The sequence below is a fragment of the Saimiri boliviensis genome, chromosome 20 (assembly GCF_048565385.1).
Source record: "Saimiri boliviensis isolate mSaiBol1 chromosome 20, mSaiBol1.pri, whole genome shotgun sequence".
In the NCBI taxonomy this organism is placed as follows: domain Eukaryota; kingdom Metazoa; phylum Chordata; class Mammalia; order Primates; family Cebidae; genus Saimiri; species Saimiri boliviensis.
In genome coordinates, this window is record NC_133468.1 from 20,639,327 (window position 1) to 20,783,505 (window position 144,179).

Genomic DNA, 144,179 nt, shown 5'->3' on the forward strand with positions numbered 1-144,179 from the left:
TGTGCGTGTGGGAGGGGCTGAGCCTTCAAATAGCTCCCTGAAATGCCATCTGAAACAGGAAGGAAGGGTTTGGAGGAAAGGACAAAGGGAATGTGTTTAAACAACAACGGCAAGTAAATGCGCTCAACTTCTGGTTTTAGGAACATTTGACATTTTTAAAAAATCTTTATTTTTTGTTGAATTGTATATGTAGCATTGTGGTCTACTTTGCTGGTAGTGACTTTTTTGGGGGTAGAAATTATGATTTGCTGAGAAAAATCTTTCCTACACTGACCACATATATGTAAAAAAATCCAGATTTTTCTCAGAGCAATTTTATGATTTAAGAACATACCCCTTTTCTGCTTGTAAAATTAATTTGTGTACACAGCTGAAGATTTTAGAAACCTCAAAGAGGTATTTTTAAAAATAAAAAACACTAATGATCTATAATGTTACAAACAGCATAAATATTATTAGTATTTTTTCTTCTCTCTGTCTGGCTATCTATCATCTCTGTTTAATCTATCCACCAAAATTGGAAATTTAGTATTCTAAGTGAAAATATGTTATGTTGTCTACTAAAATTTACTTTGGGGGACCCACAGTTAGGGTTCCAAAGAAGTTACAGATAAATATTTGTTTTGAACGTGAGTGATTTTTGTTACATTTCATTCTCAGGTAGATAGTAAAGACTTGATGTTTTTACTTGGAGAATTGTCTTTGGGAGTTGCCCTTCAAAGCAGCTAAGATCTAGGCATAATTTAGCGGGCCATGTGACTCTGGTCAGAAAAGACAGGCTTACAAATATTGAGATGTGAATTCATAAACAGCAATTTCAGGTCCTCTGTCACAAATATAACCCATGTTATGTGCCTAATTCTTGATTGGCCAATGTATATAACACAGATGAGTGTAAATAGCCTGAAGGATTTTCTCATTTGGTGAGGATTAATAATTCTCCATGGATATACATATAGGCTTAATTTTCACAACATTTGAGTTATTCTTCTCATACAACTTGCAGAATATTTTCCAACTACTGAAATAACAATGCAATTTATTTGACTTCTAGTTATATAGTTAAAACTTGTGGTCAACATGCATTTTGTAAAGTGAAAAAGTATACATCTAAATGAACATAATAATGGTCTACTGATACTCTAGAAACTGTGTTCTTTATCTTTACTGTCTTTCAAAGTCAGTACCGGTACCTGGAAGATTGATAAAACATTTCATGTATAGCTTATGGAATATAAGATACAAAAGTTAAACTTGTATAGCTTATGGAATATAAGATACAAAAGTTAATATAGTTCAAGCCCCTCGTCAGAAAACTCTGGACATGCTATCTTTATCCTGAGATCAAAATGCTTTTTCTTGCAAAACTGGAACTTAAAGTAAAATTGATCTGATTTTCTTTGAGATCCCTTATATTATGCTTCACGGCTTCATGGCCAAGGGACATACTTTAATTTATTATAGATGTATATGGTTTGTTGATAGATATAAACAAATACAGAATATGTATATATGCATACATACACCTTTATACATTTGTTTTTCTTTTGAGATAGAGTCTTGCTCTGTCACCTAAGCTGGAGTGTGGCAGGACGATCCCAACGTCACTGCAACCTCTGCCTCCCAGGTTCAAGTGGTTCTCCTGCCTCAGCCTCCCCAGTAGCAGGGAATACAGACACCTGCCACCACACCCAGTTAGGTTTTTTGTTGTTGTTGTTGTTTTACGAGAGTCAGGATCTCATCATGTTGACCAGGCTGGTCTTGAACTCCTGACCTCAGGTGATTCACCCATCTCGGCCTCCCAAAGTGCTGGGATTACAGAAGTGAGCCACCATGCCTGACCACCTTTATGCATTTTTGAAGTTTCTACTGAACTAAAGATATATATTGAAAAGGATACTGATCAAATCTTTCTCACAAAATACATGCAACCTATCCACCTATGCAGAACCCAGATCAAGAAAGAATTTAATGATATTATCAGTATTTGGTGAAGAGGCTGTGCGTCACTGGGAGTCTCTTCCTTGTCAGGACCATTTGGACTCTCCAAAGCCTGCAGACTAGAATGGCTGAGTCATGCAAACAGCAAAGACAGTGGCCCATCCCTCCCCTTGGGGGCTGTGTTCCATCTCAGATCTCAGGCTGCCTGGAATTGAAGATAGTGGGTCTTGTCTTGTGTGGTGCCATGGAAATGGGGCCTGCAGACCAATCCTGCCCAGCTCCTGGACTTACCCTCCTTCCTAGGAGTCTGTACAGATGCTGCAAGAGCTAGAAATTATTTAGCCAGATAGGAAGGGTAGAGTCCTCAGTAAGGTTTCTTTTAACAAAAAGCAGCTCCCAAATCATTTATTTTCTAACAAGAAACAGACTGAGAAAATCAAGCTGCAGGCATAGATATGCAAGCCAAAAGCTTGCATAGGTAAATGCCAGCAGCTGTACCAATAGAAAAGGGATACCTGGAAGCCAGATATATTCAACATGGAGGTTTCTCTCCCCTTTTCTTTGTTGCTATGTGTGCAATAAAAAAGCAGGCAACATGGCACCAGCCAGGTAGAGACCCCCTCTGCATAATAAAAGATTGGGGTGAGATGGACAGCTTCTTCACGTGCTGTGCAAATGGCATACCTGGTCTCACCAATTTCTTGTGCCTTATGTAAATCAAACAGTGCCTCCTCAAGCTCATCTATAAAACCCTGTGCATTTCACCACCCAAAGACCCACTCAGGAACTTCTCTCTCCCTGCAGGAGAGAGAGCTTTTCTCTATTCTCTTTCTTTCGAAACTTCTACGAAAGTTTCTACGAAACTTCTGCTCTTAAACTCACTCCTTGTGTTTGTCCGCATCCTTCATTTTTTTGTAGTGAGGCCATGAACCTCTAATATTACCCCAGACAACACCACTTCACAGACCTCCCACCTTGCCTGAGATGCAGTCACCTTTGTCGGAGTCCTAGGGCCAGAGTGTGGAAAGCTCCTGGGTCTCTGTGCATGCCAGAGCAGCTTCTCTGCTGAGACTCCACACAAGGCCCTGGTGGAGTGGCTCATGAGGTGATCTTCTGATGCAAGGGTTGCGAAGATCCATGGGAGAAGTGTGGTTTCCCAAGGTTGCACATTCACTCACCGCTTCCCTTGGCAGTGGGTAAGGGTTCACTTGGCTGCATGTTGCTCCCAGGCAGGTCATTACCCTGCCCTGCTTTTCTTCATTCTCCGTGAGTCAAGTCGTTTTCTCGATCAGTCCCAGTAAGAGTACCTGGATATCTCAGTTGAAGGTGCTGTATTTACTCGCCCTTTTTATTCCCCTCCATAAGTACTATGCACTTAGCTGCCTCTAATTGGTCATCTTTCCCCCTCCCCTGCCACATCTTTCTTATCATATAATTTTGTCATTATTGCTATTAAAGCAGACATTTGTTGAGTGCCGGTGATGAGTAGCATGTTGTGATTAAACTTTATCATAAATGACAGAACATTTGGAAAGTTATAAATAGCATTTTCTACTAAATGTGCAAATATAAATATAAGTGCTCAAAGTGTTAGTAATGATAATATGAAGGCTCGTATACTTTTTGCAAATGAAAAATCATATCCCAATATGAAGAAATTATTACATTTGGGATTCTAGTTAAATTATTCCTGATAGTAATGAATTAATGGTCAAAGAAGTGTAAATTCTTGTATCCTTTCCCCCATTGTGTTATTTATTCCTCATTATCTCATCTTGCTCTTGGTCTGGGTCTTACTTTTACTCTCACTCTATAAAACCATCAAAATAAGCTTTGAAGGATGTAGACATTAAACTGAATAACCAGGAAATCATTATCTCTTTAGTTTTCTACCTTGGATTAAGTATTAAAAATTATGCAAAAAATACAGTAAGCTTTCAAAGTTGGGTTCAGTGTGGACTTAAAGAAGTTCAAACAATTATAAATAATCGCTACCTTATTGTGTGAGTCCATTTTGTGTTGCTATAAAGGAATGCCTGAGGCTAGATAATATATGAAGAAAAGAAATTTAATTGGCTCATGGTTCTGCAGGCTGTACAGGAAGCATGGCACTGACATCTGCTTGGCTTTTGGTGAGGCCTCAGGGAGCTTTTAATCATAGAAGAAGGTGAAGCAGGAGCAGCATGTCACGTGATGAGAAAAGGCACAAGATACAGAAGGAGGAGGTCTCAAAATCTTTAAAACAACCAGATATCCTATACTAACTGAGCAAGAACTCACTTATCAGTAAGATGATGGTGCTAAACCATTCATGAGACATCTACCTTATAATCCAATAATCTCCTACCAGGCCCCATCTTCAACATTGGGGATCACATTTCAACATGAGATTTGTAGAAAACAAACATCTAAACCATACCACTTATTAAAAAGGAAGTAATTTTAGTCTTGACCCTTGTTAGATTGAATTTACCTGACAAAATCTCATGTGAGGAAATTTGTTTCTTGTTTCTCCCCAAAACTAATTGAGTCTCTTGGATGCCATTGATGGCTAATTGCTAAATAACAAATCTCAGTAAGTTGTCTTAAATTTCATGGTGACTTTCAGTAGATATTGTCTTTGATGGTAGTCTCATATTAACATCTAAGGATTAACTTTGATTATGTTCATTAAGTTAGTGGTACTCTTTGGAGGAAGGTTTGTGAAAAGGTGCTTTAGAATGTTGTGATGACTACACATATATATACACATATATATGTATATATATTTTTATATATTCCTCCTTAAAAATAAAAAATAAAATGGGTATTTTAAACAAAAACTTCACAAATATTAGTTCAGTAGCATCAATTTTACAGATTGTATTTTAAAAACTTCATCTCTCAAGTGGCTTGTAAGGGTCAGCCACTGTGCTAGGCAATAAAGATTCAGATGTAAAAACTTGGGCCCTCACTTTGAGAAGCTATAGCAGGCATCCCCAAACTACGGCCAGGCCCGTGCGGCCCCCTGAGGCCATTTATCTGGCTCCCTGCCCCACTTCAGGAAGGGGCACCTCTTTCATTGGTGGTCAGTGAGAGGAGCACAGTATGTGGCGGCCCTCCAGTGAACTGGCCCCCTGTGTAAAAAGTTTGGGGACGCTTGAGCTATAGCTTTATAAGGAAGGTTTCATCAAGTATATACATTGCAAATGAATGGATATGCATAGTGCATGTATATTAGTTTAGGATGTAAAATTATTGCTTACCATAGGTCAATACAAGTTTGAAAGCCCCAACTTTCATGGTACCAGCAGGAATTTGTTACTTTAATAACTGTTGCTAATTCTTCAGTGCCAAACTAGGGAGGTCAACTATTTAATATAAAGCATCATTGAGAGCACTTAAGATTTCGTATTGTTTAGTCCTTTGGTAAATAATCACTATGCCTGAAAAACATTGTGTTTTCAAAAGAAATACATGTTGCCTGTGTAATTTCATATACATGCCAGAAAAGACATTTATAATGAAAAAAATACTGATTCAATACTCTAGTAGATACCAGCAGTTTTCAAAAATGAAAAACGTATTATCCTAAGGAAACCCCATGATCCATTACTTTACAGGTTTGTTTTCTAAATATAAGATATACATCTATTAATATTAATCAAAAAATATCAGCTTAAGGCTGTCCCACACATTTATATATGTAGGATTTGGGGAGGGGTGAGGCTTTTGTGATAAGATATTTACCTCTGCTTTAATAATACTAACCAGCCACTGAATTTCAATTTCTTACCCCTTTTTGCATTATATTGTAAATTCCATAAGGAATAGAGCCCAAGCCAATAATTTTTGTGAAGCTATCCCCAGTGCATAGTGCAGTTCTTGGCATATGGTAGGCACTCAACATACTTATTGAATTGGATCACCTCTTCATTATGTCATAATCATCAAGTCTTTTTGAAGAAAAAAAAAAGAGATGGAAACAGTGAAAGGGAAGAAACAGAGGTTTAGAAGAGAAGAGCTAAATTTAAGTGCAAAGTTAAACTGTCCTTTTTTGTTCAAGAGGGTTCACAATCTGGCCCTAATGAGGACTCAGTTTCTCCCATGATTCCAACAAGTTAGGAAGGCTGTCGGTGAGAAAATCGCAGTCTTGTACACTGTAAGAGGCTAGCTTCAGAGTGTCAGTACTAAGCTGGTCTGTTTTCCAAATGGTTTGCTGTAATCACTTTAGGTTAAATTGTGCAAATTAAGTTTTAATTGTCCTTATAGTCATTGTGTTTACAGAAATAGGTCTGTGGCTTTGCTATTTTCAGCCTCGAACTCAGTGTAGAATTGTACCCTTGGGCTCTCAGTGACTCAGAAGCCCTGTCCCTTTTTAAGTTCTGCAATAACAGATGAGAAATATTGGCTCTGAAGGTCCACCTTTTGTTAAAATACCTCAAGGGTACTGTGGCCTGCAAAGACTAACTTGGCATCCTTGCCTCAAGACTCACCTGAGAGGCCTGCCTATTGACCCATGTTAACTCCTAGAAAGTAGTTGTATAAAGGCATCTGCTGTATCATTTTAAAGCCTATTGAAAAGTTGTTCAGGTTGAACAGATGACCCAATATAAAATATTTGGGTCTGTAATATTCCAGTGTAATAACTTTCAAAGACTACTTTTTCCGTGGCATAGAAATCAATTCGAAAACCCTAAATGTCTCCTTTACTTTTGAAGAGGTTTTCTGGATCATTTCTCCTCATTTCTCTGGATTCATTCTTCAAAGTTCTTCACCACATGGTATGCCCCATGAGGGTGACCTCTGGCCTAACTTATCTGTATTTCTGTGACTGCTAGTTTCCATTTGATTTGACCAGTTAGGTGTACTTTAGGTAGGAGAAGCGATAATTCTGAGTACTTATTCCTACTCTCCCTCTTTGGCCACTGTTCGGCAGTGGCTGTATTAAAGTCACAGCTCCATTCTACAGCTCTTTCTAGGTCCTGTAACTGTTCCTTTCTTTTGTGCTTTAATAACTAAGGTGATGTGGTAGGCAAAAATGTCCTTGTTCAAATCTCTGCAAACTATAAATATGATATCTTATGTGGTAAAAGGGAATTTGCAGGCATTAAGGATCTGGAGATGAGATTATCTTGGATTATCTAGGTGGGTACAAGGTACGTAGGTCCTTGTAAGTAAGAGGCTTGAGGTCATAACCAGAGGAAAGATGAAGGAAATGGACATTTGAGTAACACAGTTGCTGGCTTTGAAGGTGAATATGAGCCACAAGCCAAGGAATTCAAGAGGCCTATAGGCATTGGAAAAGACAAGAAATCAATTCTCTCCTAGATCCTCTGGAAGGAATGCGGCCTTCCTCACATCTTGACCTCAGCCACTGAAATTTCTGACCTTCAGATACGATAATGAATTTGTGTTGTTCTAAGTCACTTAGTTCATAGTAATTTGTGCAATGGACACAGGTAACTAGTTCAGTTGATAACTCCTAGACCCATTGTACTAAATTATCCTTTAATTGGTAGACTTTAACCTTGTGTACATCTTTGTAAGTAACCCTTCATTAATTTTTCTTCAATTACTCCTTGGAGTATACAGTATTTTTTCTTCCAGGATTCTAATTGTTATATGCCTATACATTTTAATTCAACAAAGCCCATGTTTAGGGATTTATTCTATGAAAATAGAGGAATATATATATATATATATATATATATATATACATATATAAAATATTATATGTTATATATGTATGTATATATACATATACCTATATATATGTGTATATACATATTGCCTGTGACAAAAATATTTTTGTAATATTACTTATAGCAACAAAAATAAGAATGCAAATTTTCAGAAATAAAGGATTAGGTAAATAAATTATGACACAGCCCTGTGATATAATAATAGAATGCCAGAAAATGTTATGTTAAATATACTCACCAACACACATATAATTGTGTGGAAAACTCAGACTTCAAAGCAGATACATATCCATATCTATACCTCTATTCATCTGCCTAATCTAATCGATGTGTTTAATTGTATGTGGGAAATAAACCCTCAGCTGTAAATATATATGGAGAAAAACAAAAATAAAAAGATAAATACTATTTTAGTGATTATCTCTTGCTAATGTTTTAAGAACAATATTGTTATGTACTTGTACATAGTTTTCAAATAGTCTATAGGATTTTTATTAGTAATTTTAGACAGGTGGCCTTTGAGCAGTGATGGCACCTCCTCACAGGTAGTGGAATGCTTTTTATACAGAGAAACCCTTTTCTGATTTCACTAACAGTTAGAATAATGACTTATTCTATCTACAACTACTTGTGTGTAGCTCTATTATAGTTATTTGCATTCTCGTCTGACTCTTCTATTATATTATGGACATTTCAGGCCCAAGCATACCTGAAATTTATCTCTTCTGGCACTCACAGGGCCCTATATTAGGCCCACGGCATGAATTTACTGAAAACTTTATATTAAACTGAACGTATAGATGCTTAATGAAAACTTATTTGATGAGGAACTTAATTTCCTACTCATAAAAAATACAAGTCTTCGAAAAAAAATTATGAGTCAAATTTATAGAGCATGGAGATAGAAGATAAACAATCTGATTTAAGATGCAAATTGATAGTGAATTATTTATAACATATTCTTGTCACAGCATTGTTCATTTAATTTTATTTACTAAGAGGATTGGATGAATGTAAACATTTAGCTAAGACAAACATTAAGATTAGGCCATTCAAAAGTCACATCAAGTACTGGAAGAGATAAAAGAAAATAGCATATTGAACTTTAGTGAAACTGGGAAGACTTTACAGACCAGGTAGAGTACTTAATTAAAGACTGTTGAATCTGTTGAGCAGAGAAAGACATTCTAGGAATATTGCACTTTCTTGGAGAAGTCTTAAGGAGGAAATAAGATAAATGAGCCAAGATAGCTGTGTGGAGACAGAGTTTAATAGAGTTGAAATGTTAGATGGTAATCAATAGCATCAAGCCATAGCAAATAGCAGAGAAGTGACTGAATAAAAGTCTGTTGGAGAAAAGGTGGCCAAATTCTCTAATTTACCTAAGAAACTGAATATCATCAAGATAGGAATATTTGGAAATCCCCAGATGTTAACTGAAATTTCTATCCCTGGTCCAGTGACATTTTTTTTTATGAGAAAGAAGAGTTCTCACAAATGATGATCAATATTTTTAAGTAAAGTAGATATGGTCCTTGTACCCTGTATTTTCTGAATCTTCTTATCTATACTGAAGAAAATTACTAGCATCCAGTCATTCTTTGGTATTAACTCAGTTTCTCTTTATAATAAAGTCTGAGATATACACCAATATTATCTCCATTTTCCAGGTGAGAAAACTAAGGCAGACAAAAGTGACAGGGCTGAGATTTGAACCTAGTTAATCTGGAGCAAGAACTCTGCTTTTCCAATTAGTTATGCAAACTATAATTAGAAAAAATGATTTCTTTGTTGTTGTTTTTTTTTTTTTTTTTTTTTTTTTTTTTTTTTTTGTGAGACTGAGTTTCGCTCTTGTTACCCAGGCTGGAGTGCAATGGCGCGATCTCGGCTCACCGCAACCTCCGCCTCCTGGGTTCAGGCAATTCTCCTGCCTCAGCCTCCTGAGTAGCTGGGATTATAGGCACACGCCACCATGCCCAGCTAATTTTTTTGTATTTTTAGTAGAGACGGGGTTTCACCATGTTGACCAGGTTGGTCTCGATCTCTTGACCTCGTGATCCACCCGCCTCGGCCTCCCAAAGGTGCTGGGATTACAGGCTTGAGCCACCGCGCCCGGCCGTTTTCTTTGTTATTCAAAATATGGCAAAAGAAAGCTACAACTGGGCTTTGCAATTGTCCTATAATCTCTAACCTTAGAAAGAATTAAAAGCGTTAGATCACTCCCAAGCACTTTGCTCAAATAGTAGAAAGAATGAGCCTGCAGATCCGAGCTATGAAAAATTTTTGGTTGTCTACTGACTCATACCCTAAAGGACAAAGGCAAACTCTAGGTCTGGGATTGTTAAGATATTTCTTTGAAACACCATTCTGAAAGCAGTCTGGGTAATATTAAATATCAATTGGTCATTAAGCATGAGAGGGAATAAAAGAAATACAAAACCCATTGACTTCCCTCTGTTACTAGGTATTCTAAAATTCCTGTCTGATTGCGATAAAATGAGTCAAAGTGAGGTTTAGATCAAAGAAAGCAAGCATCCTGCACTATGGCGGATCCTAAAACATTAACAGAAATATAAAGTATTCCAGAATTTTACTTACAAATTCTGAAACACTGTGAGGCACAGTGGAAAGAGTAATAATACTCAGATGAACCCCTGATCTGCCATTAACCAGCTGTGTGACCTTGGCAGTTCACTGAGCACAGAAAATATGGCTGAGCTCTTGGCCTAGGTCATTCCCCCATATTCTACACCTTTGACAAAGATTCATAGTGACAAAGCATAGAGATAGCAAATTTTGACATAATCCCTGAAGACCACATCATTTGGTTAACTTAATTTGACCTTCATTGCAGACAAAAATTGTTGCTACTAGTCAGAATAATACTGAGACTTAATATTAGGAATGAAGGAAATATAATAGATATACACTCAACTAAAGTTAAAGGATTGAGTTAGGCAGCAGACATCTAAGTGAAAACTGTATTTTTATATGTCTGGAAGGTGAGAAATAGATGTTTAAATTAGATGCAAGGAGACAGGAGAGGTCAAGAGAATGGGGCAGAGGATGATTAGGGCAGCTGTTTCGTGAAGTTTATATTATATTCTTGAAAGAATTTCAAAAGACTTCAAGAAAACATGACCTTGTCTCTGGAGTAGGTCTAAGCAACTTCATATATTTGTAAATTTGGGGGATACAAATAACAGTTCTTTGGCCTTAAAAATAACGAATGTAATGTGTAGCGTTTTTTTTCCATTGAGACGTGAATTTCCAACATATAGCTTAAAAGGTTTTCAATGCAAATATCCTCTAAAAATAAAACAGAGTGATGCAGAGTCACTTAAAGGCTTATATGCCTAATGCTGGATTCTATTAGGGAAGCTAGCTTGATAGGGTGAAGGGAGCATGACAGCAATACATGGAAGGCATTGGAAGTGAGGGAGAGAGCTTTTGACCATTTGTTGAGTGTCACTACATAGGTTAGCATTATTATATCTAATTCGTAGCTGCTAAAATGGAGACTTCTAGCTGGGCACAGTGGCATGTGTCTGTAGTTCCAGCTACAGGAACTACAGGAGGCTGAGGCAGAAGGAAAATCTAAGTCCAGAAGTTTGAGGCTAGTGTGCTATGATTGTACCACTGCACTTCAGTCTGCGTGATGTAGGAAGATCCCATCTCTAAACAAATGAACAAATACATAAATCATTTTTAATGGAGGATTCTAAAGGCTGAATTGACAATTGTCAAACAACTGGTGAATAGTAAAGCTGAGATCCCAACTTTGTCTGGTACTGGAGTTAATGTTAAACCACACTGAAATTCTTGAGGTAGAGAAGGCTTGAATTTTTACTTTATTACATGTCTGCCTTTCTTCTTCTCTCTGTAACCCACATGCCTCTCCTAATTGTTTTGAAGTGAAGAATACCACCATACAAAACACAGTCACACAGCTCACAAGTAAAGCTCACAGAAAGGGGATTTGGGGAAATAGGAAAGAGATAAACAGTCCAAGCAGACTACTGAGATGCCACCATGGATTAGAATGCAGCATTTTTATTGTAAAAGTCCACATGTTAGGCAATTCCCTTTGTGAAAAGGTTTCCAAATACATAGACAGGGAGCAGCTTATAATAGGTATTAGATTATATATAATATGTATTCATATTGCCAATACTATGCACACATTGGAAAGCTAGCTTTTTTTAGTGTCCCCATTACAGAACACATTTCAAGTTGACAATAACATGTTTCTCACCATTGAAACTTGCCAACAACTCTCCCAAAGAGTCAACATTTAATATATTGACAATTCAAAACAAGAAAATAATTCATTCTATTTACATTTGTTTGAGGTTATATACTGGAGCACTGATATATTAAAGGTTTGTAAAACTGGCAGCTAAATGTGTTTCAAGATTCATCCAGATGATTTGATGATTACTTTACATGGTTTTATATTGACAAAGCCGCTCTCTCTTCCTTTTTACTCTTTTCAGGTTATCTGTAAAGTTACACTAGCTATAATTAATTATAACAGAGAGCAATAATTTCCATAAAAATAATTAACAAAGGCTGCTATTTTAGAAAAATAAGGATTCAAATTCAGGATGAGTACATGAAGATAGAGCTCAACTCACCATGTTTTAAGTCTGGAGAAACTGCTTTGTTTGATAACAATATAATCTAATGAGACCACAATCATAGGCTCAACCTCTATGCAAGTCATTCATTTTTTTTCAGTTTTTAAAAGCTAATCTTCAGTACTTATTTTTCTTCACAGAGCACAGAATACTACATTCTGAACACTAGTAAGGTATGAATTTTGCTTATTCCTGTTTTAAGTTCACAAACAAAATTGTGGATGGATAAGGACTGACTCATCCCCAAACCTGGAAAAATAATACACAAACTCTAATTATGCCCTAGTAGAGTCATTTTTATACATGAACATAGGACATAAATATTGTTTTAAAAGGAGTATGGACTTTGCCTGAAAGAAATTTTTGAAGATGAACATAAATAGCTAAAGTTCTTTGGATCTTTCTGGTTATTTTTACAAAATCAAATATCACTTGACAACACCTATGAGAAAAGATGAATCACTGGTTTCAGGCCAGCACAGAGATTTGCCAGAAGCATATGAGGGCAATTCACTTCAAACCATATTTATTGAGCACCAACTATGTGCCAGGCACTATGCAAGGTGCTATGGACCCAAAGAGGAAATGACAAGGATTCTGCCCACAAGGCACTCACAATCACTAGAAGCAGATCTTGAGATGGAGAATAAGTTCTGTTATGATCTATCATCCTAAAAGGAAGAAAAAAATAGCGGCAAGCACATACAATAATTACTTTATACTCTAGTTATGAAATTGGGCATATTTAGAGGTGGCAAATATTGATTATTCAGTCTATATTTTACTTAAAGTGTTGTAATATGTCATACAAGGAAAAAAAATAAGCTGTTCGAATCTTCATGCATGAGAGAGAAGGCATTGGAAATTCCTCCCTCCATTTCCAAACCCAAATCCTTATAATTACATTCAGGATTCTTTTATAGCCCAAGGACACAAAATAAAAGACAATAGGATGATAACTTCAATCCATTTATTTGGGATCTAAAGAGATGCATGCACTAAACTTGAAGCATTCTAAGTTATTGAAATATTTACATCATTGTACATGAAAGTGGAGTAAATTTTCTGTCTCTCTTGAGATAAAGGCATAATAGATCTCTGGACTAGTCTTTCATATTTAAAGTGAGTTGTGATTTTTCTCAAATGAGGGAGGTATTCTACTGGGATCAAATTTATGACAACTTGACCCGAAATGAACACAGGGTACAGTTTTCGACCTTTTCTATCTAATTGCATTGCTTATCTAGTAAGGATACCACCACTGTAAATAGTCAGGGCTTTCACTGTTTCAGTTGTTGTAGCTGAAAAATATCTTATTTGGTTTGAATGTTCTTGCTGTAATTTTACTTTGCCTTGCAGGTTTGAAACACAGCAAACATCGAAGTTCAAAGTACATTAACCAAAGGAGGGTTGGGTACAAACAATATGACATTATAAAATTTACCAGGTTTGGACATAGAAACAAATTCAGATCATTATCAACCACATAGAGGATTATTTAAGTGGACTTAGAACAGACATCTCTCCATGAGACTCAGTGAATAAGACTCATATCAATAAAACCCATACCTCTTCACAGGTAGAGGTAGGAGACCCAATAAACCAGATTAAACAGGCAGAAGGCAGTGGGGAAGAAGATCCGAGCATAGGAGTCCATTTTGGCAATGCGAATATGTATCCTCCCATGTCTCCAAGCTCCTGTTCGACAATCTTCGAAACAGCAGAAAAAACTGGCACAGTCCTTGCCATCCAGACACTCATAGCCATACTCTTCATCTCTCTCTTGAAGGTGTGTAGCATTGTTCATTTGAATTGTTGCTGATCTTGGGCGGATATCAATGGTAGGGGCCTGGGATGAGGGTAGGGAAGGAGGAGGATCAGTTAGTTATACTTGAGAGATCCTAGACTGTGTTTCGACAATGTCACCAATATGATGATGAATCTGAAAATGGGTACTCAGGAAATTGCTATGACATCATGATCTACAATGGTAAAATTGAACTTAGAAAGATAGCACATTTGCAGATTTCAAATTTTAAGCTTAAGCAGTGCAGCTGAAAATAATATCATCAAGCTAATAGCTATAGCAAGGAGATTGAACACCAAAATAACTCAAAGTTAAAGATTTAAATCAAACTACATGGAATCTTATTCTAGTAACTATTAGATGTGAAGTCGGTTACATGAAGGCATTTAATGGTGCTGCATGTGAGTGGAACAGATAAATAAAAATGCATCAATTCTGAAATTAAATATTGTGTCATGCTTAGTTATAAGCAAATAGAAAACCCATTACACTGAGCAAATGTATTAAATGCTGTTAATAGAAAATGTTAAAATCTATAGAAATAGAGAATTTTCCTGATTTTATACCACAAAAGTATGCCTTATGTTTTAAAGGACTATGATACTTTTGCTAGCATTCACTGTCTATAAGCTTAAGAATGTCAACAATGTTTATCTACATATGAATGGACATTTAGAAGAGAATGTTACGACTTGGTAAATTTCCTGCTACACCAATTCTTAAATTTCTATATAGCTAAATGATACGTTTAGTGTTAATTTGGAGGATTTAGTTTTAGGATAACATAAACAGAAATTCTAACATCTCAGAATCAGCTATTATAATTGAACAGAAATCTCACTGTAATGCATTATAGTAGAGCCAACAGGCCCAGGGATCACTCTGAAAATAAAGAATGGATATTTTAACTCAAAGCCTTTCAAAAAGAGTATTCTTCTTATAGAACTTACAGGTAGAATTAAGAAAAACAGAAATCATTAAGTTTACAAAACAATAATGAACCAATCCATTCTGAACTAGGATTTACACTTAAATTTTAGTTTTAAAAGTATACAAACTTGGTAGGTGTAATGAGTAAGACTTGATCCCACTTTTATTTAAAAAGAGGGAGCTCATTTTGGCTTTGATGGATAAAGCAGCCTCTTTTACCTATGACATTTCATAGGGATTATAACTTTTGAGCTTGGTGTAAGATTAAAACCTATGTGAATTAGAGTATAGTTGCTGAATCAACTCCAGAAGTCTATAGAACTTTCTCCAACATTATCCCTGGTAGAATGCTTAAATGTCTACTCATAAAATAAAATAAAACACCATGTAAGCATTAATAGTTAAATTCAGCAGTTGCATGCAGTGAATTTCCATTCCAAAAACATTATACCTTGAAGGAAAACATCCGAAGAAGCTTTGGGTTTGTAGACAGAAAAGAGAATTGCATTTGTTTTTAATAAAAAGGAGAAAGAAAAAAGAAAAAAAAAGAGAGAGAGACAAGATAAATTAAAAATACATTTTGAAAACATAGTAAGTGAAATGAACTGAAATTATAAACACAGAAGGACAGTTCCGAGCTTGGAATAAAGTATTTGCTTAAAGTTGAAAAATGGAATTTTGTAATTACCTAAGAACATTTTAAATAAATTAATCTATGATTATTTGACTGAAGAAGCCAGAGTTGTTCCATTGTGAGGAAGTTTCCTATTGCCTAGTTACCCTGTTTAAAAATACCATAATTTTATTTTCTAATTATCATCAAGGATAACTTAATATGTGAGTCTTGACACAATTATCCAAAAGACATATTAAACAGGAACACACTTTCAGCTTCTCATTCCCAGTTTACTTTCTTGGTAGCTCTGATAAATCATCTAATTGCCTTGAAAAGAGAAGTGCATGAAATTCTCAGGTAATTTCATTTTCTCATTTTATTTTAATCTTGTTCTCCTCTGCCTTTTCTTCTTCTGTCATTTCTATGACCCCGAATTAAGGAATCTGCTTCTATCTCTGCAACGAAATTCACTCTGGCATAGCTGACAGAGAGGACCAAGGGACTTTTTCCAAAGGACTCATCAGAACTTGTTTGAAAGCCAGTCCTCACATCCTTGTTATAGCTGGCAGGTAATGCCAATTCTCAATAGAACCACCTTCTTAAGGGAGAGTGAAATGGAAAGTGAACAAAAGGAAGCAAACAGAAACAACACAATAAGGAAAATAAAACAAGGATAGAGAAAATAGTAAGAGAGAGGCAAAATAGACAGGGAAGGGAAGGACTGCATAAAGCATTGTAAATATTTGAGCAATTAAAGACAAGCATTTTTAAAAATAAAAAATAATGATGCTTCTTTCTTTATATGTTACAAAGTCTTACATTCAAATAGACACATTATTCTTGTAGTATTTCACTTGGGTTTCTAGAGATGTATCAGAATATAACCTAGAATCAGCTAAATTCCCTCCTTACAATTCAGCCTTCAAAGTCTGTGGGTTGGATAGCTAGAGACTATTATGGTCCTAAAAGAAGAAGGCCAGGAAAGGTTGTAAATCCCGGATGGTAAGGTGATTTGCTTTGCCCATGTCTTGGGAGGGAAAGGACCTTAACTTTCATCAGGACTTCTCTGAGCCAGCCACTTTGTTCAGGTATGTAAGTGGGTAACTGTGTGCTCTCTTCAACACCCACAATAAAAAACTTTAGGCTTTTGGGTTTGTGCCTCATCCTCACCATTTAAAGTTTGCTGGCAAGTAGATGTCATCCTCCCTGTTTTCAAATCATGTGACACTGAAATCAATCCAGGCTGCTAACTGTATAAGTCATCAACATCAACAATCATCACCAACTACTAATGTTAAGTACATTCATGTATAGAGTACTATGTGATATTTTGGGGTGTTTTTGCCCTTCCTTGACACATTTATTTCTTGTGGCAGCCCCATAAGACAAGTGTCTTTAAATAATACTCATTATATACATAAAAAACAAAAACTCAAGGAGGCTAAGTAATTTGCCCATATAATAGTAAATCATTTGTTTTAAAAACAAAAAGATACATTTTGAGAATGAAATCAATTGAAATTATCTGGTGACAATACACACACCACACTTCCACACACACACTAAATCTTTTGCAGAAATGTAGTCATCTTTGAAACTTCGAGGACTTAATAGCTTCCTAGTGGAATGCCTTAGATGGAAGTTTTAATTTAAAACATCAGTAATTAAAAAATATTATTATGGTAGGGCACAGTGGCCATGCCTGTGAAAGCACTTCAGAAAGCTGAGGTGGGTGGATCGCCTGAGGTCAGGAGTTCAAGACCAGGCTGACCAATATGGTGAAACCCCATGTAGACTAAAAATACAAAAATTAGCCAGGCTTGGTGGCATGCACCTATGGTCCCAGCTACTCAGGAGGTTGAAGCAGGAGAATTTCTTGAACCCAGGAGGAGGAAGTTGCAATGAGCTGAGATCATGCCACTGCACTCCAGCCTGGGCGACAGAGTAACATTGTATCTCAAAAAAAAAAAAAAAAAAAAAAAATATATATATATATATATATATATATATATATACATATATATATACACACACATATATATATGTATATGTGTGTATATATATACACACACATATATCTGTATATATATATATATATATATATATATATATACACATATATAATTGTAAGAGGGCAGAAAAATCAGTGAAACCTGGAATAATAGCAAATAGAAGATGAATATATTTCTCAACAATGGTTTTAGTCTCCACAAAATAGAGCAGGTCATTCTATCTGTATAAGAATTCTGACATAGAGAAAAATAGAATCAGACCCGAGTCTCTCTCAAGTAATTAATGATCATAAATAAATCCTTATGGCCTGGCTACACTCATATATTCTGTTTTCATCTTGAAGCTCAAACTGCTGAACCTTAGCCCGCAGATAGGCTAATGAAAACAAACTAAACCAAAATCATAAAAATTTCAATGATCCCAATAGGAAATGATACATACAGGATTTTTCTTCTTTTTATCTTTATCCTTGCTTGGTTTCCGGTTGCTGACAAAATAATGCAAGGTTCCATACTCCACCAAAGCAGAGAAGACAAAGATGAAACAAACAGATACAAAGAGATCCATCGCCGTGACATAGGAGACTTTGGGGAGCGATTTCCGGGCAATGGTGCTGAGGGTGGTCATTGTCAGGACAGTGGTGATACCTGAAAAGAGGAGCAATGAAACATGTCATGTGATTGTATAAGCCAATTGGGTAACCGAGTCGATTGTGAGACTACACTTGTTTCATGACTTCCGATAGACAGTTTCTGCAATGGGAAAGGAGGTATAAGTGGAATTAATTCACATTATTTACAAATATTTATTGCCTGTCTACTATACATCAGTTGAAACGACAAACCCTGATGAATAGATTTGCTCTGGCCTTTATGTACGTTATATTTCAGTGAGAGAGATACACTGTGAATCAAGTCAACAAAGAAAAGTATAATGTCACATTATGGTATGTGCCATGGAGAAGACAGGGATGTGAGAATCTAGTGAGATGGAATGATCAGAGAAGACTTTTTTGGGGAGTTGGTGTTTAAAGTGAAGCTTAAATCTAAAACTAACTTTTTGATTATTATTAAATTAAGGGAGGGTTTTGAGAAAGATAAATTTTGTCTGTTTTTAAATTTTTAGAAGGTCTGGCACCTGGAGAGGGACAAGAAGATTAAGGTGATTTTGTTTAAAAAAATTAAAAATAAAAAAAATAAATTATAAAATGTGGCACATCCAAACAGTTTACATTTTATTCAAAGTACAAAGAGAAATTATTCAAAGATGCCAAGTAGAGGAGGTGCGTTATGTGTAAGTGACATGCTTTGATTGATGAATTCTTTTAGATTATTATAGGATTAAAAGAAGTATCTCAGAAGTAGCATAATAAGGAATATTTACTGAAAACTTCCTTCTGTCAAGCACAATGATAAGTACTTTATGTACACTTTTTTGTTGAATCTTCACAACAGTTATTTTTATTCTAATTTTATCGATGAGAAGAACAAGGCTAAAGGGCCAGTGCCACATCCAGTAGTTAGTAAGTATCAGACAGAACCGAACACAGAAATTACATGTTTGATTGCAAAGCTCTTACTTTTCTAATTATACAACAGCACCTGAGCAAACCTGTCCTCTCCAGTGGTTGTTTAGTGACAGAGAACAATATCAAGACAACCTATATTCATCAGCCAGAGAAGGATAAGGAGCATTCCTGTGTAAAAGGTGTGTTATTGGCCAGGCGCGGTGGCTCACGCCTGTCATCCCAGTACTTTGGGAATCCAAGGCCAGTGGAACACCTGAGGTCAGAATTCGAGACTAGCTTGGCCAACATGGCAAAACTGTGTCTCTACCAAAAATATGAAAAGTGAGCTGGGCATGGTGGTGCTTGCCTGTAATCCCAGCTACTAGTAGGGGCTGAGGCAGGAGAATTGTTTGAATCGAGGAGGCAGGAGAATTGTTTGAATCGAGGAGGCAGGAGAATTGTTTGAATTGAGGAGGCAGAAGTTACAATAAGCTGAGATTGTGTCACTGCACTCCAGCCTAAGTGTCAGAGTAAGACTCCATCTCAAAAAAAAAAATAAAAATAAAAAGTCATGTTGTTTATATTAAAGGCAACATGGATTCAGTATTCAAATAGGTTCTAGTATTCAGAATTCAAATAGGCCATAGGAATGTAAATCATCTTAACAGTCTAGGCCTCAGTTTTCTCATCTGTGGGACTAACTCTTTGAAGGTCCACCTAGCTTACCAACCTACAATTCCAGTTCAGAATTTCTAATCCTGCGTGGAAGCATCTTTCTGTACTCTAAAAGCATTAATCCCACACTTTATCATCTCCAGGTTTGTGATTTATATTTCTTGCGGGGGACAGAAAAGAAAAAAAGAATGAATTTTCCATTATTTAATAATGTGCAATTATAACTATTACTGCTAACCAAGAAACTTCTAGGGGACAGTCAGATTCTCCTGCCTCAAACAGCAGTCTAGGGAAACTAGGACGAAACAGGTAGAGAGACTTGGAGAGCAAGAGAAGAGGATGATACAGAGAAGCGCTCCAGTAACATCCAGGAAAAGAAGAAAAGCTTTTATTCTCTAAGAAGTAGGTAACTGGTAGAAGATGCTTAGAAGAAAACTGAGAGGAGCAAAAACACTCTTGAAGAAAGGATGAGTAAGAGGAGATAAAATTGCCATTATCTTCTTAATCATTTTCAAGTCTTTGTCAGAGTCATTTTTGAAGAGGTTAGGTACGTTTCCAAGAATTATGTGGTTCTCTTGGGTCATTTAATTGTAGCTTACTGTGAAAGTTTCCTAAATACATATTGTGTTATGAAATTCCAGAGAGTGGAAACACTAACATTGGTTGAAATAACTGTAGAGGAAGGGTAGCCTTTAATAGAGGAAGGAGGTGATCAAGGGAACTATGTTTATAAATACCATTGTCCTTTTTCTATACTATTACCAATTATTTAATAACCAGTCTCCCTTTCTAGTCTGTATACTCTATGACAACAGAATCTGTCTTGCTGACTATTATAACCCTACAGTGAGCAGCATGCTGGGACTCAGTAAATATTTGTTCAATGAATGTGTGAAACATTGAATCAATGCATAGTACATACACGAAAGATCAAAGATGCTCAATCTACATTTGAGAATAGGAATCCATAATTATGACCTTTGGGAGACAGTTTTAATTGCAAATAACAGTAGATAACATTTACTGATCTTTTCCTTTGGCCAGGTACTCTGTCAAGTACTTTATCTGACAAGAGCTTCACAATGATTCTATAATGTAATTATTGTTATTGTTATTATTACATGTGACAAACACTGAGCATTGGAAGAATAAAAACTTGCTCAAGATAGTAAGTGATGGGAGATGAGATACAAACCTAAGCAGCCTGGCTTCAAATGCTGTGCTCGGAAACACAGTATTTTAGCCCCATAAATAGATGAAAAATATGCAGCATGAAGTGCTAAACAGATGGGATCTATTGTAGATTCCTGTCTGGGGTCTTCCATGTTGTCAGGGTAGAACATTAAGGAGGTTTGAGACCCTCATCTATAAACTAGAGGTGATGGTGGTAGTTATGGGGAACCTTGTAAGTCTCTTGTGAAGATTAAATTTAAAAATGGGGCTGGGCGTGGTGGCTCACGCCTGTAATCCCAGCACATTGGGAGGCCGAGGTGGGTGGATCACAAGGTCAAGAGATCAAGACCATCCTGGTCAACATGGTGAAACCCCGTCTCTACTAAAAATACAAAAAATCAGCTGGGCATGGTGTGCGTGCCTGTAATCCCAGCTACTCAGGAGGCTGAGGCAGGAGAATTGCCTGAATCCAGGAGGCAAAGGTTGCAGTGAGCCGAGATCGCGCCATTGCACTCCAGCCTGGGTAAGAAGAGCGAAACTCCATCTCAAAAAAAAAAAAATAAAAAATTTAAAAAAATTTAAAAATGAGCACAGGTTACTAATACCTACTAAAATCCCAATAAATATTAGGTATTGGAAAATTTTATTTCTTAAACTAAAAATATTTAATTAGGTTGTCTATGCACTAATTCATGTAAGTTTCTCATTGTACCTAATCCAACTGATATTTTTGCAGAGGATTGAAAGACTAAATTGGCACCTTGACCTTTATTTTACAATCAGGCCTCAGGCCATACTCGACCCTTGACAAGTGGACATATCAGTATTTGTGGTAGATATCATAGATGAGTTCATTTATTAAAAATGTGGGATGTGATAATTTGGGAGAAACAAATTCTGACTTTCAAGTTAAACACTGATCCAGCAAATTGGGAAAATGTTATTTAGACTACACAGACATTCATCACCGCCATGTAAAAGTAGACTCTTGAAGAACTGCCTCATATTTTCAGGGCTGTGCCTGGAGCCACAGGAAAGAGAACTGCAATGACATCAATAATGAGAGGCAGAGCAGTGATGGTTTTAACTGGCTTCTCAACCAACAATAAGACAGTTTCAATTCTCATAAGTCAATAAGACTTTTCTTAGCTGGGTAAATGAAATATATCCATAGCTTTTACCAGTTTCTCTGCTCCTGGCATGAAGTAAGCTCTTCAGGGATGTTACTTCACCTCAAATCAGTTGGGTGAAAAATACCAAATGGTATTTTCATTTCATTCATTGTTACTACGCCAGGAATATGCCTCACCAACTACCACCTGGGCACCAAACTACCTTCACTTTTATATTCTCCAAGATGATGGCTGTCTATACCCCAGGACCCTGGGAAAACAGCCAGTATCTCTGAGCCACGTGGATAAATTTATCTCATTCATCAAACAACTTGGCCTAACTGTTCTGTGGCAAGAAGCTTAAAGCCTACAGGTGTTTAAGGTCATCTCATTTAACTGGATTGTAAACACTGGAAAAAGTAATGGGACTCAATGAAATCTAGAGCAGTATTCTAAAAGGTGACTGCACATTTGAATCACCTGGGGATTTTGTTGTTGTTTTTCTTTTTCTAAAAAAATTATTTATTATACTTTAAATTCTGGGGTCCATGTGCAGATTGTGCAGGCTTGTTACATAGGTATACACATGCCATGGTGATGATTTGCTGCATCCATCACCACGTCATCTACATTAGGTATTTCTCCCAATGCTATCCTTCCCCAATCCCCCTATCCCTGCTATTCCTCCCCTACCTCCCCACCTGTCGGGCCCCAGTGTGTGATGTTCCCCTCCCTATGTCCATGTGTTCTCATTGTTCAGCACCCACTTATGTGTGAGAACATGCGGTGTTTGGTTTTCTGTTCTTGTGTCAGTTTGCTGAGAATGATGGTTTCCAGTTGTTGTTTTTCAACCCCGACACCTAAGCCATGTTCTAGACACATTGGATAATTTCTTGGGGTTGAACTAAATCATTTGCACTTTAAAAAGTCCTCTAGTGACTTAAATGTGCAATTAAATTCAGAGAGCACTGATCTAGAAAAGTAAGACAGCAAAGTTAAAATAGAGAAACTGGCTCAGCTCAGCCTCTCACCTGTATCCACAATTGACCTTCAACAAGGCCTCCCACCCAGAGCAAACCTATGTCCCATCAGCTGAGGGGCAGATCTACCACCTCCTTATGTTGTGATCTTATGTCCTTGTAGCACCTCTACTTCCTTAGCTCAGCTCTAAAAACTGCGATAACAATAATCAGTACAGCAACTTCTACATGCAGGTGTTGTGAAGAATAGAAAAGACACAGAGACCATATTGAGCACTTCTAACTTACAAATTACAAACAGAAGCACCTATCTGCTATTTGCTCAAGGGACTCTCTCTCATTCCTTAAGTCACTCACCTTGATCTCTTCTTCCACCATGATCTCTTGCCAGTGGTTACTTATTTACTGAGTGGGTTAAATGAGCTACCCAAGAAATCATAAGAGAGATTTTGGCCAGCAAGAATCCAGGTTCAAGAGGAGAGACTGATTGGAAATCTCTTCCTTAAAATGTTTTTGGGAAAAGGATGATTGGCATATGTCAATGTATTTGTTCCATCCATTCATAAGTGTATACATCAATTAAACAGTGATTTGAGGTACCAGCCATGTTCCAGGCACTGTACTAGAGAGGTACAAGACTGACATTCTGATGAGAGAGACATAGAAGCATGTAATGCAGTACATTTCACTCACAGTGACAAGTAATAATCCTAAAGTAATAGGCTCAACATATTTGGGGTTTGTTTCTGCATGTAGCATTAGACAAGATATTTTAATTTTTGAGAAGGACTTGTAACACAAAGTACCACATATAACAGAAAAAATCAAAATAACTTCCTTTTGAAACAGATGGGAAACTAAATTAGGTTTGGAAGAGGACAGATATGCAAATAGTGTCTTTTTTCCTCTGGTAATCACTTCTGCCCTCAGCTTAATAACCTAGTACAGAAGCCCGACTTTCAAGATGGCCGCCTAAGAACACCTCAGGACTTCAGCTCCCAGTGAAAGTGCAGAGGGTGAGTGGACGCCGCATTTCCAGACGAACTCTTATTGCCCACAGACCAGGAGATACCCAGGCAGAGGGGTCGCCAGCGTCGCAGTCCCAGCCGGTGCGGCTGTTTTGGCCCCCACGGGGCTGATTCCGCCCGCGCGGCTGCTGTGACCACTCCCTGTTGCTGCAGTTCTCCGTACAAAAGCCACTGGTCTGGGAGCCCTCTTAGCTGGCGAGCAGAGCCTTGAGACGGCAGAATAGCCCATTCATCTGAAACAGCGAGCCAGGCCAGGAGATTCCTAGGCAAAAAATCCGCCAGGAGCCGGCGCCGCGGTTCGAGCCGACTCCGTGAGTCGCAGCACGGGAGATCCCGGCGCCTTTTCAACAAGCGACCGGAACGCGGGGTCGTTCAACTTAAAAGAAAAGACTCTGAGTCAGGGAGCCAGGTGATCAGGTTCGGTTGGTCCCACCCCTCCACCCCCAACAACAACGAAAACAAAAACAGTAATTGGAAACCCTCTGGGTTGAGCCCTTCAAACCAAGCACAGCTGAACCGGGACGGTCCGGCTCCGTGGGGGAGGGGCTTCCGCCATTACTGAGACTCTCCACCGCTACGGAGGCAGGCTGCCGTTGCCGAGGCAACCCGCCGTTGCCGAGGCAACCAGCCACAACAGAGAGAGTCCCCCATAACAGAGGCGGGGCCACCATTGCCCAGACAGTTCTAACTACGCCCATATAAAAAGGACTACAGGGAAGAGCTCAGGGCAGCTGGACGGAGCCCACAGCAGCTCAGCAAAGCCCCTGCGGGCAGGCAGAGGCTAGGCGTGCTGCTAGCTGGGCGGGTCCGACCTGAAAAAAAAAAAAATCAAAAAAGGCAGTAGTGCAACGGAAACTCATAAAGCTCCAACTCCCTGGGACAGAGACAGACAACAGGTGGATAAACCCACAAAAATGGGTAGAAACCAGCGTAAAAAGGATGAAAACTCCCGAAACCAGAACACCTCTCCTCCTAAAAGTGATCACAACTCCTCACCAGCAAGGGAACCAGACCGGATGGAGAAGGAGGGTGATGAAATGACAGAATCAGACTTCAGAAGATGGGTAGTAAGAAACTACAATGAGCTAAAAGAACATGTTCTAACCCATCGCAAAGAAAATAGGAACCTTGAAAAAAGATTGGACGAACTGCTGACGAGAATGGACAGCATAGAGAGGAGAATAAGTGAATTGATGGAGCTGAAAAACGCAACACGAGAACTTCGTGAAGCATGCACAAGCTTCAACAGCCGAATTGACCAAGCAGAAGAAAGGATATCAGAGGTCGAAGACCAACTCAATGAAATAAAAAGAGAAGGCAAGAACAGAGAAAAAAGCGCAAAAAGGAATGAACAAAATCTTCAAGAAATGTGGGACTATGTGAAAAGACCTAATCTACGTCTGATAGGTGTACCTGAATGTGATGAAGAGAATGAATCCAAGCTGGAAAATACTCTTCAGGATATTATCCAGGAAAACTTCCCCAACCTAGCAAGGCAGACCAATATTCAAATCCAGGAAATACAGAGAACACCACAGAGATATTCCTCAAGAAGAGCAACCCCAAGGCACATAATCGTCAGATTCACCAGGGTTGAAATGAAAGAGAAAATGCTAAGGGCAGCCAGAGAGAAAGGTCGGGTTACCCACAAAGGGAAGCCCATTAGACTCACAGCAGATCTCTCAGCAGAAACCCTACAAGCCAGAAGAGACTGGGGGCCAATATTCAACATCCTTAAAGAAAAGAACTTTCAACCCAGAATCTCCTATCCAGCCAAACTCAGCTTCATAAGTGAAGGAAAAATAAAATCCTTTGTGAACAAGCAAGCACTCAGAGATTTCATCACCACCAAACCTGCTCTACAAGAACTCCTGAAAGAGGCTCTACACATATAAAGGAACAACCAGTACCAGCCACTCCAAAAACACACCAAATGGTAAAAAAGCAGCAACACAATCAAGAATCTGCATCAACTAACCAACAAAACAGCCAGGTAGCATCAAAATGACAGCATCAAATTCACACATAACAATACTATCCCTAAATGTCAATGGACTAAATGCCCCAATCAAAAGACACAGACTGGCAAACTGGATAAAAAGCCAAAACCCATCAGTGTGCTGTATCCAGGAAACCCATCTTACATGCAAGGATACACAAAGGCTCAAAATAAAGGGATGGAGGAAGATCTACCAAGCAAATGGAGAGCAAAAAAAGGCAGGAGTTGCAATTCTCATCTCTGATAAAATAGACTTTAAAGCAACAAAGATCAAAAGAGACAAAGAAGGACATTACATAATGGTAAAAGGATCACTGCAACAAGAAGAGCTAACGATCCTAAATATATATGCACCCAATACAGGAGCACCCAGATACATAAGGCAAGTTCTTAATGACTTACAAAGAGACTTAGACTCCCACACAATAATAGTGGGAGACTTTAACACCCCATTGTCAATATTAGACAGATCAACCAGACAGAAAATCAACAAGGATATCCAGGACCTGAACACAGACCTGGAACGAGCAAACCTAATAGACATTTACAGAACTCTCCACCCCAAATCCACAGAATATACATTCTTCTCAGCACCACATCACACCTACTCTAAAATTGACCACATAATTGGCAATAAATCACTCCTCAGCAAATGCAAAAGAACAGAAATCATAACAAACAGTCTCTCAGACCACAGTGCAATCGAGTTAGAACTCAGAATGCAGAAACTAACTCAGAACCGCACAGCTTCATGGAAACTGAACAACTTGCTCTTGAATGTTGACTGGATAAACAATGAAATGAAGGCAGAAATAAAGATGTTCTTCGAAACCAATGAGAACGAAGACACAACATACCAGAATCTCTGGGACACATTTAAAGCAGTCTCTAGAGGAAAATATATAGCAATGAGTGCCCACATGAGAAGAAAGGAGAGATCTAAAATTGACACCCTATCATCAAAATTGAAAGAGCTAGAGGAGCAAGATCAAAAAAACTCAAAACCTAGCAGAAGACAGGAAATAACTAAGATCAGAGCAGAACTGAAGGAAATAGAGACACAAAAAACTCTTCAAAAAATCAATAAATCCAGGAGCTGGTTCTTTGAAAAGATCAACAAAATAGACAGACCACTAGCCAGATTAATAAAAAAGAAAAGAGAGAATAACCAAATTGATGCAATAAAAAACGATAAAGGGGATATCACCACAGATTCCACAGAAATCCAAACCATCATCAGAGATTATTACAAACAACTCTATGCACATAAACTAGTAAACCTGGAAGAAATGGATAAATTCCTGGACACCTGCAACCTCCCAAGCCTAAACCTGGAAGAAGCCGAAACCCTGAATAGACCAATAACATGGTCTGAAGTCGAGGCAGCAATAAAGAGCCTACCACCCAAAAAAAGCCCAGGTCCAGATGGGTTCACAGCTGAATTCTACCAGACATACAAGGAGGAGCTGATACCATTCCTTCTGAAACTATTCCAGACAATCCAAAAAGAGGGAATCCTTCCCAAATCATTTTACGAGACAAACATCATCCTGATACCAAAACCCGGCAGAGACTCAACAAGAAAAGAAAATTTCAGGCCAATATCCATGATGAACATAGATGCAAAAATCTTCAATAAAATACTGGCAAACCGATTGCAACAGCATATCAAAAAGCTCATCCACCATGATCAAGTAGGATTCATCCCGGGGATGCAAGGCTGGTTCAACATACGCAAGTCCATAAACGTAATTCACCACATAAACAGAACCAAAGACAAAAACCACATGATTATCTCGATTGATGCAGAGAAGGCTTTTGACAAAATTCAACAACCCTTTATGCTAAAAACCCTCAATAAACTAGGTATTGACGGAACGTATCTCAAAACAATAAAAGCTATTTACGACAAACCAACAGCCAATATCATACTGAATGGGCAAAAACTGGAAGCATTCCCTTTGAAATCTGGCACTAGACAAGGATGCCCTCTCTCACCACTCCTATTCAATATAGTACTGGAAGTTCTAGCCAGAGCAATCAGGCAAGAAAAAGAAATAAAGGGTATCCAAATTGGAAAGGAGGAAATCAAATTGTCTCTATTTGCAGATGACATGATTGTATATCTGGAAGACCCCATCATCTCAGCCCAAAATCTCCTGAAACTGATAAACAACTTCAGCAAAGTCTCAGGATACAAAATCAACGTGCAAAAATCACAAGCATTCCTATACACCAGTAATAGACTTCAAGAGAGCCAAATCAAGAACGAACTGCCATTCACAATTGCTACAAAGAGAATAAAGTACCTAGGAATACAACTAACAAGGAACGTAAAGGACCTCTTCAAGGAGAACTACAAGCCATTGCTCAACGAAATAAGAGAGGATACAAACAGATGGAGAAACATTCCATGTTCATGGTTAGGAAGAATCAACATCGTGAAAATGGCCATACTGCCCAAAGTAATTTACAGATTCAACGCTATTCCCATCAAGCTACCAATGACCTTCTTCACAGAACTGGAAAAAAACACCTTAAACTTCATATGGAACCAAAAGAGAGCCCGCATAGCCAAGTCAATTCTAAGCAAAAAGAACAAAGCGGGAGGCATCACACTACCGGACTTCAAACTATACTACAAGGCTACAGTAATCAAAACAGCATGGTACTGGTACCAAAACAGAGATATAGACCAATGGAACAGAACAGAGGCCTCACAGGAAATACAACATACCCACAACCATCTGATCTTCGACAAACCTGACAAAAACAAGCAATGGGGAAAGGACTCCCTGTTTAATAAATGGTGTTGGGAAAACTGGCTAGCCATGTGCAGAAAGCAGAAACAGGACCCCTTCCTGACACCTTACACCAAAATTAACTCCAGATGGATTAAAGACTTAAACATCAGACCTATTACCATAAAAACCTTAGAAGAAAATCTAGGCAAAACCATTCAGGACATAGGTGTAGGCAAGGACTTCATGACCAAAACGCCAAAAGCAATGGCAACAAAAGCCAAAATAGACAAATGGGACCTAATCAAACTCCACAGCTTCTGCACGGCAAAAGAAACAGTCAGTAGAGTGAATCGGCAACCAACAGAATGGGAAAAAATTTTTGCAGTCTACCCATCTGACAAGGGGCTGATATCCAGAATTTACAAAGAACTAAAGCAGATCTACAAGAAAAAAACAAACAAGCCCATTCAAAAATGGGCAAAGGATATGAACAGATACTTTACAAAAGAAGACATACAGGAGGCCAACAAACATATGAAAAAATGCTCATCATCACTGGTCATCAGAGAAATGCAAATCAAAACCACATTGAGATACCATCTCACACCAGTTAGAATGGCGATCATTAAAAAATCGGGAAACAACAGATGCTGGAGAGGATGTGGAGAAATAGGAACACTTTTACACTGTTGGTGGGAATGTAAATTAATTCAACCGTTGTGGAAGACAGTGTGGCGATTCCTCAAGGACCTAAAAATAGAAATCCCATTTGACCCAGCAATCCCATTACTGGGTATATATCCAAAGGATTATAAATCATTCTACTACAAGGACACGTGCACACGAATGTTCATTGCAGCACTGTTTACAATAGCAAAGACCTGGAACCAACCCAAATGCCCAACGATGATAGACTGGATAGGGAAAATGTGGTACATATACACCATGGAATATTATGCAGCCATCAAAAACGATGAGTTCACGTCCTTTATAGGGACATGGATGAACCTGGAAACCATCATTCTCAGCAAACTGACACAAGAGCAGAAAATCAAACACCGTATATTCTCGCTCATAGGCGGGTGTTGAACAATGAGAACACATGGACACAGGGAGGGGAGCACTACACACTGGGGTCTGTTGGGGGGAAATGGGGGAGGGGCGGGGGGTGGGGAGGTGGGAAGAGATAGCATGGGGAGAAATGACAGATACAGGTGAGGGGACGGAAGGCAGCAAAGCACACTGCCATGTGTGTACCTATGCAACAATCTTGCATGTTCATCACATGTACCCCAAAACCTAAAATGCAATTAAAAAAAAAAAAAAAAAAAAAAGCAAAAAAAAAAAAAAATAGTTAATCACTAACATTAAAAAAAAAAAAAATAACCTAGTACATACCATTTTGCCAGAAAATGACTATAGTACCCAAGATTTCTGAGGCTTCACTATGTTACATGCACTTTGCATCGACTAACTTATTTCACACTAGTAGAACCCAGTAAGTTAGGTACAGGAAATGATGCATGTTTTATATGTGAGGAAACTGAATTAGAGATTAAACAACATTCTAAAGTTGTACTAAATGTGTTATGTCAAACCCAGATTTGTGGGACTTCAAAAACCAATTTCCTAGCTACTATACACTACTGCCTCTTTAGACAGAGTTAGCAAGAGATGTGGTTCTAGGTTTTACATAGCTGATGAAATGGTGTTGAATTTATTCATCTCTCACTGGCTTTATTTTTAGTTAAGGTTTAAAAAATTTCATGTATTGGGCTTTGTTTTAGTCTGTGTGGGACATCTTCCCCATGGGAAGAAAAAGATGTGAAAAGTCAAGGCAAAGATCACCATGTATATTAGATTGTGCAAAGTTAAAAGCCTCTTTTCCCATAAAAATTTCGCAGGTAAATATGTTTTCTCAAAAACGCTTTTTTCAATGGCTCTTCTATAAAGAGTCAGTTACTTCAAATGTGATCCCAGTAATTATGCATGTAGGAAATAGCCAACAGCCTATGGTGTGCTGGTGAATGTGTAACAATTAACTCTAGAAAAAAGAAAGCCCTGATTTTTATTGGTTCCATGTTGTTAATATTTCCACCTTGGCTGATTAACTACCAATTTGAGATCACAGAATACAAACTTGGGAAGAGCTAAACCCAATCAGCTTTCACGAGCTGGTGTGAGTAGCTTCAGTATATTACCCAGAGACCTAAACAAACAAATAGGTTAGTATTAAAAGGGTTTTTAAAAAATAGCTAAAATTTCTTTAAAAAAGTTACTCAAGAAAACCTGTCAAGGTAATTAAGGAGAACCAAACTACAGAAGTAGAAAACATTAAACACTATTTTTTAAAAAATCCAATTCTTTTGAATATAAAACAAATGATATTTCTATGTAATTGCTGACTAAACTTAAAGCAGATCAACATAGAAAAAGAAATAAAAATTATTGTATTTTGTACTTAAGAAACTGCAACATAAACCAAGATGTCTCACCTAAAGATGTTCTGGCTGGAACAGCGTCCTTATTGATCCAGAAAGACACCCAGGATAGGACGACAATGAGTGTGCAGGGGATATAGGTCTGGATGGTAAAGTAACCCATTCTTCTGCTCAGATCAAAGTAGACACACATGACCACATAATCTCCTGGAACAGAACAAAGATAGCATCATACAACCTTTATCAATCACTGGAAAGCATTTAAAAATAAGCATGTATTCAATAATCTTGCACACACATTTAAACTGAGAGTTTTCTACAAGTGATATGTTAAAAACTATTTTTGCCCACCTGGGCTAAAAAACATAAACTAAACACAACCTGAACTGAATCCTGATCCTTTTAGAAGCAATTTGTCTGCTCGATGGAAGGAAACATTTTTAGCATATTGACCTTATTTTCTTCTTTCAGATGATTTCTGATGTCTTCTCTTCCCACTTCACAAACATTATAAAAATGTTTGTGTGCTGAGGATGGCAGCTGTGCATATCTTGTCTGTATTCATTCTAGGTTTTGTAACAATTTCTTCTTATTTCTTAGAACAAAATCTTATCTATAAAAACCAGAGAGGAATATCCTGGTGCTTGACACAAATAAATAACTATTTTACTCAGAATTTATAACTAAATTCCTTTGATGAGACATTTTTCACATGGTCATTGAATCATATGGCTTTCCTTTACAGCAGTTACTTTAAATTTTAAGTGTTCATTCATGTGGTGATTTCTGCAGTATCTGTCCCCCTACTGGACTCCATCTGCATGAGTCCACAAACAGTGACCATTTAAGCCTATCATTGCAAGCCAGTACTTAGCATTCTGCATGACTCCAGACAAGCATTAGGTAACATTTGTCAAGTAATCGTGCAAATGAATGAATGCCTTTATAAATATTACACATAAAAAGCCTCTAAAAATAAAGAAGATATATTATGGAACATTTGCATTAAAAAGAGAAATTTATGTAAATAATCCAGAGAATATGTTAAGACAAAGTACTAAAGGAATAAAGGAATAACCATATAGCAAGGTATGAGAACAATTCATTGTGACACAATTTGAAGTCTCTGATTTCTTAAAATCATGATGCATATGTTGCTCTAAAAATTCCATGTCCTTCACTTTGAATCATTCCAAGCAAAGTTTTAAAGTATTTGAATTTTAAAATCAGAAAATACACTACAGAAACACATCCCAGTTACTATACATCTTTTAATACTCAGAGAACATCAGTTTCAAATATTGTATCTGCACTCACATTGTGAGGTGAATAAATGAGATAGCTTTTCAAATGTCGCTCTTTTTTTTTTTGGCTAAATTATATTTTGCCCTAAAATATATAGATAATTAAATTCAAATCATATCTTTTAGCTAGTTACTTGGCTTTGTGCCTACATTTCTCTACTTATTTGGCTGATTTAATCTGATTTGAAAATAAGGTGCCCTGGAAGCCTCAAGCAGAGAAGATTGACTTAGCAGGGTGAGTTATTAGTACTCAGTCTAGTTTTTCTTTTCCACTCTCAAGCTTCACGCCATGCCCCTCAAAGCTGCTGAAATAGCTCTTTACTGGCTGCTCGTCGAGGGAGTAGACTGTCCTCTAACCTTGCAATGTTTCCTAAGTGGGGTTTTGAATGCTCCTTAACAGTGCCTTTTGGAAGACTGGCATATAGTTACTTGTTTAAGTCCGACCTGGTTGAGGTAGTGATTATGACCTAGCACTGACGGAGAATTAGGCTTCCAATGGGACATCAGTTTAATCCCAGAGATCAATAAGTAGCAATTATTTAGCAATTGTGCCTAAAGACTTGAAGGTAGAAATTTAATTTTTTATCAATGATAATAGATTTCAGTTAATTCCCACAGCATATGCTCCTCTATGTTAATTTATTGAACATAAGCTATTTACAGCCGCAGCATTTCATAAATCAGTTTGGTCTCTGCTTTTGTCCTAATTTAGAATATAATAGACACAGGGGTATGATGGAAGAGCAAAAGGATTTAATTTGAGATGCCCTCTATTAACATTCATCTTTTCTTTCTCATTTCTTTGATCAGAATACTAAAGGCAAATGCATCCTCTCTTATTCCAGATAGGAAAAGCGAAGGAATAAAGGAAGGTTTTCTATTTAAATAATAACATTTAGGGGTACCTTTTCTCCTATTTTCCAAGTCCTTGAGCTCTCTGTACATTTTAAATGTGTTTAAATAAAAAATTATGAATTATAATGCTTTAAATAAAGCTAGACAATTTCAGTAACTTCTTTTCACCTTTCATTTAAGTGAATGAGGATCTGCACTTTGGCATTAATGATCTGATACTTTTAAAGGTAAACTTTAATTTTGCCCAAAGTTAACAAGATAATTATCTCAATTCAATTCTCCACTTCCCTTTAGGTCAGAGTCTAAACTTCTATGGTCTACTTATCTATCAATTTCTATTATAAGGTAATGGCTTCTGAGCATCTTTCATCTTTGCCAGCAAGTCTAAAGCTTTTCTACCAGTGGATTATGGATTCAAACTTGAGAACAAGCCATTTAAAAGCGAAGCAGCTTCACAGTGATAGCCTGATGCCTGTCATATCTCCAAGGCCATGTCACTTTTGGTATTCCTAAAAACTCTTGGGCTAAAGAGCCTATAAAATCAAATCCCCTTAAAGTGCCGCATCAGTGATTCCCCAAGCCCAAAAGGTTTAAATGCCAAGCAAGTCAAAGGTGGTTATTTCTGCCACTTCAAATTTATTCCTTCTATTGATTTATCCTAACACATGACATTAAAGTCATAGTATTTTACATCTTTGTTTCATTCCTGCTTTGGTCTTAATTTAGAATCTATAGATGTAGGCTATGATTGAAGAGTGGAGACATAATTTGAAATAACACCCGTTAATATTTATCTTTTTTTGTTTTTTTTGTGAGATTCTTATGTCTAGTTTTAGGAAGAGACTATCAATGTCAGTTGTTTTTAAGCTGTAGTGGTAAATAATTATGATAGTTTTAAAATTTAATATGTAGTAGAGTGTTTAGGTTTTTATTTCCTATATGAAACTATCTCACCTTAGAAACTTGAAGATTCCATGGTAAAGACATCTTTCCCTCTATTAAATCCTTGAAATAATAGGAAATAATTTTCTAATTACCAATCATGAAAACCTACTATGTGTAGACACTGGGCTGAATGGTTTGCATATATTATATATAAACATCCTAAATGCTTTGTCAGGATGGTGAAAAAACGAAGTATGAAATATATCTTCACTTTGTTCCTCTCTTGTCATTCTTATTCGACTTAAACATAGTTGAATAAAGTATATCTTATTCTCCTTGGTTAACTTTGAAGGCATAAATAGTGTACTCTTCTTTACATTCCTTTCTCTAGCTCCTGTTTTAAGCCCACAGATATTTTTAATCACTGCTATGCATAGAACAGTGTATTAGGTAATGTGGAGAATAAAACCTAGGGGGCCACATTACTGATTTTAAATTAAATGTGTTAAAAGGACAAATGATGGTTTTCTTTCTATAACCCAGATAAAGAGAGATGTTCTAGGACAATGCGTTAGATCTAGCTTTAGCATCCCTCATTAAACACTTGAATTGGGGGCAAAATTCCATGAAGCTGATTTTGACCAAAGGCAGGCAGGAGAGTTGGTTGACTGAGTTTTCATTTGGGAAAATTGTTTTTTGAGATTAGATCTGTACTCACTCTTAAGACACAAAATAAATTCAAGATGGACCAAAGATCCAAATTTATGAGCAAATATAAATACTACGGACTGAAAACTATAGAATATCTACATAATCTTAGTGTGGAAAATGCTTTGTCAAGTATAACGTAAAATTTAAAAGGCATAAAGGAAAAAAATATAGGTTGATTGTGTTAAATCTAACTGGAAGACGGACATACTTGTCTGACTACAACATTCAAAAGGAGTCTACTCTTCATCTTGTGTTGAGACCTCGTGGTCGTGCTAAGAAAATGAAGAAGTCTTCCACCACTCTCAAGAAGAATAAGCACAAGAGAAAGGTTAAGCTGGCTGTCCTGAAATATTATAAGGTAGATGAGAATGGCAAAATTCGTTGCCTTGATCGAGAGTGCCCTTCTGGTGAAGGCAGTGCTGGAGTGTTTATGGAAAGCCACTTTGACAGACATTATTGTGGCAAATGTTGTCTGACTTACTGCTTCAACAAACCAGAAGATAAGTATGAGTTAATAAAAAACATGAACTAAGAACAACAACATTTTTGTTGTTTTCTGTATTATCAAGACTGCTGGCTGGGCGCAGTGGCTCACACCTGTAACCCCTGCACTTGGGGAGGACAAGTCACATGGATTGCTTGCATCCAGAAGTTCAATAAAAGCCTGGGCAACATAGTGAAACCCATCTCTGCAAAAAATTAGCTAGGCATGGCAGCATGCGTCTGTAATCCCAGCTACTCCAGGTACTGAGGTGGGAAGATCCCTTGAGCCTGTGGGGTGGAGTTTGCAGTGAATGGAGATCCTTCTATAGCACCTCAGACTCCTGCATTCCAGTGTCAGGGACACAGTGAGACTTTGTTTCAAAAAAAAGAAAGAGAAAGAAAGAAAGAATAAAAGAAAGAGAAAAGAAAGAAATAAAGAAAGAAAGAGAGAGAAAGAAAATAGAGAAACCTGCTATAAATAGTTTTAAAAGGGAAAACACCACATTTGAGTGTGGTGAGATATTTCCAAAATAAATAAGAATTCAAAGGCTAATATCACAAAATACATAAAAGATTCCCATTTGTCATTGAGAAATACTAAATTTTTAGCTAAGCTAAAAGAAAACGAAGAACTTATACATACAAAATGTTTGAAAACTCAGCGTTAGAAGGGATCAGTGAAATCCAACATCAAATAATAGTATTTCATGTTTAGCCTGGCAGATTGAGGAAAAACTAAATATACTGGTGATGTTGGTCCTGAAAAGATGTGGACAGGGAGCAGAGGTGAACACTGTTGGTGGGGATACACAATGATGTGGGCTTTCAGGAAGATAATCTGGAAGTATATAGAAACATATATTTTTTTAAATTCTTGGATAAACACTACAGAAACAAAAAGTTTTCAAATATTGCTATTCAATTGGCACCAAAATTTTCTCATGGTTTGTTATGTGCCCAGAAGTCTAAATAGAATACCCAGTCTTTGGGCAGAATCCCAATCCCTGAGCTTAAAGGATCCAGAACATTGTTGTGAAGAAAATATTTCCAAATTAATCAGTTGCTAACTTCTATAAATGCTACTTTCAAGCAGCTTCTGCATTCATCACCTGCCCACCATTCTCAGGGGTTGTTTATTCTCTCATTAACTCTTCTGGAATACATTCAACATTTCCTGCCAACCAGGTCCTGTGCAGTAAAGAGAGGGGTAAATATGTATAGCTAAGCTCTAGTTTTGCCATCAAGGAGTTGTCAAGCTAAGAAAGTCATATCAATACATTATCACTACATAATGGCACAATAGCTCTAATATAACAAATACATCCTAATTTATCTTACACACCATAAGGAAACTTTCTGACAGACACATTTTTGAAAATTCTGAGTAAATAAGCCTATCTTCACTAAACTTAAATAGGTCCATGCTCCTCTTCAGAAAATGTCCAGGCTTCTAAACCTGGCATCAAGGCTGTCTATCTAAATTTAACCTGAGTCTTTCTCTCTCGTTATTCTATTTGTGTCCTCTAAGCCCTAGACAAATAAATTAAATATTTTTATTTCATGCCTCTGTGATTTTTCTGTCTTTATTCTTCCTGCCATCTTCTCTCTCCTAGATTGCTGAATAATCTCTTTACTCCTTTTCTTCATTTCAACTTTCTGAGCCCCCATGTCACCACCACCACCACCACTCCACACACATATACTCCATGATGCGTCTACACATGTGCTGTCTAAAATGCTAGCCTTCTTAAACATATTTTAAAATTTAAAAAAAATTAAATTTAATTTCTTAGTTTCACAAGTTACATTTCAAGTGTGCAAGAGCTGCATGTAGCTAGTGACTAGTATATTGGAAAGTACAGATGATAGAGCAGTTTCTTCATCATAGAAAGTTTAATTAGACAGTGCTAAACCAAGCTTTTCTGTCTAGAATACATATTTCTTCAGGTCATTCCCCTCGAGCATCTCGGTATGAAATTCACGCTGCTTAACATGTGATTCTGGCCTGGTTTGCTTTGATCCATCCTGAAGCATCCCAGCTTCATAATCGCCCACCTTTTAGCCCAGCTATATGATTTACTTTCTGCTTTTCCAAGGGGAAACTTCTCATTATTTTGCCCCTGTTTGCAATATGTTGCTCTCAACTTCTGAAATATTCTCTGCCCCTCTGATCATGCCATATGCATATAAATACCTCCAAACTCTTCAATAATTGCCTGCTGATATCAGGACACACTAAAATTCTTTAACTTGTTCTCTAAGGCTTCATAGGTTGTTTTGCTTTGTTTGTTTTTCCCTCACTATATTCCCAGACTCATATTAAATAGTGTTTCTTCACTTATTGGGGTTCTTCTAGTTCTTTACATGCCTTCCTCACCCTGCTTCCTCTTCCCACAGGGTTCTTTCACCTGCTACCTCCTCTGGCTCAAACTCTAGTATCTCATCTTTCCTTACTCAATTAACTTCATTCATTTTTCAAATGTTAATTAATGTGTCTCATCATGAAAGAAGCCTTTATTACATCAAATGTCCTCAGTAAGACATCAAAGTAAAAACTCAGTAAGATCACAATAAAAATATATGATTGTGAATCGTGGATTGTATTCTAGATTATAATTATTTTATGAGCTCTATGAGGGATGTAGCTGTACCTATTGTGCTCACTATTTTCTTCTCAGCATCTAATACAGTGCCTGGGACATAGAGGGGAATTCAACAATTATTTGTTAAATAAATAAACGCTTTAGCTCAGAATGACATGAAGAATATTCTAGATGAGCTATGCACCAGAAGTCTTTAAGACAGAGGTGGAGATCAACATGGGCTTTTAAGATATTAAATTTTACATTACAAATTACTGCCTCTGGATAAATTTTTGCTGAACTTAATGTCAATGGATATAAGGTCACAATGAGCTGTTAGCAATCCTAACTGCTTGCCAAGAAAAAAAAAATAGAGAAGGGAAATCAGCTTTATCAGAGTGGCTGCATTATGTTTAGCAAACAATCATTTAGTGATTTGAGTTTCTCAGCCAGATCCATTAGTGAAAGAAGAGAACAAAGGGGTTTGGCTGCTGAAACCTAAGTGTCACTTTCTGCCAAGTCTACTAGGTGTGTTTTCATTTAAAAATTTTGTCGTTTTGATTTTATCTGTTAAGTGCATGAAGAAGAACAAAATAGCAATTGAGGGAAATATAATAAAAAATAAAAAGTGCATTAAGGTAATTTTTCTGGTTTAAATTTATCTTTTAAAGACCCTATCTGAATCTCAACCGAGGGCAGAGGTTGGGAACTATAGTGAAGAATGGGAACTGCTTTGAATCCATTTCCCTAGAAGGGGAGCAGTCATTTCTTCCCTGCAGGCTGCTGAGGAGGGATGGTCTTAGTCTCCTAGCTTAGATGGCTATATTTTGGACAAAGGTATTTCTCTGGAAAAAGTGGCAAGTAGTGAGCTCTCGGCAGTCAACCCTTAAGCATCTGGGAGATGGGTGTGTGAGCTCAAGTAAGGTGAGAGGGTAGCAGGGGCATCAACAGTATCTACACAAGAGCAGATATCAGATTAACTGGGTTCAAAATTTGAATGTTGTCACTAACTGGTTGTGTGATTTCAGGCAACTGTCTTAAGTCTCTGAGTCTCAACTTTTTTTTTTTTTTTTGCATTTGGAACTTGTTTATCTATAAAGTAAGAGTAATAACAGAATCCAGTTCACATCAATATTGTGAACATTAAAAGAATTAATATACATACCATTCTTGGTACAATTCCTGACACATAGGATGGTACAGTAATGTCAGTTATGACAAAACAGAGTAATCTATATAATATGATTAAACACTGTTTTGACCCATATAAACATGGGAGAAACTTACTACATATTCAAAAGAGAATTAGAGTTAAAAAGGGTCTTAGAATTTATCTACATGAACCAATTCTATCCTCTTGAAGATTGAGCATCAAAGAAGGATGCTTTACCCAAAGCAGGCCCAAGATTCCTGCCTCACAAACACATACTCCTGTGAAAAACAGCCTCTGCATTCTAAATCAGTGGTTAGGACCATGACGATAAATCCAAAAAACAAACAAAAACAATGTGGAAAGCTAATTGTTAATGTCATTAATGTGGTTAATATAGAAAGCTGGTTTGGATAATTGGGGCCCTTAACCTCAAACAGAGTCTTCATTTACTATTGAACCTTATATAATCCACGTATTACCTTTTGGAAGCTGAAAGCTCATTTGTCTGGAATGCATCTGACTCAACAATAGCAGAAATTTTCTCTTGGTGGATAGCTTTAGATAAAAGAAAGCTCAATACCTGCAAAGCTTTGAAATGTAGTGGTTTTCTAGTTTCACAGAGCGAGGTCTTTGTAAATATCCCAGTTTTCTGCCTGCCTTTACTAGAAAATTCTCTTTATGCAAGAGGTTATCTTTCTCACCATTTGAAAAGCTACCACAGATGCCTAGCCCAATGTGGACTTTTGTAATGCAATTCATTTGTCTGAGTCTATAATGAAATTCCAAAAATGCAGCAAATATGTTCACCTTGGGATATACATTAATAAAACAAATCCAGCTCAGACATCTAAACTACAGATACAAATGAATACATTTGCTACTTTGATCCATCAAAAGAGACTGCAATTTCCCAGTATAATTAAGTGTAACTCCTGCAAACGTCTAACTAGATATTAAAACATGTATTACATAAATGCAGGGCAAGTCACAGTGGCAGATCTAGTCCCAGGATTCAAGTACATGTGATCTTGATAATAAGATACAGAAATATGAGTAAGTTGTTTAAATTGTCCCACTAATGTAGGAATAAACAAACATTGCTAAGACTATTGTGATGGTAGGGAAAGTGTTTTGCTAATGGTAAGGAAAGTGTTTTGTCATCTTTCGAACACAGGGTATAGATAAAGTGTTTCGAACACAGAGTATAGGTAACTTCTGTGACATTGGTAGGTAATTTTCCTGTTGAGTGATTTTTCTTTTTTTTTTTTTTTTTGCCTTTGTTAAAAGGCTACCTTCAGCCTTGGAGTAACAGTAAAGTAGCCAAACTTATTCTTGTTTCTACTAATATTAATACATCCATGAAATCCAGTAATACATTCCTACAATATTAGAGTTCACATACTTGTATTAGTAAAATTATGCTCGTCTGTTCAACTCAGATTCTGAGGAACAGACTAGTTACATACCAACAGGTTTTGTCAGGAGAAAGTAACAAAATATTCTTTTATGTGCAGTTGTTTGTGTAGAATATGACTGTGACACTAAAAGATCTAATTACCTTTTGCAGAAGTCCTATTTTAGGATAAATTTTAAAATGTGATTGCATATTCCATTCTTAGCTCTCATGGTTCACTGGAAATATTTTCAGCACTTTAGAAGAGAGGTGCCAGTAAGAAGCAGATACAATAGCTGCATATTAACTTCGATAAGAAAATTTGACTTTAATAAATAAAATGGGATATACAGTGGTATCAGTCAAGATGTGATAAATTCTGAGAAATGTTGCAGATATTTACTTTTAGTTAACCATACATAGTTAGGTAAGTGGTAGATATGCTCCTTTGTCTGAATTGTAACCCTAGAGCCACAGAGGTGAGGTCCATATGTTACATTTTGCCTTTCTGACATGGAAATGAGACTGCATTTCACAGAGAAAATGAGTAGAAATTCTCTTTGTTATGTGTGGAAAGAACCAGGAATTCTCAACAGAAAAGTGCCTGGTCCACAAGTCTGTCCTGGAAAACGGATGCCTTGGCCACGGGGAACCACTTTTTCCATCTATTCTGGAGACAGAATCTTGTTCTGCTGAAAAATTGCTTGGTATCCATCAATTTATAAAAAGAGGACAGTATCTCTAGTAAGAACCGAGTTATTTTCCCAAACTGATCAAGAACTAATTTGTGATAATAGGAGGTTATTTTAACTAAGCAATCTGAGATTCTGTTTCCTATTTTGTAAAATACAGATGACAAAATGCTCATAGCGACCTGACCTGTTCAATACTTGTTGCAATAACTTGTTGTAATTAATAAATACTTATAATTACCACCATTTTTGATCATCTCCTAGGTGCCAAAGGCTCTACTTGGAACTCTGAATGCCACCCAAAACCTATGTTTTAGTATTAGAAATAGTTCACTGAGTAGTATACAAAGATTTCAAATTTGTGGTAATTTCCTTATAGCTGCTAATATTGGAGTAGGCATCGAACCAAGTTTTGACCCTAAATCCAAGGCTTACCAATTATTTTTAAATAATTCTAATAAAGTAACAGCTGCAAAGTTTAAAAGGGCAGTATGAACATTGGGGGATATTTGAATCATGGCATATAGGTTCAGACTATAATTAGATGGATGCTGTCTTGTGGATTTGAAAGTATGCCTGTTAAAAGTCTCTATAAATATGTATTTTATATAAGTTTTGTCTATAAATAATTTGTATTCTTTAAAAATTATAAATTCTTACAAATATTTGTTCTTATTTTAGGTCATAGTTTATTTCATTCCTTGTTTAATATTCCTACCAAAGTTTGAGAACCACCAGAATTTAAAATATTTTAAAAAGAAGGAAGAGAATACAGTGGAGGAGAAAGAAGAAGAGAATAGTTGGGAATACTCTTAAAATGATGTTTCTAAAAAATATATTTCGTTGAGCATTGGTCCCATAATATGCTAAAGGTAATGACTTCTTCAATCAGGAACATTTGATTTTGTGAAACAACATGCTATACCACTGGAAGTTCACCATGCACATTAGCACATAAGTGCTTTTGCACTAGGAGATGTTTGCCTTTAACTTAGCATTTTCCAAAGATATATTTTCACAAATCTAGGCTTTTAGGAAACATTTACTATAGCTTACAGTACCCATATTCAGCAGGACTTGCTGTGGGGAACACTCCTCTTTAGGAGTCATAATGTCCTTTGTCTTCCCTCATTTTTTTCTGACCTGTGAACAGAAATGTATGCCCTTTTAGAAGTATTGGAAAGAAAAGATTCTACTCTTTCTGCTTTCACTTTATTCATTTTGTGTTATCTAATTGATGAAATTAAGACACTTCACCACTTAGGTGTTTTCTTACTGAATGGATCTTGTAATTCCTTGCTTGTGTCCTTTATTTGATAAGCTCTCTTCAGTTAAGGCATGGATTATTGTTTAGATGATGACCTCGTGGTCTCTCTCCATGCCTACTATGGGGGCTCAGTGGGTGTCAGCCAGCTATTCTAGGCAAGTGTATGGTCTTCCACGCCCACCTCTTTCTTGAGTTGGTTAATACCAAATATTAGCCCTGGAGTATAAATCTAAGAATCCCAGCTGTAAATAAAAACAAATTCTACAAACCAAGGCTACCTGCAATCCAGATGGTATTTAAATTCTGTCTGTTCAATTTATAGCTATATCTCACAAATGGGTCAAAATCAAGAGATAAAGAGAGAAATGTTATTAATAAATATAACCCCAAACCCAGAAACCTCTTTTGGAGAAATTTATTTTGTCATTTTCACCCTTTTGATGAGCCTAGGTAACTGCATTTGAAGCCAGACCTGATTAAGCTAACACTGGCACTGATATTTTCTTAAAGAAAAGGCTCCACAGAGGGAGAGAAACCTAATGTTATCAGAATATCAAGCTTTCTAAAATGGCTTTGAAAGCAGCTGGAAAAAAAAAAAAAAAAAGAATGTTCAAATTCAGGCAACTGCAGGCAGTGGTTGCAAAAGGTCAAATCACAAAATGTTCCCCAAGATGTCAAATCACTCCTGGGGATACTCTGCAAAATTATAGGTTTAAAAATTTGACCTTACTTGCTCTTTATCCCCAAGCACTCAATTTTAAACTACCTCACCCATTTCCCTATGGAATTCTTCACCCAGGAACTTTTTCATTTTGTGATATTCAAGGATATTTTTAAAATACTGTTAAAAATCATTGCCAATACATATTTTAAAACCTCTGTAAATTTTACCATACTATATGGAATTGGTTCAAAAAACCTCAACTTCTCTGAATAAGGAAACTTTCTGTTTTGGTGGGAAAACACTGGAATCAAAGTCAGCAGACCTTGCTTCTTATACCTGCCTACATGTGACCTTGTTGTATAATCCTGGATGAATTCCATCTCTTTCTGACTCTCTTTCTCTTCCCTATAAATTACAACAAATTCAATTAAATAATAGATCAGTGAAAACCCTATATAACTGTTAAATATAATTTTAATATTTAAAAAATTATAGTGTTGTTGTTGAAAGTTACATATGTAATATATGTCAAATTTTAACAATGGGAGTTCTAAAATTTATTTTTAAAAAATTAAGGAGTACAAGATTTGATGAAAAAATTTTTTAAACTCTGTTATTTCTTAGTTTGACTTAAGTTGCTTTATAATGTGGAGCAAGAAACGTTACCTTATTTTTCTGGTCTGTTTTTTCACAGATGAAAATGGAAGAAAATTATCATCTGTACCTTATAGATTTGTTAAACTGATTAAATAAATGATTCCTGTGGTGTATTTAGCACAGGGATTGAGACATGATAGGTGCTTAACAAATGCTGCTGAATGCTATTACCATTGTTTTTTTCACTTTTTAAATGTCTTCATATAATTCATAGGGTCTTATAATCTTGAGAATCTAGCTGTATATCACAGTTGTTTGGGTTTGCATTTACAAAAAATGCCTTTAAGTTCTTCTGTACCTGTCAGGAAATCACATGCTTAGTTCCTTTCTTTCCTCTTCCAGTTTTAAATCTAAAAATCCTATAGCTGTACATCTAACAGAATCTTTTCTCTTGCATTGTAATGCCTACTTGGAGTCAAAGACAAGAACGCAAAACCATTCATTTTTCTTCTTTTCCTGACAAGACTATACTACAGCCCTAGTAATGTGAGAAGGCAGCAGCCCAGCCATAATATAAGAATGCTGCCTAGCAGAAGGTGGCAGGCCTTGTACTCTACATGAAATCTGCAGATTAAAGGGTCCCCTTCAGGGCCATCTTGCCTCTACTCCACTCTTATGCATAATCACCTCTGTACCTCAAAATACTTTGTTGTGACTTGATTTTGTCATTAAGCAAAATAATATGATGACTTTGGAAAAAGCGGGTAACCATATGCATTTTCAGATTATATTTGGACTTTAGAATCAAGTTTGTCTTGGTTTTCAATTTACATGCCAAAGAATAATTTTCTAAAAAAAATTTACATTGAGTCTTCCTCTGTTGCCCTGGCTGGAGTATAGTGGCACGGCACGATCTTGGCTCACCACAGCCCCCACCTCCCAGGTTCAAGTGATTCTTTTGTCTCAGCCTTCCAAGTAGCTGGAATTAGAGGTGCCCGCCACTACGGTCACCTAATTTTGTATTCAAATAATGAATTCTGGTCTCAAGCTGTTTGCCATGTAAGGCATTGAGTCTCTTTCATGTTGTAAAGGACAAACCAGAGTGGGGATTAGTGTCAAGAATTTTCTGTCCACAGGGAAGATTTTCATTGTACTCTTGAGCAGAATAAACTAGGAGCCACTGCTCTGAGAGAAGGATCCTGTGAATCCAGGTATGTAGGCATCTGCCCCATATCTGGCTTCTGCTACTGTAGGATTGACATAGGGGATTACCAAAGGCTCTCTAACTCCATTCTTTTGGGTTCGTACTTGATTTATTTTCGCAAGTTGTAACCCATTACTAATCAGCATCAAAAACAATTGTACGATGCTCTGCTCACCAAAACCGAAACTGTTTCTGTCCTCATTACAGAGAGTTTTCAGTGTCAGTGCTTTCATTGCTGATTTAGAATTTGCATTTGATCATGCAGTGACGAGCTAAAAGATATTTTACAGATCAGACCAGTTTCTTCAAGTGAATAAGAGGAGCCCTGAAAGGGACAGGAGCTTGTCAAAGGTCACTGTTCACACCCCAGAACCTGCAGGTGAAGCCAATGCCTTCAGTTTACACTGGTTGTCTTTAATACTCTCATCAATACTGTCATTTTAATAACTAAACTATGAGTTATAAATCTGAACTATAGTTTTAGCATGAAATATTTAACAGATTTTTCTCTCTCCTTTGTCATGCTTGAGTTTCTGAATAAACTTCAGAGGTAACCTATCCTTGTTGTGGAGTAACTGCTTTAATAATTTGCAAATAATAATAAGGGGGAAAGTAATAATCCTTAATTTTAAAGAGCTATGTTATTGCTAAGACTCTACTATTCTTTCAGCATTGAAGCGACAACTTAGTCCAACTAATCAAGAGAGATTTTTAAAGGAAGATTTCATGTTGGCATTAATGAATTTGTAGCCTACTTCAAATCTAGTGTTTAAATAATAATTACCTTCTTCTTCTCTGTAGTTTTCCCTACAGTGTAAAAGAAATCTATTTCTTTTCATGCAGTTTCCATAGAATGTACACTTGGTAGAATTTATTCACATTACCATATAGCTCTTTCACTCCAGCCAGTTCTTTAACAACTTATAGAATTTGGTGGTAAAAAGGTAACAGGAATAATTTGTGAAAACTGGTTTGCTAACTATAGGAATTATAGAATAGAAAATAGTTGCTTTGAATTAAACATTATTGTCTTTATTCCTTTTCATGTTGGGAAAGATACTCTTAATAATGTTTTAAAATTCATATTCTGAATGAGGAGAAAACAAACCTTTCTTTTCTTGTTGGCCATGTATCTACTTCTGTGGAAAATTGATAACCTAACCCAATGTCAAATTCAGCAAGATTTCATGTAGCTTATCTTCTGTAGAAAGGCAAAGAAAATCTGGTGACATAAACATTGCTTACAGACTTTCTTGCTTTCCTATGCCAGTTTGGCTATTGTTCTTGTTAAAAAAAAATACACTGAACTAAGAAAATATGAACAGCCTCCCTCTGTTTTTAGTTCCAAAATTATGTATTTTAAATATTAACACTTTAAAGTAAATAAAAGATACACTAATTAGAAAAAAGCACATAACAGACTATTTTGCAGTAAGAAAGACTATCAAGGATCACCTAATCCAGCTATAACTGCAGCTCAGACAGTTGAAATTATAACCAGGGTCACATAATTAGTTAGTACCAGATCTAGCTATAGAATTTTAGTTGCTTGATTCTTAATTTAAAGATTTCTGGCCGAGGGCAATGGCTTATGACTGTAATTTCAGCACTTTGGGAGGCCAAGGTGGGTGGAACACAATGTCAAGAGATGGAGACCACCCTGGCTAGCATGGTGAATACTCATCTCTACTAAAAATACAAAAATTAGCTATGCATGGTGGCATGCACCTGTAGTCCCAGCTACTCGGGAAGCTGAGGCAGGAAAATCACTTGAACAAGGGAGGCGTAGGTTGCAGTGAGTGGAGATCATGCCACTGTACTCCAGCCTGGTGACAGACCGAGACTCTGTCTCAAAGGAAAAAAATAGTTTTTTGACAATGACATTCCATTAAAAGACACACACAGAACATTTGGTCCATGCTACTGAAATAATAACAGGATAACCATGACCACAGAAATATGCACATTTAGATATCAACTCCTTCAATTCTTCCATCTTAGAAATGAGAAAACTGAAGCCCCTTTTTCTTCATTATGCCTTCTCAAAAAGTGGAAGTACAGTGTCAGTGCTTCACTGTCATAGATAACCATGTAATGTGGCAGAAGAGGGAGAGGAGAGGAGAGGAAAGAGCTCGGGATGGAGGAATATTGATTATCTGCCTGCTGAGAGCTGAGTTTGCAGCAACAGCGCTTTGCAAATGCTCATGTTTCCCTCCTACATGTCAGGAGAAGGGAAACCAGGGCCCTTTCCAGCATTGTTCCTTGAGGAGCTGTGGCATGCTGTTATGTAAAACAAACCCAGACAAGGGAAGGGATGCCAGCAAACAGTCTTACTACACTTAGTCAACTGTCCTCCAGGGAGAGACTGACAGTGTCTCTCTGCCTCCAGCAGTGAAAGAATGCCACTTGCTGAATGCGGGTTGAATGACCCAGATGAGAATCTGAGCTGAAATCAATACACCTCCTCACTGTATCTCAGCCAGAAAAGAGAACTGGGAAAACTTAAGCAGAAGAGATGCGTGGCTTGGCGTGTAGCCACCTTCTGTGATCTCCAGGAAAGTGAGGGTGTTCAGGAAATTGGGCCAGCAGGTAAAAGAAAAGAGGAGTTTCCCTTCTACCGAATAATTTGAATAACCTAAGGAAAAGGATGATGAATACTGATTTGTGTATCACATATGCTTTCTGTTTCTCTGGGAAATGGTCTCTTGATGCTGTCTGTCCCGTGTGACCAGAGATCTGCTTTCCACCTTCTCCTGCCTAACTTCACACAAGGCACCTGCCAGACCATTTACCCTGAGTAGCACTCTGTGCTCTCACTAAGTCCATTGGCTTTCAGGCCAAATTTGGATTCACACCCTGACTCTGGTTCTTACTAAGTGTATGACATTAAGTTACTGAAATCCTTGGATTGTCAGTTTCTTCATGTCTATGCTCAAATCTTTTTGTGTTGCATTCCCTCCCTTTGACCTAATAGAAAGAAAGCATGATATAATAGGTGTCTAATAATTGCCTTTCTTGGGCATTTGCATTTTACAGGGGACTCCTGAAGACACAATGCTGTGAACTCAGGAGACAAGATATTTAATAATGGGCTTTTGATATCATGGTGCATAGGGGGATAGAATCATATCCAGAGCTCCCAAATTCATTGTTATTCATTAGTTCAGTGACAAAGCAGGCTCTTTAATCTGCCCTAAAGACCCACCTCAATGTTGCTCAAATATGGAGATATGCAATATGAGATATGAGATATGAGCTTCCACTGATGGCTGAGCTAGGTTATAAAGATGCTCCCAATTTTATAATCTTACAAAAATCTTAGATTGAGTCATATACTAGAGCATACAAATAGGTGATTAGGTGAAAAGAACAAACTAGAACAACCCAATTTAAACCTAGAATAATCTTAGATTTTTCTAGTATACTTTTAATTTCCAGGAAAAGCCATTAGCCTCAAATATCTAAAGTTATAAGCACTAGCGAAAGATGATTTTCATTAAAAAAATTACATTTATATTCAAAACACATATGTGCAGAGATTCAATAACTTTGCTTTAAAGATTCTTAACAAGAGTTATGAGCTTCAGGCAATCCTGCTATCTTAATCTCCATTACTTATGTGTCTGTACTTAAGACTTTTTTATCTTTCTTTTCATCCTTAAGAGTGCCACTGTTGAATTCTAATGATGGTAGGTTTGCAGAGGTAATGGTGCCTGGAAATTACCTCTGGAATTTTCTAATTGTAAATTTGAAAATGTTCAGGATGATTAATTACTGCAGGAAATTAAATTAACTTATAACAACCAGATTTTGCTGATCACCTGCTCTAAGCCACTCCCAGTGGTAGGAAACATAGATACAGGGTAAACAAGAGAGTTCCAGATTGCAAAGTGCTTTTTGTGTACAATAAGAGACTTCAGGTAAACAAGCAATTCAAAACATTGATACAGCTGCCATGAACAAGAACAATGAAGGAAGAGAAATGTAAGCATATTTTCTGAAATTGCCACATCACAACTTAATAATAAAGGACAAATAGGAGTTGTCAAGTGAAGAATGTTTCAGGCAGAGGCAACAAGTGAAGAGTCCCCGGGGCATGTGGAAGCCTGACATATTTGAAAAACTACAAACAGTTCATGTGGCTATAATGTTGATTGCTAGAATTAGGTGAAGGGTAACGTGGGGAAAGATGAGCTCGGAGAATTGAGTATGCAGTATCATGTATGTCATGCTAAGGTATTTGGAATTGCTCCTGGGAATGATGTGAAGCATTTCTTAGGCCATCTACCACCATTCGTGTGCAGAGAGAAACCTCATTCTAGGATAACATCTGTCTTTCCCCAAGTTTTAACTCTATCTAAAGATGTCAAGTAGAGCCTCACACTTCATACAGTCCCATCCCCCAACAATAGAGGTGAAAAGCAAGTTCACACACTAGCCTAGGACAATGATTTCCATAGGATTTTCCATTTATCAGGGATCCAGGAGGAGTGGAGGACTGAACTGCACAGTGGGGTAAACCTCCAATACTCTAGAATGCCTTTCCTCATCTGTAGAAGTGAAGAAGAAACCACAAGCACTTCTTCAGCCGTACTGTCAATAGCTGCACCAAAACTAGCTGACTTGAATCTATCATGTCTAATCTAATATGAAATGTCATTGCCCTCTCATTTATTGAAGACTTTAAATATTGGCTCACTATCACATACTCTAACATCTTTTGTATTAATTTTTGAGTTTTCAAAAATGTGAGCCACAAATCTCTATCTTCTATGTTTCTTACATTTCTTTAGATTGATGGTGTATAAGGTTGACCTCCATACTATTTTATTCACCCTCTTCAATGGCATACTCATGACGTTACTATTTTTAAATGAACAACTGTAACCTTTCCATAACGTCTATTTCCTGAATGTTACTATGGAACAACATATCTTATTTGTTTCTAACAAACTCCCTCTTATACTCCAGCATATCATTCCAAATCATTTTATTTCATGGAGACCTTCAATCTGTTGATTCTATGACCTTATAACACTCCCTCATCTCCTCAGTGGCCTCTCCGTCCCTACTCTGTGTAAGTTCTTCGGTTGGTGACTACAACTCCCTCATCCCCTCAATGGCCTCTCTCAATTCTCTTGTCTTTCATTATGTTCATCTTATAAAACCACCGCTTTGATTAAATCAAAATTTTCTCTTGCTTGGTGTCTACTCTCAACCAACCTGACCTTGCTGTCCTTTGGACTACTTTGGAGGTGTCTTCTTGCTTAATAACTTTGCAGCAATTAAAAAGTAGTTTTTAAAAACTGGGAATCCTAACTATCAAAAATGGTACAGGACCTCAAACCTTATGTATCACGCCTTACAGTGAAGCTGCTACCTGCATTTGCCTTGAGGACTCAATGATTATATTGCCCACAATCTTGGTGGGAAATGCCTTAGTCACTAGAATCCAGACACTCTTTGATTATATTTCATAATAAAATGTTAAAGCATATTTTCAAATCAGACATTCACAACAGAAAGGATAGATGAGCAAACAATAGGGTAAAAATGAATATTCAGAAGATTAAAAAGGACTCTCACACCAAAGAGACTCTGCCCAAAGATTCAACTGGAAATAAATAAATATAAATTTTGGAAATTAAGAGAAAAAAATATAGGCAATAGATTTCTCTAGTTGTTTTTCTACCAGAAAGTGAAAGTTCTATTTTCTCAGGATATAGCATATTTGTCCCAGAATTTTTTTTCAGACATAATTGTTGAATTATTGAACTCAGATGAAGTATGGTCAAAAAGACATCATCTAAACTGAGAAACCTTCCATTCTGTTCTGTTTTTGATACGCCTAGTTGCAAATACACCATCCTCCATCCACCTACACACATCTCTTTACGCCAGAAAGAACAGCAAAAACTGCATCTTATTCATTTTGAGACTGCTCTTATGTGTAGGTAATGCCCTTTCTTGGTGACTTATGCGATTCCTCGCATCATTTTGCAGAGGCATATTTCAATTCTTGGGTTTAATTGGTATTAGGAATATTTAGAAAGAGCTAGGAAGAAAGGGCTGGATCTCTAACACTGTGTGTCATGCAGCACATTAAGAAATAGCCCATTCTTGAGATTCTACATGCAGATTTTCAAGTCTGGCGTAGGTGGAGGGATGCTTTTTCTTCACTCCTCATGTTTCCTTCCCTGTGAAGTTGCTCTATGAGAATAACATTGCCAGCCTCTGTCCTTCCCCTCCCTGGAGGGGGAAAAAAAACAAAACTAAGTATGCACTGGCACATTCCTTTCTCTTCCTTTTTCTTGGGAGGGAATCTCTAAAAGGCATGCTATTCTATGCTGTTTTTCCAGGGACAAGTAACTCATTCTGCTAGGTAGGTAATTCTCATTCTGGGCTGTAATACTAAAAAGCAATTTCTCTCATAGGTATATGCAAAACGTTTCAATATCAGGAATATCAGTAATGAAGATGATGCTTTGGTCACTTTCTTCTCACTTTATTTGTTGTATTTTTCCATTGTTTTAGAACATGGGAGGCAGGAAGATCATGTAGCTAATTGAACTCTTAAACAAAAACTTTCACAATCATTTGAAAACACTTGCTCGTTCTGACATATCAGCCTTTATTTATACTATTATCCTGGCCTAAATGCCCTTTTCTCTCTTTAGCCAGTTGAAATCTCCTAAGACCCAGCTCAAACACCTTGTCTTTAAGGAACTTTCTTTGGCTCCTCATGCCTCCCAGGCCCTCTGCTGAGCATTGCTTTAACCCTACCTATCCCCAACCTTGACTCATCATTCATTGCTGCATTTTGCTTATATGGATAAAAGAGAATCATTTTTCTCCCAGCTTTCCTGAAGACCAATCATTTGAAGAGGCTGCTTTTATAGTAGTATTATTTTAAATGTTTCACACAAAAACGAAAGCATTAACACAATGGTTATGGACACATTCTTTGAAGGTAGACAAGCCCTTTTACAAGTCTTGGCTTTGCTACACACTATGTGACCCACTGGTAAATTTCTTAACTTCTCTAAATCTGTTTCTCTCCTGTAGAATAATACTACTACTACTACTACTAATAATAATAATACAAGTCCTCATAGTTACTATACTGATCAATTGAGCAATGTCATAAAACACTTAGCTCAACTCCTGACACATAGTAAATACCCAGTAAAAAGAAGCTACTGTCAGTCTTTATAAATACGTAATATGTTTATATGTGAACAGACACACACTTACACATGTATGTCCTTTTCCTTTTTGCTATAACTCCTAAGACAGATTGAGCCCAACCAAATTTTTTAATTTGAGAATGCATAATTATTTTGTATTGGTTAATGCCCATCAAGTTCCACAGGAAAATTTGTTTAAATATAGATGTATCATATGACAATACCATAATCATACAAAAATAATTCGATAAATAATAATCATTAGATAAAGGAAAGATTCATATACATAGAACATTATTAGAGTCCAATAAAGATGATCATATCTTATCCATGACTAATTCCAAACAAATACATTGTTGACTTTTAATGTTTGAAGTGTGAGAAAATAGAATTTAGAAAAAAATAATATTAGGAGGATGATTTTCAGATTTTATTAATAGAAAACAAATAACACATATGCCTCATATTTTTCTCAAATATAATTAGTTAACTCTTTGTAGAATATTAAAACATTTAAGTAGTTATCTTTTAATTATGATTAAGCACTTTGTTTTCAAATATACAATGATCTTCATGTTCAATATATTCTAAGGTATTTTAATATTGGCACTTTCTTGACTGTGCCAGAAGCTACTTCCCAGACATATAGTGCAAGATATTATAGTATAGATTTTAAAATGTCAAATATTAAAGATATTAAAATGAAAAATAAATAAAAACTTTAGAATCAACAAAATAAGGTCATTTTAATGTTTTCTTTCTTTTCCTTCCTTTTTAAATTTTCTTAATTCCCTTACAAAGTCTTTGACTATTATGTCAGGTTTTAATGGTCTCAAAATTTATGTTCTGTCTTTTCCATTCTCAAATAGTTTGTATAAGAATAATATTTTTCTTTAATGTTTAAATATATTCACTAATGAAGCCGTTAATCTAGACATATCTTTGTGAAAATCTTCCTTTTTTGCTTTATTTGATCTTTCCTTTTATTCTTTCTCTCTTTTTAAAATTGTATTTCAAGGCAACTGAAATATAATGGGTTGTCTGTCATGAAGATAAAATAACATTAAATAATCTGAAGTATAAAACAGACTATTCCTGACATGTCTCTATACTAGTGATGAAACCCTTCAATAGTACATGTGACAAATGGATTATACGGATTACCTATTCTCTTTTTTAATATATTCAGTGTAAGCAAATTCTATAATCATTTAATTTTTTAAAAGTCTTGAATTACTTTTGTCTGTTTTAAAATTTGTGTTTGTGTATATACATTTGTCCAGTTTGTTTACTTTGGGTTTGTTCTGGTGTGCTTTTAAGAGAGGCAACACTGCAGCAGAGGTCTAACGCTCCTAGTTATTAGGATAAGGGATCTATGAATTGCATTTAAGTATTCAATTTTCTCTCTACATTTAGCCAATGAAACTTTATTTTGGTTCTAAATAATTTAAAATTACTTCGAGTTATATAAATATATATCTTGTCAAATTTTAAAATAAGCATTTATTTTTATGTGTTTGTGTTCATTCTAGAGGAATTAAGAAAGATGTATTTGCAACTCATCCAATTTCACAAATTTTGTTATGCATTTTATGTAACTGAAAGTTAAGAATGTTTTTAAACCTGACTTTTGCCCTCAGTAACACTAAGACATTGGAAAGTTAATGACAGCACTAATTTATTCATGCATGTGTAGTGTCTATATGAATATGAAACTTTGACTGCTAGCTACTCTACATTTTATAGATATAGAAATTCAAATGCCTTAAATTACATAAACCATAATCCCTTGATCTCAAGAGGACATACTGGTGCTCTTTCTGTTCTGTCCACATCACTATCAAACCCAATTTCTCCCTATTTGCAAAATTCATTTCAAATGCTTCCATTTCATGATTTTTCTTCTAGTTACCTCCTTCAATTCCATCATGCCTTTAAAAAGCACCTAGCATATGCCAGGCACTAAGCACTTGCTAAGGAGATAACAATAAAATTGTATGTTTGTGGCATTGTATCTATATTCAGTCTTACAGAGGAGAAACCCTCTTATCAAATACAAAAATAGCTTGTACTAGGTCAGTTGGTGAAAAGGAATCTAAGTTATTAATGAGTATTATTGATACAATGTTTCAACATGCACTTTTAACCAAAATTCTACAAAATATATACTTTGTTCACCATTAAAATAAAAAAAGATCCAAAGCTCCATTGCTTTGAGCAAGAGTCTGCCAACTGGTTATTCAAATGTTATCTTTCATATACAAATACATCCAAATTCAACAATTTTAACAACATGGAGTGTAAAAATTATTTCTAATATGTATTGTTTTATAAGCATTTACAATTCGTTAGCTCACATCTAATTATATGGCCTTAAGTAATATGGAAATTGTGTCATTAAAATAATAGTTCAACATTCATTAACAGTTTTGGGTGAAAACACAGCTGACTGGATAAACTCAGCAGAAGTATGTGGACATGCAATGGAATGACCCACAAGCATCTAGTGTTTAAATTGACGCAGACATTGGTCTATACTTTTGACAGAGGCAAGTTTCAGTAAAAGCATACTCCTTCTACAGTTTTATAATAATTCGGATGAATGACTAAAACTTTAAGCTTATTGAAACTGGATTCCTTGCCTTAACTTTGAACCTAATAGCCCTTGATACAGTGTTTTATATGCAATATGTGCTCAGCAAATACTAAACAAATAATGAACAAGGTATCTAATTGAATAATATCTTGGTTAAAGAAATCAATGCTGGCTTTTTACTACCAGGTTTTAATGGGAATTCTTAATCTCAACTGGCTAGATCTGTTCTTGTATAATATAGCTTAAATGGTCCTGTAAAGTTATGCTGTGCTTTGCGATTACAGAGCAACTTTCACATACTTTAATCTCATTTAATAATTACAAGGATCTTATATGGTCAGATAAATTGAATATTTTAATTCCTATTTATAGGCATGGAAACTGTGGCTAAGGTAGATTAGAAACTGCCTGAGTTCATGCAGCTTGCAGAGATGGTGTGAGAGCTCACATGCCATCTCTATTATCTGATACCACATCCAGGATCCTCCCAAGTCTATATCTTATATTGAAAGATGAATGGCCAAGCAAAAGCTACAGTTCTGGAGTCCTAACTGCAAATCTCTAGTATCTCCACTGTACAGAGAACTCAAATAGGCATAACATCATGTTTAGACATGAAACTTCAATGCTAGAGTAATAATCTCAAAAAAAGCTTCATCTTATAATGGATCAACTCCCTTTGAGTGTGATCTATTATATTGTATTCTTCTAGACCTGAGAAAGAACCCCTAAGGGACCGAGGGTGGATGGAAATGTTGGACACAATATCAAATGACTATCATAATTACAGGCAGATCGCATATGTGTGTGTGCAAAGGTCGTGCCTGGGTACTTCCATGGGCCCAAAATTGAATGTAAAAGACAGGGAAAGTCCAGTATAAACCATCTAGTACCTGACTTAGTGTTAAGTTGGAACAGCTATGGAAACACCACCTTTGTCACTGTCTGAGGTTTTAGCAAAGGCTTCTCAAGAAACCCCAGTTATTTCTGTGCAGGGCTGCCAGATGGACTGTGCAGATACATCTCTCCCACCAGCCTCTGTCTGAGAGGCACTAGGCACGGCAAGCATGGGGGCGATCATTCCAAATGCCAGGAAGAGGAGTGGGTGGAAGTAGGCAACTTGCTAAAAATAAGCCCCTAGAGTCGTCACAATTAAGAACTACAATAGCTCTTAAACAGCATTATGACTGTACCAACACCTTCAAATTATATTCCAAACATATCCTAAGGTATTTTAAGAATTTAAGGTATATTTAGGATAATGATTTCTTCATTCAAAAAAAATAAAAATGAGAATGACATGCTATTGAAGCACGTAGGCATTGATGTGCTTGCTTGTAGTAAAAACCATAAATTTTTGTGTATGGCAAGTGCTTCGTCAGGCTTAGCACATAGAGATTCATGTAAAAATGATTTCATGTTCAGTTACACCCGTCTCATTGTCATTTCATTGGACTGTCGATTGCTCAAGAAAAATTTACCTTCCTGAATCCTATTTGGGAACATAGGAGGCTGAGAATAAATAACCAATGAACTGATCTCTGAAAGTAGGGTAGTAATCATCTGAAAATCATCTGAAAGTAGGGTAGTATCTACTTCAAAGTTCTTATAAGAATTATGAGATGTGCCGGGCACGGTGGCTCAAGCCTGTAATCCCAGCACTTTGGGAGGCCAAGGAGGGTGGATCACGAGGTCAAGAGATCGAGACCATCTTGGTCAACATGGTGAAACCCCGTCTCTACTAAAAATACAAAAAAAAATTAGCTGGGCATGGTGGCGCGTACCTGTAATCCCAGCTACTCGGGAGGCTGAGGCAGGAGAATTGCTTGAACCCAGGAGGAGGAGGTTGCGGTGAGCCGAGACCACGCCATTGCACTCCAGCCTGGGTAACAAGAGCGAAACTCCATCTCAGAAAAAAAAGAAAAAAGAATTATGAGATGCTATAAACAAAGTGCTGTGGGTAGCTTGCTGCACACAGTAGTTTTCAACAAATAAAACATGTTAGTAATTATTACAATATTGGGTAACTATGAACTCTTGAAGTAAACAGCAATTATCCTGAGAGAAATTTGGAAAGTTGAAAATAGGTCATCAGTTTTCAGGAGTAAATAAGCATTTGCCTCTCTCAGCCCCAGACAGAATACAGACTAGCACTAATGCTACGTTTTGTGATTTTCCTCGTGTCCCCACTTACAGGCTAGAGAATGCATTCAACGTTTTGCTATGAAAGAATAATATCTTAAATATCTCCCTATATCTCTCTGTGGAGTCTAATTTCAAATTGTTTTCCATCCTACATTCCTTATCTGAGAGTTTGATTTTCAATTCCCAAAAGAGTTAAAGGACTGCATTTAACTGGGTCCAGCATTCTCAAATGCCCTTGGGAACCTCAAATGTGTCCAATGCTACCAGTCCCTTTTCCACTTCAGGTTAAAGTGCATTAATCCTAGGGGACATCCCAGCACCACCTTCCTCTGTTTTCCTCTGAGTGTAGCTTTCTTTATCCTTTTATTTCCATATTTAGCCTTGAACTTTTAATAGCAATTTTCCACCCAAGTGGCAGAAAAGTCAGAATTTTGCCTTTCGTGTTGCTTTAATAATACCCTTGATTGTTATCAGCTCGTCATCCTCCTTAAGTCCTGATGACAAAATCTGATCACAGGAACCCAAGAGTGAGAAGCAGGAACTTGAGTCATACTCTCAGCTTTGCTCCTGTGGAGCTGGGACAAATGATTCATTTATTTCATGTCTCAATTTGCTTACTGGCATATGTGTGTGTGTGTGTGTGTGTGTGTGTGTATGTGTGTGTATATGTGTGTGTGTGTACGTGTGTGTATGTGTGTGTACGTGTGTGTACATGTGTGTATGTGTGTATATGTGTGTGTATGTGTATGTGTGTGTATATGTGTGTGTATATGTGTATGTGTGTGTGTATGTGTGTGTTTGTGTGTGTAGTGTGTGTGTATGTGTGTGTCCGTGTGTGTATGTGTGTGTATGTGTATGTGTGTGTATGTGTGTATATGTGTGTGTATGTGTATGTGTGTGTATGTATGTGTGTGTCCGTGTGTGTATGTGTGTGTACGTGTGTGTGTATGTGTATGTGTGTATGTGTGTGTGTATGTGTGTGTATATGTGTGTGTATATGTGTGTGTATGTGTGTGTGTATGTGTGTATGTATGTGTGTCCGTGTGTGTATGTGTGTATGTGTGTGTGTATGTGTGTATGTGTGTGTGTGTGTATGTGTGTGTGTGTATATGTGTGTGTGTGGGTGGGTGGGTGTGGGTGTGTGTGTAGACCTGCAGGAGTCTTACAGATGATTATCACAGCAATGATCATGATTATGTTCTGCCTATATGCTGCTTTCCCAACATGTCACAAAACATTTTTGCATTCCTTATTTCATTTAAATCTTTCTACGCTTCTCTGAGAAAGGCATCCTGCTAATATGCACATCAAACTGATAGGAAACTGAAGCACAAATGGATAAAAGGATTTGATCAAGGCAATGCAGTAAGTTAGAAGCGGTCTTAGGTGTAGGACCTGGGTTGAAAGACTCATCCTCTAGTGTTTCATTCACCACCCCATGGTATCCCACCTAATAATTAATTATTACAAACACTATCAAAAATACTAAGTTATTCCTTGGAAATCATTGAAAGCTAACATGTCTCAGCAAATGTAAATATTGGTCATCTTGTTAATTCAGTCATTTTTATTCTCTTGGTTTTCATTTTTCTTTATTCTGTTTTACTTCAGTATGTAGTGCATGAGAGAGGACCTGCTAAAGTAAACTTCTGAATTACATAACTTACCAGGGAGGCTTGAGAGAGGGCTTTTGAAATGAGATATGGAAACCAATCTTTACATGATTCTTTTCTATGAAACTAGAAGCTGAGGGACTTTAAGTGTACCATTTCACTTCTCTGTACTTTATATATACATACATACCCATATATATAATATATATATATACAATTTCAGATATATATTTATGTGTGTGTATAATGTGTGTATATATATACATATATTTACTATATATATGTGTATATATATGTGTGAAATAAAGGAACTTGACTAGGCAAGCCCAGGATTTCTCTAGGTTGCATGATTTTGTCTTTATTATATAACTATGGCATATAGCACTGTTAGTTATATGAAATGGAAAATAATTAACTTCTCCGATAGGAAATATGTGCTTACATGCATGAATGTGGGTGTTCTGTTGTGTTCACTACAGGCTAGTCATGATTTACCAAAAAGTCAACTAATATTTCTTTTCCAGGTTCTAAGGTACTTTTCTTCCAAAGCCACTTTTGGGTACAGCTATTAAAAGACAGCTCCCTGTACAAAAACAGCCTGTTCCGTGGTAAAAGCGACACCATGTTGAAGCAAATCCACCATGATCTGTGATTCCCGAATACCAAAGTATTCTTATAGCAAATATAACCCCTCATAAAGATGTTTATCTAACCTCCCCAGCGGTCGAAAGTTTTGCAAGAAAGTCTGAGGCATGACCACCTGTGCATATTTAACCAAAAAGCTTGATACATATAAAAGATATTTTTTTGGAAGGCAGGTTCAGGGATCTACCATCTTGTGGCTACCTTAGACATTGCTTCTGTCTGTAAGTCTCCATTAAATGTTTCTTTCTGAGAAATTGGATTTGACAGCCTTTTTCTTCAGCCTCTCAGCTCCCTCCTTTTGGGGTAGATTTCCATAGACCTGCTCACCAAGGAAAACTTCTGTAGTCTGTAGTCTGAATGGAAGGTTGCAGAGTGAACAGGAGTGCACCATTGTATCAAGCATCAAACACTAGGTTTTACTAACTTAAAAAAATATATAAATTACATTTATTTTCTTAGAGCCCTTAAATATGCCTGGAAGTTTTTAAAGAAGTTGTCAGGAAGAAACATTTTTATTTCAAGGGTAAAGCTAAGGGATGAGAAAGATGGGGAAAGAAATGATATTGTGATCACATTACCACCTATTTTCAAAGCTAACCACAATTTCCTAAGCATTTTCAAATATGTACCTCCGTCTTCTAGCAACTTTGGCAGACCAATTATAGTTGTTTTTTTTTTCATTTTACAGAGAAGCAAAGTGAGATCTAAGAGGCTATGTGAGTTGCTCAAATATATTCACATATTTGTAAGTTTCGCTGGAACTTAAAGCCAGGTCTTCTCATTTCTAGCATAGTTTTGCTATTATAGTATCCATGTAATTATACAGAGTTTTCCTTGGAGAGACAGATAATATGTCTAGTCATGGGAAGCATTTTAACTGTCAAGATTCTCCTGTTACTTCCTCATTCTTATCTTTATAAAAAGAAAACTAGATATATTAGAGTTAATTATCAAAATCCTATTGCTATTAGCTGCAGTTAATAAAACTTATCAGGCTGTTACACTATATAATTGGCATGAGTACCCTGAAAATATGTTTTATTATGTTTATTACAGATACACACACACGCACACATGCGTGTATACACACACACACCCACACACAGTGTAGAAACCTCTGTGAACATCAATAGTTTTTTTTTTTTTCTTGAAAACTACTATAGATGGCAGAAAAAGATTTGAGGAGAAAAAATAAACAAAACTGCTATACCAAATCACCACTACCTGGAAATAAGACCCAACAAAAATTCTTGGGCTGACTCCCAGATTAAATCCTGACTCAGGATTTGAATCTATAATTCAAAGACCTGCCAAAAAATGGTCTCAGGTTTACAGTTCTCGTGAAGAGCTTAGCAGGGTGTCTTTCATATGTGGGATGCCCAATAAAAGTTGATTTTAGTGTCTGCATCATCATCACATCATCATTTCATTACCAACACTACTTATCTGTGCATATATTAATGGTGGCAGATTTTTAGGACCAAAATATCTCTCACTACTCAGTTATTCAATGTCAACCGATGAAGTGGCAATTCTGTTTCATATTTATTCAGCCTTGGGTAGAGGAAAGAATAGTTGCTTGGGGTCCCCTATGCTTGCTAATGAGCTCTACTTCTACTAATAATTAGTCATATGGCAATATTTTAAATTATTGGTAGCACTATGCTTCATGTACTTTATCTATAAAACAGAAGAACATAATTATTTTTAAGAATGCTTCATAAAAGGAAAGGTTAAATCAAATCTCAATTGTTATGATTAAATACAGGGAAACATTTTGAAAGTTGCTTGAGGCCAGGCACGGTGGCTCAAGCCTGTAATCCCAGCACTTTGGGAGGCCGAGGTGGGTGGATCATGAGGTCAAGAGATAGAGACCATCCTGGTCAACATGGTGAAACCCTGTCTCTACTAAAAATACAAAAAAGTCCCAGCTACTTAGGAGGCTGAGGCAGGAGAATTGCCTGAGCCCAGGAGGCAGAGGTTGCGGTGAGCCGAGATCGCGCCATTGCACTCCAGCCTGGGTAACAAGAGCGAAACTCCGTCTCAAAAAAAAAAAAAAAATACAAAAAAGTAGCTGGGCATGGTGGCACATGCCTGTAATCCCAGCTACTCAGGAGGCTGAGGCAGGAGAATCGCCTGAACCCAGGAGGCAGAGGTTGCGGTGAGCTGAGATAGTGCCATTGCACTCCAGCCTGGGTAACAAGAGCGAAACTCCATCTCAAAAAAAAAAAAAGAAATTCATTCCTATAGAGTCCTTCCCTGTGGCCCTTTGTGTGAAAGCAGTGTGCATCTTATTCCATGAACATCAGGTTTGTTCAAGGGATATTCTTTGGTCAGTAGACTGTGAGTCAAAATTACTTATGACCCACATAGCAGAAGCTTTAAGGACCACTTACTCTTCTATTATTTCCCCTTTTGGCTATGAGAATGATGTGCCACAGAATGTAGAAACACAGGAGGGAGAATAATATGTGCAATGTAAACTTTTTTTCTTACTTCAAACCACTGAGATTTTGAGGATTATTTGCTACCATAGCATAATCTAGATTAAGCTGATAAATACAGACTGATTCTACCATACTTATATGCAATCACCTTTAAATAAATTGATAAAGAATAGATGATAGATAGATAGATACCAAAACAATAACAAGAAAACAAATTACACACTAGATAAAGAAATAAGGCCAAGAGTAAGTCTTTCTGGGAAAACACACACACACACACACACACACACACACACACACACACACACAACTTGGTGTTTAATTCATCATTGGATTGCAATCAGACTGTCAGTCAGGAAAGATGAACGTTTATTCAGTAACTTACACCATGATATTGAACAAGGTTCTTACCCTCTCTGTAAACTTTTCTATAAGGTTGGTTTTACCTGATAATTTCATCTGGAAAATGAGAATCACATTATAGAATGGCTGTGAAAAACTAAGGAGATGATGTGTAGAAAGAGCTTCAAAATGTTAGCGTATCTTATTACTATCATTACTATTATTGTAGAGGTAGTAGTGTCATTATTATTTTGACTGCTCATTCACAGCACTATACATATTCAGCCAATTTATACAATTAAGATAATAAAAACAAAATAATAAGCTAATACATTAAGGTCCTTTTATGCACTATTGATTGCAAGTCTTCTTGTTTGAAGACCTGAGTGTCTATTTCTTCCTCTCTGAAGGCCATGTCACAACCACAGTCCTACCTTCATCCCATCTCCAATTTCTCATTCACAGCAAATTCAGTTAGCATCCACCCTTGCTCCTCCCACTCACAGCAGATCTATGTCTCCATGCTGAATTCACTTTATTAGACCTTAGCTAACTTATCAGCCATCTCCACGGCAACACCCTGGGCCCCTTCCTTCACCTAAGATCTCCACATGTGACTGACAAAGTAGATCTGTTAATTTTTGAATGTGACATAATAAGAAAACGTGATAAAAGTTTTGTTAGGAATTCTGGGGGGCATAGAGAGCACAAACACCCACCGGATGTTTGCTTCATCACAGAGATGTTAAACAACTGAAAATATGACACAGTGTTTTAAGAGTGAAGTAGAACTTCAAAATCAGTCTAGTCTGATTTTTATATATTTTGAGATGAAGAAATTACAGGTTCAGAGTGAAATGACTTCCTTAAGGTCATTCAGCTGCATGATAACACAACCAAAATGGAAACCTTTAAACAGGAGTCATACAGTATGTAGAACTCTATACGCAGCTGCCTCGTTTTATCAAAGTAAGTGAAGAATAGGGTTTTATTGCAGAACATGAACTGGGTAGATCTTCAGAAAATCACTAAAGGACAAAGTATCAATTTGATTGACAATGCAAGATTGTTAATGTGCAATAAAATGGCAACAAAGCAAAATCGCAACAAAGCTTTCAGCTGCTTACATGTGAGTTGAAAAACTAAAAGACAGCAAAGACTAAAAGCACAGATGTCCATATATGGAACTTCACAATTTTATTTTTATTCAAAATCCATCTTCCATGAAAGTGCATGGTAGAGATAAACTGAATAAACTTAAAATTACTTATGTTAGATATTTATGATACATAAGGCCAGTAGCAGAATGTCAAAAGAAGGTAAGACCTAGATTGACAAGATTCTGGCACTTCTTTGCAATTCACCTGATATTTTTTCTTCAGGCAAATCTTGACTGAGTCATGGTTTTAACATTCATTTTTTAGAATGTCATTTTATGATAGAAAAATCCTGTTTGCCTCTAAAAGATAAAATAATATTCTTCATCTCTACAGGTACATATGCGCTCTCATTTTGAGACTGATCTTTAATTTTCCTCATTTTCATTGAGATACACATACACATATGAAAACAGTGGTTCAAGTAGAAAACACAACTCTGAAAATTCGACAGGGAGTGGTGGAGACTTTGGTAAACTGGAGATTGCATGACCCACATGTTGAGACAGGTGATAATTTAGCTCACCATAATTATTTTTACATGGAAATGAGGGCTTTCCCAGATATTTAAGATATAAAAATGTTTTACATTTCCATGAAAATTCTCGGTTGTTTAATATTAGCTGATAAATAAAATAAAATTTAACTCTGACCATCCTAAAAAACCCATTCTATAGGCAGGAGTCAGATAACTGGTGACCAATTTGGAAGCTGTGACTTTACCTTTTTGGAGTAATTTCCCAGTAAGTGAAATTACAACTCAGCTTGATTTTTAATATTTAGACCTAAAATTTTATTTTTGTACCAATCCTACTTCACTCTTACTCACTAATACTGGTGACAGGAAACCATCCATAAGGGAATGTGATCATTAGGCGATTACAATTGGTGTCCATGATTGCATTACCTCTTTAGCCAGGAGCCATTACACAGCTCATGAATTACACATTGTCTTTTATACTACATAGCTCTTCACCACTTAGCAGTGAACAACAGATGTAATGATGAAAATCAAGGTACATGGTGCTATTAGTCATGTGAGTATAACGAAATTAGAAATCATGTTTGGCAACTAATCCAGTAAACTCACTTGTCTGAACTGAAGCTTTCATCTTTGATTCTTGTCAGCAATGTAACTTATTTGTTGTACTTCAGTGTTTCTAAAGAAAGATATCATCTTATAAAGCTGGTAGTGAAGTGCTTATGGGCAAAAGAATTAGGTTTGTGGTGGACATGGAAGAAGAACTAATTTTAAGAAAATATAACTTTTTAGTGTATTTTCTTGTCATCATTCTGGAACATGGTGTACTACAGAGTAATTATTTTTGGAGTGAATAAAATGGAAAACAGAGAAATGTAAAAAATTAGACATCTATGATGTGTTTTCTATGTTAAATGTAAAGCACTGTCAATTTCTTGAACAGCAGATACCCATATATAAAAGCAGGCTGGGCACAGTGACTCACACCTGTAATACTACCACTTTGGGAGGTGAAGATCACAAGATCAGGAGTTCAAGACTCCTGATCTTGTCAACATGGTGAAATCCTATCTCTACTAAAAAATACAAAAATTAGCTGGCATGGTGGCAGGTGCCCATAGTTTCAGCTACACAGGAGGCTGAGGCAGGAGAATCACTTGAACTTGGGTGGTGGAGTTTGCAGTGAGCTGAGACCACACCATTGTATTCCAGCCTGGGCAACAGGGCAAGAATCAGTCTCAAAAAAAAAAAAAGAAAGAAAGAAAGAAAAAAGAAAAGAAAAAAGAAAAGAACCGCAAACCAGGCTGGGCACCGTGGTTCATGCCTGTAGTCCCTGGCAGGTGGATCACTTGAGGTCAGGAGTTTGAGACCAGCATGGCCAGTATGGTGAAACCCGATCTCTACTAAAAATACAAAAATTAGCCAGGCATGGTGGCTGTGCATTTGTAATCCTAGCTACTCTAGAGGCTGAGGCATGAATCTCTTGAACCCAGTAGGCAGAGGTTACAGTGAGCTGAGATCTTGGCACTGCACTCCAGCCTGGGCTACAGAGCAAGACTTTGTCTCAATAAACAAACAAACAAACAAATAAATAAAAGTAAACAAAAAATGACATTGTAAATCATGTTTAACATATTGAACCATCCTTTTTCCTTGGAGTTTTACTCTCTGTTTCTGTTTTGCTGGATGTACCACTAAAATTAGATGTTCTTGGTCTTTTAAATGAAATACACTGAGTACCAGCAGGTGAGAATGGTAAGTAAGCTCTAGTCAGCCCCTAATCTGTATGCCCCAAAATTCTTTTCTAGAATGTTGTGCAACACAATGTTGTGGCCTTCATAAAAACCTCCTTTTAAAAAAAAGAAGGTAAAATATTGTAAAAAGAATATATTATTTTCCTCATTGCTATTTGCTGTACTTTCCCATCAGTGATATGCTTAAAAGTGCATATCCGCAATGCTGAATAGCATTATTTTTTGAAACTGGAAAAATAAGATGAAGGAATCACTCTCTTACATCAAATAGGGCAAAAACAATCTTCAATGAGTTTGTTTGTAGAGTATCATCTCTGTAGGCTCAGTCTTCCTTCTCTCATTCACATTTTTGCATTTTCAAAAAAAATTGTTTGAAATTTATTTTGGGGCAGCAGCTTTTTCGGAGAGATATATTAGTTATATCAGTCACACTGATGTAAGTGTCTCTTAAATATAGCTAAATAGGATTTTCAGTTGAGTTAGAAAATACCAACAACTTGGATTTTAAAAATGTTTTTAGACCTGGTTGGTTTTGATATTGTTAAAAATATTAATTTTTAATTTATTATAAATAGTAGTCATGCAAACCATTTATTATAAATTCTCTCAAATGGAATTTTTTTTCAAAGAACAAGTTTTCACAAATACACTAGATTCAACAGTTTCTGAGTTAAAGCCAGATTTGAATGGTCATGTGTAGGTCCACTTAACTAGTGACTAATACTCACATCCCATAAGCAGTAAATAACTTTTATGAAAAATGAAAGGATGTAATTGCTAAAGTTTCTCACTTGATACTTTTGCTATCTCTAAATATAATTGCTATTCCTACAGGTTAACATATTGTTGATTCATATACGTGGCTATCATATTAAGTGCTAATACTTCATTGTTGCATGTTTCTGTAAAAGTAGTTATTATCAAGCTTAGGAATAGTTTTTATTTTAATTCATCTCTTTATGGAGTAAATTTCTGGATCTGAATAAAAAACTCTACCCACTGAATAACCTTAAACAAATAACTTAGTCCATCTAAACTTTAGTTTCCTCCTCTATCTTGCAAAATAATAGTCTCTTTCTCAGAAGCTTCATGTGAGAAATAAAATACCACTGTGCATATGGCATAGTTGCTAGAAAGTCATAAAACTCATTGTTCCTTCCTAACCCAAAACTGAGCTACATTTCCCAGACTCATTTATCTCTATGGGAATATGCAACTAGTTCTTGCCAATAGAACATAAGCAGAAATGATGTGTGTCACCTTCAAACTAAACAATTTTCCTTTGATTTCACAGAACTTTTCTATGTCATCTCCTTCCACCCCTTAAAAACTATCTCCCCAGTAGGTAATGTGAACGCAACACTGGAATTTAAAACCCAAATATGTGATTTTCAACATAATATACTAATATTCCAGAATCATAATGGAAAGAAATAAGGTTATCATTTTTGGTTAACATTTTTGTTTAATGTGTATGATAACATATTACTAAGAACAAAACAGATGGACAGGGAGAATGGCTTCCTCTAAATTAAAAACCTAAATGCCAAGGAGTTCATTTTTGCACTTGTTTTTAAAATATATTGAAAACTTGATTAAGGAAAAACATTCTAGAAAAATATTTATAAAGAAAGTGGCTCTTACATTAGGACATTGACAGTGTAACCTTGGTTATATCAGGATTACGAATAAATGCTGAGGACAAGGACTTTAAAGAAGCATCTAATCAAATGCACTCCTTTTATAGATAAGGAAATTTCATCCCAGGGAGGGTAAGTGACTTCCCCATGGCTGCTCCAGGCCCAGCGCGATTTACATAATTTATACATTTTCCTCTCCTGAGACCAAAGTTAACTTTCTAAATTGAAGCTTAAAAATAAAATTAAAATCTATTACCGTGCAATCATCCACTGGTTTATTTTAAGATATTACGCTGCTTCAAGTAGTTTGAAAAATTTAGTATTGACTAAAATAGGCTCACAACTCACTGAGACTCAGGAGTAACAGGAGACTGGAGGATTGGTGACGTAGTTATTTATTTCTCTTATTTCATTTAGGTTTTTTTGGTCTCCTGCTTTCAATGTCTTTAATTAAAACAATAGCATTAACTTGCATTTTTTTTTGTTTACTTTCCTTTTTTTCTGCCAAAGTTGATCACCTAAGTGATGAGTCAAGTTTTGTGCATGTTTCCTTAGTTTACCAAGGACATTTAAATTAAAACATCCTGAAAAGTGGAAGCTATTGTTCTTTATTTAAAGAAGCATTTTATTCATATGTAAATATTGATGTAGGCAGAGAAGGCTGGACTTGAGCTTGATATCAAATAATAAAATAAATAGGAGCAGAGACTTTGGGATAGGTGTAATATATCAAGAAAATCTCAGAGAGAGAAACAGTATGATGGGAAATAAGGCACAACATTTAAAGATGTAGGGTAGATTATACATGTTTTAGAAATCAGGCAACAAGCATGAACTTCATCCATGGAGCTGGTGTTTCTAAAATTGTGATCTGCATGTCACTAGTGTAAAGGAAGATAAATTTAGTGGTACACAGATTTTTCATTTGCCTAGTTATATATTCCTTGTGATAAAAATCAGGAAAATATAACTAAAACATGAAATCTAAGAAAAAAAGTGGCATTAAAAACAACAACAGAAAATAATTTACATTGTTATGCCCAAAATAATTATGAAGACGTTTCATGAAACACTGATGTTTTGGATGCATTGCTAAAGACGATATGACAAATTTAATGGTATTCTGATTTGGGAGAAATGTGATCTATTTCTTGGTGATTCATTATGATGGCATGAGGATCCCCACAATGTAGGTTTCCCTAAGAAACTCATTTGTCCACTTTTCTAGCCCATATCTCAGGATGACAACAGGAAGAACAAAGAGTCAAAAGTTATGGGTAGAATTTGATGAGCTGGTCATGGCAACATGAGAGAAAGAATAAACTCTTCTAGTTTAAAGTACATAATGAGCAATGGGACATATATATAATAGCATTCTACATTATGTATTTCATTGATGAACAATATATCGTTTTATCAATATAATTGTTAGGAGTGATTAATTAAACAATTACCTGTAATCATCTCTAAGCCAGCCACCAGGTTAATAGTCCATGATGACTGTTAGTCTGGTGGCTGGCTTAGAGGTGATTAAAATAAGGTTTCTGCTGTGAAGCTTAGTAGTGGAGTCATGGGTCAGGGACCGAGGAGTAAAACAAGTTACCGAAGCAACACAAGGCAGAAATCATGTTTTCTTGAGGTGGGTGCAAATGCTCTTGGAGGAGTGAATGAAATAATAATGATAGTGATAATAATAGTAATAATGTTGCCTTCTATTTGCCCAGTGCTTCCCATTTGTCAGGCACATTTTTAATGCAGTATCTTTCTTAATCCTTGGAGCAACCCTGTTGATACTGGTGATATTGGACTCAGATATATTAAATGATTTATACGAAGTCACACCACTAGTAAGCGGCAAAGCTGGTGTTAAAACCCGAGCTGTCTAACTCAAATGGCGAACATTCTTAAAAATTGTTTCAGGTTGTTTTGGTGTTAAGATCAGTGAAGGCACTGTTGAAGAGATGCCATTGATTTAAGCCTTAAAGTCCTAGACGGTAGTGATGCATTAAGAAGCCACTCAAAACAGAAAGAGATTAGGATTCCATGTGAGTGTAAGACCGGTTACTTAAACACAGAAAAATATTAACAGATCAGTTCTTTCACAAGCTGGGGATTATATAAAACAATGTTGGAAAATTCCTGAGACCAGATTCTTACATACTAGAAACAGTTATGCTTAATTGAACCTACTGGATTATTGAGACATGATGAAAGGGGTATATCAGGGGCTCACTGGGCCATGATGGGAGTCAAATAGTGTGATTAAGAGCATGAATCTCAGAGCAGACCATTTGAGTTTCTCTCTCTGTACTTGTACTTGTTCCCTGCAGGGAAACGAACCCTTCGAAGTCTCAATTTTCTCATCTGCAGTGATACCATTTGTGTTAATAATAGTAAGTGTGACTATGGTTATGAGAAAGTAGATCATTTACACATAGTCCTTGCTCTGGTTCATGTAGTTGTGCTTAGTAAGTGCTAGCTTTCATAATTAAGGTGAAAAGCATAGACTGGAGATAAGAGAGACTGACAGCAGGCACATAACTTAATAAGCTACTGACACATTCCAGATGAGAACAGACAAAATCATGAACTGGGACAGTGGCAATGGCAACTGAAAAGAGGACAGTTACACAAGATATTTCAGAAGCATAAGTGCCTTCATGATTCATTAGATGTGGGAGGCAGAGACATGACTCTGAGTGTTCACGCCTGGCTCACTGGGGCAATGGTGGTTCTTTTACCAGATATAGAACAATCAGGAAGGAATTACAGTTTGAAGAAGAACTCATGGATCCAGAATCTGTTCTAGCATATTGACAATAAATTAAAAATATTCTTCAAATCTTATCAATCTACCACAGGGTAAATATTTTTTCTCAACTGTAGTACAGATAAAACTAATAATAAAGGAGATGGTTCAGATGGTGGATGCAAGGACTCTCACCTAGCATTAAATTATCTGGTAAGCAAATTCTTTCCTATAAAATACTTCTTCTATTCTTCCCCATTTATATCAAAGAGAATGTTTTGATTTCATACAAATTGCACTTTACTCAGGCTCTAATATCTTTTTCTCTCTCTTTCTCAGATTTTCAACATATTCAAAGTCTAGGGAACATAAATATATGCACTTAAAGTATAAGAGTGTTCACTTGTTTTTAAATCATATTTTTACATCACTTATATTTTTATCAAATGTCCTGGTTTTCCAGTGATCGTCCTTATATAAATTTCCTTTAAAAGTTAATTTCACTAAAAAAAACCATGTATCAAGGAATACTAAGCAGCCATACAAAATGAAAACATGTTCTTTGAAGGAACATGGATGGAGTTGGAAACTAGTATCCTTATCAAACTAACACAGGAAAAGAAAACCAAATACCACATGTTCTCACTGATAAGTGGGATTTAAATATGATAACACATGGACACATAGAAGGGAACAACAGATACTGGGGCCTTTGAGAGGGTAGAGGTAGGGAGGAGGAAGAGGATCAGGAAAACTAATGGGTACTAGGCTTAATACCTAGGTGATGAAATAAACCATACAACAAAACCCCGTGACACAAGTTTACCTATAAAACAAACCTGTACATATACTCCTGAACTTAAAATAAAAGTTAAAACAAAATAATAAAATTGATTTTACTTTCTATAAGCCCCCTATGAACCAATTTAAAGAAAAAACAATTAGGAATTAGAAGTACAGTCACTACTTGGATATAACAAAGCTTGAATGAATAAAGGCTGAAAAATCCTTCACTAAGTTATGTCAAAATTTGGCAATATTCCTGCCCAGTTACAAAAGAGGCATCTTAAAGGGAGATACATTTGCCACAAGTCTAAAAGAAAATCACATTATAATTGACTAAGATTGAGCTCCTGATAACTTCCCAAGAAAGTTGTGAATGTCACTTCCTTGTAGATATTCATTAGTTACAGAGCTAAGCTTTGAAGATAAGAACTGCATCAGAAATCAAGCAAATATCATGTAAAAACTTCCAGTTATTAAAAAATCAGCTGTCACAGAAATCAGGCTGCTTTTTGATTATCAACACTAATTTTCAGTTGAGCCCTTTCTCTTCAAGGAGCCCGTTGAAATAGTACTATACACAAAATACCAACCAGCAGGAGCTAGAAGTAGAAGAGAAGGCCAACTGTGAAGGCTATCCACAATATTAAGACTCACAAAGGAGTTGATGAGGTCAGTTACATGATGATACTCAATGTGAAATGTAGTATCTTCTCAATACTGTTTTGCTGTGATTTCCTTGGGAAGATTAACAGCCTTGTGGGACCTGGTTAATTCTTTTTGCTATGCTTAAAGTAAGTAGATAATTTTCTCCCACAAGTGTTTCTTAACAGGTAGTAAATTCCCTGGATCATTCTCCACATGAGACATTGGGGCGGGACAAGGTTGGGCTCTGTGATGTAAAATTCAAAGCTTCTGTCTCCGCCATTAGGCCTTCATACCATTCTTTGGCTCAAAACAACTAAACAAGAAATCATCTAGTCTTGAGTTTGTGGGTTCTGTTTTAGAGTGTGGAATAATTATAGAAATATGAATATACAACAGAACTTAATGCCCTATCTCTCATTCTGGAAGCATGAAGAATTGGAGATTAATTTTACATGTGTTTTTTTTTTTCTTCCACAGATGGAAGACTTCAGTTCTAAGGCAATTCTGAACTTTTTTTTTTTTGAACCAAATGAAAGATTGTTTAGTGCTTGATAGTCAAGTTTCTTGTAAATAAGGGAACAGAAGGCCATTTTAAAAGAGTATACTCGAGCATTACTAGGATATTTTTTCAGATTATTTTTTTCCAAAGAAAAGAGCCTTCCCTTCTGAGACAGCTGCAAATGTGCAAAACAGTGTTATAGCCAGGTAACTCTTTGATTGGAGGATGATTTCTTTTAAAAGTAGAATCATTAATTTCCATCTTTGTGTAGGTCTTTTATTGCTTCTCTCTATAAAGTAGAACAAGGCCTGATTCCAAATTATTGTGTACAAAAAATATGTCCTATGAATTCTAGAAAATAATCAGATGTAAGTGAATAAATCAACAGAAAACAGCTCAACTCTTGAAAATATGCTTCAAATGATATCTTAATATATGGTAAGCTGAGAACAATGTTTGTATTTGAAATTTGAACATATGTAAATTAACAAAATTTTAAAAGGAATAGTGGAGTAATCTGCCTGGAGAATATACACAGCATTGCTGAGAGTTCGAACAGGTAACCCATGAGACAGATCTGGTCTGGAAACATATCTAACTGCCTGGCATAGGATTTTATGTCAATTAATTAATATTATTACAAATTGCAAGATTTCATATAAAAATATTTAATTTGGCTCATCTTAAAATAATTCTCAATTCCTGACCATATTATGCCTCCTGCACATCCCATAATAATAATTAATATTAGTAAGAGCTACTATTGACCAAGTGCTCACTAAGTGCCAGCTATCATTCTAAGTATTTTACTTTATTCATATTTTGCATACAGACGGTCTCCCTGTGATGCAATTTTTAAAATGCATATTAGGTATCTGGATGACCTGATCTCAGAGATCCAATATATTTGCCCAATGTCTACAGCTCATAAATGATACAGTTGGGATTTGAACCCAGTCCTCTCTGATACTCAATGCTTGATCTGTTATCCACTGATGAACAAGTTTAAAATACTAAACTACTAAATGGAGACTGAATCCATTTCCACTATGCTCACTTTTAAAAAAATCATTCTTCCTGTGTGAAATGTGGTGATTTCACTATATTATAAAACATATATATTATAAAATATACTTTCATTATATTATAAAACATTAAAAAAAGAGTACAACTAATAAATATTTTCTTTTTCCATAATTGGTATTCATTTTTCCTTAAATAAGTCAGGGAATAATTTACTAATCCAATTTGAATCCAATTTGCTCAAGTTGATAGAATATATTTATATTTATTCTACTTGAATTTCAATTACAATTTTCTCTAGAAAATTGAAACACTTCATTTAATTTTCTGATTATCATTCATAGAAAGAAACCTTCCAAACCATGTATATCACAATTTCAACTCTGAAAGGGTCACTTGAAATTCTTTGCAAGTGCATCTTACCAGAAGTTGTCTTCACTACTTCAGTCGTATTTCTTAGACCAACAAAAGAAAATTGATAAAGCCTCCAGGATCTTGTGTCACCCACTTCAACAGAACTTCGCTTCCATTGATAAACAATTTCTTCTCGTGGATAGCCATCTACCGTGAGATAGGAAAGCTCACATTAAAAATTATTATAAATTGGCATATTTGGCAACTATCATCTGTGAACAGGGCACTGAGGTAAAGGGTGTGAGCGATAGTTACAAGCTAGGTGAGGATCTTGGACCAAAGGGCATTGCAGTGGGGATGTAAATTACAACGACATCCCATCCTAATGGGAAATAACATTCAAAAGTACAAAGGTCAAATTGACTCTTGAAAATCATTTAAATGGCATAGAAAGTATACTACATGTGGCTTTGTATATGGCATATGGATAGTTTACATCATCTGGAATAGTGCATACAAAGTGACCAGTCTAGAATAAACAGTAGAAATACGAATAATAAAAGGCAGTCCATGGAGCAAGATTTCAGTCACATAGAAACAGAAAATAATAAGATCAGAATAAACTCAAAATTCTCCGAAGAATGTATTTGAGGTAGAAGATAGTCGGAGAAAACAACCTCAATTATTTATTATCTTTCTTTCTCAATTTGTCAGGATTCCATTTTAATATACACAGATATACACAATTAAAAGCAGCAGTAAGTAGAAATGCTAAGAGAAAGATATCAATGAGTTTGTACTAATAGGATAGAAAATATTTATTGAAAACCTCATACTGGGAGGCGAGATAAAGTAGTGGTTGTGAGTACCATTTTCCAGACATTCTACCCTGGACAAGTGTATATTTTTCCTCCTAAAGTGTCTGTTCCCTTATAGGGAGGATAATAGCACTTCTTTCATGGAATTGATGGTCAATGTATATTTGTTGAATGGACAAACATTATCATGAAGTCAACTGTAGAATTAACTTTTTCAAGAAAATGAATAAAAAACCAGAAATAATTTTAACAATTTGTCTACTAATAACGTTAATTATTACTTAATAATAAATAACAATAATCAAAGATTAGTTTGATTATGAACACTGATTGAGTACGTGGAATAGAATCTCACATATTTCCTCCTTTCTGTTCCTTTATCTATTATATGTTTACATTAATTAAAGAGGGGGAAAAAGGAGTCCCTAGAGAACTGTTGCAGGGGATAGAGCAGGCTATGATAGGATGTGATGAAAATTGAGAACAATGATGATGTACAGCCTGGGCAACGTGATGAAGCCCCATCTCTTCAAAAAATACAAAAATCAGCTGGATATGGTGGTATGTACTTGAAATCCCAGCTACTCTGGAGGCTGAGGTGGGAGGATCACTTGAGCCCCAGAAGTGAAGGCTGCAGTGAGCTGGGATTACACGATTGCATACTCCAGCCTGGGCGACAGAACAAGACCATGTCTCAAAAAAAAAAAAAAAAAAAAAAAAGATAATATGAGACAACTTTCTGAAGAGAATGTGCTGGTAACTGAATTATTCTGATAGCAACAAGTAACATTAAATTGTGTAAACTGTGTTTGTTTGGGTTGAGAGGACAGTTTTCAACTGGCCACCTGTTGGCACAGAAATCAACAGTTTTTGAGTTTTAGCTGACGCAAGAAAGAAGCAGTCTCACTTGGAAAATTAAAAGAAAGCAAGGCTAATCTCTCTACAGTTTGGGGAAGCTTTAATTTTATAATTAAATATATTTCATTCTTGGATTTGGTAAAATATGGAGTAAGTTTTATAATGATAATTTTTCTGAATAAATATGAAGTACAGTGATAATTTTTCTTTGGTTGCCTCTGGTATTGATGAAGTGATAAATAGGTGATGACTTCTCTGGTCATCAACTTTGGCGGACACCCTTGTGGAGAAATTACATTTCTAAAAACATAATTTTATAACCTCGAATCAGATTTTTATTTTGCCCAATATGCACAACTGGCAGACAAAAAATGTAAAAGGGTGATTGACCTTTCACAGATGCTGAACAAATAGTAAAGAAAATGTTCAGGGAAATTTAGGTTCTCTTGGCTTTTGTTCAGGCGGGATATATCTGTAAAGGTTACTAAAACATAATCTGTCTTAGATCATCATGGATCCCCTTGCCACATTCTATTATCTATCTGATAAAAATAATACATTAAAAAATAATGCTTTTATATTTGATCTTATTGTGTGTCAGGTAGCAGTTCACATATATTTTATCAATGAAATAATTTTGCTGTGCAGCAGGCCTTAACTGGCAGTGTGCTGCTATAGCCCCTTCCTAGGCCCATAGGAGAAAAAGGAAGAGGATATGTAATTAATGACTGCACCTTCTCTACTGAGTCCAGACTTGGACTTACAATTCATTACAAAAAAAAAAAAAAAAGGCTCTGGGCAACCACTGCCACTTTATTAAAAGTTTGCAATTCAATGAAACCTATTTGTAATTCCTAATAAAATTAGTCCTTTTGCCAGAACCATTTTACAGAGCAACCCGGGATTATGATGAGATAGACAGTCAAAATCATCAAAGTCAACAGCATAGTTTAATACAACTTTGCAATTCTTTATGCTTCTTTCAATTAATTAACACTGCAATCAGAAAGACTGTAGGTGAGAGAGGACACAAATAGAGAGGAAACGTTACTTACAACTGGAGAACTCCAAGGGGCAGGAGTGTTCATCCATTGGGAAGTTGTGCAATTGTAATTGGCACTCAGCATCAATGGTCAACCTAAGTAGAAAGATATTAAACATAAAATGGATTTTAGACATAATTTTAAATTGTAAATTTGCACAATTTTAAATGATAATTTGTTTTTGTTTTCTAGAGAAAACCTCACATTCTGATTGAAAACACAGTGTGTTCCCCGATGAAGAAATCCACCAAGCCCAGGAAAAAAATTACGTAAGACTTAATGTAATCTGTTCATTTTTACAGACCAAATGATAGCATCTTATTTACCTCAACTATATTTATTAAAGATTTATGATCACTTAAGGTTTTGGTTTTGTTTTTTCTCTTTGCAAATTAGTTGCTCAGGTGAGGCTGCTCAGTGAATATATTTAATTGAGCAGAACCAACTGTTTCAAGAACTTAAGCTCATTTACTATTTGCATGTAAATGAATGTTGATAATTCTAAGATCTTATTTGCTAATTAAATCAGGACCTTCTGTTTGTAAGAACTTGTTGGCTGTTAGTTTTAATTGCTAAAGGTGAGTTTAAAAATACCTGTTACACAATGGCATGGCATACATTCTACACTACACTGTCACTAAATAGGATATTCTAGAGGATGTCATTAAATCGGATGTCATTAAATAGGATATTATAGAGTAGAAGAAACTTAATAGCAAACAAGAAATGTTAAATGCACATACACAGACATATTTGAAAAATGTTTGCCAGTAAGTTTTCATTAGTTTATGTATGCAGTGCTTATTAAAGCATACAGATTTTCTGAGTCTCAAGTCTTGGGCTGGAACTCCAGGAAAGAGAATTGAAAGTCAGATGTCTTGACCACATTTGGATAATAAGTGTGAATATGATCTCAAATTATAATGGTAATGGGTTGATTATTTTTTAAATGTCATATTTTAGCTATATTTCTTACATTATACAGATATTACTGTTGATGTGGTGAAATTATTATTTTATGAAAATTTATTTTTAAGAGTTCATCCAATTAGTATAATTTTTAATTGAAAAGAATTTAGAATGTATTATTCTATGACACAATGGAGCAATTACTGATGTTAAAATATATCTAATAATTACTGATCCCTTAATTATCTATGAAGCATTGGATAGAGTGAACTGTTTCCTCATTTAATAAGTGTTATTATGTATTCGTTCTTCTTGAACTCTTCCAAAGTCTTATAACTGGAGGCACAGTTGAAATTTGGACCCAGGATTATCTACCTTCAAAGATGGAGATTTTAATCATTGTTACTGTATATTTATATGCTCTTCAAAGGGAAGATTAGTTTTACTCATAAAGGAAGTTACAATTAAATTTGATATTTTAATAGTTTACTCCAAATTAAACTGGAATTATTAAATGAAAATAATATAATTGCAGATACAAACACAGATACAATTATAAATGTCTTTGGGCATGCACAAAAACACACAAACACACTCATAGCTCATTTTAGATAGCCAGAACAAAATCATCTCTAAATATAGACTAGTAACAATTAAAGCTTTGATTGAATCTCCATTAGTGACACTTTTGAGATGGCTTTAATAATTAACTAATGCAAGATTCCACAAATTAATAAAAGTCCAAAATGACTACAATGTTATGAGAACAATAAAGTCATTTGAGATAGCATGATTGATTTCATATTTAAAAAGCTGAACTGAGCTCTGATGTATCAGGGGAATTTTGTACCCACTAGATTCTGAATTCCGGCATTGGCCAGACACCATGGCTGACGCTTATAATCCCCAGACTTTGGGAGGCTGAGGTGCAGATATCTTGAACCCAGGAGTAAGAGACCACACAGGCAACATAGTGAGACCATCGCTACAAAAAATACAAAAAGTCTTAGCAGGGCATAGTGGCATATGCCTGTGGTCCCAGCTACTCAGGAGGCTGAGGTGGGAAGATCACTTGAACCTCTGGAGGGCAGAGGTTGCAGTGTGCTAAGATCACGCCACCGCACTCCAGCCTGAGTGACAGAGTGAGACCCTGTCTCAAAATAAATAAAAATAAATTCAGTTATTACTATATCTCTAAGTTGATTAAACCCATGATGAATATAAAAGGCATGGAATGAATTTATTTTGGACTTGTGGCTATTTTTTTCCTAGTAACTGATATAACTGATAAAGGTTTTGGAGCCATTTTCAAGTATAATATTTTGTATGTTGAGCAAACACATTTAACATGAATCATTTTGAAGATAGACGTTCTCAGATATGAAGATTTAGAATTGTAGTATTCTTATTTTGATTGAAAATGTATGCAAATAATTTTAATATTTTCTATGTTTACTATGTATCAGGCTCTAGGCTAATCACTTTACTTATTACCCTATTTTGTCCTTATAGCAAATCCATAACATCAGAATAAATATCTCTGTTTTATAGAAATTAAAGAAATGAAAGGTAAAAGAGTCTGCTCAATTGTGGTGTCAAGGTAGGAGGAGAGACAGTACAGAGTGGGACAGCGTGGTTGTGCTTTCCTTCCCAATAATTTCCATCAGTTCTCACTTATTTTTTCTAAATAAAAATGTGACTATGTAAAAACATCATGCTTACCATACAAACAAAGCTTCTAACACCGAATGTCCTGCTACCAGATAGCTGTCACTTTACATAGAAATGCTGGAGAGTTGCCTTAGTTCATACAGATAGTAAGACAGAGAGCTAAGAACCAAAGTCGATATCTGATTCCTAAGCCTATGTACTTATCTATTATTCTGTCTAATAATGTACTCCCACCAATGAGAAACTTCAATGTAAAAATGTTTTAAATGCGATGTATCAAGGGCTAAGATAATGGCATAAAATCATTATTTTATTAAAGTAGCGTTTTACTCTAATTTCAAAATTTAATTTCAGAATTTAATTTCAGAGGCTGAAAGATAACTCCTTCAACTTTCTCCAAAGACAGACAATAAATTAAGTTAAACAGCCTATTGGCCGGGCGCGGTGGCTCAAGCCTGTAATCCCAGCACTTTGGGAGGCCGAGGCGGGTGGATCACGAGGTCGAGAGATCGAGACCATCCTGGTCAACATGGTGAAACCCCGTCTCTACTAAAAATACAAAAATTAGCTGGGCATGGTGGCGCGTGCCTGTAATCCCAGCTACTCAGGAGGCTGAGGCAGGAGAATTGCCTGAGCCCAGGAGGCGGAGGTTGCGGTGAGCCGAGATCGTGCCATTGCACTCCAGCCTGGGTAACAAGAACGAAACTCTGTCTCAAAAAAAAAAAAACAAAAAACAAAAAAAACAAAAAAAAAAAAACAGCCTATTAACATAATGGGAAGAGGGGTGCCAGGAGAAGAAACGCAGTAGATTCTAGGTGCTTGCTATTGTGAAGCTAAAAAGAGAAGGATGTATGGAGACATACACATCAAAACTTCTCTTTTAGCAATTATTTTATTCAAAATAAGTATATTTCCAAGCATAAGAGCTGGCAGTCCCAAGGATGACTAGTTGTGTTTTAATTTTTGTGTTCTAAAGTACCAGGACATGCACACACATAAAAACCAAGATAGATACAAGGCCGGGCGTGGTGGCTCACGTCTGTAATCCCAGCACTTTGGGAGGCCGAGGCGGGTGGATCACGAGGTTAAGAGATCGAGACCATCCTGGTCAACATGGTGAAACCCTGTCTCTACTAAAAATACAAAAAATTAGCTGGGCATAGTGGCGCGTGCCTGTAATCCCAGCTACTCAGGAAGCTGAGGCAGGAGAATTGCCTGAACCCAGGAGGCGGAGGTTGCGGTGAGCCGAGATCGCGCCATTGCACTCCAGCATGGGTAACAAGAGCGAAACTCTATCTCAAAAAAAAAAAAAAAAAAAAAAAAAAAAGATAGATACAAAGCTCAGATGATCTTGAAAGGCAAAGGAAATTTTAGGTCAGTCTTGAGAAAATAATTTTCACAATAGTTGTGGAAATAAGCTCTGCCTATAATTAGTGCTTTGAAAAAACTCATTGATAACAGAAAGAAGAAAACTAATTGTGGTGATGTCATATACTATTTGATCAAACATGCCAACTCTGATGTAGTCTTTAAGTTTCTTTCTTTTTTTAGAGACTTATTGTTGATTTTTGCATTTTTTTGTTTGTTTTCTTCTAACAATTACTCCTTTCCTTTCACAACAGAATACCTTAGGGTGTAGAGCACTCGACCATCATTCCAAATTCTCAGCATCCTGTTGGGGGTGGTGATCCAGTGTGCATCAGCCTTTTTGGAGTTTCTGAAGAAAGTGTCTGGAATCCAGATTTTCCCTACCATGTTGCTGTTCAATCGGAGGACTTTAATGGTGCTGTTAAATTTCAAACGTCTGTCATACCATGTTTGCGCAAAAAATATATCAATAGTGTATTCCTGTTTTTTTAAAAAATGATAAAACAGAAAATGTGTACACAGTAAGATTATATTGTTAAATATCAGTATATTTCATTCCTGTTCTCTTTGCCAATATGAAGCAAAGCTATCTTGCCTTTGAATAGTCCAAAAGAAAGCTAGAGTTTTGCTGAGGAGTATACCATCTCACTTGTCTTTTTGTAGCTATGTTTGATACTTATATGAAAAAGTAGACCCGTCAAAGTGATTTCTGGCAAAAAAGCATAGCCTTGATACAATCCGTTACTTTCTATGTCTATAGAGCAGTGTTGTCTTGGGCCAGCTAATTCCTTCCCATGAGGGCTGTTCTGTGCATTGTGGGATGTTTAGAAGCAACTCTGGCCTTTACTCCTTAGATGACAGTAGCAACCCCCAAACCCACCCTCAATCCTGCCAAGTAATGGCAACTAAAATTGCCTCCAGAGATAGTCAAACGTCTCCTGCGGGGGAAAATAAGTCCAGATTCAGAACCATTGCTGTAGAGTGAAACAAAGTTCAGAATATGAAAAAAGTCCTAAGCAGGAAATCTGGACGTTCAGTTGGGCCTATATTAAAATGCGGGTCCTGAGGAACCTAACTGGATAGTCCTTGTTAGGACAGAAAAGGGGAATCAACAAAAGGTGCTTTGCATCATGCCTGGTAGATAGCAAACACCCAGGAAAAGAGAGGGTTTTTCCCCCCCCACTATTTATTTATAATGTTCTTTTCTCTAAACGAGATGAAATTAATGAATTAAAAATGATTCCTAATACTGTGCTAATCTCTATCACAAAATGCATTCTTAAACGCTATAGTGACAAATTACTATAATTATTTCCATCAAGTATACATATCACTAAACTGGAGAGAGCTCGACTTCAGCAAAAGAAAAGCAGATACAGTGTGAAATTCAGACCATTAAGGCTGAGTCTTTTGCCTCATTCACATTGTTCTGTTTTCTTTCCTTGCACCACCTCCCACTGAGTGTCATTGCGATTAGCTACAGTTCTACTCGGGTAAGCCATTTCACCCTTGTTCACCATTTAGTTTCATTTTTACAGCCTACAAGTAATGAGAAAAGAACCTGTTTTATGAAATCCCTTGTCAACCAATTAGGGATGTGCCAGTAGAAAGAAAAATTAATTAATTTCTATTCTACATTTTGGTCAGAAAAGCCATGAATAAAAAACTTTGATTCTGAAAACCAATATTTCACAAACTGTGATCTTGGAGCAGTGCTGGGGACTGTTATTCCTAAAACAAGACAGTTCTGCATCTAAATTAACTACCTATATAGCTTCTACTTCTTAGAGATTTATATTTTATATAAGAACTCTAAAGATTCTGCCAATGATAGCTACAAAGAAGTTAAAATTTGTTTAATGATTAGACAAGCAAACTTAATGAGCTTGGAGTATGCAGGTGATGGTATATCACCTCAATTAAATAGCAATCTCTGTTTCTGACTTAGCAGAGTATCTTTATTGCTAGCTTGGTAAATGCCATTTTAAAGTTAGAGTATCACTATAATATATCATATTATACTCATATTGTATAATATAGAATATTATTATATTACATTATATTATGTTGTACTCCATTCTGCTCTACTATATTTTACATTCTCTGTTATATCATGGACTCCATTCTAGTTTTGTATTTCACATTTGGGTAGAAAGTGTTACATTAGGAACAGAATTACTTTCATTATTACATCTGACACACTAGTTTGAGAAACATTTCTGATTTGAAGAAACTATGCTATTCTCACACCTTTAATAGTCTAATAAGTAGTGGAGTACTATATCTTATTTTGTAGAAAGTAGCACTTGGCAAGTAAACATCAATTGTTGAATTTCAACGGCATAGCAAATTTACACTAATTGATTATATATATGATCCTATTTAATTCTCATAACAAAAATACCCAAAAATTAATTATATTACAAGAAAAAAGGATCTGGAAGAATATCTTTCACTTCAAAAGTTTTAAATTTAAATTCTTTTGCTGGCATGTTACTTACTATTTCCATGACACCACATTTTCTCTCAAACATGCTAATAAAATAGACAAAGAATTTTATTTGCAAACTCACCATATTGATAGCATTCACTGGACCAATGCTATTCACATACATGTCTGTGTGAATTAATGTTGGTTTCACTGTAAAGAGAAACAGAAATGTGTGCACATAGAGAGGTAAAAGATTTTAATGCTTTAATCTTTGTTTTCTAGAATAGATTTATTTAGCTACATTAGAAGTAATTTATTCATAACTAATTTGGTACCAGTTACTAATTTGCCACATTTGAATAACTATTTTGTTTTCAAAGAAATATCTTTTTAAAGCATGCACATGCAATAAGCAAGCATAGTAGATTTTTGAAACCAATTATCCTTTTAAAACTAACATAAAAATGAATAAATTAGAAAATGCTGCCCTTAGCTTTTCTCCGTCTTTCTCTCAAATATTTTGAATTTTACCGTGATTCCTTCAAGCTCTGAAATTGACTTGGACATGTCCCTGACTTGACCCATATAGAAATATAATTTCTTAATGACTCAGAAAAAAATATGCATTAGGAACATGAAGTGGACATAAAGATCAAATGGATAATATAAATTGTTTTTGGATCACAGTTCCCTGTTAATTTCTTTTATGACCACATTATCCTCATAAACCTCTCACCAACACAAAGTTAATCTTCCTTAATGATTTGTTGTACACTGTGATGTCATAGATAATATGAGAAAACCATATGGAAATCCATTATACACCTATTGGTCAGAGATGAATGATATTAAAAATCTGTAGTATGATATCCATGACCAAATGGATGGCCTCCATTTTTATTTAACATTTAATGAACAAACAGAGCATTAGTCTCTTCTTTATTTATTTTCCTTGAAAGTATAATATCCTAACTCTCTGTGGTAGATTGAATTCTCTATAACTGGTATTCACATCCTTGCCTTTTCCTGGGTGAGGCTATTCCTCCCCCTCTGGACTTTAGGCTTCACCATCTGATTGGCTTTGCCTAATAATATATAGACAAAAGTGAGTGTGCCAGTGCTCGACTAAGCATTCAGCATTATGAGCTTCTGCTTACTCATCAGCTGCTTTCTACTGCTATGAGAAGGGTTTTCCTAGCAAGCTGCCAGTCTCAGGAGTAGAACGAGAAACATGTACAGTATAGTTGCCCTAAATAAGAAGCTCCAGCTTGCTTTAGCCTGGATTAGTATATCCCCCAGGGGAGTGTTACAGAAATGTTTATTGTCATATGCCATCGAGATTTTGTGGTTGTTTGTTACACAGCAACAAGTAAACAATATATCCACTCTTTACTGTTACTGTTTTGTTTAATTATATATATATATATATATATTTAATTGCACTTTAGGTTCTGGGGTACATGTGGAGAACATGCAGATTGTTGCATAGGTACATACATGGCAATGTGGTTTGCTGCCTCCACCTCCCTGTCACCTATAACTGGCATTTCTCCCCATGTTATCCTTCCCCAACTGCCCTACTCTACTGTCTCTCCCATATCCCCCCCAACAGACCCCAGTGTGTGATGCTCCCCTCCCTGTGTCCATGTGGTCTCATTGCTCAACACCTGCCTATGAGTAAGAACATGTGGTGTTTGATTTTCTGTTTTTGTGTCAGTTTGCTGAGAATGATGTTTTCAGGTTCATCCATGTCCCTACAAAGGACATGAACTCATCGTTTTTTATGGCTGCATAGTATTCCATGCTGTGTATGTGCTACATTTTCCTTGTCCAGTCTATCATCGATGGGCATTTGGGTTGGTTCCAAGTCTTTGCTATTGTAAACAGTGCTGCTATGAACATAGGTATGCATGTATCTTTATAATAGAATGATTTATAATCCTTTGGATGTATACCCAGTAATGGGATTGCTGGGTCAAATGGAATTTCTATTTCTAGGTCCTTGAAGAATTGCCACACTGTCTTCCACAATGGTTAAACTAATTTATACTCCCACCAACAGTGTAAAAGTGTTCCTATTTCTCCACATCCTATCCAGCATCTGTCGTCTCCAGATATTTTAATGATTGCCATTCTAACTGGTGTTAGATGGTATCTCAATGTGGTTTTGATTTGCATTTCTCTAATGACCAGTGATGATGAGCATTTTTTCATATGTTTGTTGGCCTCATATATGTTTTCTTTTAAAAAGTGTCTGTTCATGTCTTTCACCCACTTTTAAATGATTTTGTTTTTGTTTTTGTTTTTGTTTTGTAAATCTGTTTTAGTTCTTTGTAGATTCTGAATATTTAGCCCTTTGTCAGATGGGTAGATTGCAAAAAATTTTTTCCCATTCTGTTGGTTGCCGGTGCACTCTAATGATTGTTTCTTTTGCTGTACAGAAGCTCTGGAGATTTTTTTTTTTTACCTTGCTTCATAAAGGGATCATTGTTTTTCCTCCTACAGCCTCAGTCTGAGATATCTAGGAATATTTGAATTTCTAGCTCTAGCTCTCAAGCTTCACTTAAAAATAATATTTCTTCATTTTAAACTTACTGACACCCCTCCCACTCCTAGGCCTGAATACTATTTAAACACTACTTTTACAACACATAAAAATGTATAATTTAAGTCTTCCTTGTTCTTGAACTGCACTGATTATTTTTTCTAATAAAGTAGATAATTTTATGTGACTCTATCTATAGCACAACACAAAAGACTTTAACACACCTCCTATATCAGGCCGAAGTTTATTGTCATATCCTTCCAGCAGGTTGTTTAAGATGACAGTGACATCACCCTCGGGAACTTTTGGAGTCAACACCCATGTTTTGTTAGAAGCATAATCTTCATAGTCATCATCAGATTTCTGGCTAGTGAAGCTAAGAAAAAAATATTGGTCAAAAAACACATAGGATACATGCAAGTTGACTTTTATCCACAGACCACCAGTGGAAAAGAAGAAATAAAACAGGATTGAAACAATGTTTACATTGAAAATCTCATCTGAGGGTTATTCTAATAAAACTGCATAGATGGAGACTAAATCTATTCAAGTGCACACTTTAGTTTTTCAGAATTCTTTGCCCTCCCAGGTACAAATACACCATGTTTTGCTAGTTATGTTTACTTTTCCCATATTTGATGTTCTTTCTGCCTACTTCCCAGCCTCCTGAAGTAATTATAAAAAAAAAAACTATGTGTGAAAGTGATGGCTAAATGATCATATGTAGTCTAAGAACTCAGGTATAATGTCTCCTCTTTCCTCCTTTGAGGAGTTCACTTGCCGCAACTTATTAATAAAGTAAGAGGCTGATAATTAGATTCCCTCCCATGAGCTGCCAGACATGCCTCTCCCGGCTAAATTGAACACTAAGGAGAGAGCTCAGTCTCTCTGCCTTTGCTTCCCCCAGGGTGTGTTTATGCGTATTTTTTCCCCTCACTTGCACTGAAGGCAAGTGCGGTTCATTTATCTTTGGTTGTTAAGAGCCTGGTACTATGAAGAAAAATGTGGTTACAGACTTTAAATCACTCTTTATCATGGCAAAGGTTTCTAGGTTGGAAACTCATACCGATGGTTAATGTACCACAATCATAGAAATGAAATGACCTGTTATAACTGATCAAGAAGCCACATAATATTCTTTGTTTATATTTACTATGCTGAAACCTATCAGAAACCCCTTCAGCAATTGGGCTGGAAGCCACTTGAGAATGACTCTGGAAAGGGATTGGAATTCCTATAGCTTACCTCTCCCCCTAACTCAAGTCCCAAGACAACCCTGCCAAGATGATGATATTTTCCAGATCCAGGGGCAACACAAACACTTGCAAAAGCTGTCTTTTCATTTTTATAAGCACTCAATAAATATTGGCTACTTCTACAGTTTAAAGTAAAATTTTAAAAAATACAAACTTAAAATATAATATTTCCCACCTTGCTCCTATCTTTACCTTGTTTTTCTAAACAACAGTATAGAATGAATTTTGTCGGCTACCACATAATTGCCACCTTTACCTTGAATAAATAAATGCATATATTCATATATTCTCAAACCAGATTTATTACTTTTTTTCATTCATACTCAGTCATCAAGTATCTATACACACACAGAAAATGTAGTCAAATATACATACCTATATCTGTATGTATGTGTGTACACACGAACACATATATATATAGATCTTGAGTTAATATTACAGAAGTAAGATGATTATGTGATTAATCTGGTTTGAGATTAAGGATAGAAGATGACATCAAGAATAATTATTGTCATGGGTCAACTTAGTAAGTGATTATAGTAACATCTTTTTTCATTCTTTTTAAGCTTTGTGACTAGGAAACACTATAAAAATACAACTGCAAAAGGCCCAACATACCCAGTGTCTTACATCTTGCACTTTAGTGAGCATAGTAAGTTTAAATGATCATTAATTTCACAGAATACCCATAGTGAGTATGATGGGCTGAGCAATGCTTCTATCAGCTCTCAGAGAGAAAAGCCTCCATTCAAGCAGAGGCCAGATTGCTGCTAGAAAATTCCCTCTTGGGCCTAATTCATCATTTCTCCAGAGTACTGCTGAACTCTGCCTAATAGAGCTTTAATCCTCTGACCCAAATCTTACTGGTTGGAAGAAAGAAAAAACAGCTCTCTGGAAAAGTAATTTTCAAATCCCTCCAATACCTCATGAGAAAAGAATATGGATGGTTCATCAGATGCCATAATACAATTTATTACCATTTAAATGGTTCATGCAAAAGTGCCATTTCAAAAAATCTCTCTCTCTCTCTCTCTTAGGTCTATCAGACACATGCACCCTATTAAATTTTCTTCAAGGAAAGAGGATATGTACTAATTGTTCGGTTTGTTTGTTTATGGCACCTCCTCATATCAACAAATAAATGAGTCAGGTATAATGGTGCTGGATTACCATTATTATGATTATCTGGCAGACCAGGAGGGAAAATACATAAAGTGAAAACATAAGAGATACTTTTTTAAAAGTAAGGCTACTTTTCCCGAATTGCTCCAACAATTCCCTCAGAGTCATCACCAGGTTTTTTTTACCCTTCCAGATGCCTGCTTAGCCATCAAGAGGTAAAATATAGTACTTAAAAGTACATACTTGGGAATTAGGAAAGGCTAGCTCTGCTTTCTCAATTTGTGTCTTGCCTGGCACTTACTGTTAATAACTTTGAGCAAGTTATTTAACCTTGCTAAGCCTCAAAGTTTTCAGCTTTAAAAGAGGTTTAATATTATTAGTTCTCATATTACATTCTTATGTAAGGTTAAGGCCATGCTCAAGTGTTCAGCACAGTGCCTAGCACACAGTACTGAAAATAAGTCCATAGTAATTATTATATTAATTAATCAATAGCATAATTCATTAAGGAAACAAATATTATAGATATTATAATAATTTTATGAAGTGACCACCAGCTCCAAACATGTAACACCAGCTCCAAACATGTAACAAAAACCTACATCTACATATGCTGCATCAAGACTTTTATGAATTATTATAATAATTTTATGAAGTGACCACCAGCTCCAAACATGTAACACCAGCTCCAAACATGTAACAAAAACCTACATCTACATATGCTGCATCAAGACTTTTAATACAATAAGGGCTGAGAAGAACTAAAAACAAATGTTTTTTAGGAAAAAAACTATGGCCATCTACCTTATAAATGAATGAAATTGTTCTTTTCCACAGCTTTTCTAGCTGAGGTCTAAATTAAAAGAGCTGATGCATAAATCTGGGATTGTTTCCAGATTTGTCTTAAAACAAAAGGGAACTTCTTTTATTAAAGCTATGCTGTTTGTTTTTCTAGAGTGCTTTGGACATAAAAAACCTGTGCATTCGCAGGTAGGCTATCTAGGAATAATGAAGTCTGACCATCAGATGAGACATTGTGTGGAACTGTGGACTCCATAAGAGTGCCTGGGCAGAAACAGATTGATAATGATTTAAGGAATTCACTCAACATTTGAGGAGATAGAGAGCAAACATACTTGAACTTCTGGCTAAAGGTACCTAGCTGCATGAAACAGCCTTTAGAGGTTATTACTTCTCTTGGTAACCTATAATTAGAAAATATTCATATAGAGGGAAATAACTGAAATTAAAATTCCCCTTCAATTAACTAACCATAATAAAGACATTTTTGTCAACTAAATGATAGTTTATGAGTGATAGTGTCAGAAAAGAATGTGAAGATTTCATCTTTGGAAACATTCAAAAATTGTGAGAAAGCCACCTTAGTGAAAGCCTGGGGCCACAGCAGCAGCTTCGCCTGGGAGCTTGCCAGAAATGCAGAACTCTAGGACCCACAAAGACCCCGGAATCAGAACTGCTATTTTAACAAGTTTCTTAAATGATTCACATACATATTAATATTTGAGGATCTCAGTCATAGAATGGTTAGATCAGTGTACGTATTCTTGGCTCTGTATGTATGTGTATGTGTATGTGTTGGGGTGGGATTTTTTAAAAATACAAATTCTCCTATTTTAGATATAAATCTGAATTTTCATGTTGTATATTAGATTATTCATGTTTACTCTCATCATTACAGTTTTATGCATAATTTGAATTTAGGCATGATTACAAACATGATTTCATATTTATAATTAGAAGTAGAAATCAATCCTATTTAGAAGAACAAAAGTGGCTTATAAAACACAACAAATACTGCATAGAGGTTGTTCGATGAGAGGTTGCTCACAATTGCATACAGGATTCTAGACATTTTAATTTTGGTACATATTCTGGATGTTTGCCATTGTGAAGATTAGTCATGCAGTTTCTGGAATTTTAAATTTCCACCTAGGTATTTCAGACTTCTATATATTTAATAAAGTTCTAGGTTTGTGGTGGAGAAGGAAAATCTAGTCATTGCCCAGGATAGTAGAACAGCAAACATTTGGATGAGAAATAAAGGCATTTGTCTTCTTGTTCAGGTATCTGTAAACCTATAGGTGCTTGGCATAATAAAACTGAATATATATTTATCTTTCTTTAATGCCGATAAATAGTGGAATTTAAAAAATTAATTATTTGTATTCTTCAATTATTTTTACATTTTCAGCATTTCCTTATTTTATAACATTGGTTTCACTATTCTCTTGGTACAAGTTTTGATTTACTTTTTTAGAAGTGCAATGAGTTCATATGCAAAGTATTTTATAGGTCAAAATAAATCTCTTAAGACATATACTTGGGAAAATGATACCTTAGACCTTTTCTATTAAAAATTCCCATGAGTTGGATTTTCTGCTCCATTGTTAACTCTAAATTTTGAATACCCACTCCTTATATCTCATAAATCTCTATCCCTTCCTTTGCCACATGCACAAGGACCCACTGCTACTCCAGATTCTCATGAGACTGTAGAGTTCAGTGGGAATCCCATGCCCCAAAGTTATCATTAATACAGAAATCTCTTGTTCCTTATATCATCATGTTACCTGAGAGTTAGCTAAGTTCTGAAAATCAAGCCAAACTCCAGAACCTTTGCATGTATCTATCCTTTCTGCCTTCAAACTTTCCTTTGCTCCACTCCTCAATCTACTACTTAGCATGTTTCAATGCAAATATCACATCATAGAGACCATTTCTGACTCTTACCTACATTTGTTGCCCACCAACCCACCCATCATGTGTTCTACCAGGAGACTGTTCCATAAAATTTATCACAATGTGCATTTATTGACTGGTCTATTGCCTGTTTTCATTACTAAACTATAAATTTCATGAGTGTGTGCTAAATGGAGGTTTGTGGAAATAAATTTTTTGCTCACCAGTTTTCCTAGGAGAAATAATAATATTGAAAATAGGTACTGTTAAATATTCATTGTGTTCTAGGTATAACTTTAAAGATTTCACACACATTCCTCAAAACACTTAATTCTCAAAACACTGATATTCCTGTAACTATTCCATTTTACAGATATAGAAACACTGTGACAATCATAATAGTCATAATAGTCACTGTTAGTTGGCCAAAACTAAACATTTAACCGTTACTTTTCATGGCTTTGAGAAAGAAATTGGGACCAAAGAATCCACAGCTATACATTCCTCCAACGATGAGGTCATCCAAAATAAATGATTGTTCCAGCCCATTTCCCCCAAAACAATAAATTAGTTTATACCTGAGTTCAATAAAAGACATGATGTGTTTAGCACAAAGTTAATAACATTGGGATTTCATAAACTTGCCATTGCAGATAGTGATGATTTGATCTCCCCACTCCGAGGAATAAAAGCAAAGCTTGCCATTTAACTTAATGGATGTGATAATCTGTCTCATTTAAACTCTTTGCTCTGTTTGGAAAGCAGTGTAAGTAGCAGGGGCAAGGTACACATATAAGCTAGTTCAATTTAAAGGATGTCCTCCAGCCACTGCAAAAGGTGGGCTTTGGTAAACAGCATAGGAACAGGCAGAGTAGGTGAGTGTACATCCTCAGAAGGCATAGGGAACTCAGCATATGATCATGGGAAGGGGGACTCCACTCAGTACTATTCAGGAGGGCTGGCTACTCTTTAAAGACATGGTGGTGTTCAATGGACAGGGCCATTGGGGCACTAGTTGTTTCATAAAGGTCCTTCAATGGCCCGTGGAATTTTATTCCTCCCAGTGAGGACATGTAAATTTCCTGTGCAAAACCTGTTTGGAGGGTGCTCTGTGCATGAATGTGCACACATGAGTGCGTATATGCAAAGAGGGTAGAATTAGGGCAGGAAAGTAAACCATTGTGATAACAAATTGTCCTACTTAAAATGGCTTTATCACCTCACATCCTGTTTATTTATTTATTTTTATATTAGGCTAACAGCTGTTGGTGTGTTTGACTGAATCAATTATCAGACATTTAGTTTCCAATATATAAAATGCAAATTGTTTACTTTATTAACAGCCACAAATGATGCATATCAAATAAATGTCTGTGGGATTTTATTAGCTAAGATGAATTTGATTGTAAGTATCACAAGATTTAAACTAAATTGGGAGACTCTGACAGGTATAATTATAAATTTTAAGGTAGTATGAGCTTCAGGGAGTTTTGACTCAGTTGTTTAACTATGTATTCGAAATCTTAGATTTTTTTTTTCTCTCTCTCTCTTCTATCCTTCATGGTGTCATCTTCAACCCAGAGAAGTATCGATGTCGGCACAAGACTCTGGCTACAACTTTTCACCTCTATGCTGCTTTGTATATATCCATAAAAACAGAGAGAAACTTTTTCAAAAGCTCTCTCAAAAAGAGAAAAATAGTTGCTTTTCTAAAACCCCTCCAAAAGCCTCCTTTTTTTTTTCTATATCACTAGACTGAATGGGATCAGACACATGAAACTGCTATCAGTGGCTAGAGAATGAGAAAATGATAAATATTTAAACTTAATTACATAAACCTACCACTAGCGTAAAATTTGAAAATGGCTTCCCTGAAAGCTCGTGAGCTTCACAGACACCAAATTAAAATTGCAGTTGTTCAGAAGGTGAGGTGGAGAAATATGGAGAGGCAATGGCTATGCTCATTGTGGGGAGCAGGACAGAAAAAAATAATCAATGTCAGATTACATTATGAAATCATTATAGTTAATTTTCTCTGGATTACATCTCTCTCTCATAGTTTACTGTTTTTATCCTTTGTTTCAACACTTCTTAAACAAAAGTGAAAAGACATAGTGTAACTAGGACTCAGTACTGCTGGAGGGAAAATATTTTAGCGTTATCTTCTAATAGTGAACATTTCTTGTGTACTATAACCCAGAAATTTAATCTCTTGATTATTTCAAAAAGGAAATAAATTCACACATCTACTAAGAGACACGTACAAGAAAGTAAACAGTTGCATTATTTGTCACATACAGAAATAAATAGAACCCAAACTAATAGTAAAATGGATAAATATGACTTGTACACATAATGAAATATTGTACAACAATGCAAATTTGTGAAATATTGCTACATGCAGCAAAATAAATTTGAAAAAAATCTGAGCAAAAGATGTCTAAACATTCATATATATGCGCGAATATATAATACTTCTGTTATATAAAATTTAGTGGCAAAAAAATGTATCTATAGTGCTCAAAGTCAGGACAGCAGTTATTTGAGGTAAGAGAAAGAGGACAGAAACTAGGAAAGGAAGAAGATGTTTCATTGGGCATTGGCTATATTTTAATTTTCAGACATAGTTGATAAATGTTATGGGTTTTTATTTCAATTTGTGATAATGCATTGGGATATATTTTAAGCTTATATGCCTTTTATATATTAATACTGCATAGAAAACAAAGTAATCAAGTTTGGCTATGAAGGTTAAAAGCAGAGCATTAGGCACCTAAGGGCAAGAACTGCTTCTGTCTTCAGAGGTGGTGTTTTCTAAAATTTTACAAGTTCCTGGCATTTGGCAAGGCACCCAATGAATAGGTTTCAAAACATGAGTATGGATTTTTTGAATGAAGATTCAGTATGTGTGGAATTAACTTAGTAAGTGGCTCACTCTCTTTATATATGTGCCCATGTAGCCATTAGAATTAATACTCAAAGGAGCTGTCTATATAACATGCTATTGTATGGTTGCCATTGCTCTCTTCATCAAGTGCTGTTGATTTTCTGCATGGGAAAACTCAAATGACATACATTTAAAATACTTTTTAGACTGCAATGAAACAAAGGCATGCACTAGTATGTTTATTGCAGCAGTATTCACAATGGCAAAGACACAGAATCAACCTAAATACCTATCAAAGATAGACTGGATAAAGAAAATGTGGTACATATACAACATGGAAAACGATGCAGCCACAAAAAAGAATGAGATCATGTCCTTTGCAGAGACATGGATGGAGCTGGAGGCCAGTATCTTTATCAAACTGACACAGGAACAGAAAACCAAATACTTCATGTTCTCACTTACAACTGGGAGCTAAATGATGAGGACACATGAACAAACAGAGGAGAGCAACACACACTGGGGCCTTTCAGAGGGTGGAGGGTGGCTTGCAGGAGGGAGAGGATCAGGAAAAATAACTGATGGTCACTAGGTAAAATATCTGTGTGATGCAATAATTTGTACAAAAAGCCCTGTAACACAAGTTTACATATACAAGAAGCCTGCACTTGTACTGCTGAACTTAAAATAAAAGTTAAAAAGAAAAAGTAGTTAAAAAAAAGAGCCAAGGTTAACACAAGAAGAAATCCTAAAATCATGTCCTATGTCCATGGCTGCTGGGGAGAATAGAAAGAAAAATGTGCATGCTAAATTGTGGTTAGAAAGAAATGTTAACAAATGATTATTAAACCTGAATATTTCTCATTAATCTCCTTATTTGTAAAGCACTTCAGTATAATTATTTACATGTTAAAAACAGTGTTTTCACTTTCTCATTTGTGTATACCTGACTGCAGAATAAAAGCTATGATGACTTTGTCTCACTTAATACATCTACAAGAAAGTTCAGAGTTGCATTATTTGTCACAGACAGAAACAAACAGAACTCAAATCAACAGTAAAATTGATAAAACATGGCATGTGAATATAATGAAATATTGGATAACAATGCAAATTTGTGAAATATTGCTACATATAATATTGGTGACCTCATACCCTGCATGACCTTGGGTAAACTGAGACAGCTTGTCTTGCACACTACACACTAACATGGAAGTTTTTAAAGGCAGTAACCTGAAATGAGTTTGTAAATATGTTGGCCTAATGCAGCATTTGTTTCATCGGATGGTAGAACTTATACACTGTACTTGACTTCTTACTGGACTATAATGATAACATGGTGACAAAATCAATGTAATTAGGAAGGCTTCCTCTCCTTCACTCCAGAAACACACATGGGCTGCATTTCTTGCCATGCTCTAGGAAAATAAAAGACCAATTTTAACCACAGAAGATATGCAAACCAAAAAGAGAAGGATGTAATTATTTACCATCAAGCAATATATCAAGTAAGAAATACTTATTTCTTAATTTATATAAAGACTATTATGTTAAAAATGTGCAAGGTGCTACATATACGATTTTCAAAATAGGACATAAACCAGTCATTCTTAAAGTGAAGGGCTTTAAACAAACAGCAGTGCTGAAGGCCTATCTCTTATACTGCTTTAATTGGTCTCTATGAGACCAAGACTTTGGTATCGAAATAATTCTAAGGTGCAGCTGTAAATGAGCTATTGCAAGAGAGTGTGACAGAACCACCTAGACTTTCTTTTCTTAAAGTAAGTAATTACTTTGGTAACTGCTTTTAGGAAAGTCAGATGTCACTTACTATAGTGTTTCACAGTAAACTGAAAATTCAAAATAGCACCATCCTCGATATTTAGGTACTAAGATAGGTCCAAATTAGTGTTTCCTAAAGCTTGGGGCACCTGCCCTAGTACACAGGCAATTTTAATTGCATCACATAGGTACACTATTAAGAGATATTGAAATGTATAATTAGAAAGTTTTTGCCTTTTTAATTTTCTTTCAGCATATCTAATTATATTGAGGACAAAGTCTCTGTTTATTTCTAATTTGTCTTTAGCCACTCCTTTTAATTTGCTAATCTGCCTTCTAAAGAGAGCAAGAGCAAGCTTGGCATATCTGGGAGACAAAATCCTTAATTAAAATGTGATAATATTATTCTGGTATATTGAATTTACTTTGCAGTTGTCTTTTAATGTGAAAACACACTGATTTCCAGTTTGTATTGTTTTTATTAAATACATTAAATAAAATTGTTTTATTGAAAGGTATTTCGTTTTATTTAAAAAAAAAGTTTAGTCATGAATGACCATGTATTACTTAGATGTGGCAGAAAACATTGAATTTGGGAAACAGTGGCACAGATTTAGATTTCTTTGTTCGTCATTAATCGGCTTTTATTTGAGATTCTTTTTTTGTAAGACACAGTTGCAGATGGAATGAAGTACAAAATGTAATGTTGATATCAAAACACTCCTCAGTTGGAAAAAAAAAAATACACCTAAATAACAATGCAAGACAATACCAACAACATTCTCACATTGTAGAACATGACTTAGCTCTGTCTGTCAACACCTCCAATTTGATATTGAGGTTATTTCTATCAATATTCTACCACATTCACTTTCAAATCTCAATTTATGTAAGAAGAAAATTTTCTTCTAGAATACAAAATAGTTTGAGGAACGAATAAAACTTTTGATTTTTTTCTCTAGCAAAAACATTCATATATAAAAACATGCATAATTTTTTATATATTTGCAGAGGCCACAGATGAATAGGAGAACTTCTATGCACTTTCACATGACACATGAACAAAAGATTAAGCTCTCGGATTTAGGATCATTTAAAGGTCACTGAGAACAACTCTTTGAAAATGAAAGCTGGTTCCATATTTAGACACATAAATGTATCAAATGTATTTGAAACTTCATACTGCTCTATGGTAACAGGAAAGGAAACATTCCAATCTCATTTTAATATTTAGATATTTGAAACAATGGAACAATTTTTTTTCAGATAGTTGATTAAATTTTCATTTTCATAAATTAGTTTTAACAACACGTGTACATATATCTGAAAGATCATAATTCTGGAATTTTTTCTTACTTATCTTTCTTATACTTTTATGTTTGTTTGTTTCTTTTCTAAAATTGCACTAAAACTTCATCTTCACATTCAAGGTAAAACAAATGCCAAATCTGTCCTTGTGGTCATGGCCAATTCTAGAAGACTACTACTAAGTTTTCTTCGATTCCTTATAGATAAAATATTTTCTCAAAATCAAGGTTTTATTGTTCACTTTAAAAAGTTAATCAAGCCTTTTCTTATCTTTTAGTCTTGTTGTTAGTACTGTTCTTGTTCCTCGTTCCTCCTACTCTCGTTATATAAATAGCTTATTTTTATCTCCATATAATATGAATTTACATAACTAGGAATTATGAATACTCCAGATTATAGAAATTTGTGTTCATTCACTCATTTGTGTTTATTCACTGACATCTCTTATGAGCTAAGCACTATTCTTAGCACTTAGAATTATTACTTTTTTTAAAAGTTCCATATTGAGAGTGAACAAATTAGTTCTTCATGAACCCATTTTGGAAAGTCCAAAATTACATTCGTTCCTGGAATTCTGGAACAATGTACCAAAATCCTCAATTAAATATGAAACCATCCTAACTTCACCCCAATTTTAAGCATATGTTGAGTCAAAAAAGTTTATATAATAGAAAAGGGCCGTTTGTATAATTTACAGATTTACAAGTTTATATCTTTTAACACGCAACAAGGCTAAACACCTTGTTACATTATTACGAATTCATATTACAAAGTGAGAGTACCTTAATGGAATAACAAGATAACGTACTATCTTTTCTGGCAGTATATTATCGTCTCTTACAAAAGGCTGCAGCACTAATGTGCATATTGTAAAATTAGGCTTTTATAGAATCCATGCTTTTCCCCCATCTTTCCTATTACTACTTTCTCTAGTCTTTCTAATAATATCAGGTCCATAATCACCAGTAGTCTCAACACAGAACACATAGCCATTTAAAAGTTCATAATTAATCCAATCAAGAATGTACTCTCAAAGAAAAAAAAAAAAAAACCTCTATTTTGTCTAGAAAACTGTATGTGATCTTTTTTTTTTTTTTTTTTTTTTTGAGACGGAGTTTCGCTCTTGTTACCCAGGCTGGAGTGCAATGGCGCGATCTCGGCTCACCGCAACCTCCGCCTCCTGGGTTCAGGCAATTCTCCTGCCTCAGCCTCCGGAGTAGCTGGGATTACAGGCACGCGCCACCACGCCCAGCTAATTTTTTGTATTTTTAATAGAGACGGGGTTTCACCATGTTGACCAGGATGGTCTCGATCTCTTGACCTCGTGATCCACCCGCCTCGGCCTCCCAAAGTGCTGGGATTACAGGCGTGAGCCACCGCGCCCGGCCTCGATCATTTTTTATGTAAGAGTTTCTGGAAAAAAAAAAAACTTAGTCACTGTGTTTTAAAATCTGCCACTCTGTAACATAAGTTTTTAATTATCCCATGTAAATATTTAGAAGTAGAATTACTGTGTAATATATTGGGTGTATGTTTAACTTATAAGAAATTGCTAAATTGATTTTCCTGAGTAGCTATACCATTTTCATTCGCACTACCTATGTAGTTCCCATTGCTTCACATCCTCGACACACTTGGTCTTGCCAGAGTGGTTTTTATTTTGCCAGTTCTAATAGGTGTGTAGTGATATCATATTATGATTTTAATTTGCATTTGCCTAATGGGTAATGGCTAATGATGTTGAACCCCTTTTCCTGTGTTTATTTGGCACCTCAAAAAGTTAAATGAATCTCTAAAGTATTATGCTAAATGAACTGTATGTATTCTTAAAAGAAAAATCGTCAATGATGAATAACAGATCTGTCTTAAGGAGCAGAGGGTTTTGTTGTGGTGGTGATGGTTTGCTTTTTGTTTTGTTCTTGTGGGTACTGTAAGTACCACTCAAACCAAGAATACCGATTTGGGTAGCACTTACGGTATTTGAGAGAACTAACGTATATGTTAAAATGTATATAAATATACACTTGAAAGGGTCCATTATACTGTATGATAACTTAAAAACAAAACTATTATTCTGTAACCTAATCATCACTTTTAAAAAATATTCTCTGCCATTAGGTATTTGTGGAAATTTCCTTGTAATAAAGTATGAGATAATTGGGCTTAAAATTTTAAAAATTTTGTGGGGAGAAATAAAATTTCATTAATGAACTAATACTCCGATTTCTTGTTAATTTTGTATACAATTTTAAATCTCTTTTTCACTATTTGCCTGGATTTATACACAGATTAAGTTAAATAACAAACCTGACGGGTAGGAAATTAGTACACTTTTGTCAATGCTCTCTACGAGAATCCCTTCAAATTTTAAACATTCAATTAATGACCAAATCATAATAATTAACCTGGAATTCAGCAAGAGTCTTTGCCATTTATTAGATGCAAAGCATTTAGCTCTATAAAAACAAATCTATTTACATACATTAGTTAAATATAATGCAATAATTTTATTACAATGCCATGAGTGTGTTTTACATCACTGACCTAATAGCAGAATCAATAACTGGTTCTTAACATTGCTAAGATTTTGCAATAGGCTGGAGAACAACATGTTATATAACTTAGAGGAAGCTAAAAGTCAGCACTTGAGTTAATTGTCAAGCAACTGGAAACTGGTAGGTAAAATGCAATCCTCCTCATTCCCCAGATCCTATAGGTACACTTTCCCTTACGAAAGAAACTCATGATAGTAGTATATAAAGTTTTTCCCCTGAACCAAACTCCTTACCTGAAATACAATTCAGATTACTTACAATGGTTTTGAGGTTATGCCTTAGGAAATAGCTTTCTGCCTTCTAATTTCCTCCCCCTTTTTCATTCTCAATCAGTCTTCCAGCCACCTGGACCTTCTATTCGTTCTTAAATTAAACTAAGCTCTTTTTTTCATGGGGAATCCTTGTACCTGCACCTATGATGATAATGGTCTTCCCTTCAAACTTTTCATTGGTGGATTATTTTCCTCCTCTCATGGTCTCAACTTCTTATCCATTATTCACAATTGCCTTTCCTGGACAGTATATGTAAAATAAAATTTCCTTGATTATTTTCATCACACCACACTTGTTAAGTTTTACCCTCAACACTATCACAATTTGAAGTTTATTTAACTTTTTCTTTACTGTCTGCTTTCCCACAGAAAGCAAGGTCTATTTCCTAGTACACTGCCCAGCAAGTATTAGAAACTCAATACAGGAAGGCAGGAAGCAGACAGGCAGGAATTCGTCCACCTTGCATTTGTATTCATTCTACATTGAACACAGTACCTCAGAGCTCAACAAGGGTCAAATGGCATCTTATGTTAGCTTATTTCAAGGGAAAAGTAAACAGAATCATGTGGATTTATGGGTTTAAAAAATGTAAAAGTTAGCCGGGCATGGTGGTGCGCCCCTGTCATCTCAGCACCCCAGAGGCTGAAGTGGGAGATTTGCTTGAACCCGGGAGTCAGAGGCTGCAGTGAGCTGAGATCGAGCCACTGACCTCCAGCCTGGGTGACAGAGTGAGACCTTGTCTCAATAAAAATAAGTAAATAAATAAAATAAAAATAAATAAACAATGTTTGAGTATCCGATGTGTGTCTTGGTACACAACTACCTTGTATCAGAGTCAATAAGTAAAGTAAATCAATATATAGGTATGATATTGTCTCCAAGTTAATTTATAAAAGCAGTGTTATATATCATTACATTACATATAATAAATTACATTTTAAAAATTATGTTCTTATTCTAGAAAATAGGCTTTGCAAGAGCAAGGACTATGTTTGCCTTGTCAGCACTATGTCTTCGGCAGCTGGCATGGTGCTAAGATCATAGTGGATAGGAATTAATAAAAATGTCGTTAACAAAATAGATAGGAATTTAGGAGGGTATAGTTGTTTTCACCTGAAACAGAGTATACAACTCCCACCTCTAATCTTGTGCTTTATGTGCATTCACCCTTTTCTGATATATTTTATTAAAAACTAAACAACTGTTAAGAATCTGCTAAGAGTAATAATCAAGATAAGAGTAATAATCAAGAGTAATAACACTTGGTATATCACTTATAACCTGAAGTAAAAGTGACTAAAATTGAATCAAGAAATCTCTCCATACTCATATGAATTTCTAGAGTTTACTGTGATGCTTGGTCATCAGAGAAATTGAGAGGCACTTGCAAAGGGAAGTTGGTCTCCCAAGAGGACTTCCAACATGGAGCATGGAAACTGTGTAAATGGCCTGTTGACTGCAAAAGTACCTGGAAAATTGCAATCAACTGTGATAGAAGTTTTGAGGAGTATGTGAGTACTCACATATTTTTGGTTTTATGGGACCGAGTTAATATTTTTGCATGTTTAAAGTTATTAATTAATATTTGTTTAATTTAAACAAATTAAATAAATTTATTAATATATAAAAGATTTTGAGGTGACTGAAACGTTGTGGATTTTGTTTATGTAGACAAAGTCACTTTTATTATTTCAGGCTTTAAAAAACAATACTTAGCTTAGTTAAATATTATTCCATGTATGACCTCACTTTTTAAACTTTAAATGGGAAAGATTTATAACAAAATTATATCTCAAATCCTGAGCCATCATTCTGTTGAAAATTCTTTATTGAAGATGACATGCTTAAAAAAAAAATGGATGAGGGGTAAGATGCTCTGAAAGTAGTGCCTGTAAAGGTGGTAGGAAAATAAGCCTGATGTTTAAAATGATCTAATTAAGTTTAATGTGGCATAACAGTATTTGTGAGGATACAATGAGAAGAGCAATTTGCAACCCAGAAGAAGGCCCTCACCAGAAGCCAGTCATGGTGGCATCCTCATCTCAGACTTCTAGTCTCCAGAACTGTGAGAAAAATATTTCTGTTGTTAAGCCACATATTCTATGGTGTTTTATTTTAGCAGCAGAAGCAGACTAAGGAATCACCTTCAAGTAGACCCTTCCCATTATGCATCGGGATGGGTCTGTATCACCAACAGAATATGACAGAAGCTATAGTGTATAATTTTTGACAATTTATTGTAAAAACTGTGGCTTTCGTCTTGAAGACCCTCTCTCCCTCTCTCTTCCTCTCTCCTTCTTTCCTCCCCCAATCCACTCTTGTCTCCTCTCTTTCTCCAGTTCTCCAACCCCATGGAGCGCTCATAAGGCAAGAAACTGGAGCTTTCTTTTAATAGCCATATTGGAGTGAGCACGAAAGTTGATTTTTTAGCACCTTAAGATGTCCAGCACCCTGTTCAACATCTTGACTGCAATCTTACGAGGGATCTGAAACTGCAATCACCAAGTTACTCATTCCTGGATTCCTGCTCCTCAGAAACTGCAAAAATAAGAAGTGTTTCTTATTGAAAACTGCTAACTTTTGGATAAGTGGTTATGTAGACATAGATAACTAATGCAAAGATGGATAATATCTAAGGCTGAAATGACTTAAAGTAACATAAACTGTCATACACTGAAATAATGTTTTGTTAATTTCTTATAGTAATAATAAAATACATCCATGCTATGCCCTAGAAATTTCAAGAGTGGTAACAGATGTCTATAGCAACACTTCTACAAAAACATTCATGACAGTTTTTTAAATTAGTCTCAAACTAGAAGCATCAAGGGGATAATGGGTGAATATATTGTAATTCATACCATGGAATTAATAATAATAAAAAGGAAATCATGATATATGCAAAAGTATTACATCTCAAAAACATCATGTTGAGCAGAAGAAGCCAGGCACAGAAAAGTATGCACATTGTTAATTCCATTATTATAAAGTCGTGCAACAGAAAAATATAATCTATGATAAAAGAAATAGGAAAAGAGGTTACCAGGGGCAAGCAGGAATTAGAGAGTAGAAGAATGATGATTATTAAAGGAATACAATAAAGCATGCTGTTGTGATAGAAACATCACACACACACACACATAGACACACACACACACACACACACACAGTGGTAGTGGTCATACTGCTGCATATATTTGGGAAAAAAACTAATCTATCTATTAAATTCTGAATAATTTAATGAATCTAAATTATGTCTTTATTTAAGAAATAGTTGTGGAGAAAAGTCTATTATGTGATAAGTGAATTGGAAGAGAGCAAAAAGATATTCAGAAGGGTATTTTGGGTAGTGATACAGTGACCCAGGTGACAGATGATGTGGAATTTTGTTCTATGATCAGATGTATGAGGCACAAAGAAAAATGAAAAGTCAGACATTACCCTGAATAGCAAAATATCAGCTTGGATTGTTTAATTCCTTGTTATTCTCCAGATTCCTTAACCACTGCTTCCATTTCATGTTGTCCAATATAGACTTGACCATCAAGAGTAGCAGCTCGAGTTTGCTTTGAATAAAGAGTTGAATAAATTTGCTTAGCAACTAAGGGATAATGTTTTACAATATCTTTGGGAAACTATCCTTCTTTACATACAGTGACAAAATTATCTTCAGGAAGGAGTCTTGTATGACAAGATATATTTTCTTATTTAAATAGCAGCTATTCCACATTGTTAGAGATATTATTAAGTTCAATGTTTACATAGGCATTCTCAAAGCTTAGGGACCTCTACCCAATTTGCTTATCTCATACAAGCCAAAGCAAGAAACTGGAGAATTATAAAAGTTGTATTTAAAAAAATCCCTCTTCTACACTCCCCCAAAGTTCAGAGTTTAGCAGGGGTGAGGAGACTACCTGTGCTTCCAGGGATATATCAGGAGATAAACAATGACTTGTATTAGTAACAAAAACAACAATAACAATAACTAACAAAAATAACACCATGTAAAGGTCACTTACTATGTGCTCCTTATTACCAATTCCTATTCAAAATAAACTTATAAAATATTATCTTCCTTCTGGCTTGAGACGGGGTCTCATCCTGTCACACAGGCTTGAGTACAGTGGTGCAAATATGGCTCACTGCAGCCTTGAACTCCTGGGCTGAAGTGATCCTCCTGCCTTAGCCTCCCAAGAAGTTAGGACCACAAGTATGCACTATCATGCTCAGCTACTTTTTTGCTTTTTTCAAATAGGGTCTCGCCATGTTGCCCAGGCCAGTTTGGAATTCCTGGGCTAAAGCAATCCTCCCAAGTCAGCTTCCCAAATCTTTTTATATGAAGAGATAGAGGCTAACTAAAACGAGTTGACTGAGGGCATCAAACTGAACGCTGATCAAGTGTGTCTCCATAGCTTATGCTGTTAACAAGTATACTATGCTGTGGAACCTGTTTGCTTGCTTCTTTTCTTTTCTTTTCTTTCCTGACAGCCATATACGCTGAATTAGAGTGAGATATGATAAAAATGTTGAAAATATTTCCTTTTTTTGAAAAAGAATACAAATTTGGGGGGAAATGAGTTCAATTTTTATTCCTTAATTAAGCATATAATTATTGAATATCTATTATAGGCTAGGCCTGCTATGAATGGTGGGTTATATCAATGGCATCTCTGCCCTTATGTGTCCTGGCTTCTAGCTTAGAGAGATAGAAAATAAAAAAGTAAAAATAGCAAACCAAAAATAACATAATTTTTTTGAATTAATCACTAAAGGCCATAAGTAAGTACTAAGGCAAAGTAAAGCAGAGAGGATCAGAGGACTGGGGAGTACAGGGTAGAGTGGAGTTTGCAGTATTACATTGAGTGGTAAGTGCAGGCCTTGTTGAGATGAGAATTTTGAGCTAAACTTAAAGTAAGTGAGTTAATCAGTGGACATATGAGAGAAATACATTGCACAGGGAACAGAATATTATACAATTTTTTTCCTGGGTTATGACAAATTTCCTGAGAAAAGTAGATAACAAAATTTCCTGAGAAAAGTAAATGACAAATGTCATATTCTTATTTAATATACTTATGGTAGACTGCTAAGAAGAAACAGAACTTTCTGGAAAAGATTAATAAAACAGCCCTGGGTTCCTTTTCTTTCCCCCTCCTTGCAGCTATGTGATAGGATTTTAAGGATTAAATAAGAGAGGAGCATTTGTGGAAGAGAGTTACTGGCCTAGAGTAGAAGGAGCTGTTCAATTTCGTATCTCCTGCCATAGTGGGAGGTAGCTCCACTTCTGCCTTAAGGTAAGTGAAAAGGAAATCAGGAAATGTACTCATAAATGTCCACCACAAAAAAAGACTAACAGGCCAATTCTTATCTCTAATCCAAACACAAAAACTTTTACAGCCTCCTAGCATTCTCAGGACAAAGAGTGGCTAGATAATTCTTAGGGAAATTTGGCCTGTATTCTCTATAATGCAAAAATCCCAGAATTGGCTCAAATACATTTCCTTTCATAAATTAAGAAAGTATACATTCATTTCTACTTTTATGTTTAGAGTTGCTTTCCTCAATCATGTATCTCAAGTGTGTTTTTAAAAAGCAATTTATAAAAAGATCTGATTACCAACAAAAAAAGAACATGTGAAGGCATCAATCATTTATTTTTTTCCGTCATGATTATATTGACATATTATATTCAGTTTGTTTTCCCCATTTTATTTATATAAATATACAGTAAGTTCTGTAATTTACTTAGGTGCATTTAAGTAAATACATACTGTATATTTATATTTCTACATAGACTTTGGCTTTACAGGAACACTTGGGTTCATGGCAGGGTTTCAGTTAATACAAAGGATCTTTGCCTTAAAACATCCCTTGTTTTCCCCACGATTATGTTATTTGGTACTTATGTGGTTTCCTTTATGAACGGGTGGAGGGTGAAGTATCAGTGCTACTTATTTAGCATTTACATGGCATTTTATCTATGCAGAGTTATACAATGATTTTTATAATAATATAGAATTATTACCATAGTTTGTGCTCTTATATCATAATACTGTAGGGATTAATATGATTTGGAGTTAAGTTTTATTTTTACCCTAAGCTACTAATGTGTAATGTAAAAGAAGCTTTTTATTTCCTTTTTAAAGGATATTTATTCTCTAGTGTGTGGAACAAATGAATAGGAAATAACCCTCCTGAATAATGCAAGGTAGAGAAGACTTTTACATCTCTAAACAACCAAAGTATTTTCTTACATTTAGAAAAAAGAGCTTGACAGTACTTGTACAATGTGATGTATTGCACTATGAATTCCAGGAGGGGGTCTTAATTCTGTCCTGCAGCAAGTATTAAAGGATCCTTGGACAAGTCCCTTCATCTCTCAATATCTCATTTTCTACAGTTGTCAGAAGAAAATATTATCTTTTTCATCTAACTCATGAGTCTACTGAGAGACTAAAACTGTGGATACAGACATTCCTGGAAAAATGTAAAACCCCTATTACTTTCTAGAAATTGTAACTTCTTATTCCTCTAGAAATGGAAACCTAAGAGCCTTCATGTTGTTACCGCATAGCAAAGTTAATTAAGCAGTTGCTAGTATGATTGGGTTGATTAAAATATGTCATCCTTCAATATCTAAATATTAAAACTATACTTATCTATATATGAAGTTGTAACGTTATTTCTACTTTAATATTGAGCATAGTTGCTTCACTTTTGTCTTTCACTTTTCTAAGAATTTTTGTAAGAAAACTGGAGGACAACATTGAGCAAGTTTCCTGTAAATTGCTCACTAGAAGGCAAGGTCTCCCCATTAAAAATGGAATGACACACTATAGTTAAGTTTGTGGAGGAATAATTAAGTGCAGATTAAACTATGCTTTACTTACATAGACACAACCAACAGGGAAAGTTATATTCTAAATATAATTTTGGTGCAGCTCTAAATAATTTCATTTAATATGTTCTTAAATTAAAAAACAATGGAATTTCAGACTATTGCTAAGCATTTCTGTCTAGACCTTCCAATCAAAACAATAAAATGTAATGTAACATTTATGTCATTGGTGGAGACTGAGTATCTTAAACCCTGTCCTTATATAAATTAGATATTTTGATTTATTCAGTGGACTGAATGGAGGTAAAGTATCTGCTACAGATTCTATCATCTGAAGATGATAGAAGTAAAATTTTATAGATAATCCAATAGATAAATATCTTATAGATAATCCAATCCACCTATTACACTTGTAGGAACACTGTTGATGGATTGAGATACCAAACTGAGTAAGAAAACACAGAAGATAATACGGACAGATGTAAAAAAAACCAGTTATTATAATTCATATATATACACACATATATAAACATCATTATATGTGTGTGTATATATATGTATACATGTTTACTTACATTTATATATATCCACATTTACATTTATTATATTATGCTACTTCTAATTTTCTATTGTGTTTAAGCAAGTGATTTAATCTGTCTCTAATCTTGGTTTTCTAGTCTTTTAAATGTGGTTGATGATAAATACTTTGTGGAGTCATGATGAGGATTAAGTGTGTGTATGGGTATGTGTGCATGTGTGTATTACTTGATTCAGTGTATGTATAACATGACACAAGCAGGGCATGAAATTGATATTATTTTGTGATTATTTGGTTTCTGACTTTGAAGATGTCACATAGGTATCTGATAACCCAGCAGCAGAAAGACTCATTTTCTTCTGCATGTCTACCTGAAGAAAGTATCACATCTGGAATATCGATCTCAACTGAAATCCTGAATCTGTAAGCCTTTGAATTGTGCTGACACCCAAGTGGTCAAACAATTTCTAAACTGCTCTAATTATAACTTTTAATTATAATTCGATCTTCTATAATCAGCCAATTTGGCAGAATTATTTGGAGAACGATAAGTATGTATAATTCCAGTAAAGCCTACTTGTACTTAAACTAAAAAGTCTGTCTTGGAATGGCTGGGAAATTGTAGTAGAGAGGTAGCCAGGACCCTAGTAACATATTTATAGCAAAGAGATACAGTATCTAAAGTTAGTCTTAACTCCCTTCCAATTTGAGCGGAAATCCTTGGCATGAAACAATTTTTTGAAGGATAGAACAGAGTCCTCTATCATTAAAACAAATATGCTTTAAATCAATTATTTTGAGGAAAATAGCTGTTCTAAATGAATCTGGGATACAAAAGAAACATTTATATGACAAATTATTTAAATTACTAGCCAATTTTTAACTTCTGCCTACAGTTCAGGTGTTTTGTTTAGATAGTAGCAGGCAACTGGATTCTGGGAAACACTGGGTGATAAGCTTCTATTTTCTTTCTGTTTTCCTTTAATTTTTTTTTTTTTTTTTTTTTGGTTAATGGTTGCCTCAGGGTAACCTTTCAAATGTGAAAGGTAGGGTAGCCCTGCCTTTCAAATAGTCTACACAGTCTACTTCAGGATAGATTATTTGAAATGTTTTGGCTATAACTAAAGCAATTCAGTATGCTGAGGAAATAAATTTTTTTCCTTGATGATACCAGATGGAACATTTAGAAAGATAAGGAATAACAAGCTTGTCTGTAGAGATTAATTCTGTAATCTAATAGGGGTATATTGAAGAATCTAAATTTTTTTCTACATGCATAGTCAGCCTGTTAAATAACTATGTAAAATAAAATTATAGAATATAAACACTTTAGCAGTTCATAAGAAACATCACTGAAAGCATCTTTGTTTAAGCAACAAGTAAAAATAGAAAATATTTATAAATCTTTGTATTTTCTTTTCAAAACTTCAGAATGAGCTCTTCAAAGTAAGGTTTAGATGGATCATCAAAAATTAATCCAATTTATTTCTGCTCAATCTATCCTTGAAAAATAATTCTTTGTTGCTCTAAGCATATTACAAAATCTTGTTTTATTTTAATAAAATAAAAACATTTCTTGTTTCACTTATTCTTATTTACTCTAAATTATTTTCTTTATTTTCCTATTTTGTTTGTTTCCTTTAGGATATTTTTACTTTGAGATGAAATAAAGTTACACTGAAAAAGTTTATAAAATTGTAAGATTTGTTTTAAAATCCATGTGCATGTATACGTGGAGTATATATAGTTTTTGAATATAAGCACATACACATTTGTATATGTATATGTTTTATTTTTTTCAGCCAATATCTTCTCATACTTATTGTGGGTGTATTCTTTATACTATTCCTTATGTTTTATTATAAATATGATATTCTCAATGATTTATGTATAAGTAAAAAATTCTTGATGTTGATTCATCACTCTCAGCTGAATAATAACATATGAATAATCAGAACAGCTTTAAATATTAAATATGTTGATAAACTACTTTTCAAAATCATCAACGTATAGGCTACTTTTCTTCAAAGTGAGGTCTAGGGTACTTGTTGAAAATATTCCTGGTGAATATTCCTGTTCTCCACCCCAGACATAATGATTCAAAATCATTTAGTGTACAGTATAGGAATCTCCATGTTGTAAGTTCCCTAGGTTATTTTTTATGACAGCACAAGACATGTGAATGTTTCAAAAATTTTGAAGTTCAGAAATTAACTATTTCACTTATAAGAGGGGATATTAGCTTTTAGCTATTAATAGTCTCACTTCAGTGCTTTATTTTTCTCCTTGTTTTACTTTTGTAAAGACACAGACTAATAAGCTTTGTTATTAATGAGGGGGGGAACATCCTTTTGAGTTATATAAATAAAAAATCATTTTTTAAAATTTTTCTTTAACTTTTTAGGTGGTTCTTCTACTACTGTTTACCACAGAAGTATTATTTCCTAAGTACTATTCCCTAGTGTCTCAAATATTTCCCAGTTATTTATTGTTCTTCCTCAGGGTAAGCTTTAGAGATCAAAGCTTCCATTTACCTCCAGTCCTACTCAATGATTCAAATGACTTTTATTATGGGATTGTAGGAGACTGAGACTCTGATGACATTCTCTGCAACAAACAGCAATGACTCCATTCTCTGTCACTACTGAGAAAATGTAAGAATTACCACTTTGGGGAGTTTCCTTTACAAATACCTCATATTTTTTAGAGCTCTTTTAAAAAACCCATCTAAGACAGTCTGTTACAAATTGAAAATTAAAATGTATCATCAAATTTACTTTTTATATGACATTGAAATGGAATAAATGGGGCTGTGGCAAAAAGAACACATCTTACATAGTACATTATTATGAACTAGAGTAAGGTTAAACATGTTTTGGTGAAAATAGGGCCATTGGAGATAAAACACATAATATTATTATCTATTAAGTTAGACAGTTGTTAACAAAGATGGAGATGAGTGAAAAAGAAAGACATTCCCTTGTGTCTTGTCAGATTTTAATCCACAGGTTTCATTAATGGTAGAACTAGGGAAAAGATATTTTTCATTAGTAAGTAAATTAGAAAATAGACATTTTATAATTTCTGAAACAAATTAAGTTTAACAGCAATCCATAACCTTAAATATAAAAAAGGGTTCAAATTTTGAATTGAAAAATGATTTTTTCAGGATTTCATGAAATTGTATTACATATAAAACTGTTTCCAGTAAAAGGCCCTCTCCTATTTTGAGAAAGCTACTGAAATCTTATACTTCTAGTGAAAATACATTGTATTTTTATAGTAAATTAGGAAGTTATAAAAACTGCTGGAAGAGTTAAGCAGACTCTCTCTGTTTAGAAACTCCAAAGTGAGGTTTTCACTCCTTGTTTTGCTTAGGTCTCTTTATCACAAATCTGTATGTCTTATTACCCATCCTAGAGAAGAGGGGGCCAGAGAAGTTGACTAGTTTCAATATATATTTTTTTAAGTTTAACCTCCATCTCTTTCAACTCCTTTTGTTACAACTACCATGTAAGATTGTTAACTCACAAAAAATGTTAGGGAAATGTCTTGATATTTTCTATAGCTAGTTTTTGTTTGGTTGTTTCTTTATACTGGTAGAAAGTGAGAGTTATATTTATAGAACTTTATTTCAAAACGAAAGCATAGAAGAATGCAAGTAATGTAAATAGTGGACCTCTGACATGCCTTTGGTCCTAGTTAGAAAGCTTGGAGCGTGGGGGAAGTGTTTAGGTAGGTAGACAAATAGTCAACTAAGCTGCATGGATGGTTACTCCTGTAATACTCTTGGCTCAAGGAAGTTCAAGGAAATTTAAATGCCAAGCACTTCAGAGCACACACATTTTCAGGGTTTTCAGAGTCCAGTCTCCAGCCTTTCTTTTTTTTTTCTATTCAGTGCAGCAAGGTTTTAAAGCATTAATGCATACTTAACGATTTTGGCATCACATTCACCTGGTTCAGCATATTTTCCAACACTGCAGCAAGGCCAACTCTTTTCCAGACATACATTCCCCTCTGCAATTATTTAACTACATTCTCCACCCTATGCCAAATAATTCTCCTCCCATATCAAGGAGGAGATAGAGGTAATCAGATCAGGATCTTTAGATTTTATTAGTGCCCCGTGGCTTCATTGGCCTTCTGTCTGACTGTATGGATACCCTATGCATATTTAGAGACATTCTATCAGGTTAGACAAGCCTCTCTCCCTTTGGCCCCAAACAGGACTGCTGTCCCTGGTGCTGAACCATGTTTGCACAAGGGGAGTTGGCTGTCTGGTCAATGGGGCCGGATGCAAAACCTGGCTGAGTGACCTTAAGAATGCCCGGTTGAGAATCAAAGGATGCCTTAGTACACAGACACAGGGCCGCTCGCCGCCCCCTCTCCAGCTCCCTCGCACATATCCCTCGGGTGTGCGCCAGGACCCCATTTGTAAATTTCTTCTTCAGACCCCCACCCACAACGCTTGCAACATGGCCTCAAATGCTGGCGTGTATCAGCACAGCCCACTCTGACATCAGATTGCAGTAATGTCAAAATGCTACTTCTCTAATACTAAGTCTTTATGAGGTTACCTTTTCCACTCTAAAACCAAACCAACAACAAAAAAATAAAATCCAATAAATTAATACATTAACAAAAGTGACCTTCCACTTTTCTCCTTCTAGTCCCCGCCCCATATATTTACTCTCCCCTAAATTATAAAGCCTTACGTCCTAGAACAGTGTTTTAAATCTGGGTGGTCTCCCGAGTTCTCCCTCCGCACCCCTTCCCCCCACCTCTTTAGAGCAAAACGACGCCAAAAAGGGCACATCTTACCCAGGATATAGCGACAGCAGGAGCAGAATCCACGCCGTCATTTTCTGTGAAAATACAGGAGTCGAGTAGACTGAGCTTCCTGTGCTCCATATATTTGGCGAACTCATCGCTTTTTTTTTCTCCTCTCGCCTCTTGCCTCTTGGTTGCAGAAGAATCCCTCCCCTTTGTATTATTCTTATGCTTATGATCTGATGGTGGCTCCCCCCATCTGCTTCTAGTAGGTCCCGTCACTGGGGAGATGGATTGCTACCAGCTTTGGGAATTAATATTCAGGGGGCAGAGATAAGATCAGCACAAACGCTTGCAGATGCCATCAAAGCGTCACTCTGGCAGCGGCTTCCAAGTCTGGGGGAGTAATATCATCGAGGCAGGGGGAGGGTACAGGGAGAGACTCACACGGAGACAAATAAGGGAGAGGGAAAGACGCGCACATTCGTGTATACTCATGCCCCTCACACATACACGTTCTCCCCCGGGTCCATCGCTTTGGGTTTATCTATCTGTTTGTTTTGATTTTTTTTTCCTTTTACAGGGGGCAGCCCCCTGTGCGTGTGTGTGTATTTAAAATAAACAGGAAAAAAAATCATTAGAGACTCTGCGTGATTATCTATCACGCAGATTAACTATGAGGTCAAAGTGGAAGTGATGCACGCTGCTGCAGCACGAATTAACACATGCGTGGTGTCTTTCCAAAGCTTTTTAACCCTTTACTGCACACACAAGCATGCAAGGACTGGCATCCATGGGGACAAGAGATGCTTTAGCAAGCCCAGAAACTACATCACCAATGACAGAAGGTTTGTGGTTGTCAGATCTGCCAAGAATCCTTATTTTAAACTCGTACAGTCTTAGAAATCATGGTTGCATTGTTAGAGCTGGGGGAGCAGACAGTGGGGGAGGTGTGAGTGTCTCAGTAAGCCATCCTGTAGGCAGACAGATTGGTGAATTCAATTTGAATGAGGGAAGAAAACATTGATAGAATTAAAAGACATGGAGAAATTCTAGGCTACTCAGAATTCATTCCTCCCTTGTCCATCCTCCAACCCCAGTAATAATGTAAAGACATAAAACTGCTTGAAGTTTGATAAATGCAATTGCATGGGGATAGCTGCTTGAGTAAAGATTACATACCACAATCTTTGTGGTAGGATGTGAGAGGGGGGTGCTTTTTGAAGGAAGGGTGGACTGAGGGGTATAATCAGGGAGTCATTTACTAATGCACAGGGATTTCTGTTTGTTAGGTGGGGGGTTGATTTTTTGCTCTTCTTTGTAATAATCCTGAAAGTTTATATGTTGGATGAGTGGTATTAGCATGCTTCTTTCTTGCCTAGAATGTTACCATGGATACTAATATATAGAAGATGCCCCTTTATACCAAACTAGTTCATCTACCACCGAGGAAATCCCTTTCATTAATCATGAAAAAGAAAGTGGGAGAGTGTTTCATGGTTCCTTAAAGGCAAGATACCACCATGAAGCATGCAGGAAGCAGTACTGGTGATGAGGTCTAATCTGAGCCCTTTGTGCAAAGTGACAAGGAGTTGTCTCAAAATAAGTACCTTTTCTGCAAGAAAAAGGTCTTCTAAGAATGGAACTTGAGTAAGGAGTCCAGGAGGCATAGGAATAAACATGAGAAAATCAGGGCCACACTCCATCACTAACACTAAAATATACCCAAGGAATGCAGAAAGAATTACCAGTGGCTGATGCTTATCATATGGACTGAGGCGATGTATTCTGACAATGAAGCAAAAACGTCCTGGCAGACCCACCTGGAATCCTGCATGGCTTTATAACTCTGCCTTAGGCAGAGTTATCTTTAAGACATTTAGACAAAAAATCCAATGAAAACCACATTCAAGGGCAGTTTTAACTTTTTTTCTATTGGGATTAAAATGGAGGCAGAGCAAACATAAGTCCCCTTTCTATGCAACTTTCTTTTTCTCTGCTGCACTGTGAAGGCATTTTCCTCTTCTTTAATTTTTATTTGTTTAATTTAGAGGCAAAGTCTTGTTTTGTCAGCCAGCCTGGAGTATAGTGGGATGATCACAGCTCGCTGCAACCTAAAACTCGTGAGCTGAAGCAATCTTCCTGCCTCAATCTCCTAAGAAACCGGGACTACAGAACTATATCAATATGCCTTGCTAATATCATGCCCCTTCTTATATTTACAATTTTTTTAGTGTCTTTTTTTTCTTTTTTCTTTTTTTTTTTAAGTTATACTTTAAGTTCTGAGGTACATGTGCTGATGTTGCAGGATTTTACATAAGTATACACATGCCATGGTGATTTGCTGTCTCCATCCCCCCATCACCTACATTAGGTATTTCTCCCAATGTTATCCCTCCCCACTTTTCACTATTTCTCTCCTAGCCCGCTGTCCCCCAACAGACCACAGTGTATGATATTCCCTTCCCTGTGTCCATGTGTTCTCATTGTTCAACACTCACCTGTGAGTGAGAGCATGCGGTGTTTGGTTTTCTGTTCTTGTGTCAGTTTTCTGAGAAAGATGGTTTCCAGCTTCATCCATGTCCCTAAAGGACATGAACTCATCCTTTTAATAGCATGCATAGTATTCCATGGTGTGTATGTGCCATATTTTCACAATTTTTTTTAAAAAAAGTTCCTAGTTTGTTTATAGCTGTATATATTTTCTTACTGAAGTTATTGAATCACACTTTTGTAGGCTAAGATATGTGTGCATGTAATTACTTAAGTCCCTGCAAAACCCAAGAAAGTGAGATAAATGGAAAAGATTGGCAGGTTATGAATCAGTAAAGTGATGGAAACCATACACACTGAAGTGCTGGTACTCCATCCAAATGGAGTTGCCGCTGTTCAGTTCCAATCAGAATTGCCAGAAGAAATGGAAATTGATCTGCAGGGTAAAATGTTCTAATTTTTAAAATGCAAAGGAGGCCAAAATAAGCAGGCATGCAGGCCACAAGGCTGCAAATTTTATAGACTATATAAAACATCTATATGTGACAATTCTGTTACCATACATGACATTTCCAAATTTTTGTGTAAATTTCTCAAGTGAGTTTATTTATTGTCAACCATAACGAAGTTGTGAACATGAATGCTGTCACATTCACAAAGAAGTGATTCATATACTGATCCCTTATCCCTATAAATTAGAAGCTATTGAATGATGGAATTTTGCCCAGCATATTAAGAGAAACCATAGAGGAAGTTTTACTATTTACAGTATCTGAATACAAACTTAATTGTACCATTCATAGCTAGTCAGCATCAGCATGCCTCTGTGGATCTTTTTTATCTGCTGACTGCTCTCTTAAAACAAGTATTTTACTATATTTTTTAATATTTTACAACACATGTTATATTCAATGCTGTTTATAAGGGACCTAGTAATTTCTTCTCTTCCTATGTTTGAGCTATACTCTTGCCCATTTTTAAGATTATACTTCTAATAAATAAAATAACCATTATTCAATATACATGAAGCTTATCTTCTAATTGCAAATAGTAATATATGTATACATTATAGAGGAAATATATAATGTATTTTCCTCTCCTTTACAAAGTTTATGTCTGAGATCCCTATGACAAAAGATAGATTAACAATAGAAGGCATAAATATTTATTTCATTTAAGTTTTATGTGATATGGGAGCCTTTAGAAACGAAAGCTCAAAAGAAACAGGGAAAATTGTGTTTTATGCTAAATCAGTTGAAGCAGTGGATAGTTGTGCAGAAACATTGGGCAAAACCAGATATGATATAAAGGTCATAAGAAGGGGAACTCAGAGAGGGCTCCTACTTCAGATTCATCTCCATGTCTCTGTGTCTTCAGAGATAAAACATTGCTTTTCTCCAGGCACAGGGAGGACATCCCTGGGATGAGGACCTTATGACCTATTTTCAGGGGAAGGTCAGCTAGGTTTTATAGCTCACTGCTGGGGAAAAAGAGCAAAGGAAATACTCTATAGTTTCTATGACCTGGTTCAGAAGAGAAAGGGGGCAGAAGAAAGCCAGAGAGACATTCCTGCTTCCGTGGTCTTCTCAATGTACTTCAGCTTAAAATGCTCACTATGTCAAGATGCCATATATATGTATATATATGTATGTGTGTGTGTGTGTATTTACTTATGCTAACGTTTGAAAAACACTGAAAAGCAAAAAGAAGAAAATTACCACCACATCCACTCATCCAAACAAGCCTTGCCAATATGTTGGAAAATTGTTTTGCAAGCTAATTTTCTATGAATAAAGTTTTATTTTTGATTATAATTTGACATTGTATTGTTACTACTATTCTTGTGATAGTTTCTACACCCAGAAGTGAATTTCGAGGTTATAAGTTGGACAAATTTTGTTGATATCAAATCTCTCATTACATGGAAAAGTAAAATATATTTTTTATGTTCTACTTCTGGTAGTGACAAAGTAGACTATTTACAGGTAATAATTATTACTATTGGACAAAATGTTAAATAAGCAAATATGTCAAGTAGTACGATGCTGCTGAAAGGAGGCAGAAAGTGAAAAGTTATGGGCAATAAGAGAAGAAATTGAGGCCAGGTGAGGTGGCTCACGCCTGTAATCCCCGCACTTTGGAAGGCCAAGGAGGGCAGATCACCTGAGGTCAGAAGTTCGAGACCAGCCTGACCAACATGGTGAAACCTTGTCTCTACTGAAAAAAAAAAAAAATAGCTGGGCGCAGTGGTGCGCGCCTGTAATCCCAGCTACTCAGGAGACTGAGGAAAGAGCATCGTTCGAACCTGAGATGGGGAGGTTCCAGTGAGCTGAGATTGCACAATTGCACTCCAGCCTGGGCAACAAGAGTGAAACTCTGTCTCAAAAGAGAGAGAGAGGAAATTGAATTGGATGAGATCTAAGATTTTGTGGCTTTTCCCCTGTGGAAACTTCCTGGTTTTAGCACAGGAAGTCCAACATCCAGGAAGCCCTTCCATCCTGGAAATGCAGGATGGTTACAATCAGCAGAAGGCGGCAATCTTATTGGCTTGAGGTTTAAGAGGAAATTTTGGGCTGCCAGAGCAGCTCACGTGAGAAGGGGAATCACAGACAGAAAGATAAGACTCCACATGTGTATGTAAACTGCCCTTAAATTTTGTTTGTTTTTATGTGGAAATGGAGAAAAGACAACAAGAATCCCAGATGAAAGCAAAACTTGAGAGACTGAAAAAGTTGAGCAAATATTTCAGCTGCCACTTGCTGCAGGAGATACAGGATTTGAAGTTTAAATTCCAATAAGTTAGAGGGTCTTCTTAAACCTCTCTGACATTCCTTCAAAACCCAGAAGTACCGTAACTTTTATCTGTTCTAAAAGTTAAAACAGATGAATTTACTCTAAGCCTAAAGACAAAACTGAGATTGACCAACCTGAAAAGAGTATAAAACAAATCTTCTGCAAGATTAAAGTTATCAATAATTTAACTGGTATTATTTATAATAAAAATTAATAGGAATTAATCTGAAGAATATAACAAATCAGAATGTAATTAATGTAGAAAATGTCTGGTACATTGTTTAAAAAGTCACAAAACAGTATATGATAATAGGATACACACACACACACACATAGATATGTACATATATATATATATATGGATGGATGGATGTGTGAGCATATATATTTTTTTAATAGGCACAGGCAAAATCTGAGACACTCCAGATACTACAGTTAGCAGAAGATAAGGATATTCAAGCAACCACCATAAAGCAGTTTAAGAACTTAAGGAAAAATTTGGTAATGATGTTTATATTGCCAAATAAGTTAGCAGTATTAAATCTCAGCAGGTAAATCAAAATTATTTATATTATTGAGATAGAGTCTCACTGTGTCATCCAAACTGGAGTGCAGTGGCATAATCTCAGCTCGCTGCAAACTCCACCTCCCAGGTTCAAGCGATTATCCTTCTTCAGCCTCCCAAGCTAGGATTGCAGGCGCCCACCACCACACCCGGCTAATTTTTGTAGTTTTAGTAGAGATAGGGTTTCACTATCTTGGCCAGGCTGGTCTCAAACTGCTGACCTCTTGTGATCTGCCAGTCTCAGCCTCCCAAACTGCTGGGATTACAGGAATTAGCCACTGCGACTGGCTGGGATAATTTTTTTTAAAAAAGCAAAGTGGAAATTGTAGAACATAAATTTATAATGCCTGAAAGAACAAGTCACTGCATAAGTTTTGATAGTGGATTGGCAATTGCAGAATAGCAGTTGAAAAAATTATCAGCAAAACTTGAAAACAGATTAATAAAAATTATCCAATATTTTAAAAATCAGAAAAATATTAAAAACAAAAATAAAAAAGACAGTAGTTAACTGTGATATAACATCAAACATCCTAATAAAGTTGTGTAGAGGGAGAAGAAAGAAAGAACTAAGCAGAAAAATATTTAAAGTAATAATGGGCAACGTTTTCCCAAAATTGCTGGAAAATATTAACATATAGATCCAAGAAGCTTGTTAGACCCAAAGCAAAGTAAACACCATAAAAATGACATGTAGGGACTTGATAGTCACACATCCAGAAACTAAAGATACATTGACACTTTGGAAAGCACACAGAGAAAGATGAGCTATTACAATTGCTATAAAGGCCAATAATAAAGTGACTTACCAAAACAAGCGAGGCCAGGAAATAGTGGATGACAACTTTTCTCTTCTTTCTCTTTTGTTTTTTAAGAGACAAGGTCTTGCTATGTTTTCCAGGCTGGAGCACAGTGGCTATTCTTAGGCACAATCATTGCACATGACAGCTTGGAACTCCTGGGCTCCAGAGATTCTGCCTCAGCTTCCCGAGTAGTAGAGACAACACGCATGCACCACCATGCTGGCTTTTTGGATGACAACATCTTTAGAGTGCTGAAATAAAATGTATACATAGAATTCTATATCTAGTAAATAAATCCTTCAAAAATAAAAGCAAAATAAAGACATTTTCAAATAAATGAAGGCTGAGAGAATTTGTCACCAGTGAAACTGAACTAAAAATAATGCTACAGAAATTCTTTATGCTGAAAGTGACACCAGATGGAAACCCAGATCTAGAAAAAGGAGTGAGGAGCACTGAAAATGGTTAATATGTGAGAAAACAGAAAAGAGGATATATTTTATCTTGATATCTTTAAATGCACCTGACTTTTTAATGCAAAAACTGTAACAGTGAATTTTTGAGTTTATCACACATATAAAATACATGTTAACAATAGCACAAAGCAGTGCCACAGGATGAAATTACAATGAATTTAAAGATCTCAATTGGCTTTATTGTGATTCTACAATTGGGCAATGCTTCATTTCATGAAAAAGAATCTGTTCCAATGAGCTGAGCAGAAGAGATTGATTTCATAGAGAAGGACTGAAGGAAGCAGCAGCAGAAGCAAGCAATCAGTACAATCGTCCTTTCAAAGTTACTTTTCTCTTAAGATGGGACAGGGAGGAAAAAATAGAAAAATAATATTATTTAACATTGATTTACTTCAAGCTAACTATTTTTTAAAAACAAAGTCTAACTTTATTGTCCAGACTGCAATGCGTGGAATAATCATATCTCACTGCAACCTAGAACTCCTGGGCTCAAATATCCTCCCACTTCAGCTTCCCAAGTAGCTAGGACTACAGATAAGCACCATCACACCTGGCTAATTTTTAATTTTTTTTTAAGAGATGCCATCTCACTATGCCACCCAGGCTGGTCTCATACTCCTGACCTCAAGTAAGCCCCCTGCTTAAGCCTCCCAAACTGCTGGAATTATAGGCATGAGTTAGCATGCCCTGCCTTGGTCATTCTTTGTGTGTGTGTGTAAGGATTAAAGTAGAGAAAATTTCATTATCATGTCACCTGAAGATTTCAATTGGCTTTTTTGAGAATTTGGCTGTTATCTGTCTCTTCTGATTTCTCTGAAGGTCAGATAACAACTTAATTAAGGTTTGGTAATCTGGAACTTTGGCATAAATTACTCCAATATAATTTTTAGTCTGGTCTGTTAAGGCCTAATGTAGTTGCTTAGTCCAAAATAATAGCCTCCTATTACTTGTACTTAACATTTTCTGGAGTTGGAGATAAATAAAATTCTACTTTATAAGTTTCTTGCTTATCTCATGAAGTGATGTAATAGTAACTATAAATAGACTTTGATACATTAAATATGAAAATGGCAATCCTTAAAGTATCAATAAAAATAATGCAAAAAAATATATACTTAAAAACTCAGAAATTAAAACAAATAAACTAAAAAGTAATTTAATAAATGGAAAAGAAAGCACAAAGTACACGGCAGAGGAGGAAAATAATGGGACAAACAGAATCTAAATAGCAAAATGGTGACTGAAAGTAGATATGAATCCAAGGAGTATTATGAAAGATGAGAGGTTTATTATAATGGTAAAAAAGATTAACTCACCAAGGAGGCATACAAATTATAAGAAATTATATGTCTGATGTTAGAGCTCCAAAGCAAATGTAGTAAAAGCAGACAGAACTGGAGAAATAGACAAAGCCCATAATCATACTTTGAAATATTAATGGAAGTTTTCTGATTTGACATGTATAGAATACTACATCCAATAATTGCAGAATAAACTATAATATGTGCATTCGTTTCAACTTCTTGCAAAATAAGCCCAATAAGTCACAAGATTTTTAAAGCTTAACACATCAGAATTCAACCAAATAAATGCAATAAAATGTGTTTATTTTATGGTAATAAACGGTAAGAAAATGTCCAAAACTTTTGAAAATTAAACAGTGTACTTCTAAATAATACATGAGTCAAATAGAAACCACAAGAAAATATGGAGATGTTTCAAAGCAAATGAAAATAAGAAACAACACATCAAAATGTATGGCGCTAAAACACAATTTAGAGGAAAATATACATAAACAAAAAAAACCAAATAAAAAATTATGTAAGTAGTAAGTACTTCTAAATAATACATGAGTCAAATAGAAACCACAAGAAAATATGGAGATGTTTCAAAGCAAATGAAAATAAGAAACAACACATCAAAATGTATGGCGCTAAAACACAATTTAGAGGAAAATATACATAAACAAAAAAACCAAATAAAAAATTATGTAAGTAGTAAGTACATAAACAAGTGCTCATCATCAACAGTCAGTGACAGAAGTGAAACCACAATAATACATTTTTATACCCACTATAATAGTTACAATGAACAAAACTGGTAATATCAATTTTATTTTGAGGAGATAGAGTAACCAAAACTGAAACATTTCTGGTGAAAATGTAAAATGGTACTACTACTTGCAAAATGTTTTGGAGCTTCCAGCAATGTTAAACATTCATTTATCATAAAACCAAGTTATTCTACATCAAGATTTTTTTTAAGTCAAAATATGTAACTCTAATAAAACCCTTCTAATAAAGAATTATATAGATATATTCAAATTAAAAACAGTCCAAATGTCATCAACAGGAGACTGGATAATCAGATTCCAGTATACATATACAATGGAATACCATTCAGCAATAATCTTACAAAAAACTCATTAATATTGTATATATATACATATATAAACATTCAAGAACACTGTTCAATATCAAAAATATTATAGAAACAAAAACAGTACATATTGCCTAATTCCATTTATGTAATCTTCAAGGGTAGCAAAATAAGTCCATGTGATTAAAATCAGAATGGAAGTTGCCTATAATAGGCAGCAATTCACTGGTTGAGACATAAGAGAAATTTTTTGAGTGAAGGAATAGTTCACATTTTTATAGGAAGTAATAGATTTATATGCTCCTAAACTCATTGAATCATACACTTAAGATCTAAGCATTTCACTATATGTCAATTTAATCTTAATTAAAAATTTGTTTAATAATATTATCCTAACCAATAAGCATTTTCTATGTCAGGCTGAGTGCTAGGTGACAGGCCTTGTTTGATCCTTATTTAAAAATTCCTACAAAGCAGTTGCTATTATTATTAAATAATAATAAAAAGGATTAAAGTTTATGAAGGTTAAATTCTTGCTGGTAGAGTTCATATAGCCCATGACAGAGCAAGTTTTAAACCCAGATAATCTGATTTTAAAATTTGCACTCTTAAGCATAAATGTATAGTTTTTTAATAACATGATTGTAATAAATAGCATTTTTATGAATTCATTTCTCTAATTGTCAGCTATAACAAAGCCTTAGTAACAACATGCTATGATACAGAGAGTATGTAATTCAGAGTCAGGAATCTTGATTCTCTCATTAACTCTGTGATGTTGAAAAAATTACTGTATTTTTCAGTTGTTATTTTCTCATCAATACAAGAAGCAGATGGTATAGGAAATACACACAAATCTTAAAGTTATAGAATTCACCGACCTATAATTTCAATAGCATGTTTTTTCTTTGGACTGGGTTGGGACAAAATATCTATAGCTCCTCCAAATAAATTAGCTCCTTTAATTAGACTGTGACATTAATAGTGTCAATGTCCATGTTATTGCACTAAAAGAAAAACTAGAAAAAAAGGTTAACCACACTGATACTTTACAGTAAAAGGCTTTTCTTACCTTGACTCATATTGTTGTCTCTGCATTATGTTTTCCTATTTGCCTGGTTATCTCCTACACACTATGCAGATGTTATCTTAAACATATTTTCTTCAGTACAGCCTTCTCTCACACACAAATTAGGTAAAGTCTCCATTAAACATGTTCCATATCACCCTGGATTTATCATCATTTCAAATATAAATGATTATAATTTCATACTTAAATGTTTATTTAATGCTTGTCTTTCCAGTTAAACCATACATTCTGCAAAGATGGTCTAGTACTGTTTGCTTAGCGGCCTAATAGTTAAATGACTGCATGACTCATATCCAAATCCCACTGCTGGGGTTTTCCTCCATTTCTTGATTTTCTGCTCTTATCTACACATTAAATAAACTGAAAGTTGATTACATTTAAAAGATAATGACAAAATATTGCACAATCTATGAATAGTTATGTAAAATAATCTTAAAGCATGAAACATTTTAAATCAAGGAAAATTGCATATCATATTATTATAAGTTTTGTAATAAAATAATAGAAACTATTTTAATATTCAATTTCTAATAGAAAGCCTTTTCAAACCTAGTTCTCCAAAAACCTGGGCAAACCTGTACGCTTTCAAGTCAGGTTGTCTTACATTCATTCATTTATTCATTCATTTAACAAATACTGTTAATTGTCATTAAGATGTCAGACACTGTCAGGTGCCGGAGAATGCAGAGGTGAGTAAATCATGATATTTTCCCTCAAGTCCCTTATAGATACAAGACAAAAGCAGTGTGGTGACCACTTTTTTAGGATATTGTATTTTATAAGAATGATTTAAGAAGATGAAATACTTGTTGACATTGTAAGAGATTATTCACAGCTGATTGTGGGGATTAGATATTAAATAGAATAGCAACTGAAACTTTAAAAAAATTACTGGAGTCCATTGATGTAATTTCTATAGAATTAGATAGTTTATTGACTTTCTTACTTTCTGCTCATTTTCCTTAATATCAAACGATTATTCAGCATGAAAGTTATCAAATATAATTCCAGACCTGAATGTGACTTTAGAAAAATGCCTGACAAAAGTTTCTCTGTGTACAAAAAATATACATATTTGGCCCAGAGGGAATAAATGAATTATTGAAAGTTACCCAGATGACTAATAACAGAGCTAAGATAGGAAATGCTAATTCACCACCAGGCCTCCTCTGGTAGTTATTTACAGTATAAAAGGCTTTTCTAGCTCCTGTTTTCAAGTCCCATCTATGAAAACAACTTAAATTTATAGTTTAAGACAAAGGTGAATATTATAGTCATAAAGTATTTATGTTTCAATCCTTCTTACTAGATACTCTGACATACATAAAATTGTTTCTTGTTTATTTAATCCAGCCTTTAAAGAATGATGTGCTTTTAGTTAAGTCATGATATTTAATTATTCAATATATCAGTACTCCATTTATCACTTTTCGGTACTGGGGATGAAGACAAAAGGATTGCTTATTATTGTAATGCATAGGTAGGGACATTCAGTTAGGGAGTTCTGGGCTAAGAGTTGAGTTTAATGATAGAATTAGTTTGAACCCTTGAGCTGGTGGCATTCTTTTACCATTCTCCTCAGGAACATAGTCTTCATTCTGTTTTCCATTCTTGGAATGCTGATTGCATTTCTTGGAATCTCACCCAAGTAATAACCATTTTATTTTAGTTACATTTTAAAAAGTACTTTATATTGAAGTGTACGAAAATGTAAGTGATGATTACAAGGTTTGTTTTTATTTGAGAAAAATATGCTTGTTTCAATTAGGTTGGCATAAAACATTTAGTATGAACCAAAAAAAAAAAAAAGAGAGAGAAACAAAATGTTCCCTTCTAACATAAAAATTCATTTTTCTAGACATTTTTCATTTTTGTTTAGACCATATTAGCCTTGTCATCTCCAGTTGCCTTAGGGAGAACCCATTTAGTCATTTAGCATTTTATTTCAGACTTTTGGCTTCAGTCTTTAAATAAACAAAAAATTGCTGGAAAATTCAAACTCCAATGTGATATGAAGCTAATTGACTTTTTAAATAATGATTAACTAATGAGTATATAATTAAATTCAGGGCCATATTTGGCTTATTTAATGAAATATTCTTGAGTAAAATGCCATTTTTCTAGGGTATTTTTTGGAAGCTAAAACCTTAAATTGTGTTAAGGTATAGATTAAGTAGCAAAGATAAAAATCTCATTTTAAAGAAGGAGGTAGATAGTGTTAAAAACAGAGGGTAGTATATGTGTCATTAAGACAATATTAAAATACTTAGAATATGTTAGTAGTATATTACTAAATAAGTAAGCAGGATTTAGAAGATATGCCTTATATGATTCTCATTAAATTACAGTATATACATAGATGGACTGATGGAGACATGAAGAACAGCTGGATGGATGGATGGGTAGATTGATAGATGGATGGATGGTAGGCAGATTGATACTTAGAAAGAATAAGTTGTAGCTACCAGAATTATACTGATAGTTTGAATGTTGGCCAAATATTTACTAGTTCTATGTTAATTAATTATGTTTTATAATTGCATAAATTCTCTCTGAGCCTTGATTTTCCCATTTGTAAAATGTAGGTAATACCAATAACCAGTTCATAGGTTATTATGAATAAAATAAGGTAATTCTAGACAAGTACTTAGCATCCTGTTGAAAATAATAAAAATAAAAAATAAGTTGAAAGGAATAAAAATAAAAAATAGCCATCTTGTATGTTACTTGTTAAAATATTCATTACAAAGGAAAGAAAAGTGAAGGAAAAACCTTGCAATAGGGACTTAGCTGGGGGATGCATTTAGTCAATTCCCTAACTTCTGAGATGTTGCTCTTCCTGAATTTTATTTTCATCCTCTTTCTTTTTCTTATTTCACTTCTTAGTCTCATATTCTTCAAAATATTCATTTTGTTTGCCACTCCAGACAAAGTAGAAATTTGAATATGCACATGAGAACTGAAACATTTTCTTAGTCTTGTACTACTAGCTGAGGCTCTTTCAGTTACAAGCTACAGTAGCATGTACAACAGTCTTATACTATTAGTAGGTGAGCCTCTTTGAGTTACAAACTCTTGTTATCTTACAAGAAAATATTAAAAGTTTCTTTTTTAAGAGTTGGGGTCTTTTCCTGTTGCTCAGGCTGGGGTACAGTAGTGTGATTATAGCTCACTACAGCCTCAAACTTCTGGGCTCAAGTGATTCTCCCACTTCAGCGTCCTGAATGATGACTGGTACTACAGTTATATGCCACCACACCTGGCCAATATTTTGTTTCTTATTTATTTATTTGCAGAGATGGGGGTCTTGTTATTTTCCCCATGCTGTTCTTGAACACTTAACTTAAGCAATCCTCCCACTCCAGTCTCCCAAAGTGCTGGGCCACCGTGCTAAGCAGAAGACTCTTAATACATCTTATAGATTTTAAGACTTGAATAACTAGCAGCTAGAAAGAAAGGAAAACAGACCAGTTCTGGAAACCTCATAATGCTTGCTAGATCCCACTTTAATGTGATTCTTTCTAGGACTCCACGTCGCTGTGTCTCTATTCTAAAAATTAAATTTCTGAGAAGTGAAATACATGGGCCAATATGCCTAAGATACATGTCCTTGTGAAATCAAGGCATTTGACCAAAGGACTGGGTCATAAGGTACAAAAATAGTCACTGGCCTAGACCTTCAATATCACCTGCCTCAGAGAAGGAATTGGAGAATGCTTTGTGCCGATCACTTGGTTAGCTGATTCATATGCAGTATTCCGTTTGAGCAGCACAACTCCATGAAGTAGGGAGTGGTGATATACTAAAGTTAATAGTGAATAGAAAACTGAGGTTTAGAGAGATTAAATGATATTTCCAAGATAGTGGTAGAGGTTGGCCGAGAAGCTAGATCTTCGTGATGTCAGGCTGTGTCCCTCACCGCTACTCTACGCTGTTAAGAGAAATTCTTTCAGATTCTTTGTGACACATGATGTTACTCTTTTCCCCCCTCCCTCCTCTGTCCCTTTAAATTGTTTTTAGAGCTAGATTCTGAAGAAAAATACAAGCCAAGAAACTGCCTGCATTTCTAATTTAATTAACGCACACTGTCTATCCATTAAATAAACAAAAGCTGTAAGATTAAGTGACATCATCAAGCGATTTTTTTTATGCTAGGTATATTTACTACTTTACATACTTTGCTAGAAATTATATAAATACTCTTCAGGAAGATAGTTATGTGCAAAAGCGTTCAGTCAAACAGTCTGGTACCTAGGAATACTACACATTTTAATAGGATATTACATTTTAACTCTCCAATTCATGTAACAGAAAGATGGGTACACTTAATCTTTTAAGTTTTAAGCTGTATTTTGTTTTCATGAAATGTTATATTTCATTACTCTTTGACTATGCTCTTTTCAATTAAAGATGTCAGGTCTATATTTCTATAACTACGTCCACATTGCCTCAGAATGTTCGTCTTTATATAAAGATTAACAAGTGGCAAATATAATTTCTGCTTTAAGTTGTTAGAGAATAGAAATAAATACTGGGAAGATATATTTCAGAAGTGAAAACTGAAGGAAGTTCGTCCAATTCTTATTAAAGGCTTACCCCTATGAGGGCCTTCCTTTGTTGTTTGATCTAATATTCACAAGTCTTTTAAAATCTAACCAGTTTTTTTTGTAAGTCTTTATTTTATGCAAACAAAGGTGATAAAAAGAGACATAAATACAATACATATTTTAATTTCCCAGAACTATGTGGACTATCTTGAAGAAAATTAATTAAATGAGTGAAATATTCTACTGGCTTCATGTGCCTGCATTGAGACAGAGCTTTTCCTCTCTCTCTCTCTCCTTTTCATTTATTAAATATGGTTATTGAAAGCAGGATGATAAGAAAAATATATGTTGAATATCAATCAGAATGTGAGAAACAACACCACTCACCGGTAGGCTATTAGGGAGATTCAAGTGAACTGGATGTAGTTGAGTGGATGAGCAGGACTAGAAAACAATTATATATAATTCCCTGCTTTAGAAAACCCAACTATGCCAGTGTTATTTGTGAGAAATGTGTCTTCATACATTTTATAATATTTACTTTTCACTGATTACAAAAGGAACCCATGATTCAGGTGGAATATTTGGGAAGCATAAAAGTTATGAAGAAGAAAATGAAAATCATTGAAGTTTTTCTTTTAATACTCTCAATCCTTTTCTAGTTTTTTATGATGTATTTTGCCACTTTTATTTAACACTTTATCATAAGCATTGTGTAGGTCATTATATATATTTTGTCAACTTAATTGTGATGTAATTATTGTTTTTTATAATTGTAGAGAACTATCTTTTTTGAGGATTCTACATTATTTCTAATTAATTATTTCACTATTAAAAATAACAATTCAAAAATTTTATTATATGAAAACCTTTGATTGCCACTCTACTCATTTCCATAGGATAGTTTATTGTTACCGAATTATTGAGTCAAAGGAGAAAAGCATATTTGTAATTGTCCATTTTTAAGCTATACCGTCAAATTGGAACAATTTGGCAACTAGGTCTGAGATAAAGCCTCTCCACGGTAATATCCCCTTTCTTGCATTTGCCTGCAAAGCAGGGTCCACTGTCCTTATATTTTCTTTCCTTACTTCATTTTGTTTCAATTAATTAATTTCATCACACTACTGAACATTTACTATGCACTAGGCAACTAGCCGCAGGGGATCTTAAAGACTCAGCAATGAATAAAGCAAGAGCAGTCCTTTTTTGCTATGGGCTAGTTTTCTAGTTTGGGAGATAGATATTAAACAGGAAAACATATACTAGTAAATAAATATGAACTAACAAATTATTATATATACTGTAGATAAACTAAGTTGTAATGAAAACAATAACATGATAGAAGACATATTTATATTGAGATTGGGCTCAGGGAAGGCCTTATTGAATCCTGAACAAATCCTGCTTTCTAATGCTTTATATGTTCTAAGGTAAAAGAAATCAAAGTCTAATTACAGACTATGAATTTTTTGCAAAATATTTGACACACAAAGTCTTAAAATATTATTCTTCAAAGAACTCCTATTAATTTACAAGTGTTTCATTTTCATAGAATGATAAAGAGATACAAAAAGAATTTTAACTGAGACGAATTAATAAAGGTCAATAAATATGTGAAAAAGGCTCAACTACAGTAGTAACCAGGGACATGCATATTGAAATATGATACCATTATGCCCATGATATAGTTATAAATCCTCCCCTCAAGACCAAAAATATCTGTTGCAGACACTGTTGATTGCCTAACCACAACCAATTACATAATTGTTTCTAAAAACAACCAATTTTGTTCAGTTTTTTTTTCTCCTCTTAGTATACCCATATACTTTAGAATATGTGGGCCATAGATCTGAATCTGGGTTAACTCCTAATTGTCCCGACCTGCAGGACAACAACAGGAGCCCGAAGGGAGGGAGTGGGGATGGATGGGCAAGAGACGCGAAGAATGGAGACAAGACAGGAGTCTGATCAAGTCTCGTTAATTGTTGCTGAGCTCACAGCTTAAATAGGCCAGGATAGGGAAAATGTGGTACATATACACCATGGAATATTATGCAGCCATCAAAAACGATGAGTTCACGTCCTTTATAGGGACATGGATGAACCTGGAAACCATCATTCTCAGCAAACTGACACAAGAGCAGAAAATCAAACACCGTATATTCTCGCTCATAGGCGGGTGTTGAACAATGAGAACACATGGACACAGGGAGGGGAGCACTACACACTGGGGTCTGTTGGGGGGAAATGGGGGAGGGGCGGGGGGTGGGGAGGTGGGAAGAGATAGCATGGGGAGAAATGACAGATACAGGTGAGGGGACGGAAGGCAGCAAAGCACACTGCCATGTGTGTACCTATGCAACAATCTTGCATGTTCATCACATGTACCCCAAAACCTAAAATGCAATAAAAAAAAAAAGAAAAAAAAAAAAATAGGCCAGGCAGGGAGGCAGGGCAAAGGAAGCTTGCAGTTGGGAAATTCCGGCCAGGTGTGCCAGGTGCCGCTACCAGCCTCGTGCCGTCCACGGGCTGGACCTGAATCATCAGGACTTGAGCCTCCCACAAGCGGCACCTGGGCTCTCTTGGCCCCAGGATTTGGCCTGTGCTGCTGCCCACAGTTCCCCCTTTTTTATTTTATTTAGAAATTAGGCTGAGTGGTAGTTATGCCCACGGGAACCGTGCCTGTCTTAGGTCAGAGGACCCCACATGAGAGAACATTGACTCCTTATCCATCATGGGGAGGGGAAAAACGTTTTCCTCCTTATCTTAGGCGGAGTGTCCTTACTCATGCTCCTCAGTTGCCCGTCATTGGCTAACCGGTTCAGCTCGCCGGGTGACCTGAGAGGAAAGGTATCAAGCTCCATCTCTAGGTCTGCCATCTCCAGCCTGTGGTAATGGACCTGAATGGGCTGCATCTTTATGGCCTCAATTTGTGATCCTGAGAAGCTCCTGAGTTTGCTGAGTATAACAAGACCGATTAGACAATAAGACAAGGAGGGAAAGCAATCAGGATAAATAATACCATGTTGTTGACTCCTAAAAAGGGAAAAGATAGAAGACCCTCAGGGCTCGATGTCGTCCCTGGGTGGAGTTGGTTTTTCGGATTTTTTGGTATCTACTTGCTTTACAAGTCTCTCGGGAAGCCACCTGATAAATGCACGCATCCCCTTTTACCTTTCCTAGTTTGATTTTTTCTAATTGCTCAATAAGTTCCTGATGTTCAGTTTCAAGCTGTATTTGAGTTTTAAGATATTCTATTTTAGATTGGATTTCTTTTTGAGGGAACCAGGGACAAACATCCTTAATATAATCAAAATATTTAATTAACCGGTTTACTTTCACCTTTACTCCTCGCGCCTTTAATGCTATGCTGAGTTCTTCTACAAACAACTTATGCTTACTAATTTCCTGACCCATAATATCCTCGTCCACTTACCAGAGAGCAAGGCCGCAGCAGGTTCCCGCGGTGACTCCTCCTCTGGATTTCTTCCTTCAATCCGGCCGGCTTCGACGACGTCCCTCACTGTGTCCCTCTTACTTCGGGTCCCTGTTCGGGCGCCAAACTGTCCCGACCTGCAGGACAGCAACAGGAGCCCGAAGGGAGGGAGTGGGGATGGATGGGCAGGAGACGCGAGGAATGGAGGCAAGACAGGAGTCTGATCAAGTCTCGTTTATTGTTGCTGAGCTCACAGCTTAAATAGGCCAGGCAGGGAGGCGGGGCAAAGGAAGCTTGCAGTTGGGAAATTCCGGCCAGGTGTGCCAGGTGCCGCTACCAGCCTCGTGCCGTCCACGGGCTGGACCTGAATCATCAGGACTTGAGCCTCCCACAAGCGGCACCTGGGCTCTCTTGGCCCCAGGATTTGGCCTGTGCTGCTGCCCACACCTAATGAATCATTCCCTTTCCCAGTAATTGGTTTAAGCATGGATTTTTGACATAATTCAGGGAAACAAGAGAGGAGAAATCTGCTAAGAAAAAAATTTGCAGATGATTTGCACACTCTTAAAAAAAATAGGTCAAGAGGCTCATTTCTGTCTCTGAATGGTTTCAGGCCTAGAATGGACACCAGGAAGAGCTGCAGCTGTCATCTTGAAATCACCTTGGAGAGCTCTATGAGAATAGAATTAACAGGAAGAAAAATAGGCCACAGCACAGCCCTCTTCATCCTCTGAACTTTGTTACATGACAAAGTGAATTTTCTTATTTAAATAAATTTAAATTGACATTTTCTTTTATTTGCAACCCAAAGTAGCCTGATACAATATCTCAAACACTGTGAATAGTAATGTAAACTATTGCAATATTTTTGGATAAGTATAAGTAAAAGAGTACTATTCAGCCATAAAAAGAATAAGATCCAGTCATTTGCAACAACATGAATGGAACTGGAGGGCTTTTGCTAAGTGAAATAAACCAGTAAGCAAATTAAAGCATTCATCTCTTTTGACCCAGCTACCAACACTAGAAATCTTAGGAATCTATTCAAATTGTATAAAGCATATAAATAGATAGATGAATATGTCCATGTCATATATTTGATATATGTATATTGCATATATATAATCTAATTTCATATACACATGCACACATTAGCCTTACTTATAAAAGCGAAAAACAAAACAAAACAGAAATATAACAACGGAAGTAATAATATGAATACCCTTGTATGGAAGTATGTCTAAATAAACTTGAGGCACTGTGGAATGCCATGAAATTTTATGAAGCACTATGCCATGTTTAAAATAGATAAGTCAGATCTATAATATATAACTTGGAAAGACTTAATGTCAATGTAAATTTATTTATTTATTCATAGTATGATCCCATTTTACCAAAGAATCATGTATTATAAGAGTTCTAAAATCATATTCTTAAGCATAAAGGAAAAATGATAGAATTTTGCTAGTGCTTAATATAAAAGGGACCTTAAAGATCATAGTTCCTGCCCTTTTATTTTATTAAGACAGAAACTGAGTTCTGAAAAGGGTTATTTGACTTGGTCAGTTCTCACAGGTAGTAAAGAATCCAATGTTCTGAATTTTACATCTATATATTGATAAGTTGACATGTGAGATAAAATGAGAGTGACACACAATTGGCTATTCATTTAGTACAAATTACAGTAATACAATTTCAGAGTTTCAGAAAAGTCCTCTCTTACATTAGGTTATGCTTCTCGTTTATTAGGAATAATAGGTCTTAGCATTTAAGACACTGAAGTTGCAGCAAAGTTCACAATACTCAAAATTCGAAAGCAACCTGGTCCATCAGCAGGTGAATGAATAAAGAAAATGTAGTACTTATACACAATAGAGTACTATTCGGCCATAAAGAAGAATAAGATCCAGTCATTTGCAACGTGAGTGGAATTGGAGGGCTTATGCTAAGTGAAATAAACCAAGCACAGAAAGACAAACATCACACATTTTCACTTATTTATGGGATCTAAAATTCAAAACAATTGAACTCATGAAGATAGAGAGTAGCAGGATGGTTACCAGAGACAAGGAAGGGTAGTAGGAAGTGGGGGAGAGGTAGGTATAGTTAGTGGGTACAAGAAGTAGCTAGAAAGAATGAATAAGACTTACTATTTAATCACACAGCATGGTAACTATAATCAATAATAACTTAATTGTGCATTTTAAAATAACTTGAGTGTAATTGGATTGTAACTCAAAAGAATAATGCTTGAGGGATGGATACTTCATTCTTTATGACATGCTTATTAACCTTTGCATGCCGATATCAAAACATTCCATGTATCCCATAAATATATATACCTACTATGTGCCCACATAAAATTTTTTTTAAAGGCATTGGGTCTTACAGTAAGAAATATTTGAATTGGAATTATGGATTTGCCATTTTTGGTTTGTAAATCTTGTTTTGGTTACTTAACCTGTCTCAGATTTGGTTTCCTGTACTATGCAATGAGAATAATAGCTTAGAGCTGTTTTAAATGACTAAGAAATATAAACATATGAAAATATTGGAATGTATTATCCTCCATTTTATTTTGGCAAAATCCACCTAATCTTTTTAAGAAATGCACTTTGTAACCAAAGACTTGCTTCCAGTTCTCAATCTGCAGAGCAGTTTCTGAACAAACTAAGGAATAGAGACATATCGGCAACATGTATTTTTTATACTTTTCTCATCTGGACATCTGATTATTTGGTGCCCATCTTTACAAACAATCCAAGTAGAAATTCCAAGAGATATTATCAAATATCCATGCTAATTGAGGTTAACAGGTGTCTGACATTACCACCAAACTTCATTTACTAAAGACTTTATAGCTCACATTTGAACTGATGGTGGTAAGTGGCAAGGAGCCAACTTGAGTGTTAGTTTTACAGTTCTACGAAGTTATAAATCTTTCCCAATTGATATGCCAGGAATTATTGAACCAGACATTTAATTATTTACTTATTTTACATGTTGTTCATTTACTTAATCTATTAAGCATCTGCACGTCATTGTATTTTGGTTCATGCACTGGTAACAGGCAGAATTATACATATCACTGTTGCAGACTAGCAGTGCTATACTGTCTATCCATGTGCAGGCAAAAGGGCCACAAGCAATCAACTCCAAGTCAGTCACCCAAAGACTGACTTGACATATTTGATGCAAAGATGAATGGTTGATTTAGAAATTAATCAAGGTGTTCAGTGTGGTTAGTATTGAGACTATTAATGAGAAATAATCTTGGTGTGTTTGTTGTTGTCATCCTCCTTGATGTTGCTGAAAGCAAGTTGTGACTAGAAGAAATATCTGTATATTATAGAATCCAATAGTGTTAGATCTTGATCAGCTCCTGATATACATCTAATCCAACTGTCTCCCTGTATGAATGTCATGATATTTCTTCTGGCTTTACACAGGTTATCTAAATGTTTTGTGTTTTGACATTTATCATCATTATATGGGAAAAAATTACAATCCATAGAGTATATGTACAATTTTGAAAAGTTTTGGAGGAAAGTGGTATGTGTGAATTAGCTTTGAAACTTCTAAACTCTTGCAGGCAATAATAACAATACTATAGGTTATTTATAAAATATGTGCGAAGGATTAAGAGTAAAGATATGGTGATCCTCTGTGGGCACAACATTCAGTTTAATTTTAAAAAGTATTATTCTTAGCCTGAAATTCTTTGTGTGCCTAATCCCTTCCCTCCTCCTTCTCTCTGTCCTTAGGGTACTCAACATATTGAGGTATTTATCGTTTCTTTGCTTCTATTTACCAATATATATTTGTGTCTCTAAAAGTTTCCTGCTTCATTTGAAATATGTATAAATGAAATTAAGCTGTATATTCTTCTTCAATTTTCTTTTTGCTTGAGTTACATCTTGCAATTCATCCATGTCATATTATACAGCTATTATACAATTGTATTCTATGTTGTAGAATAGTCTATGGAATTAATATATCACACATTACTTACCTCTTCTAATGTTGGTGTCATGCACTATTTATTTAGTTATAAGCTGTTCTTTTATATGTCATTTTAAGTATCTTATATTTGTCAGTATTCTCTAGAGATATAGAACTAATAGGAGATATATATATATATATAGATGGATAGATACATACATATTAAGGGGAGATTATTAAGTATTAACTCACACCATTGCAAGGTCCCACAGTAAGCTGTCTGTAAGATGAGGAGGAAAAAAAGCCATTCCAAATCCCAAAACTGAAGAACTTGGAGTATGATGTTTGTGGGCAGGAAGTATCTAGCACGGGAGAAAGACATAGGCTAAGAGACTAAAGCAGCCTATTTTTTTCACATTTTTCTGCCTGCTTTATATTCTAGCCACGCTGGCAGCTGATTAGATGGTGTCCACCCAGATTAAGGGTGAACCTGTCTTTCCCAAACCACTGGCTCAACTGTTAATCTCTTTTGGCAAGACCCTCACAGACACACTCAGGATCAATATTTTGAAACCTTCAGTCCAATCAAGTTGACACTCAGTATTAACCATCACAAGTCTACCCCTTGTGAACTTGAACCCATATACATCTTCTGAGATCATACATGATCTTCAAATAAAGACAATAATAAGGCCATACTTAAGCCTGACATAATACAACTATCCTTCTTACAACTGGAAATGCACCAATCCCCAATTCAAATGCTATCACTTAAAGGTGACAATACTTAAATGCTGACATGATGTCAATAAGTCATATCAAATGATAAAGGAGAAAGGAAATAAAATGAAGGTATTTTCTTAGTACAAGTATATACATGCATAAACATGTTTTTAACAAAAGAAGGAGGAAATACTCATGAGAATTATGGTCCTCCTTTCTGTAGCTGGTCATGTGGTCATAGCTTTTTTTTTTTTCCTAGTGGAATGACCCAAGCCTTCATTCCTGAAGGGACTGGACCATTTGTAGTCCTGCCTGGATTAGGCTGTTGTAGTTCCCCACTGACCTTAATCACAAGGCATGGTAATAGTAAGAGATGCCCTAATGCGTCTCTTGTATTCCATGAATACTCTTCCTTACCTCTGTTGTGTACTAGTAGACTGATTTCATCTTGATAATTGGGGTCAATCACCCCAGTCAACACTGTAACTGCCTGTGAGCCTGCTGACTTAAAGGTAGGAGAAACCCAAAATGTCCAGGTGACATTCTTAACTTCCAGTTTAATGAGATCATTGTAGTGTCTTCTGGTGGCCGTGTTCCTCCCTCTGGAGCTAAGACCTCTAGGCCATCAGCATGTAATGTCACAGGACCATTTCTAGAAAGTTTGAGAATATATTTTCATATGCTTAAGAGTGAAATTGCTGGGCCATAAGTTGTGTGCAAATTCAACACTATCAGGTCATAGTAAATTAGGTTTTGAAGTCATTTTACCAATGTACTCTTGCACCAGAAATATATTCCAGTAACTCCACACTGTTCCTGACATTTGATATTACCTACTTAGAAATTTTCAAAAGACATATTAAGATTACCTTATTACAGTCTCAAATAATTATTTAAGTACATAATCTTTATAATTTCTAATTTATGATTAAGTACATAATCCTATCTATCATCATTTAGAAAATATTTACATTCATAAATTTACATTCCTCGCAAATGATTCAAACATAAATAGTTGTGAGTGCAAGGGAGCTAATTTCCTATAATATATATATAAGCTTTGTTTTTTTTTTTTTTTTTGAGACGGAGTTTTGCTCTCGTTACCCAGGCTGGAGTGCAATGGCGCGATCTCGGCTCACCGCAACCTCTGCCTCCTGGGTTCAGGAAATTCTCCTGCCTCAGCCTCCTGAGTAGCTGGGATTACAGGCACGCGCCACCACGCCCAGCTAGTTTTTTGTATTTTTAGTAGAGACGGGGTTTCACCATGTTGACCAGGATGGTCTCGATATCTCGACCTTGTGATCCACCCGCCTTGGCCTCCCAAAGTGCTGGGATTACAGGCTTGAGCCACCGCGCCCGGCCTATAAGCTTTGTTAAATCAGTCAATGCATTTATCACATATAATGACTGATATCCATTCAGTTATGGATCACTAAATATTACTTGAAAATCAAAAGACACAAAATGATGAATAAAAATGCAAGGTCAATCAGCATGTATAGTTCACACAGAAAAATCACAATCCATGAATATTTATTTTTATTTGATTTAAAACCTTTGCATTCAAATATAATGAAAGTTTTAATTGAAAAGATGATACTTACCATGTTTAGTAATGTATTTTTAGCCAAAGATACGTTTTTAAAAGAATTCATGATTCAACTTTAGCTTGTATACCTTGTGAATTTTTGTATGTTAAGTGCATGTCTTCCTTCCTTCCTTCCTTCCTTCCTTCCTTCCTATTTTTCTTTCCTTACTTTGTTTAAACATAATGTATAATTTACTAAATGACAGACACCATTCTAGCTCCTGATCTAAATAAATGCTTACTTTAAAATAATTTTGTATTTTAGATCTATTTAGGCAATGTTTTGATATATCTGTACATGATTGATCCCCACTTTTTTTCTGGATAGATAGAATGTAGTGGAGGCAAAAATTTTCTGTATTAAAAAATATGCTGATCTACAAATCATAATTTCTAATTTGTGTAACTAAGACCTGTAATGTCCTACATAAGCCATTTCCCTTCTTCCTATTTCCCTCATTTCCAAAATGAGACTACTGACTTTCTAAGGTTCATCTTCCTTTGTTGAAGGAATTAAAGTTCCATCTTGTTATTATAATACATGCATGTGTAAAGGCAAAACACACATTCATTATAAATGTTTGTTAATTCAGTGTAAAAACTTTCTATCTATACACAGAATTGAAAAAAATGACTGTAATGCATTCTGCCTAATGGTAGTAGGTAGAGATGGGAGTCAGTTGATATGAGGTGGGCAAGTGGGCAATCACACAATCACTTCTATGATCCACTGCTATGGTTTAAAAGTTTGTGTATCCTCCAAAATTTACATTGAAAATTAATCCCTAATGCAACACTATTAAGAGGTGGGACCTTTAGGAGATGATTAGGCTATGAGATGTGTGCCCTGAGTAATGGTTTAATGCCTTTTAAAATAGCTTTAGGGAGTTAGTTCGCCACTTCCGTTTCTTCCAACATGTGAAGACACAGAATTAATTCTCTCCGGAGGATGTAGCAAGAATGCACCGCCTTGAAAACACAGAGCAACCCTCCAGTTCTTATCAGACACTGAACCTGCATCAGCAGGTAATCCAATAATCTTGGATTACCCAGCCTCCAGAACTGTGAGAAACAAAGTTCTGTTGGTAATAAATTAGCCAGTCTCAGTATTTTGTCATAGTAGCAAAACAGAGTAAGGTATCAATTAATCCAAAAGCAATAAAAAACTGCAAATTACAAGTAAAAGGTTGTAGTAAACATTTATATGTGTGTGTGTGTGTGTGTGTGTGTGTGTGTGTGTGTGTGTGTATACATATGTATATATGTGTGTGTGTGATTTTATAATTTATTTTTATAGGATAGATTCCTGGTTTGGGGTAGTTGGGTCAAAGGAGATGCACATTTTTTCCTGCCCAGAAAAAAGGAAGACTTAAATAATTTACATTACATGCTGATGGTTATCCAAACAAAATTGGTCTGCTCAGGTTTTCTATTTCTTGCTGATGCAGTCTTGGTAGGTTGTATGTTTCCAGGTGAACGTAATTCTTGGAACATTCTCAGGAGGAAAAGCATCACTATTTAACTACATTTCAAAGAGATAGCAAGTGAGGAAAACAGGAAACATGCATTCTTTAAACAACCTTCCTTAATGGAGCTTACAAAGAAAATCCTAGAGAAAGAGGACTGAACATCTGTGGGAAAAAATTGAGAAAGACATATTGATTGTTCAGACAAGATAACAATAAAAAGTTAACAAAATAAGAGTTTTGATAACATAATCTTGCCTTCAGCAAGAGTCCATTGAATAGGGCATCAGTTGGATCATGCCTCTTTTACCGATTCTGAGCTTTCTTTTGGAAATTAGCCCATTGAAAAACCATGTACACAAGCCATAGGGCACTCAGATTTGGCCATGTTTAAGCAATAGGACCTACGTTCCAGCTCAGTGAAATTCTTTGCAATAAATCTCCAGTAACACCTTGTCAAAGCCAACACAAACTAATTACAGGAAGAAGAGAGAGCAGATGGCTCTATTCTCGCCTTTAGAGATTATATGGCTTCAATTAATAGGAGGCAAAAGAAAAAAATGTGCTGTACCTTTTTGGTAACAAGAATATACATATTGTTTTAATCATAGTTTGGCCATAGTGGAACAATATGCAATTACAAATAGTTGTTGGCTATCTTGCCTTCTAAAAGAATAATATTGTTGAAGTCTTTCTCCTCAGTGATAACATTATCTTTCCCCAGTGAAAGGTAAGTTTCTAACTGCCTTTATGTAGACAGTTTTTATTTCAGGCTTTCAGATGCTATCTGGAAATTTTACAAACCAAAATTTAATTCAGAGATTGCCTTAGTAAAGGGAGCAAGCAATAAACATAGTGGTGCATTATGAAAGTGATATAAATGTTGTAATTAAAAAATATTTAGCCTAATTTTTTTTTGTTATATTTTAAGATAAAGATGAGGAAAGCATTTGGTTCATCTGAGTACTGACAGTTATTCGATTCAGGAAAGCTAAAAAAATGATGGAGCCCAAATGACTGTTGCATATTCTGATACATTTCCCTAATTCACCTGCTTAGTTAATACTTTTTCTAGCATTAGGGAAGAAAGAAATTCACCACTATCTCATGAATTGATATGTCTTATCCAGTAAAGCAGATTATTCTTTCCTCACTATTAGCACCATGTTCAGCAAGACTAACAATCATGAAAGAGGCCCTTTGAATTGACAAGAGACAAGCAGTGGGTAAAATAATCATCTTTTCCTTGAAGTTATCATATTATAAAAGCTCATTCTTTTCAAAACATGTTCTTACTATGAAGCAGTAAGGGTGATGAAAAAAATAGAATGTTAGTAACAGAAGGATACATTTACATCTGAGGAGCTCTATAACTTTTCATCTGAAGTAATTTTAAAGAAATGGAGAGAAAAAATTGAAATTGAATTAATCAGAATTAAAATGACAGATGTGAAATACGGTCTTTAAAATGCTGATAGAGACTTGTGCATTTATAAACTCCAACGTTCCTTCTGCAAAAATGGTCTCACTTGATCTCTCTAGCTAAATTTTATCCCAGTTCTATCATATTTTATAATTTTCATAGAACTAATCACTAATAGACATCTTATTTGTGTATTTTTCTTATTATACTACTGTCTTCCTTACTAGAATATAATTTTTATGATACAGGAATTATTTTTTGTCTTGTTTTGAATTTCTAATGCCCAAGGGATCTTCATTAAATAAATGTTTGTTAAATGCATTAACAAATGAGTGAATAAAACAATCAACAGAAGTGGTCTTGGCTTTTCTGAGCTTATAGTTTACTTAAATAAAACCTAAAAGAACTAATTTTTCATAACCGTCATGTTAGCTCAGAGGCCAAATGTCTCAGAGATTCTTGGCTTTTAACTGAGATACCTAGGGTGACGCTGCTTTGACTCTTACTAGCTTTCAGAATTGTGAGTCACTTGACCATCTTGGGCCCCTAGTCATTTGTACATAATAGACATAATAATTTATAATGTATTGAGATGTTGTAACCGAGCAAGTTAGAAGGAATGTGCCATGCTCTGAGTTTCAAATTAAGAGTCCTTTATTGATTTGCTGGTGACTGAGAGACGGCTAGTGCTCAAAATTCTCTCGGCTGAGGAAGGAGCCTGATTATCATGTACACCTTGATTTAGGTTGGGTTGTGGGGGGAGTACTTAGCTGAAGCAGAATTTTACAGAAGCAGAAAAGCACGTTAGAGGAAAGGGCTGCCCATACAATTACCAAGAAGGAGGGCGATCAGGCTCCTTCTACACAATCATCAAAGGGGAACTTTTTTCTCACAATAGCAGTGGGGAGGTATGCCAAGCAGGTTGCGGTACAATGGTTACAAGTGTTAAGAACCGTACACTTCAATGCCTCTAAGTGCAGCACAACCCAGTTATGCATCCAAAGAGGCTCTGGTAAGGAGGGTGAAGCCAGGTTGGAGTTCATAGCTAAAATGGAGTCAGTTATGCTAGCCCAAGGTAGGTTATTACAGAGAAAGCAAAAAGATAATGTATGTGAAGCATTTGATGCTGTTTTAAGTGTTCAGTAAGTGTTAGTTAGCACTTAGGATTTTTATAAATAATTCATGGGACTCTTGCTGTACAAAGTGACTTTATCTGTCCAGAGGTCATCAGTTGCAATAAATGTCAAATACAACTTTCCTCAATGCCCTTTAATTTTTAATTTCACATGTTAAAACTTTTATTTAGAAGCTGGGCAAGAGTGCTTGTGCCTATTGTCTCCTCTACTCAGGAGGCTGAGGCAGGAGGATCATTAGAGGTTTGAGGCCTAGAGTTTGAGACAAGCCTGGGAAACATAGTGAGACCATATCCCTAAAAAATATGTTCAAATATTTAAAAATTTTATATTTTGAATGGGAACATTAGCTATATAATAAGTAAGGAGTGAACACCATACTTAGGGAGATTTTAGGTATTTTCTATGGGCAATTTAATCATGCAATATTTTGGAATTATTTCAAATCTTTCTTCTACATGCATATATACCTTGGACATTTACAACCAACAATGTGTATTTGTGACCATTTGAATTCTTTAATTCATGTTGGAGTTAGCTAACTTGAGATAAATATAAACCAAGAACATTTCCAGGCAATGTGTTTGTGATTTTACAAATGCAGTGCTGGTAAATACAAATGACTTGGTGTTATTTTTAATATTTACAAACATCACTTCAGGTGGAGTGAAGGATTTGGGCTGAATTATGCTCAGAGTGTGGATACCTACATTACTTGAGATATAAGTATAGCCTCCAAATAAGTTTGTGTCGTTTTTCTACAACATTTTGTAGCTCCTTATGAAAAAACATCACTTATTTTCATTTCCTTGGGTTTGAAAAATGTCTTCCTTAAAAGAATTTAATTAATATTCAAGAAATTTGAGCCTCAGGTTGAAAACTTCATTAGGTAACTTTTCTTCTTAAGTAACAATATTATTTAAGCTGTAGAATACAACTTTCTCTGAAGGCATTTTGTAATGTATTCTTTTTCACTGTTTTTATTTTTAATTTTTATGGGTACATATTAGGTATATATATTTATGGGATACATGAAATGTTTTGATACAGACAAACCAAGTGAAATAACCACATCATGGAGAATGGGATATCCATCTTCTCAAGCATTTATGCTTTGAGTTACAAACAAGCTAATTACACTATTTATTTAAAAATGCATAATTAAGTTATTATTAATTATAGTTATCCTGTTGTGTGATCAAATAGTAGGTCTTATTCTTTCTAGTTATTTTTTGTACCTATTAACTATATCTACCTCCCCACCACCTTCCACTACCATTGATTTAATTTTGTATATGGTGACACACAGAAGTCTAGTTTAATTCTTCTGCATATGGATAACCAGTTTTCTGAGCACCATTAATTAAAGAGACTGTCTCTTCTCCAGTGTATTTTTTGGCACCTTTGTCAAAAATGAGTTCACTGTGAATGTGTAGATTGGTTTCCGAGTTCTCTATTCTGTTCCATTGGTCTATGTGTGTATTTTTTATGTCAGTACTGTTTTGATTACTATAGTTCTGTAGCATAATGTGAGCTCAGGTAATTTTGTTCTCTCAGTATTTTTTTGTCTTTTTGCTTAGAATAACTTTGGCTATTCTGGGTCCTTTGTGATTCCATATAAATTTAGGATTTGTTTCTATTTCTGTGAAGAAAGTGATAGGCATTTTGATAGGGATTCCATCAAATCTGTAGATTGCTTTGTGTAGTATGGACATTTTAACAGTATTGATTCTGACAATTCATGAACATGGAATATTTTCCCATTTTTTGGCATTTTCTGCAATTTCTTTCATCAGGGTTTTATATGATTAATTCCTAGTTATTTAATTTTATGTGTGGCTATCATAAATGCTATTATTTTTTAAAATTTTTTCTCACATTGTTCACTTTTGGAATATAGTGATGCTACTGACTGTTGCATGTTGATTTCGTATTCAGCAACTTTACCAAATTAATCAGTTCTATTACTTTCTTTGTGGAGTCTTTATGTTTTTCCAAATATAAGAACAATCATCTACAAACAAGAATAACTTGTCTTCTTTTCCAATTTGGATGCCCTTTATTTCCTTCGTTTGTCTGATTGATCTAGTTAGTACTTTCAGTACTATATTGAATAACATGGTGACAGTGGGCATCCTTGCCATGTTCCACATCTTAGAGGAAAGAATTTCAGTTTTTTCCTGTTCAGTATGATACTAGCTGAATGGTCTGTCATATATGGGTTTTATTATGTTGAGGTATGTTTCTTCCATCCCAGCTTTTTGAGGGTTTTTATCATTAAGAGATGTTGAATTCATGAAGGAATATTGAATATGATGAAGGATGTTTATTGTGAAGGGATGTTGATGTCTTGGAATCAGGAACCTCAAGAGCCCTGCTTGTTGCTCTACCCACTGTAGGTCTGCTGATACCCAGCTGTAGGATTAATGCACTGTTTGGTAGTTCTGAGATTTTAAAGAAAACTCCATACTGTTTTCCATACTGGTTGTACTAACTTACATTTCCACCAACAGTGTGTAAGAGTTCCTTTTTCTCTACATCCTTGCCAGCATTTGTAATTTTTTTTTGTCTTTTTGAAAATAGTCTAACTAGGGTGAAATAAGATCTCCTGGTTTTGATTTGCATTTACTTGATGATTAATGGAATGGTGAAGATTATTTCATAACTTGCTGGCCATTTGAATGTCTTTTCTTTGAGAAATTTTATTCAAATTCTTTGCCCAATTTTAAATTAGATCATTCATATTTTGCTGTTGAATTGTTGGAGTCTCTCACACATTTTGGGTATTAGTGCCTCATTGAATGTTTAGTCTGCAAACATTTTCTCCCATTCTGTGGGTTGTCTCTTTACTCGGTTAATTGCTGCACAAACTACCTAAATATGTTAATTGACTTTGTACAGTAAGGTGATAAAGAGGCATATATGACTTCTAAAATGATTTATCTTTTATAGAAAAGTAATAAAAATGTTTACTTGTATACAGAGATAACTTAGGTGGTATTTGGCTACATCTATTTTTTCCACTTCGTCTCCAAGGCACTCAAATCATTTGCTGTTACGCTTTTGTCTTTAAAGCAGAACAGCTTGGAATGCTCTTCAGGACGTCCTTATTAAGTATATAGAGGAAAAAAGATAAATGAGGAAAGTTACAGCCTGCTTGATACCTGTCTTTCGAATATCTTTAGTGTTAAGCCACCTGGAGTATCTTGCAAAATTTTATAGAAAACTCTCTACATAGAGCATGAAATATTGACCCGAGCTGAAATAAGCCCATTTGTTTTAAGAAAAGATATGTAAACTATAACAAATTTAAAAGAATATTATCTAATGCCAAATAACATTTTTCTTTTCTTTTTTCTTACTTTATTTTTATTATTGTTAATGTTTACCTGAAAAACATATAATAGTATTAGAAAAGAAACAAGCAAAACATTGCATAACATGTTTTTAAATTTTTTAAAGTTAGGAGAGTATAGTAAAGGTTTATAATTCCTGATACTTTGATGACATTTGCTTATCTTGAGATTTGAGACTTGGTTTTTTTGCCAGTGCAGTTTTGAAAAAGAAAAACAATTGGTAAACGACCCTTAAGATGCCCCTCAATGTTTCTTGCCTCTTGTTATGTAATCCCCCTTTTCCCCTTTTCCTCAGGATGGGCTGGATTTAGGAATGTTCTTATACAATAGCATATGGCAAAAGTGATGGATTTTCACTTCCAAGATTGGGCTACCAAATACACTTGCAGCTCACACTAGTTTCATATTTGCTGGCTCACCTTTGGGTAAGAGCTACAATCAGCCTACAGCGGCTTCTCCTGTTCATTTCCCCTTCACCATTTTCCTTCAGCTAGTCCAACTACTGTAGCCTTGTACAGTTTGAAGTCAGGTAGCATGATGCCTCCAGCTTCCCCCCTCCCCCTTAGGATTATCTTGGCTCCGTGAGCTCTTTTTTGGTTCCACATGAAGTTCAAGGTGTTTTTTTCCAGTTTTGTGAAGAAGGTCAGTGGTGGCTTGATGGGGGTAGCATTGAATCTATAAATTACTTTGGGCAGTAGGCCATTTTCATGATATTGATTCTTCCTAACCATGAGCATAGAATGTTTTTCCATCCGTTTGTGATTATTTCAATAGATGTAGAAAAGGCCTTTGGCAAAATTCAGCAGCTCTTTATGCTAAAAACTCTCAATAAACTAGATATTGATGGAACATATCTCAAAATAATAAAAGTTATTTATGACAAACCCACAGCCAATATCATACTGAATGGACAACACCTGTAAGCATTCCCTTTGAAAACTGGCACTAGACAAGGGTGCCCTCTCTCACCACTCCTATTCAACATAGTATTGGAAGTTCTGGCCAGAGCAATCAGACAAGAAAATGAAATAAAGAGTATTCAATTAAGAAAAGAGGAAGTCAAATAGTTTTTGATTGTGGATGACATGATTGTATATTTAGAAGACCCCATTGTCTCAGCTCAAAATCTCTTTGAGCTGACAAGTAAC

General features: G+C 35.6%; 1 protein-coding gene across 2 annotated transcripts; it reads right to left on the reverse strand.

The window, feature by feature from the left end:
* Positions 1-11,658: 11,658 nt before the first annotated feature.
* GABRG2 (gamma-aminobutyric acid type A receptor subunit gamma2) lies at positions 11,659-111,456 on the reverse strand. 2 transcript variants are annotated; one of them, XM_003934740.3, is made up of 10 exons: positions 110,867-111,456; positions 85,011-85,162; positions 82,384-82,451; positions 80,070-80,290; positions 75,875-75,957; positions 73,213-73,350; positions 31,345-31,497; positions 18,073-18,278; positions 15,454-15,477; positions 11,659-14,114 (listed from the first exon to the last, which is right to left on the reverse strand). In XM_003934740.3, the coding sequence occupies exons 1-10, from the start codon at positions 110,971-110,973 to the stop codon at positions 13,839-13,841; spliced, it is 1,428 nt and encodes a 475-aa protein (XP_003934789.1). In that variant the 5' UTR covers positions 110,974-111,456; the 3' UTR covers positions 11,659-13,838. The 2 variants fall into 2 exon arrangements, with proteins under 2 accessions (XP_003934789.1, XP_003934788.1); XM_003934739.3 differs by lacking the exon at positions 15,454-15,477.
* Between the last annotated feature and the right edge of the window lie 32,723 nt (positions 111,457-144,179).

Bases quoted from the DNA above. Each gene is read 5' to 3' on its own strand.
- GABRG2 (XM_003934740.3), bottom strand. From the start codon at position 110,973: ATGAGTTCGCCAAATATATGGAGCACAGGAAGCTCAGTCTACTCGACT. The intron at 85,163-110,866 runs GTAAGATGTGCC...TTTTTTTCTTAG, and splicing joins CTGCTGTCGCTATATCCTGG to CTTCACTAGCCAGAAATCTG. The intron at 31,498-73,212 runs GTAAGATGCACT...GTTCTGTTCCAG, and splicing joins AGTAGTGAAGACAACTTCTG to GAGATTATGTGGTCATGTGT.